The following is a 136,423-nucleotide window of genomic DNA, read 5'->3' on the forward strand; positions in this document are numbered from 1 at the left end:
CGTACAGTCAGGCAAGATACACAGACCATTAATGGGGCGGCTGTGACCTTCACTGTGTCTTCAGTGGCTAACCCTCGTAAGGCTTTCAGGATACGGAGCGCATTTACAGCCAGCAGCCTGGGTTTAGCAGAGCACACGCATCCCGTCAAGGTACTCCAGAAGAAGTACAAGCACCTTGCAGGCCTGCCACTACAGCACCTTCACAAAGTGAAACCAGTAGTTCTCATTGGTTCTGACTGCCCTCATCTCATCACACCCATAGAACCAGTCAGACTGGGTCCACCTGGTGGCCCTGCTGCTGTGAGAACACGCCTAGGATGGACACTACAGGGCCCAGCACAAGAGCTAACCAGCAGTCTTTCCCCACAGCAATGTCTTTTCACCAGCTTACAGCCCAGTAACGACCTTTATGCAAATGTGGAGAAACTGTGGAAAATGGACATTCTTCCATATCGAAATGAAAAGGTACTGACAAGGTCTAGACAAGACCAAGAGTCCATCCAACTTCTCCAGGACAAAACCGTGAGAGTGGATGTTAACAGAATCCAGCGCTATGCAACCCCTCTTCTACGTGCCAAAGGTATGCCATGTCTACATGCACCCAAAGAAGCTGTCCTGCCACAATTAAGGGGAATAGAGAATCGTCTGAACAAGAATCCCGAACAAGCAGCGGCCTACCAAGAGGAGATAGTCAGGTTACAGCAAGCTGGCTACATCACGAAACTCACTTCTAAGCAGGTGGACTGTTCCAAAGAGAGCTGGTACATTCCACATCATTTGGTGGAGCATAATGGGAAGAAAAGGGTTGTCTTCAACTGTTCGTTTGCTTACCAAGGCCACAACCTGAACGAGTACTTACTCCCTGGTCCACCACTCAGTCCTTCTCTTCTGTCAGTTCTTCTGCGATTCCGAGAACTTTCCATCGCCATTAGTAGTGACATTCGTGGGATGTTCCACCAGGTACGCCTTTTGCCGGAGGACAAACCACTACTGAGATTCATTTGGAGAAATCTTCAAAGAGACAAGGCACCAGACGTGTATGAATGGCAAGTACTTCCATTCGGAACAACGTGCAGTCCTTGCTGCGCAACATACGCGTTACAGAAGCACGTTCTGGATCACAGTGAGTCTGAAGACACACAGTTCTCAGTTGAGAAATCATTTTATGTTGACAACTGCCTTCAGAGCTTCACCTCAAGTGAAAGAGCGAAAGGATTTGTAGACAGACTCCGCAGCCTCTTAAGTTCCGGAGGCTTTGATCTGAGACAGTGGGCGAGCAATGATCCATCAGTCATCAGCCACCTGCCAGCTGATGCTGGATCTCAAAGTAGCATCCAGTGGCTCAGCGAAGGTCATCAAGATGCACAAGAGTCAACTCTTGGGTTACACTGGAATTGCTCATCAGACACTCTCTCCTATAAGCAGCGGCGGACAGACCACCCACTTCCAACTATGCGGAGCATATACCATATCCTCGCTAGACAGTATGACCCCATAGGTTATATTGTGCCATTCACAACACGGGCCAAGGTGATCGTACAGCAGTTATGGGACAAGAAAAGAGAGTGGGATGATCCCCGTCTGCCTGAGAACCTGTTGAATTTGTGGAAAGCATGGGAGAGTGAGCTGGATGGTTTACAGCACATTGTTTTGCCGAGGTCTTACTGCAGTAAAGAATCCACATTTTCTGCGACGCTTCAGAGCGAGCCTACGGTTCTGTGGCCTACTTACGAACTGAAAATCCTGAAGGTAGTGTGGAAGTTTCCTTTGTAACAGGTAGATCTCGGGTAGCACCGAAAAAGCAGCAAACCATTCCACGGCTGGAGTTATGTGCAGCACTCACAGGTGCACAACTCGCAAAAGTTCTGAAGACGGAGCTAACTTTGCCCATCCATAGTGTTTCTCTGTGGTCTGACTCCACAACTGTCCTTACCTGGCTGCTGTCACAATCATGTCGCTTTAAAGTTTTCGTAGGCACTAGAGTGGCAGAAATCCAAGAACTCACAGAGTCTGATAACTGGAGATACGTGCCATCAAAGGAGAACCCCGCAGATGACATCACAAAGGGAAAACTGCTCTGTGACATAGGCCAGGAAAGCAGATGGAATAAGGGGCCAAAATTCCTCAGACAGACAATTGACCATTGGCCAGAGATGCCACCACTTACAACCATTGATCAGGACAGTGAACTGAGAAAGCCGATTTTCATTGGTCTTTCAATCTCCACTCCACCTCCCCCCGATCCACAGAAATACCATACGCTTTCAGAGCTACTGAAGGCTTACATTCAGTATGACAACGGGGCGGCCACTGATATCTCAACAGCAGATGACCACAAAGAGGCAGAACTTGCAGTACTTCGTCAGATCCAAACTGACTCATTTCCAGATGAACTGTTTGTCCTAAGAGCAGGTAAATCCTTACCAAAAAATAGTCGTTTGCTGTGCTTAGCTCCCGAATTTGATGAGGACACCCAACTCATACGCGTTGGCGGTCGTCTCCGTCAAATCAGCCAGCTAGAGGAAGATACGATACATCCTATTGTCCTCGACTCCTCTCATCCGACTACCAAACTGATAATTAAGGACTATGATGATCGACTACATCACCCAGGACCAGATAGGGTGTTTGCTGAACTTCGGAGGAAATACTGGGTGATACGGGGACGGGCTGCAGTCAGAAACCACCAACGACAATGTGCAGAGTGTCAGAGATGGCGGGGACAACCACAGCCACCAAGAATGGCGGACCTCCCATCTGCCAGACTGAGGATCCATCAACCTGTCTTCTACTCAACAGGTGTGGATTGCTTTGGACCTTACACTATAAAGGTGGGACGCAGGAATGAAAAAAGATGGGGAATCATCTTCAAATGCATGACTTCTCGTGCAGTCCACATTGACATACTCACCAGTATCGACACAGATTCCTTCTTAATGGCTTTACGACGATTCATCTCCAGGCGTGGTAAACCCTTTGAGCTTCTGTCAGACCAAGGCACCAACTTTAAAGGAGGAGAAAGGGAACTGAAAGAGTCATTCATCGCCCTTCATCCTGAGCTTCAAGCCCAACTCGCCAGCCAACAAATAAGATTCATGTTTAATCCACCCAGTTCACCCCATTTCGGTGGATGTTGGGAGAGAGAAATCCGTTCTTTAAAGGCTGCACTTCACGTCACCATTGGCAGCCAGACAGTTACAGAAGAAGTGCTGAGAACTGTCTTCATAGAAATAGAAGGAATTCTCAACTCCAAACCCATTGGCTACACCTCTTCGGACATCGCGGATCCAGATCCAGTAACTCCTAACATCTTGTTGATGGGGCGGCGAGATGCCTCATTACCGCAAGTGGTATACCAAGACTCTGAACTCCTGAGCCGAAAGAGATGGAGACATAGCCAGCTCTTGGCTGACCACTTTTGGAAGCACTTTATTCGGCACTACCTACCCAACCTCCAGATCAGACAGAAATGGAAGACCGAAGAAGCTGACCTGCAGGTCGGGGACACAGTCATGATCGTGGACCAACAACTGCCCGCGCTCTTTGGCCTGTTGGTAGAATTGTTCAGGTTTTTCCTGGGTTGGACAAGAGAGTCAGATCTGCGGAAATACAAGTTAACCCTCTGGGGTCTGAGCTGTTTTCTGGGCCCTGGAGGTGTTCTGACATGCTCTGACATTTGTGCTTATTTCTGTTACTTGTGACATTTTCATGGCTAAAGTCTAATTACACTGTATTCAGCACAAACTCTGCTACAATAATATATCAACAGCATGTGTGTAAAAGTTTGTAGTTTTGAGATAATGACATTTATGCGTGGTTTGTGAAAATACAAAAAAAAATTCTCACTGAAATAAGGTCATGAAACCCATACTTATTATTTCTTCACAAGACTTTTGAAAATTGTATGACGTAGCCTAGAATATTTGCTCTAAAACTATGTGAAAATCACCCTGACTGCTCATTCAGAGAAGACAATATATTGATTTAAAATTTTTACGACGTGTTTTGTGTGAAAAAGCAATATGCGAAGGGGCGGATCATCTCATTATTATGTAAGGCTTTTTACACCTGAGAAAGACAAAGACACACCCTAATGGCCCTATTAGGAGCTTATCAGGGCCCATCATTCTGACCAACCTTGCACAAAGAATGAGGAGATTAAAAAAAGAATGGCTTTTAAAATTGTTTGGATTTATTTACAACATAATCCAAAGATACACAACAAAAAAAAAAACCCTTATTGATAACAATGATCCAAAGAAAGAGACCTTTGTGCCATTCCTAAAAACATTGTACATACCTTTCATTTCCAAGGTGTTTGATTTTCACTTTACCATGTTCATGTACAGAGACATGTACTGTGAATGTTGAAGTCAGCAGGAGTGGCATCTGAGCCCTGAAAAAAAAAAAAAAAAAAAAAGTGAACATACTGATATCAAGAGAAAGGCCTGCACGATTTTGGGAATACATTTGATATTTTTCTGGTTAAAATTGCTTTTTAAAATTCACAGAATACACACACACACTCACACAAATGTTTCCAACAATATATTATCTAATGAACACAGGTTTGTTGTGCCTTGTAGGTATAGGCTATGCGCAGTGCTGCATAAAATAATAACAATATAGCAGCCTATATACATTTTCAAAAAGATTTCAGTAACAACTAAGCTAGAGAAAAATATATTGATTATCATGTTACTTCAAATGTTTCCATTCGTTATGATGATATGAAATGAGATAATAGTAAAACATGAAGCCGTTTGGAGCGTTTTGCTTTTCCAAAATATGATGCATTCAAACGCGATCGCGTTTAAAAATATGATACATTCAAACGCGATCGCGCTCAAATATAATTATGGTTAGGCCTACTACGTTTGAGCAGATATCCACAAACACAGTAACAGTAAACACGGGTCTAAATATTATAATATTCACCATATATCTAGTAACAGTTCAACTGCAATGTGAAATTTATGCAACAATAACAAACTAATATGTAAGAATTTCTTACCTTATCTTTCTTGTCTTGAAATCGCATTCTTCTTCTGGGGTAAAGCCAATGTAAACTCACGTCTTTCAAACTCGACGAAAAGCAGAGACTGATGAAGTGTTTTGTTTTTGAGGTAACGAGCGCGTTCGCGCTCCATGTGGAGATTTGCATGTGAATATCTTTTGCGCGAGTAGGCGTGGCCAAATTAAAAATAATTAGGAAGCGTTTGAGAAGCTGGACATCTTGTTGGTTTTATACAAATTACTTAAACAGAAAATATTTGTTTTCAGTTTGAATCCGATCATTTAAAAGTACACACTTAAATGTTTATAAAGGTATATGGCTCATAAATGTGTGACAAGTATTCGCTGAGTTTTGTTTCAGTTTATAGACGTGCTCAAGAAAAAAAACTTAACCGCGACGGAGAGGCAGAACGCACACCCTGTTTATTTTCTTTATGTTTCAAAAGCACAATGTTTTGATTTGATTGTAAGTGGACACATACAAAAGTAGAAATATCACAGATTCTTTTTTTATATTTATTTTTTCTGTATGACCATAAATGACGGAGTAATTTAAGTTTAAAGTGCTACAATGTAAAAAAAGTCCAGCAAAACGCGGGGGCGCGTTTGCCGACCTCAGAGGGTTTTTTAACGGCAAAACCTACACCCGACCTGTAGCCAAGATTATTTGTCTGCCCTCTCTTCCCGACTAGCTTTAAATTTAATGTAGCAAAGACACTTAAAGTCGGCAAATTCACACTGTGAATTTGGGGGCGGCTGTAGAAAGTGTTCCCCTTTGACACATGGACTCTCCCAGTCACCCCTGTCATTCAGTGAAAAATGGACTATTCCAAACTTTCCACCAAGTTCGCGAAGTGACGGAGAAAAAAGTTAACGGATGATAACGGGAAAAGGAGATCGGCTGAATATTGTATATAGTTTGTAGAGTGGAATATAGTGTATTAGCCCAAATCGGAGAAGTTTTATAGATTGTGCGTGTGCGTGCATCACACTTCTGATGTTGGCAATGGCAATGTCCAGGTTAGATGCACGAAAATCACATGACACCCTGTAGACCGGGCTCCCTCCAAGAAGTGAATAAGTTTTGAACCCAGGAGAAGAAGTGGCGCTGCTCCTCTTAAAAACGGCATTTAGGACAGAACCACACATCTATGCACCTTTAATAAAACAACGATTTGGAATATAACCTGAGTGAGACATTGTTCTGACCGGACAACCTGTAGCCTTCAGCCAAACCTGAACTAGCAATTAGAGTGAATACTCACAAGATTTTTCAAGTAAGATGAAAATATTTATCTTGAACTGTCATGGAAACTAGCATGTATAGGCTAAACCTTAATCAAACAATTAAATAATCAATTAAAAAAGAATTTATACTTGTATGATACGCGTGATTTTTCGCCAAAATAGTTCTGCAAACTCCGCCCCATAGGTGATTCAAAGGATTTCATTACTGGTGTCAATCACATTGCCAATTGCCCACACAACACTACAACAAATACGAACCCCTAAAACCTACCATCACCCTCACCTTGACCTTTTTGCGAAACAAATTAATAAAAAAATCACACGTCCAGTACGTATTGGATTTAATCCAGTACGTCATCACAATACAGGAAGCAGCGAGGACATCTTGGTCTTTCTGGAACGAGCGATACAAACAGTGAAAAATATGGAAGCTTGTTTCTTCCACTAAATAAAAAAGTTGCAATTTTATTTGTTTAATCTGTGGTGGAAACAAGCTTCCATAGAAAAGTCTAATGCAGCTGAACTATACTAAACGCTCTTGCTATCCTGTCTAACACACAGTCTATATATAACTGAAACTCCAAGTCTAATAAAATGTTCATGACTTGCAAGCTGGGAATGCGGTGTTGTCCTGGTCAGAATTGACTTCTGTACAGTGCCGCATTTCTTTGCTCTATGGGTGCAAATTGCATTAAAGTCATTGCAGAGGGATGTTGACTATAATAATTGCCTTCACTGTGGGAATGTTGGTTGTGCTCATACCTAACAGTTAGCTCTGAGCCCCCCTCTGCTACTGTGAATCCAGACACCTCCAGCCTGCATTGCAAGGAGATATTGTAGCCTACAAACAAGTCAGTGACATTCAATGTCAGGAGAGCTGCTGGAATGTGTCTTACTGAGAGCGTGAGGAGAAATCCTCTCTGTTAGCTAATGCTACATGCACATGTGTGACACATCTTCCTATTAAATGCTGATCCATCCTCCCCTATGAAAAAAACACAAGCTGAAATAAGATTTTCACATTCCTCAGAGAGATCTGTATTCCTCTCCCATTTTTCATACGGCATTCTTTGATTCACTAACATGAGATGAACATGTACAGGTAAAAATATAAAACAATTTCAGCTCAAATCAGTATTATTATGGTATTATTAGGAGTATCAATCTTGTTTTCCTGTAAAAGTATTTTTGCAGAAAGAATTATTGTTTTTTTTACAGGAAAGAGTTAAGGTTTCTTCCACTGGCAAAATGTTGCTGCTGTTTTATTAATAACATAACCTCACAAAATGTTGCCTATTGAAAACGTTTTTCTCCTCAAGTAGTCCACTAGTTTAAAGGAAATTATAATATTTTTAGTAGAGAGAAAAAAGAAGAAAATGATAATGAAAATTATTTTGTGACATAGTTTAGAAAGTTAAAGGCACACTATGTAATTTTGGCCCTCTAGTGGATAAAAAACAAAACTGCTTCATTTTGCAGAAGAACATTGTTTTGGTTGTGCTTCGGCTCTGCGTGACTGTGCGGATGAATATGGTTATACTGCTTATAAAACATTCACTACTAGGCTTAAGAGGTTTAACCAGTTTAGATGGCAAGGATCTCAAGATGACTAGCTGAAGATGTTGGTGTAGCTATTCCCATTTCCACGTCGCTTTTACAACAATTCAAATCCCTAATTTCTCGCCATTTCCAAAAAGCCAAGCCAATGTTGATTCTCGTTTTATTACGAGCTCTGTTGGATTTTCTTTCCGCCAGCAGACTCTCCTCTGTTCGGCTTCTTTTTTTTAACAAGTGATTCCCTGGAGGTTTGATATTTAGCGTGCTCCATGTCAACCTTTCTCACTCATTGTGACAACTAACCTATCCCAGTCCCACACCATCAAAGTACCTAAAGCAACTTCTCTCAAATTACGGATATGACGATGATGTATAACTTCCTGTGAAACCGTCTCGACCGGTCTAACATATAAACATTTATAGGCTCACCATAGTGAATCAGGGTAAGACAAAAACACGTTTTGGAAGGATGGATGGATGATGTATTGACTCATTTAAATTTTGTTAAACAAAAAAAAAATTACATAGTGTACATTTAAATATGATATTGATATACAGACTCAAGAGATGGATGTGAAGTTAACAGGCGTTTGACAACACAGAGTGGGAACAGAATGCAGGTAATTGAGATGAACAATGATAATTTGGAGAGCGGTGTGCAGGCGATGAGTGGAATGGTTCTTCTTACAGGTATGAAGACTGATAGTGAGACGGATGACAGGAACAAGGAACACTGAAGACACAGAGGAGAGATTGGAGATGGAGAACTGGAGACGAGATGCTGGACAAGACGCTAGAGTGGAGACTGGTCGTTGAAGAATTCGGGAGATTTAAGGTTTGCGATAACAAGGTAAGTTGTAGTCCTCTTCATGTGAACAAGACCGGACAGTGAACAGTGGTGAGGAGTGTGTCTTTATAGTGGTAGTGATGATGGTAATGATGAGGTGCAGGTGTGTGTGATTAGAATTCAGGTGAGGGAGTGCGCTGTGATTGGCTGGTGTGAGAGCCTGGCTGATCTGTAACAGATATAAACAACCATCTGATTTTCCAGCATCTGCCATAACTTTAACAACACAGTCTGCGATTTAAAAATGACAAACGGCAGAATTCTTAGAGTCTAGAAAACCTCATAATCAACCATTAAATATAACATCGCACAGAGGCAAATTATATGCAGGATATATGGACGTTCCTGTCTCTGCAACACAGTCCAAGGATCTGTGCTTTTGACAGCACCTTGAGAGATAGGAGAGCGAAGCAGTGGACAAATCGGACTTAATTTGACTGCATGAGTCAGCAGCTCATTTAGAAGAGCCCTCAAGCAAAAAAAAAAAAAAACGACCAAGATTCTGTTGTGACTTTGTCAGAGGAGACCTGTGTCATGAAAACCAGGAAGTGAGCAGTTCTGAGCGGTATCGCTCATTCATACCAGTCCATCTGTGCATATAACCACAAAACCTACAAGGCCAGAAACATTAGTCCAAGACCTTGCCTCACCAGATCTGTAACATGCTTACCGTTGCGGCAAAATGCGATTCAAGGTTAAAGAGACAAGGTTTATCAAAAAAAAAACAAGCAAGAGAACCAAACGCAATTCTATCCAGTGTCTCCTCTCAAAGAATAAGGACGCTACAATCATTAATTGAGATGCAGGGGCTGAGAGAAATAATGAAGCCTGGAGCCAAAGTCAGGATCATTTCTATCTGGTGATTAAAAGATTCACTAATAAAAGCCACGGGTGAGGATTATCAGAGAGAAAGACTATCACCCACCACTCTTTACAAATCCTTAACATGACCCGCAACAATTTAGACTCATTTGGGCTTTTACTAAGTGCCATTGCAAATAGCAAAATAATGATTCTGATGCCCAAAATTGATAATACCAGTGTAAAAGTGCACTACATAGGTCATTCATTAAAGACCACATTATATTGTTTGATGAATGGGTGGGTGTTTTGCAGTTGCATTCCAAATATGTTCAAATATTTAGAAATGTGCAGACAAAAACACTTATGGAGTGAGTTGCATTGGAGATGCTAATCACTTCACAATTCGCCATTTGCATGATTTGGAGTGATTAGAGCGCAATTGACTGGAATTATGGTGGACAAATGTGATATAAATGCTAATGGGAGCCATTAACACCCAGTACTAAGCAGATTGTTACAAGAAATTGGTCCTCAGGCATTTAGTACACAAGTCAATGACTGTGAGGGCCACCCAGATTTGCATGTTAACCCTATAAAGCCTACACAAATTTCTCTAAATTATTAACATGGTCAAAGCTTTGCTGAAAAAACTGTTATACACAATCTACTACATGCCTTCTCCCGTCTGATTGATCGTTCATACTTTTTTAGTAAGTAAAAGACCTCTTAGTATAATTCCCAATATAGTAAATGCAAAAATAACTTTTACATTGTTAGTCATATTTCTTAAACTTACTTGGACTGAAGCAACTTTAATTGATTGTCCATGGATCATTTATTCGTATGTTAAAATGTGAGTATCAAATATGATACATCATGCTCGTCATCATTCCATTGAATTGCATTATGTTTTTCCCCCACAATAAAAATTACAGAGCTTTGATAATAAAGCTAAGCATTTAAATTTCATCTTAATAAGATATAATACTGGGAGATAGAGTGACAACTGATATTTATAAGCATTTTATGTAAGGATGCTATACAGTACTGTTATAAAGATCTCATTGATTTACATTACAAAGCTATCGAATTTCATCTTACTTTTGGCCATTTATAAATATCAGAATGATTATTATTTTATGTCAGGCTTCACCAGGTTAAAAACCTATACAGTAACTGACCTTTGAACTTGTAACCAACTGCCAAAACAGAATGGGAATTGGATTAGTAGATCTATGATAGCTCATGAAAAGGTCTGATTTGAAAGCCTTCAAAGGATATTACAAAATTAGCTCCTCAGCTGTCTTCTTGAAAAGCCTGACTAGAAGGATCTTGACAGGCAGATTCATTCAGAGTGTTTGGACAACGTTTCCATTGGTGTTCCAGTGGAGGTTATTTTGAGGGGCTCGTGTTGTCAGCTGTTGTCTTGAGTCCTGGCCGACCCTTCTCACGTCTCTCTGTCACTCTCCTAAAACTGTGGACTGGCTGGTTCATTGTCCTCCTTTTCTATTCGAACCTGAACAGACACGTGTAGGGTAAGTCTTGAGCTTCACTATTTTATTTAATGTTGAGCTGAATGTCACAAGCGTGTTTTTGAGAAACATCTGAATTAGTTTTTACTTGACTCTACATTTTGTTTCAGTCCTTATAGTGTGGTTCCGTTATTGGGATTTTTGTAAGGACAATATGAAGACAAAGTCTCCAATGCAATAATTCTGTCATTTTCAATTTAACGTATGAGCAAAGTAATCATGTCTTTTGCATTTCCCAAAGTTAAACTAAACTGTGTGTTTCACTCTTAGCCTCTTGTTTTAAAGGTATACTGATGTTTAGAATAGTCATTGTTTTTTCCACTTTGCGTAAAACTGCCATCATTGACATCAGAAGGTACGTGGCAAGAATAAGAAATAGCTTGTCCATATTTAGAGGGTCCAAAAATAGCTTGTGGCTTCACAACAGGTGCCGTGTTGCTGAATGAGGAGGGGTGATGGGATAGGAGGAGGAGTGGATACATGCACATGGGGTGGAAAGAGGGCTATAATTTTAACCTGATAAGCAACAGAGCTTCGACATAAACAACCTCTGGAATCTCAGAGTTCATTCCACATGAAGTCAGCCGTGTTGAGCTGAAGGGCTTCAGGTCTGGCGCTATCTGTGACACATCAGATTTAGAGGCTCAGTGATACTCTGCCACTGTGGTTTGTGCTATTTTCTCTGCGCCCCCTCCCATAGCCTTGTGTGTCACATGCGCCTCATTGCTTCTCTTCAGATGTCCACTGGGCATGGAGGCAACTTACAGATCAGATGTGACTCTTTTTAGTGTTGCTTGCTAAAACTATCACTGACTATAGATCACAGACTATAGATATTAAGAGAAAGACTTTTTAAAATATCCAATGATGATAATAAAATCTCTCTCTATATATGAAGAGTTCAGATGCAAAAGCCTCTAAGTGCCATCTGAAATTTTCTTCTAGAATGATCATTTTTATCAAGCTCGTATATTTAAGTTCAGCAATTTCACCTAAATGGCAATGAAAATTACCTATCAATTGTAATTTAAGTGAAATTACTGAACTTACATATATGAGCTTGATAAAAATTATCATTCTAGAAGAAAATTTCAGATGGCACTTAGAGGCTTTTGCATCTGAACTCTTCATACACTTACATGTTGGCTTTAATTAATTTTTTTATGTCAACAGGTTCCACATAACTGGGTTACGTTAAACTAACATTTGTTCATGTAACTTCAACAACATGGAATTAAGTCATTTTAAGCAACCCAAAATAAGTAGTCTCAAAGAGAATTTTTAGGGAGGCTTCCTGACACGATTCAGGTGCTTCAGGTGTATCCATTAATATTTCATTTATTTTTGTGACATATAATTAAATTGATAGATTACAGCTAGCTATTTGTTAGCAGTAGCACATATTATCATCTTAAATGCTAAGATTTACATGCTCTTTCAACCAAAGCAGTTGTAAGTAACATAATCAGTCCACAGCCAAACAAAATGCTCCACTCTTCTCCACAATGGTAACACACAGTAATTTAAATGGTTCTAATAATTCCAATGTAATTGACCATTAAACACAATTACACACTATCAAGTCTTCCCCTTTTCTCATTTTCTCAAAAAAAACATAAAATAACACTTAATTTTAGCATTTATTCTCTCTTAATTCAACCATTTGCAAAGCATGCTGGGAACTAATAAGCACCGTCCAGTTTAAGTTAATGCAACTCAAATCATTCATGTAATCCAACACAAACGGATTAAGTAAACTTAAATTTTATATATATTTAAGCAGATTGAACACAATCAAATTAAGTTAGGGCAAAATGGCAGTTGGCGTTGCACTATACTGCCACCCTCTGGATGTAAGAATTTTTTACTTAACATAAATGGTTTGTGTTTAGACAACGCGTTAGGATTTTGTAGGGTTAAGTTGAGACATAATTACGTGGACCTTAATAGAAAAAAACATTTAAAGTCAACAAACACAATTATTATAAGTAAACTGCATATAAATATATTATGTCAAGTGCACAACCTTCCTTGTTCATTTTTTTGAGTGTACACACACACACAACCATTCAAAACTTTTGGGTCAGTCTTTTATTCAGCAAGGATGCATCAAATTGATCAATAGTGACATTAAAGACATTTATAATCCTAAAAAAGGGATCAGTTTACACAAAAATATTAAGCAGCGCGACTGTTTTCAACATTGATGATAATAATAAATATTTCTTGAGCACAAAATCAGCATATTATGATTTTAAAAGGTCATGTTACACTTAAGACTGGAGTAATGGCTGCTGAAAATTCAGCTTTGACGTTATAGGAATAAATTACATTTGTTACATATATTAAAAAAGAAAACAGATATTTTAAATGGTAATAATATGGTAATAGCAATATTACTGTTTTAATTGTAGATTGATCAAATAAATGCAGCCTTGGTGAGCATAAGAGAGACTCTTACCAAGGTGTACTATGTAACGATACTGTTGTATGGTGATGTTTTATATTTATATATTAATCTACATGCAGAATTCACATTTCTTACAAACAACCTCATGCATTTCAAACACAAATTCCTTCTATTAATGCAAACGTACCACAGACTGGCCAAAAGCCATCCGTCTTCAGTTAAGTGGCTGGTGATTTCAGGGAGTCATATCAAACCTCTCTACAAGAAATGCATAATCACTTCTCATTAATTTCAACATTCTCGTTTCAGCATCAAGCCAAGAGTGTAATCAAGGAATTGGCTGTTCTACCTCTGCTAATCAATCTGCTTTCTTATGAAGCACTTTTATGATATATTTAACTTGATTTTTGCAGAAGATGATGGAGGGCAGTGACCAAACCCCCGAGAGCGCCAATGAACAAGTCAATGGCAACGAGGAGCAGCCAGAGGACCCCATGGAGGACTTCGGGAGGCAGCTAGAGGATATAATCAACACGTATGGAGCAGCATCCAGTCTGATGCAGGAGCAGATCTCCATCCTGGAGTCTGACGAGAAGAAGGCTGATGAAGAAGCAGAGCCCAAAGAAGCTGCTGAGAAGGAGCAGAAAGCTGATAAGAAACTCCTCAAGGGCCTGGGTGAGGAATCTGCACTTCTCCTCTGTTAGTTTGACAAACATCTTGAGATTAAACAGACAAACTAAAAGACCAAACCTCTCAAAGAGAATTCACATTTGGTCAGCATAAAATAAAAATGTCTATAGAAAAATGTCTAATAACAAATTAGGTAAACTTTACACTACCGTTCAAAAGTTTGCGGTCAGTTAGGTTTTGAAATGTTTTTGAAAGAAGAGTCTCTTATCCTCATCAAGGCTGCATTTATTTGATCATAAATACAGTTAAAACTAGCCTGGGTTTTCCCATGCTGCCTTGCGCGCAGCGCAATTTTATTCACGCTGCTAGGCAGCCTGGATTCCATGGACCAGATTTTCGCCTCAGCGAGGGGACCAATCACAGAACGGGGAGGGAGCAGCAAGACGATGACGCCGTCTATGCGACACACCGTTTGTTTATATCTATGGATCCAACATGGCAGCAGACGCGAAGTTACCTTTCGATGCAGCCTTAGATAGTGTTCTAAGTAGTTTAGTCGCTGAACGCCATCGTGTACACATAAATCTCTGACCCATCGTCTTCTTCCTCGTCGAATATCTGTCGCTCTACATACGTCATCTGGTATAATTGAAACCACTGGCTATGAGCTACGTATAGGCGCATTTGATAGACATTCGTAGCGCCCAATAAACGGCTCTGGGCATTCGTAAACCACGCCTCAAATACGAGAAAATGAACATGTAGTTCCCAGACCACGTCTCAATGAGACGAGGTCTGACGTTAGCCAGGCTAAGTTAAAACAGTAAAATTATGAAATATTTTTACATTCATTTTACGATCATTTTGTAATGATCCTTCAGAAATCATTCTAATGCTGATTTGGTGCTCAAGAAACACTCCTTACTATAATTATCAATGTTAAAAACAGTTGTTCTGTTTAAAATTTAAAAGGTAGAATTGAAGATACAATTTCTTCAGGATTCTTTGATGAATAAAGAAAAAGCACAACATTTATTTGACATAGAAATAACGTCTTTACTGTCAATTTTGATCAGTTTAATGCATCCTTGCTAAATTAAAGTAAATTCATTTCTTAAAAAAAAAAAAATCGTACTGACTCCAAACATTTGAACTGTATGAACGAGTGACACTGATGGCATCCATTTTGTATAATGACCCACATAGCAGAGATTTCAGTTAGAATACTGATTACTGTTTTATGTTTGAAAAATAACATCGTATGCAGCACCTCTCAATCACACAGATGGAGCCATAAACAGTGATTGGGTTTTTCAGCAGGATGGTTGAGTGCTATGAGTGCAGTAATCAACTGTTTGGAAAATTTCCATTCTCAAGAAAAGGGTCCTCACATCAATACTAAAGAACACTTGCCAAAATGCCACACTTTCTGCCACACTCTTGGGCTTAAAGGAAAAGTTTACACAAGAACGTCATTTCTGTCATCATTTATTCATTCTCATGTTGTTCCAACCTGTGTGACTTTCCTCTGTGGAACACAAAAAGAGAAAATCTGAATAAAGTACAGTATTGTACTGGTCACTCATTTCAATTCAATTACAATGAACAGGTGCATTAGCTTTCAAGATTAAAAAAAGAACACAAAAGTACCAGGAAATGTATCATAACTTATCATAAAGTGGTCCTTATGACCCATGCTCTATTTCAAGTTTTCTGAAGTCATAATTCATAGTTTGGTGTGAGAATATTCAAAGATAAATTGAGCTGGTAGCCATTGCAACTGAATCATTCAGTGAGTCAGTCAGTGTACTGAACTTGAGAACTGGACCAGCCTGATTTATGAATAAATCATTCAGACTGGTTTTGTGAACTGGATCAACAATTCATTCAATGATCAGTGAATTAAATTTGTTACTTGTTAATGTTAGCAAACAGGGAATGTTCTCAGAACTTTGTTTGAAAGTTATGAACATACGTTCTTCTGATAATGTTAATAGAATGCTCATTCAAAGTTGTCTTGTTCTCAAAACGTTATTTATCCATGGAACATTTTTTCCCGAAACGGTGTGGATGCTCGTTTAATGTTTTTTTTTTTTTTAAATGTTACTACTTGTTTCAGAATGTTCAGAGAACATTCACATTTAACATTCCCAAAATATTTGCAAAATTATCAAATTGAATGTTCCCTTAATTTTCGCATAAACCAATTATTATTATTTTTTTTTTACATTTAATAAACCAGACGTTTTGACCGTTCAGAGAATGTTATTAAATGTTCTTAGAACATATTTTTGTTAGCTATAGGTTAACAGTGCTTTAATGACGTTTTTTTGTCATTTGGAAGCTTTCTATAGAAAAAAAGACAATCATAAAGGTTTGGAACAGCATGAGAAAGAACAAATAATGACAGATTTCATTTTTGACTAAACTATCCCTTTAAGGCTGAGTACTCTATCTCCAGAGCCTTGTTTGCTTTTCTCAACCATTTTATTGTATAGTAAAAATGATCACGCTGTGATTTCACCAATTCTGCCATTGATTTATTTTGAAGCTTGCGTGCAGAACTCGTTGGCTTCTGCTCATCTTTCCATTCTCTGATCTGAACATAAAACGCTTGTCTCGTAGGTAAAGAGGCTGCATCGTTATTGCAAAGTCTGAACAAGCTCGGCTCACCAGAAGAGAAAGTGGAGATGGTGTTGAGGAAATACACTGAGCTGGTGAGTATCCAGACCTGAGAGAGAGCGGAGCTCTCTGAACAGTTTTCACCACCGGCAACAACAATGCATAGAGGACAGTTAAGAGGAAACAAACAGAACACAAACCGGATTGACACAGAGAGAAAATAAAAGAACTCCTGGTGTGATGTTAAGAGTGGTTTTACTGATACTGCGATGACCTAAATATACGGCGCCCCGGGCTGAATAAGCGAGTCTGAACACAAGGCCATAAGCCACACAAGAAAGCCACAACACTCTCTTCAATTTCAGAACACAGAGATAACGGCAGGGACACATAAAGCTGAAAGTATGACAGAAGACTACGAGCAATTCTCTGTTTATGTGGGAAAACTGAAAAGTCTGTATCCTGTCATTCCAAAATCCTCTTGAGGACATCCGAAAAAACCAAACAGACGTTATTTAAAGCAGCTTTAGACCAGCCAGAGGTGTTAATGCGGTGCATAAGATGATGTATGGATCACACCTGTGTGTGTTTTGTGCATGTTGGGCAGGTGGAGGAACACAGGACTGAGAAGAAACAGCTGGAGCAGCTTCAGCAGAAACAGGGTCTTCTGGTCAAGCACAGAGATCAGCTTCAGTTCGAGCACAGTCGTGCCATCCTGGCCCGCAGCAAGCTGGAGATGCTCTGCAGGGAGCTTCAGAGACATAACAGGACACTGAAGGTGAGAACACTCTCTACTGACAGCTCTCGACAAGAAATCAAGTTGTGATAGAAAGTTAGGCTACGTTATTGCATTTAGATGAAAAGAAACAAACTATATATGATATATATATATAAGAAACGTACATTATTTCTTTTAGAAAAAATAAACATGCATATTTCCATAATCCATTTAAAAGTTTCAGGGTCAATACAGTTTTTTTTTTTTTACTAGTTTTAAAGCAAGGATGCATTCAATTGATCAAAAGTAACGTAAAGACATTTATAATCTTACAAAAGATTTCTAAAATGTATACAAAAATGTATCACTGTTTTCATTAAATATTAAGCAGCACAACTCTTTTCAACATTGATAGTAATAAGAAATGTTTCTTGAGTACCAAATCAGAATGAATAAAGACAATGGCTTCTGAAAATTCAGCTTTGCCATCACATGAATAAAGTACATTTAAAAAAATATTAAAATAGAAAACAGTTATTGTAATAATATTTCACAATATAACGTATTTTACTGTTTTTTTTTTTTTTTTTTTTTTTTTTTAAGCAGCCTTGGTGAGCATAAGGGACGTCTTTCATAAACATTAAATTATTTGGAAAATGGTTCCTTGATGTTTTATTGAATAGTTGACCACAAAAGCTCACTGTTGAATTTTTCCAACAAAAATATTATCTCTTCATTCAATTGTCTCATATTTGTGTTCGATTATGGGTGGGGTGGGGGGTATGTTTCCATTTTTCCATCCCTAAACTAAAAAATATATAATTACAAGTCAAATACTTACTTGAACATGATATAAGATGAGATATGAGACAAGAACCATTCACTTAGAAAAGAAAAGCCGTCTGACTGATATAAAGCGTTTTGTTTTTATGTGCATTCAGGGGTGTTTTCATCTGAATTAGATAGCACCGCAGAAATAGACCTTATAGCACCTTCTTGTTTGCCATGTTGGAGATTGTTGAGCTTGACTTGTTGTCCTGTTATCTTGTTACTCAGTGTTTTGATTGCTGAGATTGAGTCGACTCAACTTCCTTCTGAGGAAACGGTCTTTGAGCCCAGTGGGACGTTACTGCTGTGTCTCTGTGTCTCTGCCTCGATCAGACACTGACTTCTCAGACTCAAAGCGCTGCTGACAGGTCACTATGACAAGAGGGATAGTGTTACCGAGCTTCAATGGCATTTGCCCTTCTTTTATAAATCAAAAGTCAAAGAGAATGTGTCACTGGCTCAAATCACTGCAGAGGCCATGGCCTCCTGTTCTACCGTTCTGTTGGTGCTAGAGACTATACATCCCAAGACAAAACATGCAGAGTTATTTTTGGGTGAAATCTGTTGTATTCGGAATAAAAGATTTAATGCAGTTAAATCCTTAAAATGATTTTCCATATTTATTTAAATTAGAGCTTTTATTAAAAAAATAAAAATAATAATATGCACTTGTGAGATGAAGACTCCAGTAATATTAGTAGGCAAATAAAAGCTGTTTTATTTTACATTTGAGATCACATTTTGATATCAAATGATTAGCTCGGGAATCGGACTTGGTCCGCTTGGTATGCTTTTGATTCACTAAAATGAACCATCTCATAACAGTTGTTAACAAGGGTATCAGACTTTACTGGTCATGTTGTATTTTTTGATTCACTAAAAATAACTTGTTCAAAAAAATTATTAGCTCGGGAATTGGACTTCAATGGTAGCACTGCTTTTGACTCACTAAAAAGAACTGAGCCAGAAAAGTCTTTGAACTGTATCGCTTGCGCTTTATGTGTCTGGGGTCAAAAGAAACAGCTTTGACCAAGTGTTAAAGGGGTCATAATGCCATTTTTGTACAAGCTAATATGATTCTTTAGGGTCTAAATTAAAAGTTTGTAATATACTTTAATTAAAAATTCTCATTAGTATTGTAAGAAAACACAAATTTTACCTGGTCAAAAACAGCTCTGTTTTCAGCGCATGTGTCTTTAAATGATAATGAGCTTTGCTCACCCCGCCCCTCTGTTCTGTGCGTACACCGTTTGTAATAATAACACAATAACCATAACGCGTTGTTCATTATAAACGTGGGATTATGAATTATATTGAGAATGTCGTACATAGAATACGCCGTAATGTACCCTGAGTGTAAACAGCCGCATTCATCGTGAAGCGTGCAGCAAGCGATTTGCAAAGATTAATATAAATATTCATATAAAGGTTAATAAAACGTTACACTCACTTCAGTTCTTCTGGAGGTGCAGCAGGAACACGAATAGTTGGTACCGATCCTTTTTTCAGGAGCAGCTTCTTAGCAAAACCAGCTTTATACTGACCCTCGTTTATAAAGCAATCTGGTGAGAAATGATTTGCGCAAACATGAAAGCATTGACGTTGATCGTGGGGAATATTCCCTTCGAAAACAAAACTCAGCCACTGCGTCTTCAGCGGTTCGGATTTAGGAACATCAAAATGACTGCTGTGTTCCTTATTACACCCAAGAACAGAACACCACAATCGCTTAAACGCCATTCTGCTCCAGCGTATCAACAATGACCGCGCGGACTATGATGACAGCTCGCTCACGAGCGAGGGCGGGTCTGTGTTGAAACGCTGTCATTCACATGAGAATCACACTTCACTGGTCGCCGAATACAGGGATCACTTTCAAAATAATTTGCTTGTTTTTTCTGCATGTAGTAATCTGAGGGTACGTTTACATGACAACGATGTGCTAAAAACAGAAAAGTTCTTCCTTTTCGTTTTTAGTGTACAGACGACAATGTTGTCAAAAATATCCCCATTCACACGGATCAGAAAGAACGGTTAAAAATGCTGTATTATACATGCCAGGCCAGTAGTTGGTGGTGTCACTTTGTAAAGAAAAACCTATAGACTGAACACGTAATGCATGACGTCACCGTTTTCACAAATGCGCGTTTTTGTAGTCTAGCGGTATCGTTTTCAAAAACGCCTTCAGGATTATTAGAAACTTCCAGGAAGGTGCGTTGGAGCTGGTTGGACAGTGGCCCTCCAGGAGCTGAGTTTGAGTCCGTTGTAAACGGTTCATAATATAAAGAGCTGCAACCTAATTTGAGAAGGCCTCTCTCAGCTGAGCTTCCATATTTGTTATTTTACAAAAACTATTCAGCACGTGAAATGCTCCCAGTTGTCGGCTGTAGTGGTCCACTCATGCCTTTTTACTCACAATTATGTTGCCTTCCAAGAGACAATTTCAACCTCCGTTCGGTGAATGTTTACGTAACATGAAAGATGTTACGAATCTTGTGAAAAGCACCTGGAGCAATTTTCTCTGCAGTTCAGCAACTGATTTCAGTCTATTTGTACTATTCAATGAACAGGTGCTGGTGGAAGTTGAAAGAAAAGGGAGCGGTTTCCGTCCCATCATTCATACAGACAACTTTTTTTCTGTTTTGGCAATCGCAACTTTTTAATCATACAGTTCTGCCTTTTTTTTCTCACAATTATGAGATTATATCTCACAAATCGGACTTTTTTTCTCACAATTGTGAGATTACGATACGCAATTGTAAGTTACAAACTCATAACTGCGTGGACATCTTAGACCTTAGTCAGAGTAGCATATTGAACTTAAACGTACAGTATGGAATTTTTCGCCGCTAGGGGTCGCTAACCTCTTTACAATAACAAAGGCGTAGTTTGATGACGCAACATTTGCTAAGAATTACGGATCTTGTCGTCAACGTCAAGCCGACCGAACTAATAATGTTTATGGATGACTGAATACATCGATGTTTTTATCATGACTGTGATATGAAGCAGTTCGGGATTGCTAAGAGACAGCTATCAGCTCCACACGCGACGCGAGTCCCGCGGATATAAAAGGAATATGGACATTTCATTCTACCGAACTACACGCAAGTGCAGAATTACAACTCACAGGTCAGTTTATTAGACAAATTAAACTTGTGAGGTAACGCAGCGCTGTTTCACTTGGTCTAACATTACACTATAACACTAAACTGCATTTGAATGTGTTGAAATGTATGTGTTAGTTTGTCTGTATGAGACTAGCAGTGAGCTAGATCAACATTAGAATAACATACAGATCATATTCTAACATTTTATCATTGTTGAACTATATAACATTGATTAGTTTTATGTAAATGTGCTCACCTGTTTAATAAAGTACATGTAGGAGCGGTCGCAGTCTCGGACGTGGAGCTCTCGTTTATATCTCGAAAACACCGCGCTGATATTGATTCTCGTTTTAGTTCTCCTTTTTTATCCAAAGTCTGCTTGCCATGGTCCATAATGTTTGAACGAAACAACAACAGCGTGCAGATAGACATTGCGAACTACACAGTTGTCCACGTCTGTCGCCTTGGTTACTACCAAAGGGCTCTGGTTCATAGCTCTGGTTGCTATGGCAGTACGAGCGGAAACCAGGGACAACGCGGATATGACGCCATTGACGGCGACAAAACGGAAATAAAGAAACGGGACGTGTCTTGGAATTAAATTACAAATTTCTCCTGGTTTGAAAGTTGTTGGAAACAGTCGGGATAATGTAAGTACACAACTAAAAAAAATATATAACATAGATATAGTGATTTTTGCTATTTTTAAAAGCAAAAAAGTTACATATTGTGCCTTTAACTTTAATATTAATTTTAAGTACATTTCTGAGAAGTACATAAAAAGTAGACTGAAATGATACTTTATTATTTTTAGTTGAAAAGAAGTATACTAATAGCACACTTGAATAAACTTCTTTTTTGTACGAGTTTTTATCTCACAATTAAAAAATGTCAGAATTGCAAGATATAACGCGCAATTTTTTCTCTCGCAATTGAGAGTTTATGTCTCTCAATTCTGACTTGTTTCCTCAATTCTGAGTTTATATCACAAATCAGAATTCATACAAATTTGCACTTTTAATTGCAGAATTATTTTTATGTTTTTTGTTTTTTTTGTACTCCATGGCAGAAACCAGCTTCCATAGTCACGTGACTCAGAGAGGAGCTTTCTAATCATGTTTTTATTTTTATTTTTATTTATTTTTGTCCTCCTCTAGGCATTGAAGATATTAAACTCTTGTACTAATATGAACTCTGCATGTCTTTGGAAGTTGATGCTATCCCTCTCTAGAGGCTGGCTTTGACCTTGTTCCCTCCCCAATCAATTTTATTCAAACATTATAGAAGCCATTAGTGAGCAGGTCAGAAAAGAACATCTAAGCCCTGTGTGTAGGTGCGACTCTCGGCTATGATGACAGTAAATTACATTTAATCTGGGGTCATTTCCCTTGTGCTCACGATTCACCTCCCTAATGAGCTTGCGTATTGGTAGAACAGCTTCACCTTTCCCAGATGGGAGCTTGAGACTCATGCCATGTGTAAACACAGGCAAGCAAACAGCTTCAGCCCTTGAGAGGAACGCTGCATGCTTGGATTCCTTACGATTAGCTGAGTCAGGAAGCCGGCGTCTCTGAAACAGGAGCTCATGTTTACAGAGCGCACACATGGGATGGCAGACGTCCAATCCGAGATACTAAAAAAAGATGATGTTGTTTATCTCGTTCCGCAAATCTAGATTTTTAGAGCATGATATGACATTAACACCATTTGATTATTAATATGCTCGTAAGCTAGTCTTCACGCTCAGCCCTTGTAAGGCCCTTTTGTTGGCGCTGTGGAGTAACGGTTAGTGCACCTGCTTTGGACAGGTTCAAGTCCAGCCTATAACATGTCCATTCCCTCTATCACTTCAATTTCCTGTCATTCTCCACTATATCAAATAATGTGGTGAAAGCCACTTCCAAAAGGTTGTTCCTTAATCACATATAACAAAAAAATAATACATTTAAATCACAGATTTTTTTTATATGAAGGTCACATGGCAACTGCCTTACATTTTTTTAACAATGCTTACTTGTTAGCTTGTTCTCAAATGTCTTTTATATATATTTTATTGCTTTATTGTTAAAACAATCCCAGACAAAGATTTTTAATCTATGCTAATATGAAAATATAAAATTCCATGATGGAAATATTAGAACATTATAATTATGTTTTTCAATTACTGAAATAAACATAGACCACTAGGCATATATCAATAATTTTGACAATCAATCAATCAATCAATCAATCAATCAATCAATCAATAAATCAATAATAAAAATGTAAATTTATTTAAAAAAAACTTTAACATATGTCCATTATAGTGTAATTTCCATAACAACCAATAATTTAGTCTCTTATAAAGTTGTATTAAAAAATGTGTCTACATGTTTAGTGTTATTTTAGTATTACTAAAAACCTCGTTATTTTATACACTATTATGTTTTTATTCATATTTTAATTAGCTTTTATTTTTCTATTTACAGTTTTCATTTTCATTTTAGTCATGTCATTTGTGTTCGTTTTTTAATTAGTTCCATTTAGCTTTAATGAAATATTATTTCAGTAATTACAGTACTTCAACTTTAACTTTATTTCAGTTCATTTTTCAGTTAATGACAACACTGTAAGGGAAGAACATATGCACATTTATGAGGGAAGAAAACAAACAAAAAACAAAAAATGTCAAGTTAAATATTGCTCTTTTTGTCATTTCTAATCATAATTTCAAATAATACAAAATTTGACTTAATTGTATGTATTGAAGCTACATAAAATGCCAACTATGAAATAAGCCTGAATAGGAGTCAAGCATTTTATTCCACAAATGTTTATAATGTCATTTCCACCACAGAATGCTATCAAAGACAATACATAATTTGCCCATCTCACACTAGATCTATTGCTTTCATATCTTAAGGCTACATGTTTCCCACACGTTTCCTTCTCTCTTTCTCCCTGCAGGAGGAGAGTCTGCAAAGGATGCGGGAGGATGAAATGAAGCGGAAGGAGATCAGCACTCATTTCCAGAGCACGCTGGTGGACATTCAGTCTCAGATCGAGCAGCACAGTAACCGCAACAACAAGCTGTGCCAAGAGAACAGCGAGCTGGCCAGCAAACTCAAGACCATCATAGAGCAGTATGAGCGGCGAGAGGAGGTATCCACACGCATTATATTAAACACACAAGACTATACAAATCTGGACACATCAAATCCAGTCTGGAAATCCATTAAATCCACAGCAGGTCCACCTTTCATCAGTGTTTCTGCTGCATAACAGAAGCTCCTGCCACACATCATTGTGCCGTTCACACAGGCAGAGCGAATACTGTAACCTGTTAATATGGGCCCATAAATAAATATGTGCTTGTGGTGTGAAGCAGACCGAAAACCTGTGTAGCCAGTGTATACAGTGAAAGCCAGCAAAATGAATAGACACCCCAATATCTAACACATCTGTCAAAGCGATTCAGCCACAAATCCATTTAAAGCTGCACCCCCAAGGTATGGCCGAGATTAGATTTTGGTACAAGTATGTGTGCACCATAAGTGATTGTAATACATTTGAAAATGCATCTGATTGGATTTTGTTCTGGTCTACCCGAAAAATTTACCAAACTTAGCCACTACACTACTGGTTAAAAGTGCGGAATAATTCATATTTTGCAGTCATGAGAAGTCTCTTATGCTCACCAAGGCTGATTTATTTGATCAAAAATACAGTAAAAAAAACAGTAATATTGTGAAATATTATTACAATTTCAAATAACTGTTTTCTATTTTAATATATTTAAAAAAAAATACAAATCATTCCTGTGATGGATTATTCCAAAGCTGAATTTTCAGCATCATTACTCCAGTTTTCAGTGTCACATGATCCTTCAAAAATAATTTTGATTTGTTGCTGAATTAACATAAATTATTATTGTTGCTCAATTATTAATAATGGTGAACCATGGATATTTTGATTAATAAAGTTCAGCATTTATTTGAAATATAGAAATCTTTTGTAACATTAATATCTTTGCTGTCAATGATCAATTTAATGCATCCTTGCTGATTAAAAGTTTTAAATTATTGTCCTTTTTTTAAAGAATCTTATTCCACAGTTTTCATAAAAAATATGAAGCAGCACAACTGTTTTCAACATTGATAATAATGAGAAATGTTTCTTGAGCACCAAATCAGCATATTAGAATGATTTCTGAAGGATCATGTGACACTGAAGACTGAACTAATGACTTCTGAAAATTCAGCTTTACAGGAATAAATTACATTTTACAATATTTAACAATTTTACTGGATTTTTGATCAAATAAATGTATTCTTAGTAAGCATAAGAAACTTCTATTAATTTTTTATTTTATTTTTTTTAATCATAATTATTCTGAACTTTTGATGGGTAGTGTTTGCACATGGACATTTTTTACAGTCTCTATATGCATAAAAAAGGGATGCGCCATTTAGAGTTTGAAACTGTAATTTCACAACATGAGCCAGAGAAAACTACACCCTCACACTTTCTAAACCTGCTATATGCACAGCAGATACTTGATTTTTTTGACTATGACTTAGTGATTCACGCCTGGTGTGACAGTGAATATTGCACCTTGTAGAACACTCTTGTATTCTGTATCTAATCACATGAGGATCGGCCTGTGGAATGACAAGCCTGATGTGAGGGGAAGTTAAGATCAATCTGTCATACTGATGGGTACCACAGAGACTGCTCACACGCAGCTGTGTGTTGGGCTAAATCAGACCCCGTCTGTCTGGCAAGAATTTAAATGACTCAAGATCAAATTGTGCTGTGTGTCTCTACTGCCCTCTGCTGGCTGAAGTAGAGACATGAATCAAACTCAGTGTGATTTACACAAGAAAAGAACATGGAACAACATCCACCAATTGCCACCCTCTGATTTTATCTGTAAAAGAATGATTGACAACGAAAGCTGTTCCAAGAACAACAAAGGATGTTGATCCTGGAAAATGTTCTGGTTGTGAGGTGTATCACTATGATAGAGACAAAAAAATGTCATTGTTAAAATGTTGTAGGCAGTGTTGACTGAGGCAGATTTATTTCTAAGAAGAACTGTCTACCGACCAAAGCTGGAAAAACAAACACATGACGATACAATTCCATAGATGCCCTGTTCTCAATTCCAGATAATATCTATTTAAAAGGTTCCACATGCATGTGGTTTTATACAAAAAGATGTTAAAATGAGTCACCCATCTTTCTTTTGAAAATAGTTGTTAGTTTTAGAATTCAAAAAAATATAAAATTGTAAGAAACAGAGGGGTAAAGCATATCTGATATGTTTCCTTTAAGTCTAAATAAATACTCTTCCTTGTGTATTTTATGCAGACTTTAGAGAAGATCTTCAAACACAGAGATCTACAGCAGAAAGTGTCTGATGCCAAGCTGGAAGAAGCCAACATACTACTCAGACAAGCTGAAGAGAAGCACAAGAGAGAGAAGGAATATGTAAGACACACAGACACAGATCTCCTGCTCTGGCTCGTTAGATTTGCCTCGAGTAAAATGAAGAGCAGACAGATTCATTTGCATGTGCTTACAATGAATTCCTTTACAAGCAGGGTCTAAAATTAACAATCATCAAGTGCCAAATGCAAGTATAGGGTAATTTTATAAGGAACTGCATAACATATTAAGTCAATCAATACGTCTGACCTTTGCTGATAACTGACATGATGATTGTGTTATTCAAATTGAGCTGTCAGCTAAATAAAAAAATATTTTAAATTCATTATTGTGTTAGATGAGAAAAGCATTAAATAGACATTACAAAAAGCTTTAGAATTATTTATTTTTTTGATTCAACATAATTTATTATACATAAACCTTTAAGGCCACAATGTGGCCATGACATTTTGTTTTTCAGAAGCTGCATCTGAAGTGGCATTTACATATAGTCACACAGATGTTTAATGAAGCTCAGAGGTGGTGTGAATATGAATGAAAGATTAAATGATACTCTGAATATGAAACTAAAACCACCAGGTGGCGGCAAGTCACTGTCTTAATGAGTGAGTCATTCAGTCATTCATTCAACTGATTCATTCAAACGAATCAGTGACCGTCGTTATGAATGGGTTACTGAATCATTGGCTCACTCGATTCATTAAAAGCCGCGGATTGATTCGGTAATGAAACACTGCTGTGTGTTGCTCGGAGATGCACAACAGTTCTGCTGTGGCTTTGTTTTTGGAACTATTTTCATTGGCGAAATTGAGCAAAAACAGACGATGTTGACAATATTGTGTCTACATTTTCTCAAGTGTGTCAATAAGTTCATTTTGGATCCTAACTGTTCAATGTTTTAATGAAACTGGAAAGTGCCACATGTTAACATCTCACCATTTATGTTGTTAGTTGCTTAGAGATGCAATTGAAAAAACAAAGAAATGCTACACAATGACGGAGCAGGAGTTACAGATGAAGAAACAGGTAATGGCGAGTTCTTGGTCTCACCTGTTTGTGTGTGTCTTGTGTTTAACCAGTTACTCACTCAGGCTGCAGAGTGGAAACTACAGACTAAAGAGCTGAAAGAGCAGCACACAATCATGCAGGCTCAGGTGAATATCTACCGCTGTGGCATTACCCACAATCCCGCTCTCTCTCTTCTCTAGCTGTGGCGTCTCTCTCGTTGAGCTGTGTGACAAACCACAAACAAATTTATATTTAAAAGGCCATTTACAGTGCTCATGCATATCCATTAGGTACAAACGCATTAAATGTACTTCAGTTGAATACATTTCAGTTGAGATGGATAGATAAATTACAGAAAAAAGCTTAAAATAAACTTTTAAGTGCTTAAAGAAAAAATGTACCCAAAAATTAAAATTTGGATTCATCATTTACTCACTCTCATGTCGTTCCAAACAGATATGAATTCCTTTCTTCGGTGGAAATTAAAAAGATACATTTTGAAGAATATATTGATCGCTTTTTTTAATGCAATGATAATGAATAAGGAATGAGGTTGTCTACAGCTACAAAAGTATAATAAAATACTTTTTTTATAATTTTTGTGTTCGAACAGAAAAATCTTGCAGATACTGATACATTTACATAATACATTATGTCAGTAAATTATTATAGTTCACAAGTGCCTAAACACTAAATTAGACCTGGATTAATTGATTCACCACTGCTGTTGTTAATGATAAGTACATGTAAGTAATGCTTTACACATTAAACACAGTGCTCACTTATTAAAGCGCATTAGAGTGCATATGAAGCACACACTGCGAAACCCGATAAGTTCGGAATACTCAAAACATTCATGGAAACCGATTACTTCAAAACATTTAAGTAAACTAGGTTAGTAGAACTTTACCATTTTATTTTGTACTACACAAACATGTTAATTATAATTTAATTGAAATATTGAATAAACTATATTCAGTTTGTTTACATTAATATCATATTTAACTAGTAAGCAGCAGCACACTTGCATGTGCTAATGTACATACTTGCATGTACATAGTTCATCAACATGCAGTGTATTTATAGCCTTGAAGTTTTGCAGCCCATCTTTGACCTCAACGCAGGCTCTACTCTTCACCACAATGGTAACCCTACAAACCTTCAACATAACGGAAAACCCTGCAACATAACTGAACATTAAACACTAACACCTCTCTCCCTATATTAATATTGTGCAAAACCCCCCAAAAAACCCACTTTATTTCAACATTTATTCTCCTTAAACAGTCTGATGCAAAGCATGCAGAGGAACTAGAAATATGCTGCAACTCAGCTTAATACAATCAGATTTTGAGTTCATGTAACTTTTTTTCTATTAAGTGGAATACATTTTCAGTAATATTTGAGTGAAATGAACTCATTTCATTTAATTCATTTAAACTGTTCGGTTTACAGTGCAGTTGCAACATCAGTGATTAATTACGATTATTATCTTTACATTAGACCTGAATGAATGAATGAATGAATGAATGAATGAATGAATGAATGAATGAATGAAAGAATGAATGAATAAATGATTGAATGAATGAATTTTACAAAGCAAAGAACAAATTTGGAACTCATTTGGAATGTTGGATTCTAGACCTGTGAAAAACTTGACATCTTTTTCCAGTGTGTAAATAATAAGATCAATATATAATAATTGAATGATAATGAAGGCCAAGCTGATGCAGTATAAATGTTAACATTCTTGATCATGCATTCAGAAGGAGGCTAAGTCTAATTCTTTTTTTTTACAGATTGTGTTGTACTCGCAGAAGTTTGATGAGTTCCAGAGCACATTAGCAAAAAGCAATGATATATACGCCACTTTCAAACAGGAGATGGATAAGGTTTGTTGTGTTGCACATATTTACCGTCTGAAGCCGACAATTAATAGGAAAACAATGCAATAAACGACATCTTAGTTTTAATTGGCCATTTTTCTTCCAGTACAAATATTTAATAATACTTGAGAATATTACTTGAGAAGCAACACTGCATAAGATATTAAGACTTTTTTCCACAGAATTATTTTTTTTTGTCTGAGTGTATTTTGTCTCCTTGTACTGTCAGTTTTCCCCCGCATGTTTATACTTAAAACAACTGAACAAATCTGCCAGTGCAGTAAGACAAAATACACTCACATTAAAAATACATTGTCTGAAAACAGTCTTAATATCTTATAGTGTTGTGTCTAGCTCATGTATCTTGGTTCAGGGATTTTTAGATATTTCAACAGGGAAAATTAGACAAAAATGCTTGTTAGGAATAGGATTTCTAACTCTTACAAAAACCTGATCACATTTCCATTTTAATAGATGACAAAGAAGATGAAGAAGCTGGAAAAGGAGTCAAGCACATGGAAGACCCGGTTTGAAAGCTGCAATAAAGCTCTAGTTGAAATGATTGACGAGGTAACTCACACACACACATGACATGACCTGTCAGTATTTGAGCATTAGCTTTGCACTTACTAACTGATGAACTCAACTCCAACAGAGATCAGAAAAGGCCAAGGAGTTTGAGCTCTTCACTTTAAAAATCGACCGTCTGGAAACTCTGTGCAGAGTGCTGCAGGATGAAAGAAAAGGTTTGTACAACAAGATTAAAGAAATACGGCATTCAGAAAAGGAGACCTTAGCACCTGCGGTGGACATACCCCAACTAGATGATCTTCCAGAGCTCGATCAAATCCCTATCCCGGCTCTCAACCCCGTGTTCACCGCAGAGATGGAGAGGCTGCGAGTGGAACAGGCCCGCCTGCAGGATTTTGCAGCCTCCTTGATAAGTCCCATAACAGATGATGCTGGAGAATCGGATAGTGAGCAAGAGGAGACAGCTCAAGAGGAGACAGCGCAAGAGGAGACAGCACAAGAGGAGACAGCACAAGAGGAAAAAGCACAAGAGAAGACAGCACAAGAGGAAAAAGCACAAGAGAAGACAGCACAAGAGGAGACAGCACAAGAGGAAAAAGCACAAGAGGAGACAGCACAAGAGGAAAAAGCACAAGAGAAGACAGCACAAGAGGAAAAAGCACAAGAGAAGACAGCACAAGAGGAGACAGCACAAGAGGAAAAAGCACAAGAGGAGACAGCACAAGAGAATCCAGTGATCACTGAGACTCCCCAACTTGAGTCCATTGAACCAACGGAAAAACAGGAATCAACACAAGAGGAACCCTCTACTGCAGAAGAAAACAAACCCGAGATTGTTACTGTAAACGAAGAGAAGCCATTAGAACCAACAAATCCTGAACCAGCCAACCCTGAGACGGAATCCAATCTTCCTGAAGAGCCTCTACAACCAGAGATCACAGAAAAACAGACAGAAAAACAAGAGTCTGCCAAAGAGGAACCAAGCCAGGAAAAGGTGACAAAAGCAGAAGAGACAGTCGAAGAGGAATCCACTCAGCCAAAGCCTGTCATGAAAGAAGAGGATAAAGATGAAGCTGTTAAACCTGAGCTACCTGAACCAGAACCGCCCAAACAAGAGCCCCTCAAAGAGGAGCACGGTCAGAAAGCCGCAGCTGCATCTGAGGAAGCCAAAGCACCGCCGACCAAACCTAAGACCCCAAAATCCCAAGAGGCCAAAGCGAAGGCCAGCAAAGCCCAGCCTAAAAAACAAGGTTCTGCTAAGAAGAAAGGTCCTGCTAAGGGGCCGAATAAAAGCTAAGCCGAAATGCTTATGCTTTTTATAATTTCTAGATCAGTTTGTTTGACAAGTGTTTTGCCGTTAACGAGTTACAAGTTATACAGAAGATGACAGACACGTTCCTTTAAGAAAGTTTTATTCAAGGATGAATTCCTAGCTTAATGAATGTAATATGGACTTTTTTCAACTTGTAATACTTTCTTAAGTACCCTCAAATAAACGTCTACTGTTCCTAATCCTCTTTCACAAAGACTTTGGTTATATGACTAAATTATGTTTACTTGTTTTCCAGTAAAATCCTTGAAACATTTTACATTTTAAATTTCAGAACTTGTGTAGTTAGACATACAAGTTAATAAAATGCAAAGCATTGTGTGAAAAAAGGCACATTTTCTGGAGAAAATGGTTGCCATGGCGTTGCTAGGTCGTTGCTAAGATGACCTGAGTGGCTTTTAGAACATTACTATGCTGTTTCTAGGTGGTTACTAGGAATTGCTGGATGGATGCTATTCTGGGTCGTTGCTAACTGGCATAAGTCATTACCGGTATAGTCTCATCCCATGGAGACATTCCTTTAACGCAAGAGAAGACAGTTAGGCAGTATTCAAACAATAAATACCGTTTTGGCGCTCTTTAATGTGACGTGACAGATGGCTAGCTGTTGCCCCCTCATGTGAACGGATCATCGCTACCTCTTCACTATTACTTACAGCGTGAAATAAACATGAATTAACATCAGAAGAAGATACAGTACAACTTAATGAAATGAATCATATCTCATGTAATCGCTAAATCTGTGTTTCAACCGCGGAAAGCTGTCAATAAAACAGCTTGAATGTCACATTTACCTCAGAAAAGGCATTCAGGACCATAGCTCGATATAGTCCATGAGCCAGGGCCCCAAATTTGGTCCATCGGTATCATCTGGGGGGACAAAGTCTCATAGTGATTTTTGGCAAGGTATACACCCCTAGTACTAGAAAAATCACGATAGCAGTGCAGGGATGGTAGCGAAATCACTTTTTTCAGCTCATGAAGTTACTAACCCCCTAAGATAAATTCCGTTTTTGAAATCTGGTCTATATCTGGTTTAGGCTCATGCTAGGGATATTGTCAATATTCTATAATATGGTGCTTGGTATCGTTGGAAAGGGGACCTTTTAGGCTTTCATTTAAGCCCAGTACTGAATCTGTCTGACAAACACAGAGGTCACATGACTTCTTTAAACCAGAAATAACACACATTTTTTTTCCTAAACTGTATGCTTTCTTTTATCCCTGTGGCATGAAAGAACACCACGGACACAAAACTCAACAACTTCAATACTCAAGGCACTCTGATGAAAATGTATAATATACCCATACTATTTATTTGTGAGAGCCAGCACAAGTCTTCAAAATAGAATAGAGCCAATAGAATGGACAAATAGAATACCCTATTAGTCCAGGGCCAAATGGCCTATTTATTCATGTACAGTTGTAATAAAAAGTAATTGTTTCAATAGTGTTGTCAACATAACACTTGTAAGTGGTTTAACAAAATGTTTCTATCATGTATTTTGATATTCACCCACTTTCAGTTAGAATGTCAGAAAGTAGCTCATGCACAGAATGTTGATGGATTTTGACAGTTTGACAAGGTTTTGTCAGTTTTGTGAAAAGATTGTTGGTTCAGTTGACTGGTTATAACAACACTACCAACTATGCCATCTTCAATCAACTTCCATTGAGTTCCAGGGGTATTAAATGCAAGTACAAAAGCCCACACTTTTCTCTTTATTAAAGTTATAAATTATAACGTTATTATAATAATACAAAAAATATTAAGTTAAATATTAATATATAAATAGTAAATTAGTATATTAATAGTAAATACTAAATATTAGTTAACTTAACCTTATATTATAGTAATGTACCAACTAACTCCCTGTATAGTTGAGCATTAGTTGGGAGATTTTCTTTTCTTGGTACTGTAGGCTATCCAAATTAATCGGTAACGCGATTCGGTTGAATCGGAAATGAATCGTGAAATGTGTGTCAATATCCAGCCCTAGCAATAACAATAATAAAGAACCTTAAATTATATTCTGGAAAATCTTTTAGAGAAAAGAGTTAGATTCATGATGAATAGCCTAATGTTAACTACTGTCCACATTTAACTCTTATTGCACACCATGATTTTTTAACCAAGCAGCAGCAGTTTCCATGGCAACAGCCATAAAAAGGCAAGCAGCTTTCATGCTTAACGTTACACTGTTCAGAATGATTCTGTGTCTATACCTGTAAGTAGATGTATTGACCTGCATTTATTTATATAAATGCTGTCGCATCATTTTCCGTTCTGGGTTACACATCCTGTACCTCACAGACCTTGTACACATACTAAAGTAGTAGAGCAAATTTGACTAGATACCCATATCGTTTATATGGTTCTACAGCTTCCCTCTAAGTGCACAAAGAAGCCACCTTTGTCCTAAATAAATGCACAAACAGACACAAACACATATCTTCTGTTGGAAAAAAATAGATTTTGTACAAAAAAGAAGATTCAGAGTAAGTCAGAGAATATTACACCTGCAGGCAATCCCAGCTTCTAACAGAATGTGAATGAATCAGAAGTCATGGTCATGAGTGGGAATGAGGAAGCCAGAGGGTCTGTACTTAACTTGACCTTTAGCCTGAAGCATAAAATATAGATGCATTAAAAAAAAAATACACACATTAAAAAATGGTGTTCACTAGGCTTTGTGTAGACAAAAGTGTAAACTTCAGATTGTCTGATCTTAAATTACATTGTCTTTGAAAACACTGCTATAGGGTTAGTTAGGGTTACCTTTTAAAGATGTACAGCCTACTGTCCTAAAGACAGTTAATACGCAACACAAAAATAACCTTTTAATTGCTTTTCACACTACATTTTCTTGAATCTGAGGGGATGTTTACACGACACTGTTTTCAACTAAAAACGGAAAAGCGTTTTGGCAGTTAATTTACACGACAATGGCATTTTGGCGGCCTGAAAACGCAAACTTTTGAAATCGGGTTACAAAATGCATGTTTTTGTCTCCATGTAAACAACAAAAACTCAAATTTGTGAAAATGATGACATCATGCGCATGCATATTACATGTTCAGTCTATAGACTTATGTAGCCCCGCCCCTTTTCAGCGCTGCATTCATAGAGAGCCTAAGTCCCTCCCCTCCGCTTCCGGCTCATGGGACCTTATTTCGGAAAGAAATATGTGTGGTAGACAATGGCGAGAGACAACTTATCTTTTTATTCCGTCTGAACTGTGCCCTGAATTACACATATGATGTTTGTCAATTTAAAAGATAATTATGAAAGTCAAGAAAGTCGCAGAAGAGTAACATTTAGTTTTATGTGAAAATCGCTCAATGAACTACATCTCTCGTCTCGCACTATGTACGTCACCAACATGCTCGTATGTGTGCAGTCTGGTACAAAACACTCAGGCATGACGGCGTAACGTTACGATTATAACGTAAGAATATAGAAAAAATGACAGACGTTAGCTTCATTAATTGAGAGAAAAGGTATGACGTCACATGTGCGCCTTTTGGGTTTGTAGTCTTTGTAATTACGTATTTTCACAGTCTTTTACCTCAACAGTTTTACATAAAACTGCGACTTTCTTGACTTTAAAATGTATCTTTTAAATTGACAATCATCATATGTGTAATTCAGGGCACAATTCAAACGAGATCAAAATATTTGTTGTCGCTCGCCATTGACTACCATACAATATTTTTCTGAAATAAGGTCCCATGGTGCTCCACTGGAAGGGGAGGGACTTAGGCTCTCTATTGTGTTCCGGTTTGTATTTCCACAGCATGAAGGTAAGATTTTACGGATTTATGAATGAACCGTTCGTTTTAAAATCTTCCATACATACTGACATTTGTTATGACACAGTCATTTGTTATGACTGTGCTTGTTTCTCTGGCGCATAAGGTCTATAGGCATGTAATGTTTCTTTAAAAAATGACATCGCCACCTACTGGCCTGGCATGCATAATACAGCGTTTTTAGTTGTTTTCGTGGATCCTTGAGAATGTTCCTTGTTGGATCATGTTGACAACGCTGCGAAAAAAGAAAAAGAAAACACGTTCCCATTTTTAGTACACATTGTCGTGTAAGCATAACTTGAGCACAGCTGAGTTGAGTTCACAAGGCAAATGATAGTCTAAAAATACTTTTTATTTTTGGCATCTGTATGGTAGTATAATCCTCATGATATTATCTCTAGGAGGCTTTAAAATGTAAATGTTTTGCAGAAATATGGCCAACAACCAGATCCAATGGTATGGTAAACATTAACTGATAATTATAGACGCTTGCTGGATGCTTTATCATTATACAATAACAAACATGCCTTAGTTCCTGTTTCCACAAGAGTTATCTTAAAAAAAAAATTTTTTTTAGTACATTTTAATTTTTAATCTAAAAAATGATTTATATATTTCTCTCACTCAATAAATGGCTTTGTTTTCCAAGATTCACAAACCAATGGTTGTTCACATAAGAACACCTCTTGATTACTTTATCAAAGAAGCTGCTTCATCTGCAATAATGATGTTCATTGAGCATTGCTATTTGATATGGAAAACAGGAATTACGTATACAGGCTCTGGGCGGAATGAGATTGAGATAAAAAAAAAAACACTAAAAAACAACTGACCAAGCCTTGGAATAATTAATAATTACTGTGAAAAAGGAAGGACCCTTTTATGTATTTTATTGTTTTCTTGGTTTTTGTACAAAAGAGCAAATTTGGCATACAGAGATACATTCACTTGTCACAGTATTGTTGTTGCTTTGTTTTTTTAAATGCAAGCTCAAACATTTCAAGGATGGCGTTAGAATATACGCAAAAGCACACCCCCTTTCTCTTAATAAAAGACGTGCTCTCCGACGTAACGGTGTATGCTTCGATTCATTCTATTTTGTTCCTAAAGAGAACTAAGCTCACACAAAGTGTCGACAAGAGCCCAAAATAAGTAATTCTATGAATAGAAAAAACAGGGAAAAAATACTAGCATGCAAATGCAACTTTTGTCAATAAGCTTCAAGAACTTTGAACGAAGAGAATGGCTTTACAAAGTGATAGTCCAGATTGCCACAGTGAGGACACTGCTGTACATTGCTGTACTCTGAGAAATACTGCATGCCCACACGTACATCTATGACCGGTTTCCCGCAATGCTTGCAGTTGAGCCGTGCCTAGGCAGACAAAGAGGAGTGACATTTTAGTAATATAGCAATATGTAATACTAAATGATACGTTATATTGTTTCTGAGCATGAACAGATTCATTACCTGGCAGCATGGCGATGCCGCCAGTATGTCGTATGTGTACATTGTGCCCAGCTGGTGCCAGCTTCCATCCCACCTAGACTTGCACTTTATACACACGATTTTGTGTACTCCTTCCAGGCAGTCCACACAGATGGCATAAAGGTGCATCAGCCTCCCTTTAGAACATAAACAGAAAACCCTTTTAAACTGCAATTAGCCTCTAATTAATGAAAATATATTCTAATAGGGATTTAATGATATGCCATGATCAAAGCATTATTTTCTGTCACAGCTGCTTTGCTTCTTTAGAAAAAAGGGTTCATTTTATTCCCAATCAATTTGGTACTTTGCCTCAAAATCCTTGCTTTAGTCTTCAGCAGCAGTCATATTTCATTCTCAAATGCTATACTTGAAATGTTTTTGCTATGGTAAAATCATTATCATGTAGAGTTTGTCAACGGACTCAGCTCAACGGCATTTAATAAAAATGGTGAAGCTGGAAATGGAAAGGTTTTTGCTGTTCTTGCTATTTTATCAGAAATGAATGGTGTGCCTGCTATGAAATTCTTTCTAGCCAGGGCAAAAAAAACAGACTCAACAAAAAGAATGCGAAACCATGTGGATAAGACTCTTATGGCCCTCTTTTATAAATCTTACATTGAGTCTGTAATCTGTATTAATATTTTCTACAATATCAAGGCTAAAAATGCTCTGTCCAGAATAGTGAAGGTAAGTAGCAACATTTTAGACGTTGAGCAAAGTAGCCTTACCGACCTGTACAATAGACAGGTGGTACGGAAAGCCAAATCTATTTAATCAATTAGAGCCCATGCCCTTTACTCTGAGTTTGAGACCCTACCCTCCGGCTCGCGGTTTCCATTTCCTTTAGTTAAGAGCAATAGATATACATACTCATTTATTCCCACAGCCATTTCTCTACTAAATTTAGGCAATGGAGGTGGTGAGTAGGATCAGCAGGTTATTCACGGTCAGTGTATTGTTTTTACATTACATGTTTTTTAATGGTTGTCTGTCCGTATACCTTGCCGTAAAACGAATTGCCCCCTGGGGGACATAAATAAAAAAACAATTGACCAATACCAAAAACAAGGCAATTTCTGACATTTTTATTTTATTTACCATAAATACATCAATACTACAAATTTGTCCGGTAATTATTTTCACGTTATGGCTGATAATAAATAAATAATATTAAAATTCTATACTTTTTTTTTACTTTAAGTTAAAAATAAAGCATTAGATTTGCTAGAGATTACATTTAGCAGTTTTACTGAATTATTTGTGTTTTTTAAGATTAACTTTGGGTATTAGATGATGGCAAAGGTAATCTAAATGTAAAAATAGGAGAAATTAAATATTAACTATTAAATATCCAATATCTGCCAATACTGATTTTTATTTATTTATTTTATCAAATATCATCCAGTAACTGATATGATACTCATATCATGCATCCCTAAATTATATTTTTTACTTAACTCTTAACACATATATAACACATATATATACACATACACACAAATATATAGCAAATATATATTAACGTTTCATCAAAGTAAAACAATCTCATTATGAAATAAATGTTTTTCTCCAAAACACATTATATATACTGATTTATAATATTTTAATTATAAATATTAAATGTCATAAATTTTATAAAGCATTGATGATATTGAAGTGACTGCACAACAAAGTTTGGAGACACTGAACATATGAAGAGAAACTTGTTTAATGAACATTTTATTGAATGTAAACAGAATTACAGTTAAAATGAATTCTGTAAATCTTTGTAATTTATGAAAGAATTCATTTAGATTTCAACAGATATTCTTTGCTGTGCGAGCTGAGACGTTTATGGGACGCTAATGAAGAATAACTTTCCCACCCTAATATTTTCAAGAGAAAACCCTTTCGAGTGTGAATAGTGGATTCGCTCACCTTGTAAGTGGCAAGGTACATCATACTCAATCTCATCATGGCGTGAAGGGCTCAGGAACAGCGTTCCATCCACTAAAGGGAACTGCTCGAAGATGGGCAGGGTGTGATGGCAAAGGGCACAGTTCACCACATTGCGGTGACTCGCACTGAGCGCAGAGAGGATGAACTTCCTGAGATCCTCTCCCTGCCCGGCTTGGGCATCGTCCTCCATTCGCACGTGATATGTGTTGAGCTTGTGGCGGGGAATGTGTGTGAGCAGCTCTGAAAGATCCAGCCTCCTCAGGAACTGCACAGGGTTGTCTCCGGGAGAAAGTCGAGGGAGGCACATGTTGGCGGCTCCCTGCTCAAGGTGAGCCCCACGTGCCACCAGACCTCCGGACAGCAAATGCCTCCTGTGGCCTTCTGTGTGAACCGCATTCTTTAGAAACTCGCCCAGGTGCCTTGAGCTGCGCGGGCCACCGAGGGACGGGGGGAGAAATGAGGCGAAGCCCGACGGAGGGGACTGAGCGGGGGATTCGCATGGGGAGCGGAGCCCATGGGAAACCCCGCCGATGGCATTGGGAGGACCGGCGTGACATCTCTCCTGAGAGTTCTGCCAATCTACCGATTGTCTGCGAGACAGTTCCTGACAGGAGCCACGGTGAGCTAGCTTATGGCTTGCAGATGATTTCCCTTTCTTGGGCTCATCGGCAACTTCCGGCCCAACTCCGCCGCAAGCGCCACCTACGGAGGCACCACAGCTGGGCTTCCCGCTCCCTTTCTCTGGCATCTTTTTCTTGCGCTCGTCATGCATGCGTTTCACCTGGTACCAGTCAGTGTCTTTTTTCAGGTGTCCCTGGCCACAGCGACAGGAGCAGAAGCGGAAGGCTAGATCGTAGCCCTTTTTGGTCCACATGTTCTGTCGGCACTGCTTCTCGTTCCAGCTGCGGGCCCGGCCGATGCAGTTGAACTGCACCAGGATGCTGCTCTCCCACTCATAGAAGCACTGCAGGTGCATCCAGTTGCCGTAGGGGCAGAGTTCACTGTTGCACACCACACGCTGGTAGTCGTCCTTCTCAAGGTCAACGGGACGGCCCAGACTGCACACTAATGGGGTGGCACATGTGGCCTCTGCCAAAAACAATGAAGATTATATTAACTCAGCCTTAATGCAATGGAATAGCTCACATAAAAATGACACTTCTTTCATCATTTATTCACTCTCATGTGGTTCCAAACCTGTATGACTTTCTTTCTTCAGTGGAACGGAAAAGGAGATGTCAGAATTATGTGCTTTCATTGTAGGTGAAGAAAGGATGCAATGAAAGTAAATGGTGACAGAGCCTAACATATTTTTTTGTGCCCCAGGAAAGTCATATGAGCTTGTAACAACATGAGGGTGAGGAAATGATGCCAGAATTTACATTTCTGGTTGAACTGTTGCTTTAAGGGAAAATATCTGTAATGCAGTTTACAATGGCTTATAAATACATTAAATAAATATGTACATCTATTTATAGATAGTGTGATTCAAGCTGCTTTATTGGCAGAATGTTCAATGTCAGTGCATTCAATACATCATTTCAATTCATAATAACTCTGTGGGTGCAAATCCCACTCAGAAAGAAAAAAACATTACACAACACTCCTGTGAATGAAGTTGAAGTGTGTATGTGTGTCCCATGAGAGACAGAGAAAGACAATTATACAACACAGAGTTCCAGTCTTCACATTTGATTGGACAGTGGCGTTCCATGAGTGCTGTTTTTCGGTTTGAATCACTCCACTTCGAAGCGTTCACTACCTTTCAAACCAGACTAGTAAAGCATAAAGTGAAAGAACTGTAAAAGTTCTATAGCAAAGTTCTATAAATCCGGCTGCAGCAAAGAGCATGTTGGTGTTTTCTCTAGCTCAAGAGTGGGTTTTTCTCACTAATGTTAAAATTCTTGCTATGTTAAACTTAAAATTAAAACACAGAGTGGATCCGGGTGATTAAAGAACGTTCTGCTCCTCTCATAAAAGTAGTTCCAATACAGATTTCAGTTTATGCATTGCTTAATGACACACAAGTTTTTTTTTAACGATTTTTGTTTGTGGTGAAGACATTAACAAACTAATTGAACAATAATAATAATAATAATAATAAACACAATATCATGCTGTAGTACTACTAAATATGAAAAGAGCTATGATTACCTGCGCCCTGACATTCCATTGTTCATAGCTGTCACTCAAAAGATATAACACCACTTCCATTTCCTCAGGAGCCATAGCCATTCAATGCATTATTAAACACTCTACCTGCTCATCATTACGGTGAAGATATGACATGCCATTACACAACACACACACACACACACACACACACACACACAGCATTTTATCTCCAAATCACACGCAACTCTATGCCAAGTGTATTCACCCTTGAGCAAGGCCTACACAACCACCTTACAGTGCAGGACGATGAGTGGGAGTTGTAATCATTCTGATGGCGATGACACACACACACACACAAAACAAGTTGCTACAAGTGAGAGAACGTTAGAAGGAAGGTAAGGCGCGCGCACTTTCAGGGAAACGTACCGTCATATAGAACATTCACTGAAGTGACGTTCTTACCGCTTATGCTGTCGCTCGGCGGACCCGCTGTCGCTCCAGTCAGCACCGAGGCAGTTCCTCCTGTAACCGCAGACGCACAGGCTCCATTTTCTTGCTCGTCCCCGCTACTATTCGTGCGTTTATTTCTCTTCCCCTTGTTGCTTTTTTGGTTGGGCATAATGGAGCGCTCAGTATGAATGCAGCCTGTCAGCGACCGCCATCGAGCATTTCTGCGGATATCATGTCGAGGGTGCTTGACGAATCCACTGCGAATCTTAATGCACGGTAGATGCAGATGTTACAGTTCGATTATCATCCTCCAGATTTCTGCAGGCAGTCTTGACAGCAGAGGTACACCATGAAGAAGGCGTGTCCCTCTCTTGTTTTGATTCCTGCTCTGAAGAGAGAATGTTCCTCTGGCCCCGCCTCCATCTCTGATCCAGACCCAGTGCTCAGTTATTAATAGCGCAGACTGAAGGGAGTCCCGAGCAAATAATCGACACACTGCTAAAATGATTTGAAAACCGAAAGTGATGAACGTGCTATTTGAGCAGTTATCTTAATTTTGCTGAATATGGTTAATTTTTTAAAAACAAGGTTCTAGTTAGAACCTAGCATGTTTTTTTACAGCTAGACGCCATTAGAAAAGTTCTACAAAGAACCTTTGACTTTGAATTCAAAATCAGGTTCTCTAAAAGTCCAGTGGTTCATTTATTTCAAAGGTAAAAACAACATAGGCTTTTAATTGCACCATTCAGGTCTATAATCCAGTATTGGTCATGAATTTGAAAGATAAAGTGTTTTAAATCCAGTTCATTTATTTATATGACAGAGTATTGCAATTTTCAATAAACTGTCTCCAGCCATTCTGAAAGCAGATGAAACATCACAAGACAGAAATCAAAGACAGCAACATAGAAATCCACATACTACAAATTGGAAATTTCAAGTCAGATTAAAATGTTGAGGTATGGATGCAGTAGATTCATACATTTATCTATAAAAAAAGACAATGAAAAACTTTTTTCAAGCTTATTCATGCTATATAGAACATACTTTTTAAAACTTTTGCAAAGTAACTAATTATTCAAAATGAGTGCCTATGTGATTTCAGACACACCCTCTAGTTTCTATTCCTGAGCGTGAAATGGCACAATCTGCACCATTAGGAGTCCTAGGTAACATTTGTACAGACATAGGACAAGAATAGCACAAGAACAATATGGGGATGTTTGTTTTCACAAGAGCTTTATAAAATATCACCCTGGAACAGTTCAGATGATTTGTCAAATTTGGTTCATTTCATTCCAGAAAATCATATAGCAGATAAATGTTACTTACTAATCATATTTATCAGCCTTTGACATGTTTTGGCACATATAACTTGAATGACTACGCATGAAATTAATAAAAATCAAACTCATGATTACTGTTGAAAGAGCAAGTATGCAGTTGTTATACACTCCTAAAAATAAAGGCCCTTTATTGGCATTGATGGCTCCATGAAGAACCTTTAACATCCATGAACTTTCCATTCCACAAAAGGTTCAAATGTTTGTCACACTAAGAAAAGAAAATGGTTCTTTTTAAGTAGTTTACTAAGGTTCTTTGGGGAATCAAAAATAGTTCTTCTATAGCGTCGCTGCAAAAAAAAAAACACTTTATTTGTAAGAGTGTAGGCAGAATTGAATGAAATGAATTCATTCAAAGTCCCAGAAACATAGTAACATGATCATGCACACTACTATAACTGTTATGATATATTTTAATGATATGGCTGTTTGAACAGGGAAAATTGCTACTTTTCAAAACAAACGTGTGTGCAAATCACTCCCCTGAGAGAAAAAAAAAATTGCTGTATAAAAATATTCCAATGAAGTATACAAAAATGTTACATTCAAGTATATTTCCATATCAAAATGTAGCAATGACATGTCAAAAACATTTGTACTTTTTCACTCAGGTTTAGAAAAGACTGTCAAACTCAGTCCTGCAGTAATATGACATCAACGTTGTCGTGAACTCCTTGCAGTAGCAGCTCCCCTTCAAAAGTGATGATCTTCTTTCGCTTGGCCGCTTTCAGCGTTCCGACCAGAGCTTCAAAGAGGTTGGCGCACTGGTCATCATTAAACAAGACTCCAAATTTGACACTGATCTTTCCATCTGCGTCTGTGAGACGAGTAAAGAGTGGTCAGGGTTCGCTCTAAATCATTCATTAAAAACGCTGAAAGTCTCACACATTAACATTTATTACTTGTTAAAGCACTGAGACAATACAGAATCAGCGTTCGCAAATCTCAAGACGAGGAATCATCAGCCTGGTTTGAGTAGGAAAGCCAAATACCACAGACACCTGCATTTGTATGCTGACTAACAGAAACTAAACTCATCACAGAACAAAGAATTTCTGATCATACAAGGACTTGACATTTCAGAATGAGCAGTACAGCTCCTATTTCAATGTTTTAGTTTAAGCATTATATTTAGGCCACCAAACCAATATGCAAATTTGTGACATTGATCACCTAAACACTTTTGTAGTCGGTCAGATGTTCTTCCATTAAAGCGCAAGATGCACTTAGGATCATGTTCTAATCATGCTGCCGACATTAATGCAAAAAGGAGACACCAAATACTAAGACATTTTAAAATGAATGTACATTTTCGATTCAACATTTTAAATTGTTAAAGGGATAGATCACCCAAAAATGAAAATAGTGTCATCATTTACTCACCATCATGTTGTTCCAAACCTGTATGAATTTCTTTCTTGTGTTTAATAGAAGAAAGAAACTATTACAGGTTTGGAACAACTTGAGAGTGAGCAAATGATGACAGATAATTTGATCATTTGTAATGGGAAAAAAGGCAAACAGATGCATTTTCACTAACAATTTTAGACTTTATCCCAAACAATTGTGTTGATCTAAAATAGTACAGGACTTACTTTTACTGCCCAGTCGACGAATCTCTTCAATGAGCAGCGTAACTTCATGTTCCACATTCATTTTTGCCACTGAAATTATACATGCATGTTAATAGTGTAAAGGCCTTCCTTTTTTTTCCACTCAATCTATATACTGTATTACTCACAAATTAAGTAATTAAGATATAGGCATACTGATATTCCTGTTATCTATCTTAGAGTCTGGAATAATACATAATAGTTCATTTAATTGCGTCCTGACAATTAACAACAAACATGCTGAATAAACTGATTTAGACATGCACGTTCTATTCACTATTTATTTAGCGCCCTCTCTGGACGAGATGAGAATTGCAACGCCGCACCCTACCGGCTTATTGCAGATGCTGAATAGAATTACTTATCTTAAATTTTGATTAAGGAAATAATACGTGTGGCCTGCATGATTAATACCATAGCGTGGCTTAGACATAATGAAACATAATTAATAAACGCCTGGACGGCTTTCATAGCTGAGCACGAGGATTCTCATTTGATCAAGCAATGCGGAAGTGCGAATCTTAACACGGAAAGTGAGAGAAATGTGTGAAAAATTGTATTGAAGCATTTTGTGAATCACACATGATTTGAATCTAATCATCACGCAGATTTAATTTCCTGAAATACACATAAATAAACAAAAAAACACTTTGGATGCGTAAAAGGCACTCACACCGCATTAAAGAGGTGTATATAGATTCCATAACTCCACTGGGAAACCGTGTATTCGTTTAAATAATTAATTTAAATCATAAAACATTTCAAAGTAGTTATATGTTCGACCTACTTACCTCTGTGGTGTTTTTGCTCCACCGCTCTGCAGACTATAGGCTGATTGAAACGAGAAAGCGCAACCATAGATGGCTTTGTGTGTGACGTCACATTAAACTGCCCCCTTTAGATTAACCTAGTTAGTAAGTGATTTGTTAACCTACAATGAATTGTTTGATACATTTGGAATGGCAGTAACCATAATACTATGCCGCTTGGATGCCATACCTTTAACAAGCATTTAAGCAAACATTTTTAAGAGTTTCTGGACGTAAGGATTTTGACGCGTATATATAGGCTATGTTTATGTAAAACATGTTGATTAAACTGCTGCTGTAATTGGCATCTGTAATTTTAATAATCTAAGTCTTTGTTCCATAGCTTGTTTTGACAATTGATATGCAATACAAACAATTTGCAACTAGATAAAAATACAAGAACTCGCTTATTTATTTTAATATAATTGACATTTACAGGAACATATTCGATAAAATGTGTCCATCCATAAATGTTTGAACTTCGTATGAAATTTAATTTAAAAGACAGCAGATGGCAGTAAAAAACAATTTATTGTTGATCATACTGCTATTACAGTGATGATTGGTTTGCTTAATAAATTATTTTTGTGTATTCGACAATTCGACTTTAATATAATATTAAAATATATAAAAAGATGATTAGATAGATAGATAGATGATAGATAGATAGATAGATGTTTTCTTTAATAGTATTTAAATATTGATATTCATGCCGCAGAAAAGCGCATGCGTACGAATATCACGGCCGGTCTTACGCAAGGAGCTTTTCTTACGTATGTTTATCGACGCCCCTTTGATTTGGGAAATGTGGTTTTAGGTGCATGACGCTTCTTTTGTAGTTTAGAACGTATTACGTAAGAGGGTCGTCAACTACACCGACCAACCGGCTTGGGTAAAAAACGCCTTCGCCTCATATTAAAGGTCGTAGTCCTGTCTTTAACAATGCAAACATTTAAAGAGCATACACTCCAGGCTCGTGGTTCTTTTGGGGAAAATAATGTAGAGTTACTTTTATAATTTATTCATTTCTTCTTTTTTTTTTTTTTTTTGTGGGAATCAGAGGACACCTGCAATGCCTGTACAAGAAAATTCGCGGTGGCCCCGAGTATCAAAGTTCACTCTGTCAGCATGTGCAGCAACTGTTGCAGAACTAGGTAGATACACATCCTTTCTAGATTTCTACATTTTAAAATATATTTTTATATATATTTAATAATATCTAGGCTACCTAATGTATTCACCTCTCTGAGTGATTTTTATACCATTTTTATTTTAGTCACATTCCCTCTGGACCTTACTAAAACCAGACTTCAGATACAGGGTGAAGGTGGTTCCCGACAGCATGGTGGAAGTGTACAGCCTCCAAAATACAGGGGCATGCTGAGCACAGCTATGGGTATAGTGCGAGAAGAGGGGGCCTTGAAATTGTGGCGAGGGGTCACACCAGCCATCTACAGACATATAGGTAAAATCTTAAAGTCGGCATGAAACAGAAGTTGTGATAGTCTTCTCTTCTCTATTGTGACATATCTGAGTGAAACAACTTCTCAAACAAGAAATATGTAGGACAGGATTTGATTTTGCCCATCGGGAATGGACTGGATCGTTGTGGTTTGCTATTGCTGTGATGTCATGTGAGTGACAGGTTGTCCCGCCAGTAAACACATCATCTGAGAAGAGATGAGATGTCCCTGCAAGAGGGAGGGAAAGTTATTTTGATTAAACATTATGAGGGCACATGAATTAAAGGAATAGATCACTTCAAAATGAAAATTGTTTTCAGACCTGTATGAATTTCCTTTCTTCTGCTGAACACAAAAGAAGATATTTGAAGAATGTTGGTAATCAAACAGTTGATGAACCCCATTGACTTCCATTGTATTTTTTTTCCTACTATGGAAGTCAATGGGGTTCATCAACTGTCTTGTTACTGACATTCTTCAAAATATCTTCTTTTGTGTTCAGCAGGAGAAAGGAAATTCATACAGGTTTTAAAAAACTTGAGGGTGAGTAAATGATGACAGAATTTTCATTTTGAAGGGATCTATACCTTTTTTTAAACTTTTTTATTGATGTACAAGGATAAATCAAATATAAATAATAAATACTGCAATATTCCATAACAGTAAGAATTATCACAGCCTACTTTATAAATTTTATGCATGCACAGAATGAAATTCTAATGAACTTGATTTAATGTCCAACTGTATTTGAATCAACTTCTGAACTTTGAAATTCTTCATCCTTTTAGTGTATTCAGGCGGCAGGATGCTGGCCTATGAACAGCTCCGGGAATCTGTCTTGGGAAGATCTGAAGATGGCATTTTTCCAGTTTGGTGAGGGAAACATCTGTGAAATTTGAAACAGGACAGTGATTAAAGTCTAAATAGACGGGATCAGCATGTGTCCTGTGATGTCCATAGGAAAGCAGTGATCGGCAGTATGATTTCAGGTGCTTTGGGCCAGTTCATCGCTAGTCCAACAGATCTAGTGAAAGTTCAAATGCAAATGGAGGGCAGGCGCCGACTTGAAGGGAAACCACCAAGGTGAGGCACAGCCATAATTCTTGTTAAAGGGATAGTTCCCCTAAAAATGAAACTTCTGTCATTTTCTCACCCTCAAGTTGTTCTAAACAATCATTTGACTTCCATAGTGTTTTTTTCCACTATGGAATTCAGCGGAACCCATCAACTGTTTGGTTACCCATATTCTTCTTTTGCGTTCAGCACAGGACAGCAATTCATACAGGTTTGGAACAATTTAAGGGTGTGTAAATGATGACAGAATTTTCAATCTTTCAATAACCTTTAAAGCAGAGGTCTTCAACCCTGCTCCTGGAGGCCCACTGCCCTGCAAAGTTTATATTCAACCTGCTTCAGCTTGTGATTTTCAAGCAACCCTGAAAACCTTGAATAGCTGGTTGAGCCTGGTTCAGATGTTTGATTAGGGTTGGAGCGAAACTCTACAGGACGGTGGGCCTCCAGGAGCAGGGTTAAAGACCTATGCTTTAAAGGGTTAGTTCACCCCAAAAATGAAAATTCTGTCATTAATTACTTACGGCCCTCACGTCGTTTCAAACCCGTAAGACTTTCGTTCATCTTTGGAACACAAATAAAGATCTTTTTGATGAAATCTGAGAGCTTTCTGATCCCTTCGGGGAGCATAAAGAGATCGTAAAACTAATCCATATGAATTGAGCGGTTTAGTCCAAATTTTCTGAAGAGACTTGATCGCTTTATATGAAGAATAAAGCTTCATTTGTGTTCCAAAGATGAACTGAAATCGTACGGGTTCGGAACGACATGAGGGTGAGTAATTAATTACAGAATTTTCATTTTTAGGTGAAATATCCCTTACACAAAAGGGTCTTTAGATTATTAAAATGTTCTTCTTCACACTAAGGCATTGCTGTGAAAACATCCTTTTGGAACCTTTATTTTTATGAGTGTACTCATTCTAAATGTATGTTGTTGTTTTTTAAACTGACAGAGTACATGGGGTTTACCATGCTTTCACAAAGATCATAGCAGAGGGAGGAATCAGAGGCCTTTGGGCAGGATGGGTTCCCAACGTTCAGAGAGCCGCCCTAGTCAACTTAGGAGGTACAGTAGTCAAAGACCTCTAGAAATCTGTTGACAGCTACATTTTTGTAATACGTCACATATTTTTCATTTTGTTTCACGTTTAGATCTCATGACATATGATACAGTGAAGCATTTTCTACTGAGAAACACCTCCATGCCGGATAACAGCATTTGTCATGGATTGGCAAGGTGAAATTCTGTTATTCTACTAATGTTAACACATAATAACGTCTTGACTCATGTTCAACATTTTTATAGCATATGCTCAGGATTGGTTGCAGCTATTATGGGAACACCAGCTGATGTTGTGAAAACTAGAGTAATGAACCAGCCACGGGATTCAAACGGAAGGTTAGTTTTGTATATTAATCAAAGCTGATTAGTAGTAGAACATTAGCTTTGTTATAACAACATATTTTTATCATTCTGTTTGCAGGGGTCTTCTCTACAAGTCTTCTACTGACTGTCTTGTTCAGTCGGTGAGAAGAGAAGGATTTTTTTCCCTCTATAAAGGATTTCTACCAACTTGGTTTAGAATGGTACTATGATTTCAAATATGTTCGTTTAAAGATTTATTCTTTTTTTGTTGCTTTTTTAACTCTGTTTTTGTTCCCAGGCTCCATGGTCTTTGACTTTCTGGCTTACATTTGAGCAAATGAGACGAGCAATGGGAATCAGCTCGTTTTAATGATTTTAAGAAGTGGGCCGAGAGTATTTTTTTTTACTTTGTCCCTTTAAAGTTTCTGAGCTGAAAGTTCCAGTTCAGTTGTATTGAGTTACACACTGCAGGACACAAATATGAGGAAGACTCCGCAAAGTTGTTTTGATCACTGTATGTTTAGGAGAAAATAATATGACATGGCAATCATTCAAGTCTGTTTATAAAAATGTGAAATTGGCACAGAAAGTTGTACATTTTTTCTTCTTTTGTAATCCACATTGCTAGAGAGCTGTTTGTTAATTGTTGTCAGTTTATTACCTCTCATAATCGTGCAGAAAAAGGTCAATTTAAACCAGCCTAAATGGATTTGCTTGTTTAAACTAGTCTCCCAGTCTAGCCAGGTTGGTTATTTTAGGATCATTGAGATTATTATAGTTATATTATAATAACCCTCACCAAACTACTATTATAGTTTTTATTAAGTGCAATTAGGTGAAATAAAATATTTTATTTCAGTTAACGTCTATTTAGGATTATTATAGAGTATTATACCAACAAGAAATTGATTTTTGAAAACGACACATAGAGAAATGTTTTTCTTCTACCAAAAGGTTTTCAATTCATTATCAAATTTTATTACATGTACCACGCATATTTCAGAAATCCTAAAAAAAATACCAACCTAAAAGTAAAAACATCTTTATTATTGTCACCACGAAATGCCTCTTTTTTTTTTTTCTGAATGTGATATTTCCTGTTCAATTTTGGGGGCATAAATAAATGCATTTGCTTGTAAACTGAAGGATGTAGTTTACTTTGAATGACATTTTGATTAAAAACCATATTTAATTGCAACCCTACATGGTCTCTGTCTGAAAGGAGTCATTTAAAAACTCAAGCACAGTACAAGCATGATAAACTAGCATAGAATCTTGCTGTACATAAAGCAAGATTGCTTTTATATTGTTTCTATGTTAAATAAGTGATTTAATTATGGTTGAAATAATATTGATTTTATGACCATACTGATTGATTTTTCATCGTTGAAATAACATTATTTCAGGGTGCAAACCTGATGAAAAATCAATGTTAAATTTCAACATTGATTCAATGATCTATTGTTTAATGCATTAACACTGATTCAATGTAGATTCAATGTTGGTCTGCTATCTGGGAAGTGATCAAGAACATTCCAATGTACAAATGAGCTTTCTTTTGATTCATTTTCTTTCCTTCCTTGTATCCTTCCCTTACATCCTAAGATGGTGGAGTTAGGAAGCGAGGAAAAGAAGCAAGGATGCACAAAAAGAAAATGCATTTTAATATTAAATTAATGCTCAGGGTTCTCAAACAACCAGTAGAGGGCATCCAGTCCATAACTTTACCGGTAAGGAAATAAACCCGGAACGTAAACAAGAACCCGCTGACTGTGTCATTTCCGGTCTGGCAATTTTCACATTCAATAAAATGGCAACGCCGAGCGGTGGCACGTCCAAGCGTTTAGTCCAGTATGTCATCGTCCGCTCCGACCTGATACACGCTTTATCATGGCCTTTAGGAGCGGTTATAACTCAAGCCTGTCACGCGGCCACTGCAGCCATTCATTTACACTACAGTGACCCTGATACACAGGAATATTTGGCAGAACTGGACAGCATGCACAAAGTGGTACTGCAGGTTAGTACTGCAATTACATCACATGCACCATGTGTTTCTGACCCTTTAGAAGCAATATAGTAGGCTAGTAGTGTTTCATTTCTAATTATTGTTAAGAAATTCATTTGAAGCCATTAACAGATTCACTACTTGAGGTTATATATACATACATTTAAGTACTTTTTTTGTTTTAAACCAAGACAATAGCCTATTCTTTTCCCCCCACAGGCACCAGATGAGGCTTCTCTCTCCACTCTTTCCAGTACTCTAAGTGAAAAGGACATAGCACATAAACTATGGATGGAGCAGCCAGAGAATATCCCCACATGCTTGGCTTTGAAGCCCTACCCTAAGGAGACTGTGCAGCCCTTTCTAAAAAAGTTCAAGCTTTTCAAATGAATTCTGCATGTATTGTACTCAAACACTGGCCAGAATGGCATGTGGCATTAAGAATGAACTCGTTTGAACACAGTCTTACCATCACATTTTTGACTTTCATCCACATTTTGCCTCCTGTTACATCTGTATAGCAAAATGCTACTTAGTTATGGAATTGTACCAGTATGGCGATTGAAATATATTGAAAAACAATGTATTTATTCAACACATTGGGTAATAAATTGAATTTATTATGGAATCTGCAATGATCCTAAGCATTTTTAAAACATAGGCCCCTACAGTAGCCCTACTGATGATTAACTGGAAGAGTTTTTGAATTTAACAAACGAATCGTTAAAATTAAGACATAATAATGTATACGTGCTCAGTAATTCTGGACTGGTTTGTTAAGGTCCATATTATGCAGACATCCCGCCTCTCCCGGAAGGTCCGGGAGTTGCTAATTGATAGCAGCTCCCTAGACGCCTGCAAATTATATATACACTCGGAAATCCAAGAGAGAAAGAAGGCCCATTTTATAGGGTATTAAAGTAATATCTATCTTGATGCTGCTTCCCTAAATCAAGTTTTTGCAGGATGGGATGTCTGCATACAGTGAGGAAAATAAGTATTTGAACACCCTGCTATTTTGCAAGTTCTCCCACTTAGAAATCATGGAGGGGTCTGAAATTGTCATCGTAGGTGCATGTCCACTGTGACAGACATAATCTAAAAAAAAAAAAAAATCCAGAAATCACAATGTATGATTTTTTAACTATTTATTTGTATGATACAGCTGCAAATAAGTATTTGAACACCTGAGAAAATCAATGTTAATATTTGGTACAGTAGCCTTTGTTTGCAATTACAGAGGTCAAACGTTTCCTGTAGTTTTTCACCAGGTTTGCACACACTGCAGGAGGGATTTTGGCCCACTCCACCACACAGATCTTCTCTAGATCAGTCAGGTTTCTGGGCTGTCGCTGAGAAACACAGAGTTTGAGCTCCCTCCAAAGATTCTCTATTGGGTTTAGGTCTGGAGACTGGCTAGGCCACGCCAGAACCTTGATATGCTTCTTACAGAGCCACTCCTTGGTTATCCTGGCTGTGTGCTTCGGGCCATTGTCATGTTGGAAGACCCAGCCTCGACCCATCTTCAATGCTCTAACTGAGGGAAGGAGGTTGTTCCCCAAAATCTCGCAATACATGGCCCCGGTCATCCTCTCCTTAATACAGTGCAGTCGCCCTGTCCCATGTGCAGAAAAACACCCCCAAAGGATGATGCTACCACCCCCATGCTTCACAGTAGGGATGGTGATCTTGGGATGGTACTCATCATTCTTCTTCCTCCAAACACGTTTAGTGGAATTATGACCAAAAAGTTCTATTTTGGTCTCATCTTACCAACAGTAACCTTGGAAACGGTGGTCCCAGCTCTTTTCAGGTCATTGACCAGCTCCTCCCGTGTAGTTCTGGGCTGATTTCTCACCTTTCTTAGGATCATTGAGACCCCACGAGGTGAGATCTTGCATGGAGCCCCAGTCCGAGGGAGATTGACAGTCATGTTTAGCTTCTTCCATTTTCTAATAATTGCTCCAACAGTGGACCTTTTTTCACCAAGCTGCTTGGCAATTTCCCTGTAGCCCTTTCCAGCCTTGTGGAGGTGTACAATTTTGTCTCTTGTGTCTTTGGACAGCTCTTTGGTCTTGGCCATGTTAGTAGTTGGATTCTTACTGATTGTATGGGGTGGACAGGTGTCTTTATGCAGCTAACGACCTCAAACAGGTGCATCTAATTTAGGATAATAAATGGAGTGGAGGTGGACATTTTAAAGGCAGACTAACAGGTCTTTGAGGGTCAGAATTCTAGCTGATAGACAGGTGTTCAAATACTTATTTGCAGCTGTATCATACAAATAAATAGTTAAAAAATCATATATTGTGATTTCTGGATTTTTTTTATATAGATTATGTCGTCTCTCACAGTGGACATGCACCTACGATGACAATTTCAGACCCCTCCATGATTTCCAAGTGGGAGAACTTGCAAAATAGCCGGGTGTTCAAATACTTATTTTCCTCACTGTATGTTCAGTGTGGGCGTATAGCACGATTCATTCTAGAGGAAACGACTCTTATGAGCAGGTGTTCTTTGTAGGGAATCAAAACTGACCTTGTTCACATGGCAATGCAGAGTTAAAAATACAGTATGTTTTTTTGCATTGCATTTCCAAATATTTCTAACTCAAATGCAAAATAATCATTAATGGAACTGATTTTAAACACTTTAAATTTCTTACAACTCACATCCCTAGATATAAAGATGGCACTGGCAGTCCTTTTTTTTACATGGTGCTTTATTGCAATGTGTTGCATTCTCACATTCATGGATGTTATAGAGATTTGTTAGTCAAAGCATAATTTCCTTCAAGGTATGTATCTTCACCTTGGAAAAGCAACAAAGGGGCCATATGCACGAGGTGTGAGTGAACGTTTCTTGTTTTGTTTGTCTGAGTGTATGCGTGTGTGTGTGTGTGTGTGTGTGTGTAAACTTCAAATCTCAGTTTGAGCAGCCACATAATTCCATGAAATGGACAAGAAAAATAAGACTGATTCAGTAGATGCGAAACACAGTTTTGCAGCCTGCAGGATTGACCCAGCATGTGACTGATTGTCTACAACGTCCTAAGAAAGGTAGGATTCTCCAGATAAACCTGGATATAGAGAAAAAAACAACAAAAAAAACATGACAAAACATGCAGAAGTCTCCCAGATACATCTTCATTCATAATGTCCCACACACAGCTGCAATGATACCTCTTAAGAAAAAAAAAAAAAAAAAGTTCACAAGTATTATACAAAACTGGACAAAATGAGTAAAATGTATATATCTATATATATTTGTTTATTTATATTAATTTTACAGGTGAAAAGTGGAACCTTGCCTCGAAAGAACAAGCGCCGTTTCAGTGGAGCTACAAGCACGACTTCCCTTCACCAATACAACTAATGTCTGTATATTAATAAGGCAGCACTTACAATGTGAAAAATCTCAGGTAAACAGTAGCTACTGTAGATGATACCATGTAGAGATGACATCTGAATGACGAGGAGAGTGTGTGGTGGTCGATACGTAGGATTCGCAACTATGATATGAGGAAATGCAGATTGTACGAGTTTGCATAAATGGTTCTTAGCACTTGGCACTGAGCGTGCGGGGCCTGAAACGACACTACGGTACAGACCGCGATGAACAGAAAGCAGAGTAAGATGAGGAATGTCTTCAAAAGATAAAGCCAGGAGGTCTAAAAGGACGGGGCAAAGGGGAGGTGGTGCACCTGAAGAAGATAGGCATAGTTAGATCTATGGTTCTGCAGCAGAAAGAACACCCATGTAGCAAAGGCTCCGCTACCCTGCTCTTTTAACAGATCCAATGATGAGGGCCTGACAAGCCAAGTTCTTCCTGAAGAACCTGAGATGCGCTTTGATTTTCCGTGGAAAGCGAAATGGCGTTTCACTTTGCGAAAAATACATTCAGGGGATATTCGTTCTTTTTTCGCCAACATATATTCGGATTTTGACATGGCCTCTTTCCTTGTAGTTCATGTAAAGTGCAAAACTAGATTGTATTCCTTGCAAGTTCCTGGTACATTTAGGTTTTTAGTAAAAAATTCATGTAAAATACAGCAAAAGTCTTACAAAGGTCAGTATAAGAAAATCCTCATAAACAAGAAACGTCCATCAAACGGTGAGGAGCAGTCCTCTATGCTGAAAATATGTACAAGAGGCACCTCAAATTTGGTATAAAGAATCCAGCTAAATAAAGTCAAATATCTAAGTAGAGTTGCATCAGTATGGTTTTATCTCGTTTTTAGCCCGAGTAGCTCGAAACCACTTGTTTCGAACTACAAATGATGTATATCCTTGAGTTCAAAAACAAAATAGAGGAAAAACAGGAGATAATTGTTAGCATGCATCGCTAGAATACTGCAGTCGAAGCAATAATCCATTCTGAGTAGTGTCAGTTTTAAAACAAAAGCCAAATGCTTCTCATTTAACCTCTAAACGTGCATAGCTAGCGGTTAGAAATCTGTCTTCCTGAAAACGGTGACTAAAGTTCCTCCCGAAGAGGCATTTTGCATGTTTGGTAGATCTGTAGCAACGGGGGAATGTCTGAAGATAATTCACTACTGAACATCTTCGAAAATAATCAAACCAGCTAGGGGGTCTAAACAATAAATTAAAAGTGTGGAACAAAATGGTAGTGTTATAAACATGACAGGATACGGGACACCTATTCAGGAAAAACTCAGTGCTACATTTGTCCAATTGCATGAACCTTGCATATGATATGAATCTTTTAGTATCTTGAAGCTTTGGTCATTATTCCGTTCTTGTCTTAAGAGCAATTACACATGGCTAAACTACATCAGGCAGTTAACGAAACCCCACTACAATAACCCGGTTAATGTTCTCAAACCAAGGTTCCACTTTTTCAGAGCTGTTTAAACTTTGACAACAGAGAAATTAAATAATATGGCCTTTTTTTTTTTTTAATTAACCCGTACAAAAGCCAGTCCATGCTGCTTCTCCCTCAGCAAAGTCACATTCAGCAGTCGCTAAACCATTCTCACATATAGAGCAATCTCAACACCCACAGGAAAAGTTGCAGGTATTAAAAAAAAAAAAAAAAAGAAGAAAGAAAAGAAAAAAAAAATCAGGACATTTGTCTGTTTTTCCATATTAAACACCAGATATACAGTATTAATCACACATACACGCTTTCAGACAGCCATACACATCTAAAAAAAAAATAATAAAAAAAACCAAAAAAAAAAAAAATGGAAGCAAGTAGTTATTACCACAAACTCGGAGCATTACATCTTGTTGATTCTGAACAGATACATATTCACATTTATCTGTTATATACACAATACTTTGATAATCCAGGTTCTGAATAGTTCTATTGTACCTTGGTGTTGTGTACTGACTGTGAGAGCCGTTATAAACGAGAAAACGAAACAATAAAAACATTATTAATAGGCGCTGTTTGCTAGTTTGGTATATTTGGCATAAACACAGTAATGATGACAGGTAGGGTTCATTAAATGAATCTTATCCACTGCATAAAAACCATTTTATCTATACAGGAATGCCTGTTCCCCAAAGAGGAGGGCAGAAATTAATCATTACGAAGTTTGTGTTTTTTCGGCGAGCCAAAAACGGGAAAAAACACAGACCGACTTTTGTGTTATGTGTTTGTCAATTCATCTTGCTTTTTGAAATGTCTATGTACATTTATATATAGCAAAAAGTGGCTCGATCTCAACAGCACATACTGCCGTCTGAATATCGTAGACGAATGAGGATCAATTTGACGAATTTGTACATTTTTTTTCCTCTAAGGACAATCTAAGCTGGTGTAGCATTGGAGCCATTCTTTGTATACAGAGCACACGCACAAAGACACGGCACTTAAACTCCACGGAGTGAGTCACGAACAAAAGAACACTGTTAAAGGAGAACGAAATTATGTGAGGAGGGGAGAAGGTTGCGCATGCAACACGATTTCGAGTTGTGCTCCGATTGTGTTGCACGATTTTGTGAAATACTCCGTGCTCACACAGAGACATCAATTTCGACCACAGCAAGTCTTTACGTGGGCATGACAATTTGATACCTTCGAAGAATTACGTTTTCGATTTTCTGTCACGTCATTTCGAATGTTTAGGTTGGAATCAGATTTAAATGATTCTTAAGAGGGGGTGACTAGTAGGTAAATGAATAAAGGATAATGCTGATGAACAGTGTCTGACTGGGCAACAGTAGTCTCATGAGCAGTCAAAGAGCTGGAGAACGCAGCTGACGGTGCGAACGTTGCGCGAGACAACACCTCGCTCCTCCCGTGGTTTTCAAGAGCATCTTTGAAACACTCAACTGTATAATGAAAATCAATGTACAATCTACATTTTCGCACCTGTGTGCAATGCAGCAGAGGGTTTGTAACATTTACCGGGGTGTTCGATAACCAATATCGATCGTAAAAACCGAGTCTCTCTCACTTGATATGTGAGAGCCATGAGACCCTACTGGATGATTACTTTTTAAAATAACAAAAAGTGACATTACAGATTTAACCATTAAAAAAAGAACTGGTGTTATGTTGATGCGTTCTAAACAAGAGTTGCTTGAAATTTGATGATGTTTCGTTTTATAGGAAATTACAAAGTGTGAGCTTTGTGCCAGCACAACACATCGCTGCAAACAACACTGATAGGCTGAGTTGACCCTATGTGGGTCGTATTCACAGCTGCTGGGGGGGGGAAATGTGTAGGACGTTGTTAAAAAAAACAAACTGTCTGTTGTTTCAGAACAGTGTTGCCAGGAAAGCCTGCGGCAGGACGCATACGCGCTACACAGCAGTCTCCCATCCTGGCGATGCTTGTTCTGAAAACGACAACAGACAAAAACAAACAATACAACAGAAAAAACAACAACAAACAGAACAGACTAACAAATAAAAAGAGGCGGGAAGTTCCTCCCATCATCAGGCACTGCTGAGGAGAGCCTATCAGTCACAGATCCAGCTGAAACTGAGCAATATACCATGAACATAGCAACACCATGGCAAAAGCCTGCCCCAGTTTCCAATCCGAGCTCAGCTGCTGCGCCGCTCTCCGAGAAGCACTGCAACGTTGGCCTGACTGACAGGACGTGTAGCCGGCAGAAGCAGCAGGTCCTTTTTACAGACTTGGCAAATTCTGGAACGTGATCTTTTCTCCTTTTCGGAAACAGGCGTTTAAAAAGGTGACCAGGAATGAGCACTTTGTCGAACGGCTATGAAACCTCACAAGCCTGGGCCCAGACACCGACCCTGCAGATATACTGTATCGAAACCAAAGGTGAAGAATAAAAATCTCTACATGTGGAGACAGTCCTCTGGCAGATGGTAAATGGGCGGCTCACTCGGTCAGGAGCTGCTGGAGGAGACTCTTCTGCTGAGACTGGACTGTGGGGGTCCCGCTCGGGCCCTTCTGGGTCCCGATGGGCCCCGACTGGTTAAGGTAGGAGTCACTGCCAACCAGGTTTACCGTGCACTGGACATCAGCGAACACCTGAACCTGCTGTACCTGAGAAATAGGAAAGAGAAGATTTTTTTTAAAGAAAGAAAGGTAACACTTTATTTTACAGTGTCCTTGTTACACGTTACATGTAGTTCTGTCATGACAACTCTCAGAGAGATTGGCATGGTAATGGTAATGGATATGGAAATGTTAATGTATGTGGTCTTGGCGGAATAGATCTGCTACGCTGCTGCAGAGCAAGAACCAAGACTTGCTACTGCCAATAAATTCACAGACACTGCAGTGAGCATGTAAGACATGCTGCTGCATATGTAACATACATGAAATAACCCCCGTAGCAGATCTATACAGGTGGAGCTGGGGAAGGTGGAGGGTTCCTGAAGGGCGCTGCACTGCTAACAGCAGAACTAGCAGTATTTGTTTGAATGTTGAGCTGCAGCTCACTGGCCACTGATGCAACACCAAACAATCAGCTGCGCTATGGAGCGACACGATCGCTCCCAAATGAGTTAAGGACCTTGCAGCCTGCGCCATCTAGAGTTTCGTGCCAGAACTAGGTAATAATTACAACAACTATAAATTATGCATCATTTCATGCAACTAACCCTAAACCAACTCCTATTCGTAACCCTAACCCTATAGTAACAAGGCTCGAAATTGCGACCATTTTGGTCGCATATGCTCCTGAAATTTAATCTGTGCGACCTAAAAATATATTTGGGAGCATTTGTGCGAGTGCAAATAATGGTTGTGGTGCGACCTGTTTTCATTTCTCTAAAAAAACGTTTGCAAATTACTTCACAGTGTGTACCTTATGTGCGCTGATACGCGATGGCCGGACCGTCATTCTATCCAACGTTATATAACCAATCCCGGGGTTTTTCCTGCATTGATTTTTTTTGGCGGCCGCCAAAGCCTTTGATCGGTGCGTGAGTGACTGCTGCGCTTGACGAGAGAAAGCCCCGGCCGCGCGCGCGCACTCTCACGTCTTCAAACAACACGAGCGCTGTCTTGCTCTCTCTCCCTCGCGCATATTAATCAAAATCATTTGACACGATAGAAAAAGGGCGGAAGACCGAAGTTTCACGTGGAGCATTCGGAGATTTTTTTTTTCTCCTAAATTACCGTGGAGTGTGAATTGTGCTAAAAAATAAACTACCGGGATAATCACACAACGCTTGCCGTATGCTACACATCCACTAATGACACTCCGATTCGCGAACTAATGACTCATTTGAACCGATTCACTTTAATGAACAACTGATCTGTCCAACACACTCACGAGACGTCTGAATCGGTGTATAACAAATCGGTACCACTTTACAATAATGTTCCACTTATTAAATTCTAGTTAACACAGTTGTACTATTAAAAAAACCATACATTATTGAATTTATTTTTATTTTTTATTTTTTTACATAGTTAATGCACTGTGAAGTAACATTAATGAACAATGAACAGCTGTATTTTTATTAACTAAGATTAACAAAGATTAATACAGCATATTAATAGCAATAGAGTGCCAAGTGCCAAGCAAAAAATGCAGGGACAGGTGTGTGGCAAACAAATCAGGTTCAATTATTAAGGCTTTTAATCGGCAGGATACGTCAAATATAACCATACTGTCTATGAATATAACACCGCATACACCATCGCCAAAGAAGAGCTTGCCTTCACTAAATTTATGTCAAATGACAAATCATGTGCCAATATCATCGGGGTGAGATGATATGGAGCCAGAAGACCAAATTTTGAATCTTGGCCACAGGATGAAATAAAATTTGTTAATATATAATTTGTAGTTGTGGTGCTCCTTAATGTTTGGTGGGTGCTCCTAAATTTTTGCTGGTGCTCCTAACTTTTTGAAGTTGGGAGCACCAGTGCTACCAAGTAAAAAAGTTAATTTCGAGCCCTGAGTAAGTACATGTAGTTAATTATTATTAATCAGTACTATAATTACACTGTAACACGGACAACTTAAAATAAAGTGTAACCAGAAGAAAACATTACTTTTACTTTTAAACATTACTTTTAAGGATGCAGTAAATTGGTCAAAAGTGGCAGTAAAAACATTTATAATATTACCAGAGATTTCTATTTCATATTAATGCTGTTTTTTATTCATCAAAGAATCTACACAAAAATGAAGCATCACAGCAGTTTCCAACATCTATAATAAAAACAATAATAAAAAATGTAACTCAAGCATCAAATCAGTGTATGAGAATGATTTCTGAAGGATCATGTGACACTGAAGACTAACTGCCAATTTCTAATTTTCCTTTAGTTTAAATTGAAACACTAAAATAACTAAACCTAAATAAACTAAAATTATAAAGACATAAAAAAAACTAATAAAACTGACAGAAACACACAACAAAGTTACTACAACTTACAAATGTAAAATGAAAATAAAGTATATTAACAAAAACTATAACAGTTTATCAATGATACTAAAATAACTGTTTCTGTGAAATTACAATGAATGGGCACTAAAGCTTACAAGCTTCGAGAAGAACAAAATGGTATGTTTCTTTACAAATTCTTTGTAAATTTTGTAAAAAAGAAAATTGCTCCACAGAAGAAAATGAAGTAAATGAAGACTGTTTTTTTCATTTTTTTTAAACAATCCCTTTAAGTCATCTCAATAAATTATATAGAGACCATCTTACCTGATCGTTACACATTGCAGTAACATTGCCACGGTTATTGTTGCCCATGCCGACAGATGGTCCAATAGGAGGTAGAGTGCTCACCGCTCCTGACCCTCCAGCCATTGACACGGTGATGCTCATGTTGTTATAAACGCCTTGCTGCCCAAAGTTCTGAGAGACAGGCTGACCTGCCTGGTTATACATACTGACACATAACAAAATGAAATGGTTTAAAATTAATATGAAGACACGTAAACACAATGAAAGAAAAACTAAAATCGCATATAATTTTTGTGACCTTTTTGGTGATCAATATCAAACAGCATACCTGTTGTTTCCCATGGCCCCTTGCTGCCAGTTCTTTATGTCAGGTGACTGATAACCAGGTGGAGGCTGCGCTTGCTGGAGCAGAGGACTCTGGGAGGTGGAGTTCTGAGGTGAAAGCAAGGGGCTGGTTGGACTCAGCTCAGGAGCAAAGGATGGATCTGCTTGCTGGATCATGCCTGTGAGAGACAAGTGGTACATTGGCTCTGCTAGACATGTGATAATCAGTGTTATTTTAGTATCATTGAGAGACTGTTAAAGGTTTTATTGATATTTTGAATTTTTTTATTGTTATTTTAATTAAAGTTTTAGTATTTTTTCCCAATTTTTATGAATTGTCTATATGGTTTTTATTTCAGTTTTAGTTATTTTAGTAAGTAAACAATGCAAAAAAAGGAGAAATGCTGAAATAAAATGTGTACTTTTTAAATATAATTTTATTTCAGTTAACGTTTATTTTATTTGAAGTATCGGAAATGTTCTTTTATGGTTTTAGCTTTAGTTAACTATAATAACCCTTCTGATGATAAATTAGTAGCTTACAAATGAGACATACCAGGCCCCCCAAATTGCTGGAAAAGCCCCTGCTGAACAGGAGTGTTCACAGGCCCCCCAAATTGCCCTTGAATGCCTCCCATAATTCCTTGGTTTCCCATACCCCCCCTGGTAGGCAGCTTGGGGTCCAGAGGTCCTCCCATGGGGTTAAAATGGCTCGGGGAGGTAGGGGTGTTCCCAGGCACGGCATTGTAGCCAGGAGGAAAGCCAAACTGCTGCTGTTGTGGTGGCTGTTGCTGCTGGGGACCCTTAGGAACTCGCTGAGCCCCCAGAGGCCCTGTGTTCATCCCCTGCCTCATCAGCAGGACCTTCTGCTGCAGAAGCTGCCGCTGGCGGTGCTGGAAACTGTAAAGCTCCCGTTGCCGCTGCGCCATCATCTGAGCATTGAGCGGAGGCTGTATGAGAGAGAGAGATTCAGATTCAGTCATAGACATATACAGAAAAAATAACAATTGTAAAAGGGAAAAAGTGAAAAAAATACACAAAAGCATTGATTTGACTATGAAAACTAAATGTTTCATCTGTCAAATGTAATGAATTTTTTTTATATATAAGTATATAAAACAATAAATACTAGCAATGACTGTCTTAAACAGAATAATAATTACTATTAATAATAATAAATAATATTTAATTATTAATATTATGTGTTAATAATGAATAACAGTATAGTTCATAATAACAAAATAAGAACTAAACAATACTATATATATATACACACATACACACACACACATACATATAGACATTTATTAAATATTCTGTATATTTATAATAAAATTTCTATTATGCATGTATAATTCAGCTTTTTAAATAAATAAATAAATAAATAAATAAAGGTAGTGATTGCATCGTCATGACATTTAAAAAAAATGTGTGAGCTTCTGAACAAATGATCAAACCAAACCAAACCAAACCAAACCAAATTTTGACCAAGATTCAGATCTGGTCTTACAATCATAATCAAATCAAACTTGTCAGAGCAAATGTTTACATTCCTATAAATGGCATACATAATTTGTCTCGGTGCATGCGACACTAACCTGAGAGGGCATCTGAGGCTGCTGCATGCCCTGACGCATCCCCATGGCAACATGCCCCCCCTGTGGGAACTGGCCCATGGCCGCAAGCCTGTTCTGGAGCTGATGGGAGAGAGGAGATAGATCACCACTAAACAAGAGCAACTAATCATGTTCGCTCAGCAGCTGCACTCGACAAAAGAATAGGTTAGTTCCACAGCATGTTATTTAAAAGGGCGAAATCAAAAGCATTCACTGGATTTGTTACACAGTGCAACAAAATCCAAGAGGAGGATTTAGACATTGTGTGTTCACATTTATTATTGCACAATGAAGTGAAAGCTGGAGATCTACCTGCTGAGGGCTTTGCAAACGTTGCTGAAGCTGGAGTCTCAGCTGGTTGGGAGGTAGTCGCAGCTGGTTGGGCACACCAGGAGCTCGGTTCATGCTAGGCCGCACCGTAATGCTTACGTTGCCTGGAAACGCCATCCGCGGGGCCCCGAAACTCATGCCCTGTGCTGTGCCCATCTCAGCAGGGAACTGTGAGGGTGAGGTTGGGAACTGAGAGGGGTAGCTGGGCAGCTTGGGGTCCATGGGTACAGGTGTTGGGGGCTGAGATTGAGGAAAGGTCTGGGTGACGGGTTCCAGGCCTCCACTCTGTAGGCAAGGCGGTAAACCAGTCAACCTTAGACACGTTGTTCTTGTTATGGTAAAAGGTATGAGAAGATTTTTTTTTCTTATAATACTAACTTGAACAATCTTGTCGATGCCCAGAGCACGGTCCAGCTCGGCGAGCTCGCTCTCGTCAGTCCGGCTCAAGAAAATGACCAGCTGCTCCAGCAGGGCCTTCTCATCGTTGCGGCCCTCAGGAGTGGTGGGCGGACACAGCATCTCATCCAGTGGACACGGAACGCACTGCCTGCGTAGTGCAGAGAACAAACAAGATGGTCTACGATTCTGATCAAGAGTGGAAGGAAAGCAGCTGACACTTCTATGTCATCTTTGCAGGGTTAACTGATCTGGCAGGTAAACAGAATTTGGGTGAAAGTGCACATTTTCTTCCCTGTGACTAAAGGACTAGAGTATTATAGTAGTAATTGAAACTAAATATAAATATTTCTATTGATTCTTAAGTTTTTAAAAAAGCAACTATTACACATTGACATTAATCAGAGATAATTTACTAGAATGTTCTTAACACAAATGTGCCAATTCACCTTATTCACTGCTTATTTGATCAAAATGCTAAAAATTAAGTTCATATCACTCAACCCCTAGATAAATTTAGGCTTTTATTCACATATAAACATCAACTCACAAATTAATTGTGGTAAACAATGAGGTTCATTCTCGTGTTACGCAGCATGTTTGAGCTTCAGCAAGTTTGGCTGAGCTTCTGTTTATTTTCGCTGATCAATGTTTATATGTGAAATTCAATCTGTTTATCATATATAACGATCAAGTCTCTTCAGAAAATTTGGACTAAACCGCTCTATTCATATGGATTAGTTTTACGATCTCTTTATGAACTTTTTGTCCAAGTGTCAGCTGCGTAGCTGTCAACAGAAGGACAGAAATATCTCAGATTTCATCAAAAAGATCTTAATTTGTGTTCCGAAGATGAACAAAAGCCTTACGTGTTTGGAACGGGTGAGTAATTAATTAGGGTTGGGTGGTATTACGGTAATATCGGATACCGCGGGATCTTAAAATAGCACCGGTATCAGTTTCAATACCGTCATTACCGGCACTTATATAGCCTATAATATATATAATTTATTTATTGCCTAAAAAATGCTTATGTGTGGTTGCAGTTTGGCAATATTTCTGGTTCCAACCGAATGAGAAGGGAGAGGCGGTAAATACAAGAGATGTAAACACCTCTAACCTAATGTTGCATCTCCGAAACAACCGCCCACTCACTGCTGGCAGGATGCATTTTGTTCTCGAGTTCATTAAATAAGCGCATTAAGTTTCGTATTTGTTAAAATATTATAATGTTATTTTTTCCATCTTTGTTGATTATGAAAAGTGAACAGCACAAATAAGATGGGATGCATCGGGAGTCAGACGATTTGACCACTTCAATAAATTTCATTTTGTAAAAGGCCTCTTTAAAACGAATTTCGTTTTGTATATATTGTTTCTTAATTTTAATACATTTTTCATCAACCAGTTGCCTGGATAATCATGACATGATGGGCATGCCGCAGTCACTTGCATTGAAATCTCATAAATTAACCGAAACTCAGTGTAGGCTATGCCTCACAGACATGACAAATATATATAAATAAAGCTTGAAATTTATTTAAACGAAACAATTAAAAACGAAAGAAATAGGCTACTCACTGATTAGGCTAAGTAATCCATGATGTGCTTTTCTCTCTAGGCGCGTTCATACGGAGATGCGATCATCAATTTCATTAAACGAAACCATTCAAAACGAAAATAAATAGACTAGCCTACTAATCCATGATGTGCATTTCTCTCTATAGCGTTCACTACAGAGATGGCGATCGTCAATTTCTTTAAACGAAACAATTCAAAACGAAAAGAAAAAGGCCACTCTCTGATTGTGTAATGATGTGCATTTCTCTCTATATGCTCGTTCACTACAGAGATGGCGATCGTCAACTTCCATCTTTGCAGAAAAGTTTTATTAATAAAAATCAATGGACACGCGTCACCGGATTACAAAGGCACTTCTTGCTTTTTGCACGCACACAGATATTATGTTGAATAATGGTGGGCTCGGGCTCATAATAACAGTTAATGCCGTCGGCCAGACTCAGACACAACAACGTGCATGGGTTGGGCTTGATTTAAAAATTTTGCCCGATCTGGCATTCAGTTTCTGAACGGTGTAGGCACAAGCCAACAGTTTGGTGACGCCATCTGAGCCCATTATGTCATAATTTTTAATTAGTCACGGTAATACCGTATACCCCGGTAAAATAGGGAGGAGGTTTGACGGTATCAAAATTCGAATACCGCCCAAGCCTATAATTAATGACAGAATAATTTTTATTTTAAGGTGAACTAACCCTTTAAATTATTACAATTAAAATGGCAACTGAAAATATAAAAATAAAAGCTAATTTGCCTTATTTTACATAGAAATGTTATATTAGTTAGCAGCACCAATGAAAAAAAAGCTACTGTATACACATGTGATTAAATACAACAGTATATGCTTATGTCAACACTAAGTTTCAACTCATTCTTACTCAGATAAATGTTAAAATTAGAAAATATTTATTTTCAATATTTTACACAAGAATGCACATTATTTATTTTATTTTTTATAATATACTATATCAATTATCTTTTTTTTCCAGTCCTGTAGCCTGATTATTATCAATAATCATTGTACCTCACACACTGAAGAAGGCCTGAGAGCCGAAACATTTGTATTTTTCTTCCATGTGTAAAAAATAAAATAACTAAATTTGTGAAATTTGAATTCAATAATCACATCCATAAACACTCACTCTTGAGGAGAGGACAGAGGGGCCTGTGTCTGGCTGTCCAAGCTGCTATCGAAGGTCATTGGTTCAACCAGGGTCAAGGGTTGGAACTGCTGAGAATCAGGAAGCTCCAGCTTGGCCAGACCTAAAAAAAAAAAAAAAAAAAAAAAAAAATATGATAACATTTTGTTAAAAGCCTTATTTCTTCCCATGGCCTGCTATTCAAATTCTTTCTATTTTAAAAGTTTATGTTTTGGTGCATTAAATTTTGTACCTGTGGTGGTGTTGAAAGAGTTGAGGCTGGTTGGACTGGCAAAGGGGCTGCTGCTCTCCTTTGAGGGCTGGAAAGGGTCTGTCTGCCCAAGATCCTGGACCTGACCCTGGTTTGGTGTAGAGGGGTCACAGAACTCAAAAGAGGACTGATTCGAGAGGTTTGATCCATCAGGGAATGCTACAGAGAGAAGTGGAGGAGGAAAAAAGCAGTTATTAAGGACTTAGGATAAATGAATTACTCCGGTGGGACGGGCCTCACCTTGGCTTGATGTTCCTAGTGACTCTCTCTTCACATTCACCCCGATGGAAAGGTTGTCGTCACTGGGCTGGACGAGCACTGGCTCCTCTATAGATTTACCTCCCACAGAGCTTCTCAGAGTGGGCAAGAGCTGGTTCAAAGTGTCCAGATCGGTACTGGGAAACTGCTACTCATGTAAACACACACAGCGGTGGAGTGGAAATGAGTGCAAAGGTCATCGACATCAAAAGGCACACCAGATCACAAGAAAGATAAAGTCCAAACGTGACCGTCTCAAAACAACACACGGGTTTGACAGTTTAAGAACACAGTAACTGAGGGAACCCAGCAAGAATAAGGCTTACAAAATGTATTACTAATATATTCAGTAGGACACTGAAGGGGAGTTCATGGTGACAGGTTTGAAGCTGCAAATTATTTTCATAAGAAACAGCCGTTTTCCTGTACCAGGGATGATGGGATAAGGGCACATCCAGCAACAAGACAAAGTTGCGAAGAGTTTAACTTTGTGCAAATGAGAAGACAACATGATTCTTTTGTCAAAAACTAACACAAAAAAAATTAATTCATTAAATATTCCTGGAATAATTCCATCATGACATTTTCATTTATTTTAGTCAATTTTACTCTGGCTAAAATGGAATCTTATTTGAGCTGATGAAAATATTCTGACTTTTTGGTGACATGAATGTGCAAAATTAAACCAAATATTCAAACATTTCAAATATTTAAACATTGTCAACAACATTCAACAAAAACATGTGAAATCTGACCTTGTTGTGAAGCTCTGAGCCTCTGAAATAATTATGAGTACACATTAATTGTAATCAAATTATTTAAGCTTTCTTCAATATTTTTTAATTAAAATGTTTTATGTATTGTGATGATGTGCATTTTTCACGAAACAAAAAAATTAATTTGGCAAAATAAATTTCTATCAGCCAAACATCCCATTTGTGATCAGTAATTTAAAAGCTATGCGCAGGAGTAAACGTACAACTACTTAAAAGTTTGCAGTCAAATAGATTTCAAACAGAAATAATTTATTATTACTTTTAAGTAGCAAGGCCCCATTAAATTGATCAAAAGTGACAGTAAATATATTTATAATGTTACTAAAGTAAAAAAATGCTGTTCTTTTAAACTTTGTTCATCAAAGAATTTTTATTTATTATTTTTTTTTTTTCACAGGGTTTTCAAGATTAATAATAAGAAGAAATATTATTTAAGCACCAAATCAGCATATTATATTGATTTCTGAAGGATCATGTGACACTAAAAACTGGAATAAAGTTATTTTCAAGTGTAATATTATTTCACAAACAAAATAAAAAATCTTACCGACCCAAAACCTTTAAACGATACTGCAAACCTAACTTTAGTTGTGAAGTTTACCAATAATGTTAAGGCTTTAGTCTTTGTGGCATAGTAACATGAAGATGTACTTAGATATTCTTTCGTTAAGTACAAATATGGAATAAATCAGGGAGTAAATACCGGACTGGGCTTGTCACTGGATTGAGGTGAGCAAGCGATTGCAGACACGTTGGTGGCTGCAGCAGCGGCACAGGGTACATTCTCTCTGCTCCCTTTCTTCTCTGCCTTCACCTTGACCGTCTGGAGGCTGAGAGCGGCCGGAGGAGGCAAGTCCTCCAGGTCCTTTTCATCCGTATCCAGCAGGAAACGTAGCAGCTGGTGGTCCTGGGGCTCCTTCCCGAGCCCCCGTGCTACCAAGGCCGCATTGGGACTGGTTGGAGGCTCCTTCTTAATGTCAAGCTCCTTGCCTGCGTCTGCAGGGCTGTTGTCTTGGAGCAGGCCGTGCAGAATCTTATGGCGCTCGGTCAGGCTGCGGTGAGAGCCCGGGCATTGGGACACGGGTGAGGGACGGGGTTGAGAGTCGTGTTCGGAGGCACCCGCATCGGGGTTGCCGTCCAAGAGCTGGTTGAGTTTCGGGTTGCCTACCGTCTTCGGCTCATCGGTGGATGCTTCCGGCGGTTTGGCCGGTGGCTGACGTGCCGGGGAGCTGCTGGGGGTTGGAGTCTGTCTGGGAGGCAGGGGAGAGGGGAGAGAGAAACCGACACCATCGCCGCTAGATTGCTGCCTGGTCAGTCCGCCAGCGGGTGAGTGAATGCCGGGCGTCGAGGGGGAAAAAGGATGGCCGGGCACACGAGGGCTGCTGGCCAGGCCCGGGCTGCCCCGTGGAGGTCGGGGCGACATGAATGAGGTAGAGGTGGATGTGAGCGGGCTGCCTAGTGGAGAGGGGCTGCTGACCTGCTGGGAGGGCCCAACACGGCTGGGCGTCAGGTAGCCTGGTGGAGTGGGTGTGGGGGGTCCAGGAGTGGCACAAGTGCCGTTGCTGTTGTTGAGATGGAGGCTGAGGTCACTGGAGGGCTGCAGGGCAGGTGAACGGGAGGGCGGGGCAGCAGGAGATGGAAGGCTGGGGGTAGTGTTTTCCTGAGAGCTAGCAGTGTTGTGTTCCCTAAAACACACATTCAAATAAAAAAAATATGTGAGATCCAATAGTCGTTGTGTGTTGTATTTATATGAATTAAAGGGACATTCTCTGTGTTGGTTACCGTGAGAGCATACCTGTCTATAGTGTGAATGCCCATGATGAAGGGCTGTACATCTGGGTTTTGGGGGCAGCAGAATTTGCAGCGCGTCTGCGCACTGAGGGACGTCCCGTCACTGAGTGTGAAATGGTAGAGAGGACTGATGGCCGTGCCGTGGGACATCACTGTCAACACACACAGATTAAATCCGTCACAGTTTCTACAAAATTATTAACATTTTTAAATTTTTTGTTATTGTAAATTGGTAATATTCCACTATATTAGACTATACTACTGATCACTGATTATTTTGATCAAATAAATGCAGCCCTGATGAGGATAAGAGACTTTCACAAACATAAAAAAAATACACACCAAACTTATGAATAATTATGTATACCCTATATTCATACATCTTTTTTTCTTTTTATAAACTTCTTTTTGCACTTTGATTGGAGGAAAGCATTAGGCATGAATCAAAATAACACGTTTCAATAAAAATATTGAATTTTCAATAAAATAAAGAAAATAAAACAGTTTTTTCTGGCAAATAAAAACTAGCTACTCAATTAAATGAAGAAATAATCCACAGATTGATCAATTATCAAAATAATTGTTAGTAGCAGCCATACTGGGCAGATAAGAACAGTATGAAAAGCAAAGAAAGTCTTGTAAAGAAAGACAAGGTCCAATCATCGCTGCTTTTAAATGTCAAGTACTACTCAAAATGGCTAGAACGGAGGTGAACGTGCTCACCCTCATGAAGCAGCTTCTTGGCATGGGAGGGCTCGTTGCCCTGAGGCTGGAAGAAAGCATAGATGCACTTCCTGACCAGATCCTCCCAACCTGGTCGGCCTGTGGCCCTCAGAGCACTCGTCTCAATAGAGATGATTTTCCCTGCATGCACACACACAGAGAGTGAAAGATCATTAGATTTTGTCAACAGGACTAGAAGTTCAAGAGGAAGCTTTTCGCATTGCAGTTTTAACAACAAACAGTTTTGCGCTTCCTTGTGCAAGAATAGAAAAAGCACATATTTTCAGTTTCAGTCTGCATGTTTGTTATTCTTCTCCAGCATGTTTCTTTTTCTTCTCCTGCACTAAACTAAGCAAGACTTTTGAGGAACAAAGCCACATCTGTATTTACACAGGAATGACAATCACAGGAAACAATGCACGAGCTCAATGTAACTGTCACAATTTTTTGTCACCATGTTTGAAAAAAACTAAATAAATAAATAGAGCGTATTAAAATGGAAGGTGACGTCTGGAGATGCGTTTTAAAGGGGTCTTATGGTGCTTTTTAATGTTTTCCTTTTCCTGTAGTGTGTAATGTATCTGTGCATGTATACGATCTGATCCATTTATTCTATCTAACAGAGGATAGAATAAACCAGACCTGCCTAAAACGCCTCGATTGAAGTCAAGATATTACATCAGCTGGCCAATCAGAGCACTGTGAGCTTTACGGAAGGAGGACCTTTTTAGAAATTAGCATGTTTCAGACAGACAGGGGATAGAGGAGCTACAACAATGTACAGTATGTGAAAAATTTGCTTTTTGAACATTAAAGGATGTTTTATGAATCCCAAAAATCAAAATAATGAACCTTTAAAATAGCATCATATGACCCCTTTAAAAGTGTTTTTAATCAAAATCATTATTTCAAAAAGATAAAAAAAACTAAAAAACTGACTGTGTCGAAATTGCCCCCTGTACCCTCATTCACTATTCCCTAATTTCCTCCACTAATATAGTCCACTTGAAGGAGTGAATGAAAAGGAGTGAATTCAGACACTAATTGTGCCTGAAGGGCAGTGACTTTTGCATATAGTTTGTGCTTGCCGTTTAATAAACATTTGAAAGTTTTGAAACACAGCTCCAGTTGTAATAAAAAGATTTATATTGAGCTCTGTAATGGAAACAAGCATGTCTAAACCTTAATTAAACAATTTAATAGGCCTAATCAATTAAAAAGGAATTTATACCTGTATGATATTACGCTGTAGCCACATGGGACCAGCGGTTTGGAAAATGGATTGATGGATGATTGAGTTGCGGGCGCCATCTTCCGGTGAGACGGTGTCACGGTGCATTATGGGTATTCTCTAGCCGTTGAGCATACAGCGGTTATATACTCATTATTGCGGTGCATTGTGGGATTGAATGAGTGCACTGGATGGTATTGGACACCACTACAAACAGCTGTCCCTTAAAATATCGCCCTATTTAAGGGTATAAGGGCGATTTCATACACAGCCAGTGAGACATACAGCAAAAGCATGAGCTGGCCAAAAGAGTCTATCTAATATGTTTGCATACAAAAACAATTAGGATTTTGTCCTTCTGTGTGAATATGTGTGTCCATATTTGTTATCAGAAACCTTACTAGCATCTCTCACTAACTACAGTATTTATTTTTATTCATTAATTTTATTTCAACTATTTTTTCAACTACTGTTTTCTGCTTTGCAATAGTTGTTTTATTTTTGATTTGCTAAAATTTGTAAATCAACAGTTTAGTCTTTGGTTTAGCTTATGACAATATTTTATGTAAAGTCTAGTACGTGTTTGTGTGTGTGTGTGTGTGTGTGTGTGTATAATGAAACACTACCTGTAGGGTCCTGCTTTGTGATGAAGGACTCCGTACTGACAGGGATCTGAGGTGGACGGGGCATTCGACATGCTATACATATCAAACAGCTCTGCAGGTCTGTGGACAACAGAGACATCATGGTCTGAACAAAGTGACCTCCCTCAGCTATATGCAACACATTTTTAAACACATATGTACATAACATAATGGAATAAACATGACTGAATTAGAAAAATGCTAAATAGAAGCATTTTTATTAGTGCACCCCATAATAAAAAAATAAAAACACTGATTTCAGATTTGAACACTGGCACGTCAATGACAGCTTCATCAGACTCCCTGCACTAAGCTAAATATTTATATGGGTATGACTTTATGAGTGTGTGTGTGGTCTCACCCTCGCCCTCCTCCTGCACCGCTCTGGGCTGAGAGACCGTGAAGCACTGCATGAGCTCATACTGTTGTCGGGCCTCCTGGTTCTCTGTGTCCACCTCATCTGGAGGCCTTTTCAGCAACCTGCAGTTAAACGTGTGGCAGTTCCTCCGGCCTTGCTCTTGAGGCCATGGCACACCGTTTACTGAAAACACACACACAGATGTGCAGGGTAAGTGAAGTGCGAGATAAAGACCACCAGTGGAGTGTAACGGAGTGCTGAAGTGAACGAGGTTGACCTCAAACGTTTGTGATAGTATTTACCGTGAATGATTAACACAGAGCTCTAACTGCCTTTTGTTTTTTCCCCACAAACTGTTTTATTTTATTTTTTTCAACAACCGGCAAAAAACAGCTTGTACATACAGTTAAATCCAAATGTGCCCCCAACATCTTCCATATCCAAAAGTTAGTAACTGCCAGCCAGCATGGATAGGTTCTTGGGACTCCAGAAACACCAGCGGCTTCAAATACCTGTATGTGACAGAGTTCTTCTGTGCCTAAATCACTCACAAATCTTTTGATAGTTCAATCTCTATTCAGTTTTCGCAAAATATTAGTTGTTTTAATGTCTTTTACGAGACATTTGCACCATTTCACGTGTTTCATCTTCAGAAAGATCTTTCTTCATCCCCGTATTGTGTGAGAAATGTGACTTGCTTAATAATGCCGAACAACCTCTTTAAGCAGGTTTTCCATTAACCCAAAAAGACCTGGCAAACTATTTAACAAACCTGTCTGAGATTGATACCAGTTACCTAAAAAATATATGAGAAATAAAACAAACAAACTCTTTCTTTGAAAAACTAAAATCTCAATCTTTATTTACTGAAATCCTACTTTTATTTTTGTATACATCATAATCATAGCCTCAGGCAAATGGTCCTGTGCATGTTCAAGAGAGTCTGGAGCTCAAGCTTTGTCGCATGATAACGTTTGGGCAGTAGCAAAATCAGCCATAGTAAGCTTCTTTTTACACCTATGCGAAGAACAAAAAAGAACTTTGCCGTGAGTATACTGGGGCCTTTATCTATCATTCTGCTCTTACTGTTTCCGTCCTCACCGAGAGACTCACCAAGGCTTTTGGGTAGCAGGTTGCGCACAAACTCGTTGTGATCTCCCACATGAAGGATGCTATAGACGCTGGAGGTCATCAGCTCTTCCTGACTATAACCCAGATAACTGGTGACATTTTCAGACACAAACACAATGCGTCCCTCGCGGTTCGCAACGAAAAAGAAGCCATCCAGGGCCTGGTGGAGCGGGCAGAGAATAGAGATAGAGGACACAAATAAGATGTATGTTGCACTAAAGTGCCATATTCCCAACCATAGGAAATGGGCCAGGCTTATATGACAACAAATACAGGTCTACAGCAATACTCAAGACATCAGTCTTTTCTACAGATAAACAGTCGGAAAAGTTCAACATACCTCCAAAAGGAGTGGCCCAAGGGCTTCCTTCTCCACCATGCCCTGACTGCTGGACGATATGTCACTCTTTTGCACCTCATCATCTGGAGACATCAGAGCTGCTTTCTCTGTGGGCACACAAAGAAATTTCAAATCCCTGGTAAGTGATACCAAAATTTAAGAGCATGAATATACATTACCATTCATAAGTTGCAGTAAAGACATTTATAATTTTACAAAAAAAAAAAAAAGGCACAATTGTTGAATCCTAAAAATAATATGCATCACAGTTTCCACAAAAATATTAAGCAGCACAACTGTTTTCAACACTGATAGTAAAAATGTTTCTTGAGCACTAAATCAGCATATTAGAATGATTTCTGAATGATCATGTGACACTGACTGCTGAAATCTTCGCTTTGACGTCACATGAATAAATGAAATAAAAATGAGTTCAAATAGAAGTTATTTTAAATGTGTAAAAAATAATTCACAAAAAAAGATTTCTTTAATCAAATAAATGCAGCATTATAATAAAAAAAAAAAATTATAAAAAAAAAATAATCTCACCGACCCTAAACTTTTGAATGGTAGTTTGGATTTATATGCACTTTCTGTTGGTACAGTGAAATACACATTCACACAGTTTTGTGGCCTCGAATTTTGGTTCCTGGTGTAAGGCCAGCAGGTTTTAGTTTGCGGTGTACATAATCAATCCACACCCTCCAAACAAATCTTACGCATCCCTATCTGTCAGCTTTTTTTTGTGTTAGCTTTTATTCACACACAAAGAAACGTGCATCATTTCACTATTGTCCTCCTTCCTCTCCTGGACTGGGTGGATGAAAGCCACGCAGCGGAAGCTTCTCTTAGACTAATGCGAGCAAAGTGATACTTTTGGAGGGGAGCCAGCAGCAGTAAGTGCAGAGAGCACTCTTGAGAAACGCTTGAGACCAAAGAGTCACAATTCGGTCACTCCCATCCCAGTTAGACTCAAAGAGCTGATAGAAAGTGTCAATAATTATTCTACTGCCAAACTACTTAACCTTCTTTCTCCTCTCGAGATCAAAGCGTCTGAAGGACCGTTTGAGAAATCGACTCGGTCCAGCAGCTGGAGAGAAGAGAGGACGAGACTGTTTGTTTTGGGCTGCATTCTAAGTGAAGATTTCTTGAAGGAAAGGCTAAATTTAGATCAGAGCTTGAGCGCCGTATTTACACACATAATAGCAATGTAGCTCTCGCCGAGGAACTTCTGCAGAGCGCTCAACTCAGCGACGACATCAATCTGGTTTGTTTCGATCTGAACTCTGCAACGCAAGAGTTTAAAATTAAGTCAGTATGGTGGAAGAGGAACAGGCGTTTTTGGTTGTTAGACAAAAGTTTGGCCAATACATTGCGACTGAGAAGTGATGTACTGTAATCTGGTGACTGTCGACATGGTGTGAATTGGCCTTAAAATTAAAGATACTCAAATCTTTCGGGTCTTTAAGAAGAGGTATGCAACTGATTTTCTAAGCAATCAGACTTCTCATATGGTGGACAGTAAAACACAACTGAAAAAAATCCTACAGTTACATTAGTAAAATTTCAGTGAAATGATGCCACAAAAAAGGTCATTTGTTGATTGCCAATAGTTTAGAGATGAACGAAGCAAAGCACACATTGAAGTCTCTTCGAACCAAGCAGTTTCCTGTTGGTTTAAATGGCAAATCCTGTCACAAAATTGGCACGGATTCCTATTGAAACTACTCTGTCTGTGAAAATACGGAGAACGGCAGTAAATGTGATCGCACATTTACATTGAGGGACAGATCCGAGCCATATCTAAAAACCTGAAGACGACAGAAACTTAAGAGTAGTGCTCTTTTGGCCTGGATCAATGAGCGACCACCTAGAACACCCTAGCAGGCACATGCCACATAGCAACATGCTAAAAAAACACTGAAAACACCTTAGCAACTACATATCAATAATCGATAACCACCTACAACACCTTAAGATCATGACACCACTTATAATCTAGTCGAGTATCACAATTCTTTCTCAAACGTTTCTGGATCAATTACAGCAAAACATTTTTTAGAGTTGAGATGCATTTAACAGCCAAGCACAAAAAAGGCTTAAGTTTTATTTTGCACCATCTTACAACCAATCAAGGTTCTGCATCATGAAATATATTTAAATGGAGTTAATGTAATTAAACAAAAATCACAATTGTGAAGGATCGAGAATCATTCTAGAATCGGATCGTGACTTCCTGAATTGACACAGATAAGTTGTGTAAAGATTCTCCTCCTTCTAAATACATCCTGTCACTTTAAATAATAATGGGAAAGTGAACAAATTTCATCATGCACAGTCCTTAAAATGAGCTGAATAATACTTCAAGTAATTTCACCCAGGCATTCAACTAAACAGAGAGCAAACAAAGCTAATGGCTGCTGGTTTTCATGACCTTTGCCATGTGAATTGTGCTCTGACTTAATTTCTCAGGTTTCAAATTGAATCGGATTTTGATTTTTTTTTTTTTAGTGCATTTGTTGAGGGGCTGGAATGTTAATGAAGTGCGCTGTGCTGTATGAGAGCATGGCTGAAATGTGAAAAATGTCTTTGATGTACCCTTCATCCAACTAAAAGTGACATTTGATCCTAGTGTCCTCATTCATATCATCTGGAAAACACTTCAATAGTGTGGAAACTTTTTCATACCCACACACAGACAGGATCGATCTGAAGTAGTCTAAAAACATTTGAAGTCGCAAATATTTCCATGACAGATCTGAAGAATTTACTGATGCAGTTCTGAATTTAAGCTGAATGCGTAGATCCTTGATGATCAGAATAAAAGGTGGGTGGTTGATTAAAATCTTGGTACGAGTATTTTTATGTCATGGTGACAGACTAAATCATGATATACTTATTTTTTGGCTGGAAAATCAATGGAAAAATGGCCTCCAATACACACCCTGCTGCAGCTTTCGTCATCCCTTCCACTTAAAGTTTAGGTAAAGTAGTCCAGTCACAAAAATATATTTACCACGGTATAAACAGACACACTTCTACCATTGCGAGGTATCGTATGTCATAACTTCCAGCCCTAAAAGTGTACCAAGAGACCTTCAGGTGACATTCCAGGTAAACATGTTTTTAAAGGTTGATGATTGAACCCATCTGAAAGGTTAAGCTTAAGAGGTGAAAGTGTGTTCTTGTCTGACAACATTAACAACACCCTAAGCCAGGGATAGGAGGGGCGGCAAGTTCCTGTTTCTCTTTCTCGCAGGAAGAGAGGGGAAGCTGAGGTCTACGAGAGGCCCTCTCTTGCACAAGGTCATGGGACAGGGCAGCATCGCCATTGGCTGTTCTCTTGCACGCCCCTGCGGCCCCCCCTCTCCCTCAGGCTGAGAGCTCTGAATGAAAACATAGAGGGCCAGCACTCTGGGTGACAAACTGTAGAACTAAAACAAGCTCATGAGTGAGCTGACCCTATTGAAGGATGACAAGAACAAAAAACCTAGGTTGTTAAAGTGAACCTCATCAGCTTTTAAATCATATTTTATGCTAAAGCCCAAGTAGCGGTTCAAAGAGCAAATAATACTGAATACCAGATGTTACGGCTATGCATTATATAGAATATTCTCCAAATAAATCATTTTGTGGGTGATATAAAATTAACCAATATCATGAATATTGAAATAAGGGACACATTTAAGGGTAAGGCAGGTCATTTTTGGAGAGGCTAGCAATGGCAAGCTAGCTTTGAAAGCATAAGATCCCCTCCCTTCAGAGCGTCTCCAAATCCACACTTCCTCCAAAACACATGAAGGCTTACAGAAAGGAGAAAACGAAAGCGTCACGAGAGATGGCGTTAAACTACCTCATGTCTCAAAGCACACAACATTACAATAATAATAAACAAACAATTTAAAGAGCACTGACCTGTATCACCTGACTGCTGCAGATAATTCCGCCGTTGATAGTGTTACTCGAATGCATAAATTCGAGTAACGAGCCGCTCTGAGTATAACGTCACGTGTTTCCATGTCTTACAAATCATGGTAGTTATGGCATGAACAAGGGCATTGTTTTGGTTCAGGAGGAACAGTAAAAGGTGGCTGCTGTTTCGGTTGCGGTGCTCGGTAACAGGTCTGTTTAACTGTGCAGTGCATAGCATGTGCAGTGCATAGCATATGCTGGCATAGCGTATAGCATAGCGCTGATGACATGTGATGACTTTCAACTGCCTTAACCCTTAACAAAAAATATTTCTGGAACAAATCACCTACCCTGCCTTTAAGAGTCTTTGACAACAGGTTTACAAATGCTTCTCTTTAATAAATCTACCTGAAATACATGAAACATGGCATGCTGTAATCATCTGTGCACATCATCTGAGCACAAAACTGTTCGAAATTATGCTAATGTGAAAAAGTGCCGTATTACCCCACCATTACCAAAGGTGGTCACACATCTTTCTTCATTTATCGTCATAGAAACTGATTACACTTCTTGCTTAAAGGGATACTCCACTTTTTTTTGGAAATAGGCTCATTTTACAACTCCCCCAGAGTTAAACAGTTGAGTTTTACCGTTTTCGAATCCATTCAGCCGATCTCCGGGTCTGGCAGTACCACTTTTAGCATAGCTTAGCATAGATCATTGAATCGGACAATTCAGGCGCTGCATCATATCATTACGCCTGCTGCACTCATGGTACGGCAGCAAAGTTTATTGATTTCTTGATCGGCTGAATGGATTCGAAAACTGTAAAACTCAACTGTTTAACTCTGGGGGAGTTGTAAAATGAGCCTATTTCCAAAAAAAGTGGAGTATCCCTTTGAGCAAAACATCTTCCTAAGCTCACCTATGCAACACAATTTAACCCATTTCCCACTGCTTCAAATGATAATAATAATAATGCATTTCCTCCTACAGTGCATATGCGCCAGATATAGCAGAGCGGTTCCAGCAACTATCTGTCAAGTGCCATTTTAAAGGATTATGGTGTATACATTATAGTCCTGCAAAGAAACCAGAGACAGCTTAAAATGTTTGTGCTAGCCAGTGCCTTCCCACCTAATATGCAGACCCCACAACCTTCTGACATTGATTAATTTTTAGATCTTCGGATAAACATCCTCTCGTGACCTCTTTGCATAAATGATATTCACTATTCCAGGGGCTCCTTATTTTACCATGCCAACAAAACCCTTTTTTAAGGCCTGCAAATCATGAGATGACATGTTTACCGCTGTCGAAATGAAGAATGACTGGGTGCATGTTCTGAATTACTTAGTGTGAGATAACGGGGTGATTTGGAGCTAGCTGACATGCTTTGTTCCATTTCAATTTACTTTAAAGTTTTCAAGGTGCCTCTCATTGGGAAATAACAACAATGACAACAACAACAATCCAAATAATTTCTTGAAGCAAAATATTGGCAAGTTTCATGTACTGGCTAAGACAATCAAATTAATACTATATTGCTTTAAGGTCAACCATAAATAATCTCCAAACAAATAATACGATCAATGATAAGGAAATGAGCATGGGTCACAAGGACTTTACTCAACTTAAGGTCTCATCAATAGTTCTTAGAAAATATTTAACCATTGAGAGGACTTGTCATTAAACAAAACAGACTCTTTCTCTGAGAACTAAGCCAGTTGTGGTAAATTAGTCTGAAACTTGTGTCTATTGATAGGCAGACCAACTAGTCCACCAACTAGACCAACTAGCTTTGAAAATCAAGACAATGATTTATTTATTTTTTACAGTTTATTATAATTTATTAATAAGAAACTAATTGAAACATAACATGAGTGATGCAATACAAATAACACATATTACAGTAACTAAATATGTGCTGAAATACACTGTCAATCTTTCATTTAGTCCTATATGACTGCATGCTTTGTGGCATTGATAAATACATATTTCCAGAAAGAATTATTTACATACCAAGTGGACTAATCTTAAGCAACCAGTCTTAAAAAGCTAAAATACATCACTGCAGATCTGACTTTAAACATAACACAGACATCTAGCTTTGACAAGCCCTAACATCCCCTAATGATTGGTCAACACTAGACTGGGCAAAAATCCCAAATGTCTGGCTTATAGGAAGAGTTAAGCCAAAATTTCTTATCATTTATTCACCCTTGTAATTACAAACATGTTATTTCCTTTATTCTGTGAATCTTCTATGATTGCTACAAAATTGCCCATGCAAGTTCCTTTGACGATGATAATGATTTTATTTACACTTAATATTCAACAATATCATTGATCTGACTACACTAACATTATTTGATGAGAACTGAATGGAGCTGGACAATGACATGTTTTCTGAAGAGCTGCTTTATAGCCGAATTGAACTCATTTAATAATTGATGATCTTTACAATGGTATTGAATCAGCACTGAAATGACTTCAGTTGAACAATGGCACTATTTTTTAAATCTGCTTTACAGCAATGTTTCATTTTATTGAATCATTATTTTGCCGTTTAACCCTGTAATGCTGCATTGAAACGATCTGTATTGTATAAAGTGCTATAAAAATATGCTGATTTGGTGCTCAAGTAACATTTCTTATTATCAACGTGAAAACAGTTGTGCTGTTTAATATTTTAATTGTGGAAACTGAGAAATTTTGGGGATTTTTTGAGAAATAGAAAGCTCAAAAGAACAGCATTTTGTAACATTATAAATGTTTTACTGTACTTTCAATCAATTTGATGCATCTTTGCATAATAAAAGCCATAATTTCTTAATAAACAAAAACAAACAAACAAAAACATTACTGACCTCAAACTTTTGAACAGTATACAGGAAATCAACATCCCAGCAGAACTTCACAAATTTAATTTACCACTGAGTGTGTCTTGGACATAATATGTGTTCTCTTCATTTTATGGCTTTGTCTGAGAGCTCTGACCAGTTACTGATTAAAACAAACCAAAAAGGCAAGCAAATAATCACATCCTCTGGGCCCCCCAAAAATATCTCACCACTATGATTTACAGCCAGTCCACAACCAGATAAAAACCTTGTGTTTCACATTTCAGTTTATTTCCCCCATTAGTCTTTAAGATGACTGAAGGAACAAGTTCTAATCAGATTAGGTATGTCAACAAACCAAACATCTATTGGGTTTTTCCTGGGTCAACAATGGTCTTCGGTGATGGCGGACGAACACATTCATCCACATAGTAAAATGGACCCAACACATGTGAACTGTGATCCCAGTACAGACAATAAATAAATATATTTCTTGGTGCGTACCTTAGTGCTCAATTCCGATTTATTGCTCAGAGCCGATTTTTTTGTACATCTGACCGGCATCGGATTTAGTTCCACATATGAAAGTGGCCCAAATCGGAATTGAAAAGATCAGATTTCATGTGGTTTTTGCTTGTTCATATTGTTATGAGAAAAACAGATCTGAGTCACATGTGAGCAAAAAAAATAAATTTGGCCCACATTTCCCCTGCAATCTGAGCATAGCCTTATTGACATTGTGTTTATCCTTTGTTGCGCAGACAGCAACAGTGTCGTCCCCAGATCCGGCCCACTTCTGGTACGTGTGGATTCCACGTGTACCAAATGTGGGCCGGATCTGGGTCGACACTATGTTGCTGTCAAGGTGGTTATAATGAAAGGATTTGCGAGCGTGCAGAACTCGCACTGAACAAAAACTCTGCAGATTCTGACTAAATACATCTGATTGACCATTGTGTCCCTGCTCGCAACAGATATGTCTGTGACTGGCTACAAAGCTCAACGCTGAAGGCGAGTGTTTTAAAGCAGACGGCTATCAGCGGGTACCAGTACTGCAGAACGGCACATGAAATGTTCAAATAAATCTTTGGCGGGACAAAGATTCATTTTGGCGGCAGCCAAAATATTTTGAACGCAGGAAAAAACCTGACGAAAATTGTTGCAGTCAACTGTACTATCAAATCGTCTCCAGTGTCAATTTCCTGTCTGTACTGTGAAGTGAATGGAAAAACTTGTACGCAGCCCACACACAGCCCCAAAGGAAAAGCACGGACACTGGCTACTCACCCTGCTCGCGGCGTTTGATCTGCTGGATCTGGTCCACGGTGCTCTTTAAGATGTGGCATTTGTCCGGCTTCACGTTCAAGCTGGCAATATCGCTCATGTTGGCCGATAATAACTCAGCCAGTTCGTCAATGTAGCGGCATTCCAGCTCCCGCCGTCGCTTCTCCACACTACCATATGTGCACACAAACATGAACAAAAAAAGAGAATTGTACATTTTTTAGCACTCACTTGAAAGATTAAAGTCTAAAGCACTGTACCTTACAATGTAAACGAAAACAATAAAATATTAAATGTAAATAACATATTATCTATTACAAAATACAGTAGTAAGTTTGGGGTCAGTAGGATTTTAAATCTATACAGTAAATAAACTATTTTAGACTGGTTCGGGTCGTACCACTGTGGAGTAGCCCAGTACCTACATGACTCGTCATAGGCATAAACAAAGAGAAGTAGCTCCGGCTACAGAATGTTCTTCCTCAAGACGCATGCAGTTCTGTTTATTAACCACTACAGCGCCAAAAGTTACGGACTGCAGCTTTAAAGAGTCTAACAATCAGCTATCCCTTCCTTTGCTGGCACATGAACAACCAACAGCACTTAAAGGGGGAAAAATAAACAAAAGAAAAAGCCAATCTGCTGCTGGTCTATGTTATGATGTTTTTAAGACAAAGCCTTGAAGTGGTAAAGTTTGGCACAGAGACTAAGTGGGCATTCTGCAAGGACTTGGGGACTGAATAATTCATGATGCTCAGAGAACACTATGATCACAAACAGCCCTGAACCCTGTCTTTAGCGGTCTCAGCGTTCTGCCACCTGATAGAAGCAGAGGATTCTGCAGTTAAAAGGAAGAATGCTGGGCGAGAGGAGACTATAGGTGCACTCAAGGACAAACTGTGGGTGGCCTGGAACCAGAGCGAGGCTAAAACACACACTTTTACACAGACGTATCATTGTAGAGCTAATAAGGGTTGGGGTGTATACAGTCCTTGCACTAGAAGGCATTCCTCAAAGGCTTATGCTGCACATGGGTTATCAAGCTGAGAAACGGAAAGAGAGAGAGGCTGAATAGGACAGAGAGACAGATGGTCAGGGGGCTATGGTGAAGTAACGTTAGATATCAATGGAATGCAAAGGCTTCAGATCTGAGCCTATTTATCATCCAGTCAAAAACAAGAGTCCTATAATTGCATGCACTGTTTTAAAAGCAACTGAAATTAATTTCACAAAAATTCACGGATTCTAAAGATGCAGAATTAGAGAGTTTCAGTGGGCACTGTTCATTCTTCAACAATCCCTGCTAAACTGGCTAACGCATACAGAGTGTAGGACAGCACAACTGTTTTCAACATTGATGATAATAAGAAATGTTTCTTGAGCACCAAATTAGCATATTAGAAGGATTTCTGTAGAATCATGTAGAAGTAATGGCTGCTGAAAATTCACCAACACAAGAATAAAACACATTTTAAAATAAATTAAAGCAGTTGCTTTAAATTGTAAAACCATTTCACGATATTAGTTTTTACTGTATTTTTGATTAAATAAATGCAGCCTTGGCAAGCATACAAGACTTTTTTTTCAAATACATTTAAACTTTTGAGCAGTAGTGTATATGTACATTTTAAAGGTGATCTAAGTAACTTTTTTACCTTAACTGAACAGCTTCAGAGTCATTGGAATGGTTATATTACTTATTTCGGGTTGAATGGTGGTCGTTTCGCACCCCCCTGGTGCCCGTAAGCGGAAAATCCGCACTTGCAACTTTGAGCCGGCGGGACGCCGGCCGCCGCGTCAGGAAGTCTCGCGTGATATCAGGTCTCGCAATGTAAACAATTGCTTTACGGCCAAAAGAAATCTGCTAAAATGCTGTCATTATTGCGCTCCCTCACGCTGTTCGAACCCGAATGAAGAAGACCTTTTAAAGAATGTCCCATCTGCTTTGATGTCGTTGATCTACTAGCCTCTGGTGTTTTTACGAGTTTTTACAACAGTGTTGTCAAATATCTATTCCGAAGCTGTGGGGGGAGCTCTAGAGAGAAACCTGCGAGCAAAAAGCGAGAATACAGCGAAGAAATCCCGAAACTACTGAGCCCTGCTTTAAATACATAAAGACCCGATATGCTTTAAGCAGATTCAAAGAACGGACTTGGGTGACATTTTGGGAAACGAAGTTTATTTTGTGTTCGTTTCAGGAGTTCGAAACAGCTCACCTAAGTGAACTTTCCAAAAAAGCTCGCTCTGGCTGATAAACACCTTCGAACTACCATTGGTCCGTGGAGATTACATAATAGATGGGTGTGCTCTGAGGCTCTGCCTTTTTGAGAGGAAAGCGCAGCACACATTTACATATTCATTTAAACGCTGCTCTTAGCAGTGTAGGCGTCATCGGCATATTCCCTAACAGTATACCGCTGCTCGCGCATTTCAAACAAAGCGAAGAACGAAAAAGACGTGACTATATCGGGGTCTTAACTCTGAATAATAACATCAAAATAACATATAGTAACAAGCATTTATTTTTATTTTTTTTATTATATATTTATATAATTCTAGAGATGCACCGATTGCAATTGCGATTTTTTTTGTAAGTGCAACCTGCCGATACCGATTTTTGCTAATTCCGATTTTCTTTCAAAGAACTATAGATATGAAAATAAACAAGGCTTTAAGTTTTTCAGGTGGATATACAGTATATTCAGGTATGAAATACCGCAGAAATTTAAGTAATCAAATGTAAAATAACACTGGATAGGCTTCATTGTAAAAAAAATTAATACAGATTAATGCTTACAATTAGTTACAAAAGTTATTCGGTCAAGAGCAGAGAGTGATGTTCTTTGTCTTTTGTTTTTTGATTAACATGACAGACAACAGCAGGAATATTAGAATGCTGTCACTTTAAGAGTTTATGCATGGATTCAATATACTGTTACACAACTTTCGTTATCTTCCTCAAATAATTAGGTTTCAAAACTGACTTTATTTAACTGAATACTCGCTAAGACGGGTATTTCGACATCATTTTGTGTGTATTTGACCGCAGTAAGCCACTCAATTTGGCTCAGTCTAGGCCAGGGGAATAAATAATTAAGAATAAACAAACAAACATACATCTGCCTGGTTCATAACAAATCAAAATAACATGGATCATCTACTTAGTAGAAATTAGGAATTAATGAATGCTCATTTCAATACACAAATCTTAAAGGGACTAACAATCAGCTCTCCCTTGCTCCAGCATGACCAATGGCTGGCGTATGTATGCAAGGATGGAGGAAAGTGCTTATCTGTTTGAGGTTGTGCTGCTTCTGAGTGAACGTACGTACGAATGACTTGCAAGTGTGAGCGCATGATACCATGTGTGTGTGGGAGAAGACAGCAAAGAAAGTAGGTCAGCGGCTTGTCAAGGTAGTGCGCAGGCGCGCTGCATACACAGGTCAGGGCGCTGTGTGGGGTTGCTGTAGAAACAGGCAGTTACATCAGCCCCACCAAGGCCCTATGGAAGAGTATCACTCAGCCAGAAAGACCTGTTCTCCTCCAACCAACCCTGACAACAAGGATACCTTCAACAACAACAACAAAACAAAAAAAAACGCGCTGGCCAGCTATTTTACACCTAAAAACAACCCACTGTTGGACCTATCATGCATTGCTCATGACAGAGCTGTTGTGTTTACAGGGACTGGGGTTTGAATCCAGTCATGGGCTATGTCCTGATCACATTCCCCATCGCACTGACCTTTATAACATCGGTAAAATGGGGGGGGGGGGGGGGGAAGAAAAAAAAGTATAAATAAATAAATAAAATAAAAACCATAAATACGATACTTCTAAATACCATACTACGAAATGTCTAATATTAAAAATATTTAAAAAATGTTTAATGATATACAAATATTTATTCATTTATTTAATATATATACACTGTATATTTGACTAATTAAATGAATGAATAAATATTTTTTATATCAAACGTATTTATGGTTTTTGGATTTTGTAAACAAACAAAGAAAACTAAAAAGAACATACAAATAAATAAATAAATAAATACTTTTTTCTTTTTTTTTTACACTTTAAACAAACACAATTGTTAAAATAGATCCTTTTCTCCTATTCAACATTTGCTGCACTTCCTCTGACACACCTTGACGCCATTGTGAGCAGCCTGCATGTATAGCATTGTATTACATGAATAACATAATTGCTAAGAACTTATAAAATACTCACTAGTAATGTGAACTGAAAGAAAGACTAAAATATGATCTCATACTTCACCTGGGACCAGAGGTATCACATGGAGAGCCCTTCCTCTTCCGTGACTCTGGGGTGTTGGGGTCAAGGGCATTTTCTCCTGCAGCACTCATTTTGAGCATTTGCACACCTGCAAAACAGGGTAGTCACAGGTCAGCCCACAGTCAAGCTTGAAGGAACCATTCTACTAACTAAACACAAAGCAGGACAATAAAGTTAAGTCATCCAATGGAGTAAACAACAGAAAAAGTTGGTAATGGTAGTTTTGATTGTTGAGTTCACCTGATTTGATAATATCATCTAGAACTACAAAATAATAGTGGCAAAAGGATGCCAGGCACCACTTCAGGCCAACAGGTTCAGGAAAACCAGCAAAAATACAAGTCTGACCAGTTCTGAACTAGGTCCCTTTTTACTGTAAACGCCATGATAGGCAACATATCTCAACCGGATTGAGCGTGACAGTCAGATGACTCCATATCAGGCACAGTCTGAAGTGACAGCTCATTCCTGCAAGCAGTACACATAATCAATGGCTCCTTGCAGGGGAATCGTAAATCTGCTGTGAAAGGGCTTGCTAACTGAAAGCCTTGTTTGATCTGTGGCGCTGTCCACCCAGCACTACGATCTAACTCTTGCTGTTAGAAGGAACCGCTGAAAATCCCATTTGTGAGGATACTGCGTGCATATAACCATTATTATGTGACACTGGGAAGAATCCACAGCCAAAGATGGCCATTCTGCCAATGAAGACCCTTTCAATTGGGTTTGGGGGTTTTCTCCCATCATCTCATGGACGTTTTCTGCTGTTACATTTCTACTTTAACTTCTGTACTACTCTGGTTACTCTACTGTTCGGTATAGTGGTAGAGACCACTCGAGTTAGAGACTCGGACTCGAGTCGCATTTTAATAGACTTCAGACTTGACTCGGATTCGACCTGAAATGACTTCAGACTTGACTCGGACACGACCAAAGGACTCGTGAATATTTAAAAAACCTTACCTAATCCTTAACTACTGATATAATAAAAAAAGAATTTGTGTTTTATTTGAACAGTTTTATAATATCTGCGTCACATATATTTCCCTACGTGTAGCAGTAGTTCGGACCCTTATCATAGAAATTTATTAAGTATGTCCGTATATTGCGCGTAAACTCCGAAATGTCATAATGAAAGTCCCATGAAAACCGTGCCGTATGTTCTTTCATTTGGGTTTATTAACATGTCAAATCGACTAGATGCAAGGAATGTGCGAAAATAATTAAAGACACCAGAATGACAACATCAAATTTTATGAGGTTTTTTTGCATCTACAAAAGGATAGTCACATTTTTATACTGTGGTGTATGTATCTGCATGGCTCCTTTGGATTGCAAACCTGTTAAAACATTAACAAATAAAATCTAGTCTTTAAAGGTCCTATGACATGCTGCTTTTTGGATGCTTTTATATAGGCCTTAGTGGTCCCCTAATACTGTATCTGAAGTCTCTTTCCCGAAATTCAGCCTTGGTGCAGAATTACAGCCACTACGAGCCAGTCCCACACTGAGCTTTCCTTAGGACGTGCCATTTCTGTGTCTGTAACTATAAATGCTAATGAGGAGGAGAGAGGCGGGGCAAGGTGGCAAATCACGGACGTATCGCCTGCGATAATTAATGCGATATGGCTCAGCTTGTCAGTGAACAACGAGATTTTCAACAAGAGATTTCAACAAGAGATTTTCTCTGCGTAGTAAATGCCGCTCCATCTGAAAGCAGGTGATGGCGATTTACTACTAATCAAGGAACCGGCTTTACTGACGAGATGCGCATAACAATGTCATGCGATATATCGCCCAGCCCTAATAGAAAAGCATTCAATTATAATGAAAATCAAGCTTTCTGAAGACAATAGCCCCTTTTACGCATACAGTGTTTACTGGTAAATAACAGGATAAAAATACAAATAAATCAGCTGGCAATTTTTTTGGTATAAGTAGTAACATTATCAGTAAATTACCATTACAATGCTATGTGTGAACAACGCACAAGATTACTATACTGGGGATACTATACTGTCAAAAAGTACCGGCCTTCGGATGAGACATTCAACTCGAGGTCCTGACCCTCTGCGGTGATAAAATATCCCAGGATGTCCTTCGAAAAAGAGTAGGGGTGTAACACTAGCATCCTGGCCAAATTTGCCCATTGGCCACTGTCCATTATCATGGCCTCCTAATCATCCCCATATTTAATGTTTATACTGCTTAGCTTCATCACTCTGTCTCCTCTCCACCAATAAGATGGTGTGTGGTGGGAGTTCTGGAGCACTACGGCTGCCCTGGATGCTGCATATTGGTGGTGGTTGAGGAGATTCCACACTTCCATATGTAAAGCGCTTTGAGTACAGAGAAAAGCACTATATAAATGCAACAAATTATTATTATTATTAATTACAAAGCTCTGTCAGATCAATCTGTCAGCTCTGTAGCTTTTATTTGTTTGTCTATGTAAACACGTGCTAGATGGACGTCTGACCGTTGACCCGCATCTCATGCTCACCTTCTTTTCCATTTATCAGCGCTGCAGCTCTTTACTAGTAACTATTATGCGCCTTGTGTTTTAAAGATCAAAAACACATTTAGTGTGATTATCCCCTTAAAAAGATGCTCCCCTGAAGATGCTTGCTTCCTCCAGCTGCTGCGCTGAATGCTACTAGATGGAACTCCTTGTTCAAGGCAGTGGAAAGACTGCTGTCAATGTGTTTTCCAACCCTTTCTTAGGCACTAACTGTATTCCCAACTTATCATTGGTCAATTTTAGTTAATTACTCATCCAGCAATTTTTTGTTGAGTAAGATGAATATTTCTATAGTTTTATAAAACAGTGTTGTTGTTTTACAGGTTTAATCCAGATGAGCTTGCATTCCTCACAGAGTATGCTGCTGCCATGAGCCCAGTCACCTAGGCAACCAACATCTTGAGAGCAGAAGCAAATGCCCAGATGGGGTAGCTACTTCCAACAATTAACCTGCTGACCGTCAAACGTGACCAGGTCAAGTTGCCATTGAAGTACTGCAAGCCTCTGGTGGATGCTTTACAGGTGGGAATAAAGAATCTTCCGATCTTAAGTTAATCGTAGCCGCGATTCTTCCAAAAAACTTGGACAAAGGATGATGCCACAATCTGAATGGGTATGAGACAACATGAGCAGGGATGCGCATGCTTGGTAAAAATAAATGATGCACAGCCGAAAACATGGAGGGAAGTGCTATTGAGTACCAATATTTTTGGGGACAGGGACATGTTTACTTACTGGAGTAGGATTTTTGTCCATCTCTGGTAAGATAGCAATCATGATAAGTGTGTTCATTAATTATTAGTTGTTAATAGGGGTGCAACGGATCACAGTTGATCCGTGATCCACACGGACCAGGCCCCACGGTTCTGTACGCATGCGATTCGTGGATTAACTGCTAAGTTTAGCCATCATAGAGTGAAAGTTTATCATTTGGATGTGTTTTGTCTTGCCAATTTACACATTCAAATGATTTCAAACGCGAAAGAAGAGGCGAAAATATGGTTTTGCGCGCTGTTATCTGTGAACCTATATTTAATTTCTACAGTAAACAAACATTGTTATAGTGAGGAGAGCAATCAGGAGGAAAGTGATGATGTTGTATTAATCTTATTTGGGAAGGATCACATGGACTCCTTTACCTGCCTCAGCGGCCTGTGAAAGGCTATTCAGCATCGCAGCCCAAGAAGTGCTAGACTGCATTATGCAGAGATGCAAGATATTTTGGAAGACAAAGAACCGTTTCCAAATCATTTGTGTGTTGTTTACCACACAGAATTTAGCAGAATTGTAATTTTGACTAAATCTTTGAATGAATAATCATGGAGTCTTCCAAAAATTCACATTAAACAGTATGAAACAATTTGAAACTTGATTATTATGAGTTTACTTAAAGACATTAGAAAAAACATTAACATTTTGCCATTTTTTCAGCTAAAACTGAACACAAACTTGATGCTGTTTTTTTTTTATTGTTGCTCAAACTGTATATTGTAGACAGTAAAGTATGCCACATAAGACACCTGCACAAAACAAAAACAGCAGACGTCTGAATGAAGAATCACTCTCTACAGTAGGTGGCGCTTATGGAACAGCTTAAAAAAATCCTTCATACGGAGATAAAAGAAAATGCCATCAGAACTTTTCTGAAGACAGTCAGTTTCCCTTCAGATATACATTCGTATAACCCCCACCCCCAATTCAATATTTACATTTTTCCACCTATATTTCAAACATCTTGAACAGTGAGCTCGCTGTGCTTGGTACAGTATTTTCTCTGCTGCCTCTCCTCTTTGCATCCGTCTTCAGCGTGTCCCGTTTCTGGCCTGCATGTGTTAACATCCTGTTTACAGACTTCATAATATTTCCACACAAACGACAATTTGGGAAATGATTGCAATGCAGTTTGTGTGCAAGTCCGGTATAAAGATAGTCCAAAATAAAACGAAAAAATGGTTGCTGATTGTGTGTTTGGAGTAAAAACCGTCCGGTTCCGATTTAGGCCAGTCGACCAGTGCATCTCTACCTATTAGTAACAGCAACATTGTTTTTTTTTGTGTGTTTTTTTTTACCAAAGTCGTTTTCTGTTAAGGTATCTGTACTTTTACTCAAGTTTGGCTTTTAAGTACTTCATCCACCACAGGCAAATGCACAATGTTCCCTAAAAGAATCAGGTGTCCTCAGTTGCAGAATGTAACCATAGAAACAGGACACATTCAAGCTTCACATTTAAAGGAATACCAAAGCATATGCAGCATTTTGTGACAGTGATGCATAGAAGCATACATACCATTGCACAACATACCGCTAAGGGTATTCAGAACCAACATAGCCGTTTACTTGTCTACAAACAAAACTTAAATCACAAAAGACTACAGTTCCCGTTGATACTAATATTGGGTATACAAATATATTGGGTATTAAGTATATTGGGTAAGGATAAAAAGCATGTTATTCCAGCTAATAAGACTTCAATGATGATGAGAAGCAAGATCACAACTGCAATACAGAGAATGAAAATGCCTGGCTGAGACTGATCTGAGCCCAGGTTAACAGCAATTAAATGGCAAGACCACACTTAAGACAGCACACCAGATGTTAACTCGTGATGTTCAAATAAATGACCCACATTAAAAGAAATGCAAGCTAAAGAAGCTGATGGATAGATTTTAATTTTCACATGATGGCACCAGATTTTCCCTGGAGCATCTTGAGCTTTAAGGCTTAGCTCAAGTATCTCAACAGCTGAACGAACCTATAACCCTTTTGGTTATAAGTTCAGATGTTTACCCACTAGGTAACACCACCCAATAATTTGGTGCCTCAACAGCATGATTTAATGCTAACCTCGGACAGCAAACTAAGACTGAACTCCAAAGTAATTCCTGCTCTATCAGTAATATGGAACTTTGTCAATCCCTTCAGTTTGAAGAGGATCATTCGCCATATCTTTGTGTTCTGTTTCTCCACTCGGGGAGGCCGCCACCCAGACCAGCGCTGGCTCCTCAGGCATAGTGCGCTTTGATCTGCAAGGCCTGAACAGGCTGCTATTGTGGGTCTGTTGAAAACCTCCAGCGGCCCCTAATCCCTGGCAGCTCCATTTCCAGCAAATTTGCCTTAAACAGGCCCATTTAAATTGAAAAAAATAAATAAATAAAATAAAAATCCCAGACATTTAAACACTTGAACCTGAAAATTGCCTTTATAGTAGAAAGAGACAGCAATTTTCTTGCATCACAACAACAAGCTTTAGCAAATTTCTCATTTCAAAATGTTAATCACTGCTGAAGGATCTTCTGAAAATAATAAAACAACCTATACCATTATAAATCCCTAATTCACACATTTGAGAATTCTTTAAGAAGGTTTGGAGGAAGTAAAGGCACCTTTGAGTTTACTACCCCATCTTTTGAGGCACTCAAGCTTTCACTTCATTGCTCTGGAGAATGTGAAACATGATCATGCATGTGAATGAGCAAAATTGTTCAGAAATTAGGCTAGATCCTTAAGAAAATCCACCAGGATATAATGACTCCCGTGCATGTGCGGCCCTTACTGTTATTATCAACAGCTTGCCCCAATGTGCTCAGTGTTCAGCCCTGCTGAAGTGCCGAGTAAAACCAACCCACACTGGTAATGAAGATCCCTGTGCTTAGACTTGAGAATAACCAGTCACACTGCTCATGTTGCACGAGTTAACCACATCAGCTGAAGCTAACGTCAAAAGAAATAGACGCGTGACCCCGTAGTCATAGCCCTTAAACATGGGACACAAATATTTACCTTGAATTACCTGAAACATGTTTTGGATGGTTTACAGCTCATTTTTCAAAATTTCCAGTTCGTTAAGATAATGGAAAGTCGAATCATCTTTAACAGCACACCGTTTGTGTGCCCTAAACTTCCAGAGGATTGATATTCCTATTTAATCAATGCATGTATGTTCACATTGACATAATTCTTACACCTCTGCACTGTTCTTTAAGAAGAAAAATATTTTGAGAAGTTAGTCTTTCTCTTACCGTCTGCTGTTTGCTAAAGCTCATATTTCTTGCTAGATAAGAAATATTTGGCAAAGTCCAATCAAGATTTCAAATTCCCTCACCAAATGCATTGGATAAAATGCTTTAACTGCAAAGCTGTATTATAGAACTTGACGGAACAGTTATAAATCTTGTCTATAGGTCAGCTTGATCCTGTTTATAAACTCTGAGTCATCAGTCTTTGGTTGAGAAAGTTTGCATGTAAGCTGATGCTTCCATCTTATATCTGCTAATAAGTTGTGGGGCTATTTAACGGAGCTATAATTAAATATCAGTGAAAGTAGTGGATAAAAGCACACTGTAGCCTATCTTTTTTTTTTGCCAAGGGGCACTGCCATCATGTGACTGTGTCTAAATAAACTTTCTTTTCATACACATCTAACATCTTTGCATTTCCTGTCAGTAGAATATCATGAGTATAATGAGACTTCATCTTAAGTATGAAGAGACCCATTATCACAAGGGTTTACCCAGATACCTTGATAAACTTGATTTATCAATAGAAGCATATACATACAAAAGTCAAAAACACACACAAAACAGGTAACACTGTGATACCAGAAATAACCAAAACATGTGTTCGTCCGCCACCACTACTGAAGACCATTGTTGACCCAGGAAAAACCCAGAAAAGCTAACTATTTAACCCTAATTTGACATAAATCTTATCCTATTCAACACTGAAATATCCTAAAGATCACAATGTGAAGAACACTTCAAAGTAAAGAGACCTAACTGTAGGATCTCACCCTTTCTACAAGTACAAAAACAAAAATCCTCATAATCATCCTCACGACATCCACAATAACATTTTAATCTGTGCTCACTTTGGTCACTTACTCTCCATGTTAATGTGTACATTCTCCTCACACTTCCTTGAGCACACAAACAAACTATGAAACTCTGGGAGGCCTGCAGTCCCCTCACATGCTCGGCACACACACTCTCCCACGCATATGTGCACGCACGCACGCACACACACACAGTATGCCTAAAGGTAAACAACCTGCTTATGGAAGAAGAAAAAAAACAGTGGGAAGGATTTTCCTTTTTGCTCTCTCTTTTTCTCGCTCACTCACGCACCTGAGGCAGGGCTCAGCTGTCACCTATGAAGCTGGCCAACACAGCCTGTCCGGTCAGAGAACAGTCCACGACACTTGCGCTAACCCCTCTGTCAGCACGAACTATGGCCGCGTGTCTCGCCATTTCCCAGGATACAGGGCTCCTTCTCGTCGAGAGCTACACTAATCACTTCACTTCGCGCGCGGACAGAACAGCAACGTATGTCACTGAGGGAGAGGGACAGACCACCATGCACCGAAAGAGAGGGGATGATAAGCATTGTTTACACACTCTTATCAGCACTCACGCCAGGCGAAAAGAGAAAAGGTTTCTCATAAAAGTGAGCTAATGAGGCACAGTTCAACAGTAGAGGGGAGAGGCCCTCGTAGAGGAGACCGACGGCGGAGCGAGGAAGTTTCAAAACGGACAAATCCCACGCCTGACTGCACACAGCCGTCCCCCTCGATCTGTCAATGGTTTGCTCCATGAGAAGCCGTGGAGTCACTGTTGCTGTCTACCTCCCCATAGCAATACAGAGGAGAGAGAAAATGTATACGGCTCTGCCTGAAAATCTGAACACAGTGTGAGGCTGAAGCAACAGTCGTGACTCATTCTTTGAAGATGTGCCAATTAAACAGAAATATAACCAAAGTTATTTGTAAAAATCTGACATGATTCAAGGCACACTCAAAATGTGCAAAACTACATTTTTAAAATCTATTATTCAGGAGGTTGGTGAATATGTAAGACCTATGGGGTGGGAGCATATTGTTTGACACATTCATTGTTTATGCCTTGATTCAGGATGTTTACTTTAACCCCATAAAGCCTACTCTATCATATTTGATACATACATTTCTAAGGCATGTACAATTATCAACGTTTCCCAAATGTTGCTGAGAGAAACTCTTGTACACAATCTACTACATGCATTATTTCATCTCATTGATAGTTTACACTTTTTTAGCAAGTAAAAAGACCTTTTCGAATTATTCTAAAAACATCCACCTTAGGTCAATGGGACATGTCTTTTCGCTGTAAAATCTTTACTGCAGTATCAATATGCACTAAGTCTAAGTGACAACTACAAATAAAGAGAGAGAATCTGAACAGCTCTAAATTACAGTAGCTATGTTTCCATCCAAAGTAATGAATGTATCTTATGCGCAAAATTGGAATATAGCATAAAACCTTTACGAATAAAGCACCGTTTCCATTCAGTAAGCCGAAGAGAGCAAAAATCATCCTTCCTGATAAACTGGCACTAAATATCACTAAGAAAAATGGAAGTTTCTGCAGTAGGAGAAGCCACTGTATATAATGATTTAGTATAGCCTATAATAAATGACCTGTGCCTCAGAGCGCACAGACGAAATGCAATAAAGTTATCTTTCTTTCGGAGGTGGATGCCTGCTTTTTGGGAATGCAGTCGTGCAAGACAGTTCTGGGAGATAATTATAATCAACCACTTAGACAACAGTCTTTCCTTTGGCATTTCAGAACAACCAAAAGAGCAATTTAGATGCTGTGCAACGAGATCGGTCCGCTGGTTAGTCCAGCTATGCTGTCCCATTCCAAAGTCACATGACTTTTTTTTTTTTTATGCGCAGAGTAATTTATGGTAATTGTGTTTCCATCGTAGTTTATGCGCATGTTTTCTTATCTGATAAAAAGTTGATCCGACTCAATTTATGTGCACTTTGCCGTTTCCATCCAGTGTTTTTTATGCAATATCCCAAAAGGCGCATAAAAATAAGTGGATGGAAAACATAGCTAGTGTTAGCTTTGGTAGCATGCAAACAAGTCTAGCTTCAACTAAGATCAGTGCATTCTTTTGCAGTTTGGGAAATAAAGAATCAGTGTTTGTTATTTTATAACTGCATTTACTTTGATAGTGATAATAAAAAAAAAACATTGATATGGAAATCTACCTCTGTTTGGTTGCTTTCATTCATTCATTGACATATTCTGTCATGCACACAAATAAATAACCCTTATTCATAATACAAACCAGGCCATCCCTAAAAATATTCTTCAGGGTATCTGCACAATTTCTAAAGTCAAATTTAAGGCTTTTTAAGACCTTTTTAAGACCTGAAGAAATCAAAATTAATACCATACATTAGGGGTGCGCAATATTGACAAAAATATGTCTAGATATTTTCAAAGTTTTGTTGATAATAATTAGATGATATTTTACTGATTGTGTTTTTGTACTGGTATCCTGGCTGGTTTAGGCCTGTTGTTGACAGCAGACCCACGAAGATTTTATATTCTATGCAGTGGTCAGTTCACAGTAGTGACAGAAATTAAAAATTTTATTAAGGGGCAATATTTGCCACCTTAAATTGATTTCCAGGGGCATTTTCACCTATATATGGACATTGTTTCTAAACGTATTTAGAGGTATGCATCACCTTTTATGTCAAATTCTAACATTCAAATGAAATTATATTAGAATAACACAGTACCAATGTCAAAATAAATCATTAAATTAAAATCCATCCTTGCAGTGCAGAAGTGACACAGAAGCGGCATCAAAACTGGCATTAGCCTACTATATTTACACTTAATTTACAATTGCATAAATAAAGCTATTCAATATTTAAATATGAAATGATTTATAATTTTAACGTTTTAAAGGGATACTCCACTTTTTTCGGAAATATGCTCATTTTACATCTCCCCCAGAGTTAAACAGTTGAGTTTTACCGTTTTCGAATCCATTCAGCCGAACTCCGGGTCTGACGGTACCACTTTTAGCATAGCTTAGCACAGATCATTGATTCTGATGAGTCCAGTAGCATTTCTTTCAAAATGACCAAAGAGTTTCAATATTTTTCCTATTTAAAACTTGACTCTTCTGTAGTTAAACCGTGTACTAAGATCGACGGAAAATGAAAAGTTGCGATTTTCTAAGCCTATATGTCTAGGAACTACTCTCATTCCGGCGTAATAATCAAGGAACTGTGCGGCTGTACCATGAGTGCAGCAGGCGTAATGATATGACGCAGCGCCTGAAAATAGGTCTAATAGGTTAGACAAACTTAGTCCCGGTCACGTTGGAAGAAGTTACCGAGCTGGGGACTATTTTCAGGCGCTGCGTCATATCATTACGCCTGCTGCACCCATGGTACAGCCGCACAGTTCCTTGATTATTACGCTGGAATGAGAGTAGTTCCTAGCCATATAGGCTTAGAAAATCGCAACTTTTCATTTTCCGTCGATCTTAGTACACGGTTTAACTACAGAAGAGTCAAGTTTTAAATAGGAAAAATATTGAAACTCTTTGGTCATTTTGAAAGAAATGCTACTGGACTCATCAGAATCAATGATCTGTGCTAAGCTATGCTAAAAGTGGTACCGTCAGACCCGGAGTTCGGCTGAATGGATTCTAAAACGGTAAAACTCAACTGTTTAACTCTGGGGGAGATGTAAAATGAGCTTATTTCCGAAAAAAGTGGAGTATCCCTTTAAAGGTGCAATGTGTGATATTTCTGAGGATCTATTGACAGAAATGCAATATAAGATCCATAACTATGTTTTCAGTGGTGTATAAAGACCTTACTTAATGAACCGTTATGTTTTTATTACCTTAGAATGAGTCATTTATATGTACATAACCGCGGCCACCCCCCTTCTATGAAGGTCGCCATATCGTGACGTCATGTTTCTACCGTAGCCGACAGCGAACAGACAGCGCTACAGAGCGCGTTTCATCACTAACTTGAATGAGAAGCAGCAGAAAAAGACGCGGCTTCCTACGTCGGCCACCGTAGCCTCTCATTCGAGTTTGAAATTTCAAGGAAAGGCCGCGAATTATTGACCGGTTGCAATTCGCAATTCTCACCACTAGATGCCGCTAAAAATCACACACTGCACCTTTAATTAAAGTCCCTGTAAAGGCAATTCTACAAAAAAATTCTAAACACATTATAAGTGCTAGAAATGTATTGCTAAAACATGTTACATAGACTGAGAACTGTGAAGTACTGAATTGTGGAGTTAGACCGTTTATCAGTTTTTCACCCTTGCTGTGAGCCGGATTTTTTGGGCGGGGCTAAAACGGGGGCTCGATGACGCACTGCGTCCCCCTGAGCTTGATTGGGCCCCTACTTGATGACGCACGGAGTCACTAAGCCTATCGCTCAATCGCGAGTTACTATCAGACAGCCTACAGTTTGATAGCTACTATGCCCACGGCTCTGGCTATGCCTTCGTCATGTAAATGCGTATTCCCTGGATGCAATCACTTAGAAAACAGATCGGTGTCCTTATTTAAATTTCCGAAAAATGATCATATCAAGAAGAGGTGGATTTATCTTGTGAAGAGCTAACGTTACCTTGATGGAGAGCTGATGATCACCACCACACCCGCCTCTGTAGAGATCTGGATAGTTTACTTTCGTTGGAGACAACTGGAATTCACTGATAATCCGCTGTTACAGGTGAATGGGGCCAAACCGACTATCTCCCGCTGTCCGCTTCGGCCTTCATCCTCCCGTCGCGCCGACATGCACGAGCTGTGCGCGAGTCATATTTCCCGCGAGTGGGCGTGGTTTCAGCGCAGCCAGCGGACACGCCCCCAGCGTTTGAGAGCTGAGACTACTGCTCATTTTTTCGAGATTTTGATAGCTTATTTTATTTACTTGGCGGCTTTTTTAATCATTGAAATTGGGCTGGGTGGCTAATAACACATTTTTCGGTGGTATGACAAACTCAGAACACATACTTAATTTTGACTTTACAGGGACTTTAAGGATACTTTAAATATGAAACTAAAACCACCAGTAGGTGGCAGCAAGTCACTGTCTTAATAAGCGAGTTGTTGGAGTCATTTATTCAACCGATTTGTTCAAAAGGCTGATTCATTCAGAAAAACAAGTGATTGTTCATTGAATCGTTAAAATGATTCGTTCAAAACGCGGATTTCAGTAAAAAAAATAAAATAAAAAAATAATAATAATCATCGCTGTCTGTTGGACATAACTTCATTATGAAATTCTCGTCTGCGATATAAAGTGAAAATTTACAATATTGTGTCCAAAAAGTAACTCACAATGTTAACTTTATTGTTAATTTAACTGTTGTATAAAATAAATAGCACATTTGCAATTGTGCAAAGGAAAACGGCACTCTTGCTCATGTGATATTCTAATATAACAAGTAACAACATAATATGATATAAATATAAGACAAAAACTAATTCGGGGACATCTATAACTGCACTGACACATCACGCAGTGAAAGCAAGCATGAGAGACAAACCAGCTCGCACTCGCAGTGCCTCATCATTACAATAACATCATAGTTCATAGACAATATCGCACACTCCTAAGCACATAAAGAATGAAATTACAATTTAACTGACATTTACTCGTTTTCTTCTCTCCTCTCGCGTGCAGGAGACAGACGTAGGCTAATATACTGCCGTAAGTGACGCAAATTGTCAAGTGAACAAGCAAATCCACCAAGATAGAATTAAAAAAATAATACGTAGGCCTACGCTAATAAGATAAGTCTAAGTCAAAATGTCATCTAAAATTTAAGACCTTTCATAAGTAAAAATAAGACATTTTTTAAAAAATATATATATTTTTAAGACTTTTTATGGCCTTAAATTTAAAAAAATCTAATTTAAGATCTTTTATGGCTTTTTAAGGATCCACGGGGGACCCTGATTCTTGTTTGCCGTAACCTGACGACCCTGTCAATTTAGGACCGACTCAATTAATTTGCGTTACCTTGCGTTATGACCGATCGATTATTTTTTTTTACTCTTCAAACTAATACAAAAGCAATAAAATAATATTCATTATATTTTAGTAAGTATTGTGAATATAAATTGCCCATAGGCCACATACAAACGTAGGCTACACTCTCTTTTAAATAAAAACCCGTGGCGTCATCTATGATTATAAGGGCTGTAGGCTATATGCAAAATGAAACCGAAATCGTGACACTCACGGTACTGATCCACTTGTCCGACACGACTGTCGCGTGGTGTCGCGAACCTGTGTCACGGTGTGAGGAGGCAGAATCGCGACACACCCCTTCCAACTCCCAGAGTTATCCTTCCCATCCAGATCCAATGCTACCACATCTTTACATTAGCCTACTATTGGGCAATTCCAGCGGTGCGTTTAATACTATATCTTACTAATACTATACTAATACTATACTATTCTAATACTATAACGTCTATTTATACATCCATACTCCCTTAGTAAAGGAGTCCAGACGTTAGAAAAATATCAGTACACATGCGTTTTATATTTAATATGAGGGAAATACACTTGCATACGTGACACAAAAAATCTTTAACTTTTAGGTGGTAAAATATGTTAGTAATTCAATGAATTACACTGCGCAAACCAAAAGTAATATACCCACCGGATGAAGAAGGGTTGGCTCTCCACAGAACATAATATATTCATTTTATTTTATTTTTCTTGTTCGCATTTATGAGGAAGAAACAATGTTACGGACGTGAGCGCTCTGAAAGCGGCACTAAAAGACTGCTTTAAAACTTTCACAGAGATCTCAAACAGGCATTTAAAACACCAAATATTAAGGATTGGAATATCAAGCAAAATAATATTCGATGATTGATCGAAAATCGTATCTCTCCCCCCACCTGCTCACCGGCAAGACGCTCCGACATTAAATTTCTCTGTAGCCTGTAGGCCTATGTGTTGTAGCCCAGTCATTAAAAAACGATTTAGTTTCATATTCATGCTTAAATAAAATAATATCTTTTTTTAAATTTTATGTTGATTATATGAAAAGTGAAAAGCATGAATAAGATAAGATGATCCCGAAAATATCGGGAGACAAATGGAGTGGCCAGACATGATTTTGACCACTTCATTAAGTTTGTTTTTGTAGAAAGCCTTTCTTTAAAGTGAATTTCGTTTTGTATTAATTGTATCTTAATTTTAATCAATGTTTCATCAACCAATTGCCTGGATTTAATAAATAAGATTATTATAAATATAGCAGGCAATATAATCAGGACATGGAGGCGCCGGCGAGATCGTCTCTTAAATGAACCGAAACTCAGCGTATAAGCTACTTGCCTCACAGATCTGAGAAATATATATATAGAAAGCATGAAATGTGTACTTTTAAACAAAACAATTCAAAACGAAAGAAAACAGACTGTTCTCTGCTTCTGTAATCCGTATGAAATGTGCATTTCTCTCTGGCGCGTTCACTACTGCGAAGATCGCATCGTCAACTTCATCTTTGACACAGAAAACACTTGATTATTAATAAACAATTGAAATGTCTCCTTGATATATTTGACATATTAATAATCATTACTTTTCCCAGGTCTTTGTGACAGCTATAAATGTATTTATTTATTTTAATTTTTTTTATCAAAATCTCTCTTTTTTTTCTCTCGACACCTCTTTAACTTGGCACGAAGTTCTGGAAAACTGTCAGTGAAGTCCCGATATGCAAATTTGTTTAAATTCATACCTAGGTAAATCACCATGACCAAAATTGTACTTTTTTTTTTTTTTTTTTTACATTGAATCTTGAAAAAATATATATAGTCCGACCTACCGACCTTTTTTTTTTTTTTTTTTTGGCTGTTACGGCAAACCAAAATATTTTTAAGGATGGCCCCACTGTGCTACAAATTCCACAGTTCTCATTTCTATTCAGTGTAATTGCACCCTTGAGCATGCAGTGCACTTGATTCCCCAATAGCCCCCATATTACTTTTTTCACCTCCTATGACCCCAGACTGCAGTCTAGCAAAGGAACAACCATTAAATTGAATACAAATTAAATGAATATTAATCATGAAAAGAGAGCATAATGTTTTTTTGTTGTTGACGTTGTTTTTTTGTTAATGAGCTTAACCAGCATTAAATTACACAAAACTTACTGCATAACACTGTACTGTTGACATCAGAAAAAAGATCACAGTTTCCATAACACGAAACACATGTCAAACAAAATCCGATAATTATGGGGAAAATTGCTGGGAGAGTACAGCTTAAGTATGCGGAAGCAGTAAAGAAAAGTCTGATGGCTACAGCTAAGAAAGCAGGTGTCAGAGCCCCGTACAATCAGCACAAACCCTTTGAAAGAAAACACAGCCGTGCTCATGCAATCATCATATAAGCTAAACGAACCGCCTTTTTTCCAAACTGAATTGAGAAGCCATTAGGGTCTTCGCCTAATTCATGCAAGTCAGTGATTAACCTCATATTAAGAGGTCGGTCTGTCAATTCAGCTGGTTTCCAAGCAACTTAGTGATTAGCATGAGCATTCGTCCATACATTAGGAAAGGGAGCAAATTATATTTTAGTCGTGGGTTTTTGCATTTGATTACAGCTTGTGTAATATTGATGACTAGTGCGCATTGATGACTAGTGTGTATACCATCTGATGGCTTTTACCTACATCTGTGTGTATATATTGTAAGCTCTGCATCTTAAAATGCGCACAGAGACGCAGTTAAATACTGCTGCAATTTTGTGCTTTACTAATTTATTGCATTTTTAGTTCCTTTAATTCAATGTAATTCAAGTGAAAGTGTGGAAGAATAAAAAAAAAAGCACCCATTTCTTTCTCACTCCTCTAATCTGTGGCATGGTAAATCTTTTGTTTAATGTAGCTGGTTGGATTTACTTGAAATAATCTTATTAACCGGGACTACTACATACTGAGAATATAAGCCTGTTTGTGAAAACAGAATGAATTAAATTTTTTCATAATTAATAAATAAAAAATTAAAGCAATCACAATGCTCTCCCAGCTGACGTAGACCAAAAAATACATTCCAAAAAAATGATGATCTGCACTCATAATTAATACATTAAATGTGTGAGGTGAGGTCCAGGAGTTTTTAGGAAAGTTCAAACACAGTTATGCAAGACAGGTGGCTAATTTCCTCCAGTAATCTCTCTTCTATAAAATAGTAAATGTTTCCTAACTTTCTTAAATCGCCCTCTATTTTATTTGATGATTAATATGCATGAGGATCGGTACTTTATAGCCCAATTAGATTTCAGTGTGGGTGGAACTAAAACAAAAAACCAAGCAAGCCAAGAAGAGGGAAAGTCGTACTAAAGACAACAATACAGAAAACAGCAAAAGCAGGTTATTTAACCCTTGAGTATCCTTATGGATATTTTTGTCTTTTTCAGTTTTGTTTTGTTTTGCCTGTGTTATTGCCAACTGCATACATTTTGGCACAAGTGCATACATTTTTATTGGAATTTTACTACTTCACCTCCATAAATCTATTTAGTAGTAAGAAAAAAAGTTACACTCAGGACCTCAAGGACAAAAATGTCCCCATTGAAATTGGGGTCAAATGCAATTTTTAATCCTAGGGACATTTACTATAAAATTATGCAGTCTTTGTTAATAGGCTTTCATTCTGTTGGCAAGGCTTCAAAATAATTGTTTTTACTATTTTTTACCAGATGGAGCCATTTTCTCAGGTTTATTGCAGCCAATACTCGCTTTATTGCTGTTTTCTGATTCTGCATATTTTAGAGCCAAATGGATAAATTATGCAGCTATAATTGTGTGGGTGTGTTGGTAATATGGATGTCAGAGTGTGGTTTGTATGTGTGTAATAAAAATAAATTGTGTGTGTGCGTGTAATATTTGAGAGAGAAAATTCGACTGTACTGCAAATCACAAATCCAACCACTGTGTGCACTAGTGGAGCTTTGCTGGCATCGAATGGGGAAAATTTGATACTGTGCCCAAACAAAGTCTTGCTAAAAGCTAATTTTTTGAGATATCAACCTCAAATTTGGAACACAACTTTATTTAGATTTAAGGCTTTCATTTTCTAGCAGTTTAAGAGTTCAACATGTTTCATAATATATATAAAATATTGTTCAAATAATTTACATACATTTAAACATCTATACAAAAAAACTGTTTCACTCTTTAAAGGTTGTATCAGCGATTTCAGGCCCAAACATAAATGATCACATTCATCTAATCGGATCGTTAGGAAAGATTAGATGAATGTGATCATTTATGTTTGGGCCTGAAATCGCTGATACAACCTTTACATTTATTTTACTTCAACAATAATCTGCCATGGGTCTTCTTTAAAATGAGACCAAATTTGACAGGTTTGGACATGGACATTTTTGTCCTCTATGGACCTATGTGTAACTTTTTTAACTAACAAGGGTCAAGAAACATACATTAAATCTATGCTGTTAATTAAATCCCCTAAGTTTGAGTGCGGAAATTAAACTGTAATTTAAAACAGCAACAGATTAAGTGGAGGCACAATCAGGTTACATTACCATGACAACTGTAAAGTCTGTTGATCAACCACAACACATCTAGTATTAGCAGATGCAAAAAAAAAAAAGGACAGTGGGGCCTGACATTTTTTTATACCTGCACCAACTGTCCCTCATTCATGTTTGAAACGCCTCAAAGCAGTTGTGCCGTGCTGAATACCTTAACTTGTTTGAACAGAAACAACTGTCTTATGGACTTCATTGATTACCTTTGCAGACATGACATTAGTTGACAGTTGTGACTTCAACTATTGACTATTTTAACTACTGTTTTAGAAGCTGCTTCTACCTTTAAATGTGTTTATTTAATAGAAGCCATGATCCAAATGAGAATAAAACAAATGGCAGTGAAACTATTGTGTGCCCCGACCGATACAAGTTACTAGGCACACAACAGCTTGAAAACAATCAAACAAACAAATGATTTCACTACAAAACAATGCATGAACAAATGGTCTGAATCACTAAAATCAATACCCAATATTATGTTACAAGTATTTGATTTTTGCCTTGGTACACATGAGGCTGCATGTGATATAATGTGACATAAACAACGGTGATGTAACTTTTAGTCATGCCACCACTAGTTGGAGAAAATAGCTTGTTACTGGAAGAAGTGCTAGACTATTTTGAAAACAGCTGAGCTACTGTCACGCTACTAAGAACGCAGTCCAGTACCATCACAACTTCTAGTGAGTTGCTCCACAACACCTGATGAAACATAAAAAGGCTGGACCCACAGTCTCAGCTGTTGCCAGTTCAGGTTATTTCAATACAGCTTTGCGTGACCTGCTGACTTACTTGATCTAAGGCTCCAGAGTGATGCTCATTGAGGGGAACACTATGGCTGTGGTCCACTGGGTTTATGAGGTGGGAGAGATCTCAAAGAGAGGGGGCTATGGCGCCACACCCTCTCTGTCATGCAGAACCATCCCACCGGGGGGAGGCAGCAGAGAAAGGACACCCAATGTAACCTGTGGTAGAAGCAAAGTATTGTGTTAGATAATACGTGGGGTCACTGTCTGAGAGTCTGTGTCTGTAAAGCCCAATGTGGATGACTTAGCCTACCTGATCTAGGGCTCCAGTGGGATGTTCATTGAGGGGAACACTATGGCTGTGGTCCACTGGGTTTATGGGATGGGGACTGGAGGACAGAGAGGGGGGTTACAGAACCATACCCTCCCTGTCATGCAGAACCATCCCACTAAGGGAGGCAGGAGGAAATTGGTGCTCAATGCAACCTGTGGATGAATCACAGAGAGAAAATTAACTGTGGTTGAGGGAGCAAAATCCATAAAAAAAATAACACGTTTTGCAAATCTCCGTCACTGCGAACGCCTCTTAAGGCACACATTATCTAAAAGTGATGAAGTCTAACACCGTCTCAAGCTTTGCCATGAAGTTTCACAAAAGAGGTTACAAAATGATCTTATCTATTTTCATACCAGCTTCGGGCAAGCAGCTGATCGGTGCTGAGCTGTAATCAAATCTAATGATTTGTATACAGCGAGAAGATGAAAGAGAACATTTCCTGCTGCATTAATTAACAAACCTTTTACTTCACCTCAACTGATGTGTGACCTAGGGCAGAGATCGCAGATGGTTTGACGAGTGCGTGTACACGTTCTAGATTATAGCAACTAGGACACCATTAAGCTTTTGACTTCAGATGGGCCTTTGTTCTTGTTCCAGACCAGTATTCTCTACCAACGATATTGATTCTCATGGGGCCCTTAAGGTATTTGAAGTGCAGTAGGCTATCAATTTAAGCACCAGTCGGATCATATAGTTTCATATTTGAAAGAACAAGGCTTCCAACAGATTTAAAACAAATATGTAAGGCTACATTTATTAATACTGAATGCTTTGTTCATTACTTTGAAACACAACCTAGATATGTACTACAAAACTGTCATATTAAGCTACACAAGCCAAAAATAAGATTAAAATGCATTCGGTATTTAATACACACACAAAAAAAAAACTGCCTGGAGTTAAATCTGCTTATATAGACAAGTTTTCCGCAACGTAATGGTACAGTAAATGAGAAAACTGAAACAAGGCAGCACAAGACAACCTCAAAACTTTCTATTACCTGATATGGTCTTCTTGCCCCAGAACTACAAGCCTAAATCTATGGGCTGCATTTAGCTATTATAGTGAAGCTAAGCACGATTTCCAATAGAGTACCTCCAAAATGAAGGTCTTGAAAGTCAATGCTGAGAGTTATAACTTGAAAACTATCAATTACGCATTTATTCCATGGCTACATACAAAATTACCAAGATGGGCGCAGATTTCTGTACTATGTGAGACTGCAGAGTGATATTAGAGTTTTGTAACTAGCACAGCTATACAGGAAATTGTTTGTCTGGGATAATAATAGTCAGTTATAAAATTTAGGAGTCATTAGACCTCAGAATGCCATTATCAATCAATTTAAAGTATTTCAGAAAGCCATGTGATAAGTGATCAGGCAGGAAAAGAAGATTCAAGTAAATCTCAGCTTTAAAATGTCAGCGTGATTAAAGAATACAAAATGCAACTGTATGTGGCTGTTGTCTCTTCTCTTAACGTTTCTCTTATGAAAATATCAAGACAGAACCAGTGACGTCAGCATTGTCTTGTTTATTTTCAAAACACCAAAATCTTACGCTATCCTATAGAACAGAATCATGAGAAACTCAAGACAATCAAAACAAGTCATCAGTGCACTGCCAGCGCATGCAAGTGTACATTTTGATTTGGAAATGATATTAAACCACATTGGTTATAACACATGCAAGTAGCTATGATAATGAGCTATGATAATGAGTGAAATGCATCAATTTTGCAAATGCAGACTACCACCACAAGCAGTTTGGTTCCCAAACAAATTTGGTCTTCTTTTGCTAATGACAGAATAATTTTTTTTTTTACATTAATATTTTATTTAAGCAAGGATTCATAAATGTATCAAAAGTGGCAGTAAAGACTACATTGTTCAAATAATCCGTGTTCTTTTCACAAAACATATTAAGCAGCACAACCGTTTTCAACATTGATCAATTTTAAGAAATGTGTCAGCATCAAAGCAGCATGTTATGCCTGCTCCAGACTGTGCGATTTCAGCAATCCTAAGATCACTACAAATCATACTGCATGACATGGATCTAATAAACTTGGGTATGACATGTATGTAGACCGTCCGATGATAATACCCATTGAATCATAGGCTATGCGACAAGTTAGTATAGAAGAACAAAACGTCATCAGCATGCGCTAGTGGTAAACAAATAGAGCAAGATGAATCACACTTTGGCAATTGTGGTTTTTATTTGTGCTGAAAAGAAAAAAAAAGGAGTGAACGAAAGAGGAGAATATGGCTAGGGAAAATAGGCCAACTTGGCATGCCAATTTTGCAAATGGACCTTGAAGAAAGTAGTTTTAAGTTGAAGCACCATGTCGCATCGATCAATACGCCATTTCATGCTGCATTTTTATTGGCTAGTCAGTAGACGTAGGTCGTAGCAGCAAACACACTGTGAGATGATCATGCTACATTTATGACACTGTCAGAAAATTATCGCAGGCTGTCTTTGAGCCTCTCTCGCTGTACGACGTAGGACCACCGTTTAGGAGCCATGACCACAGAAATCACCACGATTGCTAATCTTTCGGCAAAATCGTACAATGTGTACCAGGCATAAGAATGATGACACAGAAGACTGAATTCAGCCATCACAAGAATAAGTTACATTTTAAAATATATAAAAATAGGCAACAGTTATTTTAAATTGTAGTAATATTTCATAATATAGCGTTTTTTCCTGTAAATCAATTAAATAAATACAGATAGTGAGCGTAAAAGATTTATTTTATTCTTCTTTTATGAAGAAATTGTCAAATAAATCTTACAGACCCTAAACTTTTGAACGTGTATGCTTATATTTGAGCATTTCAAGTGACATGAGGGCAAAATAATAACACATAAATAGTCTGAGAACTTTATGTTGACAAATGCTGCTACTCATAAAGCATTTCAAAGACACATGAGTGATGAAGAAATGAAAAAGTAAAGATAAGAGCATTAAGAGGGAAAAGATGGCTAAATAGCAGCAAATGCTAAAGTTGGAAAGATCCTAAAAATCTGGTAGAGAAGGGTTTACTATAGCCTAAATGCCTATGTTAAGAATGAAGGAGTGATACAGAACAAGTAGCCTATGTAAATACAGTGTGTAAATGAGGACACACAAATTCCAACAAAGCTTTCATTACTTTGTATAATATTATACCATAGTTTCTTGACACAGCAGAAGAAAGATGAGGTTTTTAAATATTCCAGTAGAGCACCCAAAAACTCCAATGTGATATATAGGGACTTTTGTGGAGCTAATTTTCAAATGATCAACTATTTAATAGTTCATAAAAGGTTAAATGTAATGAATTTAACATAACTAAATTTGACTGGAACACAAGAGACATAAGAGACATAAGAGAAGGAAAATTTCAGGCCTAAACTACATCTCTGGAAAAGCAGGACGCTGCACACCTTGTTTAGAGCATCTAAGAAATACATTGTGCTGCACATGAATGAGGATGATTTGAAAAGAAATAAAAAAATAAAAAAGGATAAAGGGAAAGGGTGTGTGTTGTCCTTCTCAAAAGCAAGGCATTAAAGCTTTGTTTGAAAAAAAAAAAAAAAGTCAGATGTTCGCTGACTACTAATGCGTCTACAGTTTGTCTAGTAATTACTAACATCTCCAAACAATGATAGATCTACCTAACATCTGTAGATGAGAACTCTGAACACCATTTCCATTCACTTAACATCTGTGTATAGACTGAAACCACTTTCAGGAAACATTCAAATTCAAAACACTTCAAGAAGCATAATGACAATAACCTCCGGAGAAACAATGAATTAGGGCATAGAAGCAGATTTCTCTAAATGTTTCCATGTGTAAACTCTGTTGATAGAGGAAAAGAGACATTGATCTGGACTACGTGCAAAACAAAATCATTCCCTAACTGATTAGTAGTTATAAGAATCTGAAAATAGTCTACTTCCTCATTTCTCATTGCTATAAGAACAAGAACCTGTGAATTTACAAACTGAGAAAATAAACTTAGTGATAAAATCTTTTCATTTGCTTAATACGGTCACAAACTGTGAATACCGGTGAAGTGTGACATTCATAAAAAAGACCATTGCCTGTTGGAGACAATGCTATTCTCTATACACAAGTTGACCACAACAAATGTAAGTTCTTTCTGACTGTAAGTTTGATATATTTTCTAGACAAATGTACATCTATAATGCAGGAATTGTTACAAGGAAACAAGTTACTGTTGGAAATTTAGTGAAAAAAGTTGGCCTATTTATGCTTATGCTTCACAGGTAGCTAAGTATTTTGCAAATAAAATGATGGAAAGGGTAAAATGATAAATATTTAGAAGAAGGTCTTGACTTTCAACCACTTTCCAGAGTCCTAAAACAGCTGCTCAATGTTGACAAGTTCCCACAGCAGTCAGTCCACCTAGATTTTGCAATCTCAATACATTTTCAATCAATCTCTGCATTATTTGCAAAGGCTTGCAACTTTTGTCTTATACTACCGTCACATGGCTTCCAGACAATTATCTTTTAGACATTCAACCCTAAAGAAACAAGCTTTCCTGTAGCTCAAACAGTAGAGCAATGGCGCTTGTAACGCTGTGGTCATTGGTTCGATTCCCAGGAAAAGCAAGAACTGATAAGAATGTAAATGTGTACCTTGAAATGGAAAAGCCAAATGCATAAGTGTAAACTAGCATAACCTGACTACATTAATAATCATGTAGCACTACTGCATCCATATGATTAGGAGTGTTGAAGAGTGTGACAATAAAAACCCTATCAGAATTGTTGAGTAACAGTGCAAAAAAATATATATTTCCTTAGTGTTTTGTCTTTTTTTCCCCCAGTACAAATATCTAATTTTTTTCAAATAATAATTTTTAATCAAGATATATTTACTTGAGAAAAAAAAAGACTTGTATTAAATTCTTGTTTTCAGAAAATTACCAAAATTAATTGTGTTTATGCTTAAAAGAAGTTACCAAGATTAGTTTTCTTATTTCTTGTTTTAAGCAAGACCTTGCATAGTTTTGATACATTTTAAGATTTAATATCATTATTTTGTTTTTTAGGTAAATATATCTGGATTGAAATAAGAAATACCATTAGCAAAATCTTCATTCTATATGGGAGATCAAGTCTTAAATGTGGCGAATAAAGTGAAATACTTGGGTCATATTATTAGGAGTGATTTAAATGATAATGATGATTGATGATGATGATGATGATGATGAGCAGCATCAGTGTATGCACAAGCAAATATGCCGGCTCGCAGATTTCATATCATGTGCACAGATGAAGATAAAATGTTAGAGAATATACTGTCTGTAATATACAGTGCATTTGTAGTGCAAGTACAGTAAAGCTAAAATGAAAAGGCTTCAGGGGGCATTTAATGATGCACTAATAATTCTGCTAAAACTCCCACAGTGAATAAGTGCCAGCCAAATCTATCAAATAATGTCCACACCTTACATGCTATGTATAATTTGATGTCGTTTACAAAAAAATGTTCTTAAACTATCCTATATTTGTGACAAGTGACACAGGGTATTCTTTTTATTTCTGGAAACATTGGAACAAAAGGTTGTACGTTTTTAAAAAAAAATGTCTAATGTTTTTATGTGATTGTATGTTTTTTGATATGGACCTTTGAGTCTGAAATAAAGTGAAAGTATATCTTGATTTAAGAATGTTTAGCTATTTATACTGGAAAACAATTTCTGAGTAAAAATGTTTTGTTTTTGTCTGCAATATGCATTAGTGAAATTTATCTTTATATTTATATAGAGTAATTGGACTAGTTGAGCAAAAAGTTGTTTCATTATGAATCACAACAACCCTATGACAGATAAAACATCCTTGATTCTAAAGTAATAAGATGAAAGTTATCATTTAAGAGAAAACCAGAAGGTTTGCTCACAGTTAATAATATCAAGGGGAATTGCCGTAGAATTCTTTTATTACAAAGGACATTATAATGCAATGATTTTTATGGTATAAATACTGCATGTCAAACTTTTTGAGATTAAGTTAAGTTGGAGAAAATATGTGCATAAATGTTTTATTTGAAAAAGTGACAGCTGAGAAATTTCAAAGTGAGAGAGTGAAAAAGGGGTGTCAAAATTCGCAAGGTTAATAACAGCAGAGAGTGTGGCACATGTTCTCCGTGGAGAAACTGATGTTTCACTCACACTGAGCTTGTTACAACATCCTGTACTTCTGAACTTTAGGGGCGAGACTGTCCCTCCCACCTCTGCTATCTGTAAATACAACTCCTGAGGCAAGGGAAGAAGTTAGCAGATGCTGCACTTGCGCAAACTGTTGCCCCTCGACCAAACTTCCATGCAAAGGGGAAGCGGAGTCTGCCCGTCTCGTGCGATTACGGTCCGGCATAACAAGCGCTGGGTCTCCGTCTCCATCTCCTCTCGCCGTTCACGTTTCACAGTGTGGGCGTCTGATAGCTGGCCTGAGCAGGCTTGCTTTCCTGTCCCTCACTCGTTCATTTGCTAGTTCACTCTGGCGAGCTCTCCCTACCCCCACACATTCTCACAGGCTGCTGCACAAGCTTTTTTTTTTTTTCGAGAGAGATGTAGGTCAGCTCTCTGACATCTGGGGAGGCACAGCTGAGCGCCCCTCTCCACGCTGCGGCAGAGAGACGCTCGCACCAACACCCAGGGAAGGAAATGACGCACGATATTGTCGTCTTTTGGTCACGCTGTAATCTGGATGTGACTACTGATTATTTACTCACTGAGTTGAGAAAATGAAAACAAAAACATTAGGGAGCTTTGTAAGACAATAAAGCAACTTATCATCAACAGTTGCATTGTATTAGTTACATCAATTACCTGCATTGAGATTTAGATAAAACATTTATTTTATTTGGGATTTTTCACACTAGGCATGTTTGGTTCGATTTAAAAAAAAAAACGACCTCCGGTGAAATTGCACCGTTTGTGTGGTTCATTTGAATAAGTGTGAACACTTTCCACCCGAACCCTGGTGCGCACCAAACAAGCTGAAAAGATGGGTCTCATCCGAGCGCATTTATCCCAGCACACAGCATTGTTTTGGATGTTCGGTAAGTTCCGTCGTTAAGTACACATAATAAAAGCCGACCAATCAGGTTGTGAACATATACCTGTACCTTTAGGTTCGGCGTGAACGCTAAGCGGACCAGGAATACTTGTTGTTGTTGTTTTTTTTGGTCCGGTCCAAACAAACCAAGCAAACACAACTACAAGTTTAAACACACCCGAAGTGAAAAACACAAAGAAAAACTGAAAGCCAGGGCAATGCATTCAACTCCTTATAAATATTTACATGGCTACCAAACTATTTGCATGGCTCCTTAAAATCAAAGACCATTCATATGCACTGTAGAATGTGAGTCGACTGCACTGAAATAAAGTTATAAGGCAAACTAAAGCAAATTTGAAAACAAGTTCACATCTTATATCCCTCCCCTGGCAGGTTCATGTAAAGGACATGCTTAAATGAATATGTGCTGGAATGTAGAGGGGTGACAGTGAGCTGTGAATTCTGACCATGTACACGCTTTACATATTTTTAGGCCTTCAAAAAGTATTAAAGTATTTTCCAGTGGCAAAAAAAAAAAAAAAAAGAAGCACCAGAGCAAGGAAAATAATTTATGGCAGAATAAAAGCATATTTGATGCACTTGATCAATCAAGGATGGTAAAATAATGACAACCAATTATTACTATTAATTTATTTTCAGTAAAAATAATAATAATATTAAACTTCATAACTATATTACTATTTTTGTTACTATTATTATTAATATTAATATTGTTATAAACTCTTATTACTTTCATTAAACTCAAATATTTGAAAGATCTATAGTTAGTACTAAAGTCCCTTTATTGCATCTAAATCAATGCACTTAAAAAAAGCACTAGAGCAAGCAGAATAATATATGGCAGGATAAAAGCAGATTGTACGCACCTGATTAAACAATAATAACATCAATAATTTGTAGGTAAAATAATTGCAACAATTATTATTATTATTTTACTGTCAATAATAACAATTGTCACTGTTATCATAATTATTGACAAAAACAACTATTAATAACAGTAATAATAATAACAAAAGCTGAATGTTGTCAAGAAAATCTTATATTACTCACAAATTATTGAAACACCTAACTGCAGTATCTCCATTCACCACACAAAAAACAATGCACTTAAAAAAGCCCTGAAGCACGTAGAATGAAATGTGACCAGATAAAAAAATATTCTATGCACCTGATCAGAAAAGAACAACATCAATAATTAGTATAATTGTTATAAAAATAATAAAAATTGTATAAATAATAAAAACAATAATTATATAATTATTTTATTGACAAAAATAAAAACAACACTTATATATATAATTATTATTATTAATAATTATTATTATATATAACAATATATAATTGTTATTATTAAAAACAAAAAAAATATTCGTATATTATTATAGAAATAAATAATAGAAGCTGAATATTATCAGAAAATACTATTCCTCTTATTAAACATCAAATTATTGAAAGATCTGCAGTCTCAACTAGGCTAAATCAAAGCACTTCAGTTTCAAACGCTGTCAAACCTGAGGTGTCAGAATCCCTTGACATGACATTAGCTTGCTCTTCAAGCACTGAGAAAAATGAGAAACGCATCTAATTCAAAGCCTTAGATCGCGGATCTATATTTCAATGCATGAAAGGTAGAAATGATCATTTGCATTTCCGACCACTCAAAGCTGTCCGTGTAAACGCCACATCTTTCCCACCTGTCTGGTCAACTAGACCATATCTCTGTGCACTTTGTTTATTATGGCTGTTCAGAGCAAGTAACCTCTAGCTGGTTCAGTCCTGCCACATGATCTCTTTGCTCAACATCAACAAAAACACAACATGAATGCATTCCAGTTTACCTCTTCAGTCCGTTCTCTTACAGATGCTCGTTGAACTTTGAGAAGGCTGGAGGATGATGTTTTCTGGCAAATACTGCCAGATGGAGCGATTAGTTATGCATTCAGTCAAATGCAAATATTTCTACAAGCCCAGCTCCTACAACCGAGGTTGCATTTGAGAGGAAAGTCGAGAAAAGCGGAGCTCATCTTACTCTGACAGAATAATTCCGTTAATGTGGTGCTGTGGTGTCCGTTAAACCTTCCAGTTGAAGGCTAGCTAAGCTAACGAGGTTAGCGGGCTAATTTCAGGAGCTATTTTAAATCCAGGACGCAGTTTTTTCCTCGTTGAATTCTGGATGTTTGTTGTTGCAAATGCACTTGGTTGACGATAAGCTACTTCTTTATTCCGTCGCGAAGCTGCAGTGCTGCTGTCATCCAAGTCAAGTGGTCATTTGTATGTTTAATTCTCGCGTTCATCTCTCCCCACCGCCATTTTCATCCTCGAGCTACACAAACAAACAGGAGGATCGCTCACGTCACGCAGAAGGTACGCGACTGCGCTGATCTCTATGGCATAGTTGGAGGCGGTTGCATAACGACGCATGCCTTGGAGATCTGATTGGCTAGGCAGGTTTGTGTGTGATTGAGGAATCACTGGGTTGCGTAACTTGCGTACGTAGTGCATGAACGTACAATGACGGGAGGCCCATCATGCTCCAAGTTTTCGTTGAATTTACCGTGAACTTCACGTGACTGTTGTGTTTTTCCTCATGTTTCCTTTTCCGATGCATACAAATATATATCTGAAACTATTATGATTATGTTTGATAACGCTGGGTTTATAGGGTGGCAGGTAGTGTTTTTATTTTGTCTTCCCACGTGGAAAATTTGAGTGGCACAGGGGGAAAAGGGATTTTTCAAAATTGACACTTATTTTTATTTTTTTATGAAATACTGCAGTATTTATTAAGATTTATCCTTGCACATTTTTTTTTATTCATGTAGCTACCCTTGCAGTCTTTATTCAAAATAACTTTCCCTCCCACTTAAAGGGATAGCTTACCCAAAAATGAAAGTGTTGTCATCATTCACTCACTCTCATGTTGTTCCAAACCTGTATGAGTTTCTTTCTTCTGTTAAACACAAACAAAGATATTTTTAAAAATGTCAGTAACCAAACAGTTGATGGCACCCATTGACTTCCATAGGATTTTTTCCCTACTATGGAAGTCAATTGCTACCATCAACTGTTTGATTATCAACATTCTTTAAAATATCTTCTTTTGTGTTCAATAGAAGAAAGAAACTCATACAGGAAATTTGGTGTACGCACTTTTGATAAATAAGGGCCAATGGCACTGAAAAACTTGACATAACAAAAACTTAACATAACGTAATTTTTTCTGGCCGTCATATCTAAATATGAAAACAATTTAAAATACATTAATGAGGATGACCGACGTTAAATGACGTTAAATGACAGAAAATATTCGTCTATGTGTTGGTTATGCATGGCCTATTTACCCTTAGGAAAATAGTATTTTGGGACAAAATATTACTATAGAAGTACTATAAGACTACTATAGAAATACTATAGCGGCTCTAGGATATTATAGAGGTATTACAGAACATAACATACTTCTGTGATGTTCTGTAATAGGCTACCTCTATAATATTTTAAAGCTGCTATAGTATTTATATAGTAGTCTTATCGTACTTCTGTAGTATGTCCCAAATTACTATAGTATTCCTATAAGATTACTATAATAATTTGTCCCAAAATACTATAAGATTCCTATAGTACTTTTTAGTAAGGGTATGTCCCCCACTGAATCGGCTTCATTAGCCTATACGGTTTGCAAAGATACAATTATAAAATTACTGCAAAACTTGAATCTATCAATATTTATGTTCTATTATGCATTTTCCTTGTTATATGACTAACAGAAATTCATGAAATAATATAGGCTAGGGCTAGGCTATAGGCAGACACACAGTAATTAGATATAAGTAATAAGATATGTATTCAATGTTGATTTTGAAATTAGTGAACATCACCATATATATGATTTGAAAAAATTATAAATTATAAATGAACATTTCTAACAGTTAATATTTTACATAGAATATCACAAAAATATTAACAACTTGTTTTTTCAACATCTTCAGTGAAAGTGCACACAGTGAACGTTTCAATGGCAAGAAAAAAACAATCTATGAATGTCCTATTACAGGCGGAAAGGTACAAAAAAGATGTGCAATCTAGCAAGTGCACATATGAACTATAAACACATACTAAAATGGATTTTGCCATTGACTGGCGCTAACGATTTCAGCAGCTTTCAGTCCATAATGGCGGACGCGCCTCCGCAGCGCCATCTACAGACTGTTAACCATAACACAACAGAGTTTCGCCTCTTGGGCTTCTATACTCTTTGCTTGCATTGACGGTTTTTCAACTTTGAGGTCCAAGGGGATTAGCGGAAAAACGTCATCTGCGTGCGACGGATCACAGCAAACGCGATGGCAGAACCTGGGTGCGTATTTAATTTGACAGAATCATCTTAAACAATCTATAATGAATTTAAAAAATATCCTTTCATATTTTTACTTTTTAGTATCCATATAATGTCACTATTTTTGTGGTACAATTATTTGTTTCATATTTTGTCTCTTTCAGAACTGAGAGAGTAATCAAGCTTGTTCCTGAAAATCTACTCAAGAAACGGAAAAAGTACCAGGCTATCAAAGCCACCCAAGCTAAACTTGCGTTACAGCAGAAGAGAAAAGTGAGAATTCCTCCCTTGTAACCAGTTTTTATTTATAGTTCAATAATGGTTTCAGAATAAAACTGAAATTGTCAAATTTTCACAGGACAAAAAAGGAATTCCCTTGAAGTTTAAGCGCTTAGAAGAGTTTTTGATAAACAGCAAGAGGAAGCATCGAGATGACACGCGACTCGCCAGACTCCAGCAAAGACCTCCGCCGGCCATGCCGCCAGCGAAGAACGGTCTGGTGTTCGCTGCCCGCATCAGAGAGTAATTTCTACTTCTGCATCGTTCACATTGACATTAAAAGTATAGTTCACCCAAAAATAAAAATTGAAATCAGTGACTCATTCTCATGCCATTTCAAACCTGACAAAAAAACAAACAACAAAAAATCCTACAAGAAATATATTTTGTGTTCTACAGAAGATAGAAACACGTACAGGTTTGAAGCATCATGAGGGTGAGTAAATAATGACAGAATTTTAGTTTTGGGGTCAATTATGTACTGTTCTACATCTGCTTGGTGGTTTAATTTTCCCGTATGATTGCTTGTAGGATCAAAGGTGTGAGCCCCAAAGTGATGAAGGTCGTTCAGATGCTGAGGCTGAGAAAGATCTTCAGTGGCACCTTTGTGAAAGTCAACAAGACTTCCATAAAAATGCTTAAGACTGTGGAACCTTATGTTGCCTGGGGGTGAGTATTATAATGTTCCTTTTTTGCACATAACGACTAAAGGCTGGAAAGCACTACATGACTTAAAGTCGGCATGAAACAGAAGTTATGGCGGTGTTTTATGAGTAACATTAAACAGTCTGTGTAAATAAACATTTATGCTATTTCAGATGCAGCTTTTGTTCCACCTTTTCAATGTAAAGATGGCTTTTGTTAATGAGAAAATTTGATTGGTAACAGTCTAGTATTCTGATTGATTTAACAGGGTTTCTGCAGGTTTCAGTAAGTCAAATTTAAGACATTTTAAGACCATAAAGATTGAAATTTAAGACCTACACGACGCATTATCCAAGTTAGATAGATAGTTACCTCGGGATCATTAGAGTATCTATCTATCTATCTAGGATTATCTGATGTATGTGTGTGAGAGAGAGGGAGAGGTAGATATTTTTTTAATAGAAAATTGTACTTTTGCATATTATACTGTAAAAACACAATTATTGTTGATCATAGTTGATCATAACTAGAGAGGAAATGATGAGATGATTAAAGTGACCAAAATTATCACGGTTATCACAGAATCCTGTTCAAAAAGTACTAATACTACAGAATGAAGTCAATTCAACAAGTTTTATGTCAAAAAACAGCAAATAACAAATTGATTAGCATCAATATGCACTTTTTGTTTACGTAAACATTAAAATACCATTAAAAATGATGGCCAGATTTTAAGAGTGTCTTGCAACATATTATCTACTAACATGTACAAGTTCAAATAAAGTTTTGACAAAAAAGGTTTTATACAAAGATAAACCTCATTTCACCCTTTAAATAATTTTCAAAAAAGATAAATTACTGACATTTACACATTAGCTTATTTATTAGTAGTGTTTGGGTGCACCCCCATCCTTCATGTTGACTGAGCTTTCAATGTTGTTATGGAAAGGGGTGATTGGTTGGTTCCTGTCACATGACCTGCGGTGCGTTTACGGCATTCTGAAAAGTTGAGATTTTTTTCATCTCGTTGCGCCCGCTAAAAAAAATTAGCGCGTCGCTTCAATTATGAGCGTGCTCGCCGCGCGCCTACATTTGAACAAACTTGAGCGCGCAAAAGACGCGATATGTGAATGGCCTCTGGCGAGCTAGCTCATATCAAGACACAAGCTATTGGTAGCACGCGAGCGACGTGTTGGAGACCCCTGCTCTAGGGCTCCGCTTTGTAGGCTACAACTCTATACTTTTTTGCTACTTTGTAATAACTTTCTGCGGGCCAGCGTTTCTGGAAATGAACGAGGGTAAACACTTTTTTTAGACCTGACTAAATGAAATTTAAGACATAGGATGAAAATCTGGCCGTTTTTAAGGCCTTAAATTTAAAGTTCAGAATTGTAGACTTTTTAAGACCCCGCGGAAACCCTGTTTAATAAGTATTTGGTTAAATTTAAGTTACATTCCGCTGTTGCAAATCCGTTGACTTTATTTATTTACCAGGAAAGGAGTGGTTTTGATGCACAGTCACGGAGTTGTTGTTATCGTCTCTTATAACAGATTTTTATTTAAACTGATGAAAATGCAGATCCTGTGGTAAATAATAGTGAAAAATTACTTTTTATTACTGTTGTTCCATTATTACCCCTTAATACATTATTTAAACAGGTGTATTTCTTTAATTGATTTGTACTGGTTTGATTTATTGTTGTGATCTCTTTAACAGGTATCCCAACTTGAAATCAGTCCGTGAGCTCATATTAAAAAGAGGGCAGACAAAGATTGCTAAGAGAAAGATTCCTCTGACCGACAATTCACTTATAGAGAAGCATCTCGGTAAGTAATTGATGTGGTATATACATCTCATTCAGTGGGATGCTGAGCATTTTGGGCTGCATAACATAAAACTTTAAGGAGCAGCTTAAACAAGGAAAAGGAAATGTGTAATTACCATTTGCAAAGAATTTGTATTTACATTTTTTTTAAGATGGGGCAAACTATATTGGACTTGACTGCACAATCCCTTTTACTCGCTTGTAAATTTAGTCTCTACTTAAAGGTATAGTGGAGAATTTTCTTTTTCCGGGTGGATCATCAAGACTATTGGTCCTGCTAGTTGTCAATCATTCTGGTGATACGTAAGGCCGTCGTACGTGCTCACCCCTAGGTAGTTTTCGCTTTCTGCGCATGCGCACTTTCAGGTGTATATGTGTGGTGAGCCGTTTATACTGTCTATGGCTGCGTTCACACTGCAGGGCTTAATGCTCAATTCCGATTTTTTGAAAAAATTCGATTTTTTTGCAAGGCCGTTCACATTTCCAATTAAATGCGACCTTTTGTGATCTCCTGTGTGAACGTGAAATGACCCAGAAGTGACCCGCATGCGCAAAAGAGTACTCAACGGTCAACGACGTCACTTGTTGTTTGCGGAAGTAGCTAAACTTCAACTAACTGTGATTTACTCACACACACACACACACACAACACACGAGCGCGCGCAGCAACCGTTACACAAGAGCCAGACAGCAGCCGCTGACCTATCTAATATCAGCACAAATAAGTTAACATAACGTTAGTCTACTCTTATTCACATTGGATATATAATGATGGTGGCCGTGAGCTTTTATTTATTTAATTAATTAACGGGCTCGTCGAGGTCGACCCGTTCGGCAGATTTATCTCAGTTTTCAAACCGACGACTACTTCAACGCAGACTTATGACGTTTGTCGCGTATCAATGACGTGCGGGTCGGATACATGCGACCTGGCCGTTCAGACTGAAGTCGCATTTCAAAAGATCGGATATGTATCGGATTTGGACCACATACCCAAGTGGCCTGGGTCGCATTTGAAAAGATCGGATCTGTGTCGTTCAGACTGTCATGAAAAGATCAGATACAGGTCGCATAGGGGCAAAAAAATCGGAATTGTGTCGTTTCAGCCTGCAGTGTGAACGTAGCCTATGGTGATGAGCTACGGTTTCAGCCATTCATTGAAGCTCGCCGTTCTCACCGGGTTTGTTCAAAATGTCTGAGGGTCGCAAGAGAAAAAGTGTCTATGAATTGTATGACAAGAAGAGAAATGTTTCTACTCGACAGGTAAAGTTTGGCATGCCATTTGGAGAGATCCATTTAAAATCACTGCTAGTAAAAGTTAATGTAAGCTATGATTAGCGATGCTAGCCCTGGCACAAGTCACACACCGACAGCAACTTGTAAACAGAGCGTGCACGAGGAGAACTAGGCTCGTGCATGGTCTCTCGTGCACACGTTTAATAGGCGTTCCCTCTCGGGAGCAGGTAGAGTGTTGCGCATGTGCATTTTTTTCTAAAAGTGGAGAGGGCGGTTCTTTTCTAAAATTCGGGAAAATCCTCCACTATACCTTTAAGTTTGAAAGACACAGTGGCAAAAAAAGTTCTTAGATATTCTGTAATGGCATGATTGTCTAATAGTGTTCATTTTCTTAATATGAATTAAAAATGTAAATAAAATGAACAGTCTGAATGTTTCTTTTCTTTGTTTCTCAAGGACAATATGGGATCATCTGTTTGGAGGACCTTATACATGAGATCTATTCTGCTGGAAAGAACTTCAGGGTGGCAAACAACTTCCTGTTGCCCTTCCATTTGTCAGTTCCAAGACATGCTGCTAGAGACAAAGTTGGACTACTAAAAGATGTTGGAGACCCTGGACCCAGAGCTGAGGATATAAATAAAGTCATCAGGAAACTCAACTGAGCTAATGGAATCTCATGGACCGTTTTGTTGCCTTCCTCCAGATTACAGAACAGAGCCTGTTTTTTTTTATTAAACAATGCAAAGTTTCACCCTGTTACAATCTTTTCTTTTTTTTTTTCATAAGTTTTTCTGAGGATGTTACATTCAGAAGTGAGTCTACCTAGTATGCTGCATTCCATTTTTAGGCTTCAGACTCCACAGTGAAAGCTGATGAGGGTAAAAGGGTGAAGGGCTCAACAATAACTTTCAAACTACAGTAATTCACTCTTTTTAAACCTTTTTTGTTGTTGCACTTTTTGTTTGAAACGAAACTACAACATGGCTGTCATGATTGTTGTCCCCTAAATGTGTTGTTAACATCACATTAGTAACCACAATTAACAGAACATTTTATATAAATTGAAAAATTAAACAATTTTAATACATTTCTTTAAGACATTATTATTTATAAAAAGATAAGACTTTTTGTCACGTTTTTTTTTTTGTACACAAACACTTGCCAGTTTTTCAAAATCTTGCTTTTAACATATTTCCAAGACAACCACACAAATGTTGTGAAAAAAAGTGTATGTGTGTGTATATATCTTGCCTCGTATCAATGGTTCAGGCTGCTGCTGCTGGTGGTGTAATGGTGTGGGGAATCTTTTCTTGGCACAATTAGAACCAATTGATCATCGTTTAAATGCCACAGCCTTCTGTGTTGTTGTTAGTATTGTTGCCAGGGTTTGAAATGAACTTTTTCACCCACCAGCCAATTTGGCTACTAAATTAAGTTACCGCGGCCAACAAAAAAATAAGAAATTAACCAGATTTACTACATCACTCACAGCTATATATATAATTTGGATTTCATAGAATAATTTCTAATTCAAACAAAATCCTGTCATCCAGCAATCTCCTCCCTTACTCATCATTCTTTTCACCAAAAATGTGTATTAGGTGGACAGATCAATACAGTACAAAAAACAACAGGATGTTGGAAAATAATGTATTTTCTGATTCTGTTAACCAAATGCTTGATCGGCCGCTATTGCTTCAATGCAAATAAAATGAACAAGCGCGCCGTTGATTATTATTATTTGTTGAAATCATTTTTTAAGTGAGAACATTTTGGCTTGGACCATTTCAACTTCTCTAGTGTAAAAAATAAATAAAAATAAATCTCTATTTCAACTATTGTGATTCAGGCTTTCAAGCCTACTTCAACACCTCTGCAACTGACCCAGAATGCGGCAGTGAGTGCGGCCGTTTTTACATAATTTTGTGTGAATTCGTCCGTACAAGCGCAAGACGTGAAAGACAATTTAATTCAGTATTCGCGCGCTTAGGGTAAACTGCTATCAGCTCAGATGCTCCATGTGAAAACATGTTCTACTTAATCCTGTATTCTTCGGTTTATATCGTGTTACCCGAAAAAAAAAATTGTACCACAAAAATAGTGACATTATATGGATACTAAAAAGCAAAAATATGAAAGGATATTTTAGAAATTCATCACAGATTGTTTAAGATTTTTCTGTCAACGTGGTATACGAACCACGTTTATATACTGTCTATGTTCTGCTATCGCGTTTGCTGTCGCACACAGATGACGTTTTGATTTCGCCAGTATTCTGTGTAATACTGCCGCCTTTCCCTTTGGAGTGACTATTACACATTTCACTCACTAGGATCCGTTTCTCACACTCACGTTCACCACCATGTGATTACCGATATAAAATTAAAATTTGCACACATGCTGTGAATTTTGTCACACACACACACAAAAAAGAGGCTACCTATTTTTTTTTCTGCACTCTTTTAATTAAGTCACTTAAAAAGCTGTGAAAAATGTAAAAGGTACATCGTTTGAGAAAAAAAAAGCTATGAAATATTTGTATAATATTAATTATTATTATTTTTAATCTTTGCTTGGAGTGACTTGGTGCCTGTTTTATGTCACTTATTTAATAATAATAATATTGATATTCAGCAGCAATAATCTCTGTCCAAATGCTTCCACACACCTTCTGCAGTCTGTTAATCAAACATTTATTTAACTAAAATATTACATTCTTACCTTTCAGCATCTATTTGTGGCTATTTTTAATCTCCTCAGCGTCCTGTGGCCAAAATTAGCTAAGAAAATCTATTTATCTAATGATCTTTTTTAAGGCTTTTTTGTTCTCAGACAACTTAATTGAGAAGTATTTTTCAAGTTCTTTCACAAATATAAGAAAGAGAGGTTTAGCATTAAGGTATTTAGATTTATGAATATGGAATTTTGCTAGTAACAAGATCAGATTATAATCACATAAAAAATGACATTTTTTAGATTGGTCAAAATCAACAAAGCCTAGGACCACATTCTTCCAATATAACACACATTCATTATAGATTTCAGACCTAATAAATCCTAAAACATCTTGCCAAAACATTTTCGTAAATGGACAATACCAAAATGGCTGACCGTACTTTTTTTTTTTTTTTTACGAACTTTATTATGAACAATACACAGGGCAATAGGTACAGAGAACACTACAAATACTGTGCAACCTGCACAACAAAAAATGAAATGTACAGTATGTACAGACCAGAGGATAATAACATATTAATTAATATATAGAAGGGGAAAATTAAAAATTATGCAGTTCCTTCAAGAGATGAAATGTTCTTGTAGCCTTCATATTTTGCATGTTTTCTATTGTTTTGTAATATGATTTAAAGTCCAGATGAAATACATTAAAGCAAGGTTGTGAATTAGACCATTTACATTTGTGAATATGGTATTTTCCGAAGATAATAAACAGTTGAATAACAAAAATTACATTTTTGGACAAACCACATAAATCAAAGTATAACATGACATCATGACATTCTGATGTTTATATTCAATTTTGCGATTATATATTCTTGCAAATCAGACCAACTTCTTTTATTTTATTATTAATACAGTATTTATAAATAGTAGTATTTGCCTTTTCCCAATGTAAATCACCCATGGTTGAATACCAAAAAAACTTTGCAGCAGGTGGAACCGAGCACGAAATTTGATTTCTAATATATTTATTGGTGTATTCTTTCTTTGTAATGTCTGTATCTCCAATAACAATTCTATTAAATTCAGCACTAATATCTGTGAATGATATGCGTTTTAGAATTTGAAGTGAACCTGTAGGGATTGCATCAAATACAACTGCGTATTCTTTTGGTGTCACTGGGAAGTTAAAGTTCTGAAGAAATTCTGAATATGACATGAGCAAACCATTTGTTCAGTAACTGTCCTACCAACAGAATTCCTCTATCAAACCATGGCCGACAAAACAGAGACTTCTTTTTATAAAGGATTTCTTTGTTATTCCAAATAAAGTATCTATGTAGACTAAAGTTATGTTTATAGATCAATATCCAAGATAGAAGGGCTTGTTTGTGGAAGTCAGCTATATATATATATATATGCAGTTGAACAGGTGTACCTAATAAAGTGGCCAGTGAGTGTGTGTGTGTGTGTGTGTGTGTGTGTATATACACTCACCTAAAGGATTATTAGGAACACCTGTTCAATTTCTCATTAATGGAATTATCTAATCAACCAATCACATGGCAGTTGCTTCAATGCATTTAGGGGTGTGGTCCTGGTCAAGACAATCTCCTGAACTCCAAACTGAATGTCAGAATGGGAAAGAAAGGTGATTTAAGCAATTTTGAGCGTGGCATGGTTGTTGGTGCCAGACGGGCCGGTCTGAGTATTTCACAATCTGCTCAGTTACTGGGATTTTCACGCACAACCATTTCTAGGGTTTACAAAGAATGGTGTGAAAAGGGAAAAACATCCAGTATGCGGCAGTCCTGTGGGCGAAAATGCCTTGTTGATGCTAGAGGTCAGAGGAGAATGGGCCGATTGATTCAATCTGATAGAAGAGCAACTTTGACTGAAATAACCACTCGTTACAACCGAGGTATGCAGCAAAGCATTTGTGAAGACACAGCACGCACAACCTTGAGGCGGATGGGCTACAACAGCAGAAGACCCCACCGGGTACCACTCATCTCCACTACAAATAGGAAAAAGAGGCTACAATTTGCACGAGCTCACCAAAATTGGACAGTTGAAGACTGGAAAAATGTTGCCTGGTCTGATGAGTCTCGATTTCTGTTGAGACATTCAGATGGTAGAGTCAGAATTTGGCGTAAACAGAATGAGAACATGGATCCATCATGCCTTGTTACCACTGTGCAGGCTGGTGGTGGTGGTGTAATGGTGTGGGGGATGTTTTCTTGGCACACTTTAGGCCCCTTAGTGCCAATTGGGCATTGTTTAAATGCCACGGCCTACCTGAGCATTGTTTCTGACCATGTCCATCCCTTTATGACCACCATGTACCCATCCTCTGATGGCTACTTCCAGCAGGATAATGCACCATGTTACAAAGCTCGAATAATTTCAAATTGGTTTCTTGACAAAGTCTTTAACAAAAAGAATAAATTATTTTAATAGAGCAAGAGCAGACGTTTCAGCCATCCAGCTATTCTCAATGCTCATAATGAATCAACAACAGACATGCAGTCAATTAATACCCAATAGTTAATCAGGAAACAATTAACAGGTGCAGAGGGAGGGGCTTCAGCCCAGACCCAGAGAACAAATAGAAACACAATTCTTTTAATAGAAAAGTTAACAATAATTATCTCTAAAAAAGAATTAGAAGCATTTACAGAAAACATGAATAGTTTATCTCTTCATTCATCCCTTTCGGGAAAAGACTGTTAAGTTCATAAATCCAAAAAGATTCTCTCTGTAACAGTTTTAGATTGCATCGTATCTGCTCTGACAAAAATGATTTTGAGGTAAAAGCAAGACTTCTATATAGAGATTTCAACTCGAGGGGATATCCCAACAGTTGGCTTGATACAGCACTAAACAAAGTACGTGCCTTTGGTACACATTCGTCTAATTTGGTCTCCAAACAAAATGAGAATCGCTGCATTCTAAAACTGACCCATAGTCCTTTGAGCAGAGAAATTACAAACATTGTTAATTCTCATTGGCATATAATTAAAAGTGACTATCAACTGAATGAACTTTTTCAAAATTTGCCTCTCTGTGTCTTTTCTAGAAGCTCAAACCTTAGAGATAGGTTGGTCCATGCTGATATTGCCACGCCTCCTTCTGGTACTCTTTCTAATGCCCAGGGTAATTTTCCATGCAAAAGTTGCACTTCCTGTTCACATTACCTCAAACTCCAGTCTTTCACACATCCGCACACACGTAAGATATATAAAATCAAGCAATTGATTACATGTAAATCTACCCACGTGGTGTACATTTTGATTTGCCCTTGCCCATTGTTGTATGTAGGCAAAACTATCAGGGCTTTACGAACGAGAATTTTGGAACATTTGAGTGCAATCAGAAGATGTGATGCAACTTCGTCTGTTTCTCAACATTTTCAATTAGCTAAGCATGCAATTTCTGACCTGAAATTTCTGGGCATTGAAAGAGTTTTGCCTAAAAGGAGAGGTGGTGATGTAGATAAAAAACTGTTACAGAGAGAATCTTTTTGGATTTATGAACTTAACAGTCTTTTCCCGAAAGGGATGAATGAAGAGATAAACTATTCATGTTTTCTGTAAATGCTTCTAATTCTTTTTTAGAGATAATTATTGTTAACTTTTCTATTAAAAGAATTGTGTTTCTATTTGTTCTCTGGGTCTGGGCTGAAGCCCCTCCCTCTGCACCTGTTAATTGTTTCCTGATTAACTATTGGGTATTAATTGACTGCATGTCTGTTGTTGATTCATTATGAGCATTGAGAATAGCTGGATGGCTGAAACGTCTGCTCTTGCTCTATTAAAATAATTGATTCTTTTTGTTAAAGACTTTGTCTAGTTTTTTCAGAGTGCGAACCTTCTACAGTCTCTTTCACACTTTATTGGTTTTCACGCACCTGTACTTACAACTAGCCTTCATCTGAGCGCAACAATACTTCCTTGTCTTCAAATTGGTTTCTTGAACATGACAATGAGTTCACTGTACTAAAATGGCCCCCACAGTCACCAGATCTCAACCCAATAGAGCATCTTTGGGATGTGGTGGAACGGGAGCTTCGTGCCCTGGATGTGCATCCCACAAATCTCCATCAACTGCAAGATGCTATCCTATCAATATTAGGGTGGTCCTTATTTTTAAAGTCTCCAATTGTCATGCTCTTAACCCTTCAAATTGTTCCTTTACATGAGAACATACAGCATGCCAATTTTTATGCAACAATATTATTTTTGCTTACAGTAGTGGTGGTGCTAATCGCCTTTTACTTTTGCACTTGTGTAAAACATTACAATAAAGCTTGAAATAATTTTTTAAGTGAGAACATTTTGGCTTGGACCATTTCAACTTCTCTAGTGTAAAAAAAAAAAAATCTCTATTTCAACTATTGTGATTCAGGCTTTCCAGCATGTAGGCCTACTATAACACCTCTGCATCTGACCCAGAATGCGGCAGTGAGAGTGGTCCTTAACGGACAGAAGAGAGCACATATTCTCATATACACATAGGCTACTCTCGCTCTTCATCAGTTCCTGTAAAATTCAAGGCACTGATGTTTGCCTACAGAACTACCTAAACTCACTATACTTCAGACATAAGTGCCCTCCAGAAAGCTTGCGTTCTACAAGTGAAGTTTTTTTCATTATTCAGAAATGCACAGTTGGAAAGAAAATATATTTATAGGAACATTTCAGCAGGTTCAAGATCATTTTGGTTAATGCAGAGAACATGATTCAATATGTTTGAAATAATTGACAGGCATAAAACGTTGTAATAATCTGCGTTCTTCTCATGAGTAACTCAGCATGTAGAGGTGAGCTGAATTAACGCTGTTACCGGAAATTACAGTGTATTAATAAATAAGTAGAACGCGGAAGTAAGTTAGTTGTGCAAGTTTCTCGCTTTGGAAAAAAAAGCGTCCGCTAAATGATTCAATGTAAAAATAGAAATGTAATTTTATGGAAAAATAAGATTCCCATCAAAATTAATAATAATGATATATTCTGACAAGAAAAATACAAATAAAACCGAGATCCATAATATTTGAGGTTGTATTGCATTGAAGACTATTCATTTCTCCACAAACTGTAATATGGTTTAATTTTTATTATTATGAATATTGCAAGAGAAATTACAATATGAAAACAGTATCTTTTAGAGGATTTTGAACTTTCAAGCATACACATTCAAACATATTGCTGAATGTAACACCCCCATGTAGGTAAAACAAGTATTTACGGTACATGAAAGATCTCGTCATATCTCTTCAAAAAATAAGTAATTTTTTTATTATTAATTATGGGTTTAATGTTTTGGTCGTGAGTGAGGTGGTGACATGACGTTACAGCGTGACGTCAGAAGCACATGTGCATCAATGGAGCAGCAACCTTTGCGTGATGTCAAGGAGAGTAGGGGTGGTCTGAACCGAGTCTGGTTTAAACCTTTCTCCATTCATCACTCATTATTCATCGCATGAACTCTGACCAAGGTAAGATAATACATGATAGCTGAGCAGAATGAATTACAAGGTCGCTAAAAAACACTCTAAAAACTGCAAGCGTACATTGCGCGCTGCAGCGTAGGTAGCTTCGTTTATTACAATTGGAGATTTCTATTTATATACGTTGCAGTGTACACTTAGTATCACTGTATCTGTTTTACTTGGCTGCGCACATTGCGTTTTTTTCGTGACGAAATGGTGTCACCCTTTTACATCAGCATGTCATTTCCTTTAGACAGAGTGGTATTTTCCGATTGCATGTAAAGCACGTTGTGGCAACCAGCAACACCGCTTTTCGTAGCTTTACGCAACATCGGGTTAAACCTATAACTTATCTAACTATGAAATCAAATATCCCTAGCAGTTATTTCTTAACAGTAGCCCTGCACGCGCGCAATCTATTCCTTCTCGAGCTCGTGGCTCTGTTGCTCGCGTGAGTTGAGACCACGGTTGAGACATTTACCGACCGGTAACTGAACGATTTTCATTTTAAACGCCATTTTCTTTGATGATACGTTCATCAAATGTCGTTTTTGATTAGATTATAATAAAATAAAAAAAGTGTCGTATGCCGCCATTAAAACGCATATATGGAAAATGTCATGGTGTCACTGACTGAACACGCGCGCGACATGTCAGTGTCTGCAGAACTGTTTTTATGAAATATTTATAATGGGCTACTTTATCTGTAAGATGACTCATTTTAAATAACTTATCAAGAATCCAGTTGTTTTTTATTTTATTTTAATAAAACGAGAAAACAATTATATGCCTTTTAATATCATTTTAAAAAGTGACCAGGACATTATTTGTCATTATGAATCAATGTGCCAGTAAAGGCTGTCATAATGGCGAAGTGCTTGGATTTATCAGATGTCATTTGGACTGATCTTGAAATTTAAACAGATAACGTTTGTACAGCATGCAATCAAATCAGCCACATTGCTTTGGAACATCGGGTAGCTGTTGTAAAAAGATGTACAGTCCCAATAAATATTTTGTTGGCTGGAGAAGTTTAAAGGTATAGTTCACCCAAAAATGAAAATCCAGTCATTAGAGTTTCAGAGTAGCTATATTGTGATTTCAGCTCATTCAGAGCCTGTTCACAGCGAAACATAACAGTGTTTCTCCATTACCATGGTGCTACACGAGACAAACACAGAAATGCAGGACTACAAAAACTAAACTGTACATAGTTAAATTATATTAAATGGGCTACACATAGCAGTTAAATAAGAACTAAAAAGAGCTCAAATAAGAGTTGAGCATTATACGCAGACTACGCACGACTATAAAGTGCACATGTTCATACCTGAGCAAACTGCAATATTTACTCACCCTGGTGTTGTTCTAATGCCACGTGACCTTTCTTTTTCAGACCTTATAATGACAAAAAGTCCTGTTCATGTTTATCGATATAATGCAATGAATACACAAAAAGATGCAAAAGCATCACAGAATGATCCCATACGACTAGTGCTGTATTTTCCAAGTGTTCTGAGGGAATATGTTAGGATTTGGTGAAAAACAAACCAAAATCTAATTTATTATTGAGTGAAACAACTGTGATTAACTGTGTTTGTTACATTCTCTTCACTCATTATTTGTCTCTTCCTTGGTTTAGAAGTGATAGAACATGGAAAAAATGTTCCATGGCCTGGAAAAAATGTTTGCAATTTCTTTTAACCAGCTGGCCATTTTAGTTGACATAGTCAGTTCCCCTCAAGTTCACACAGCTGTCCAGAAAATGTAGTTCATTACATTAACTCTGGATATATTCCACTAATGTTTGGCGATCAGAAACCGATACTTTTTGTCTGAACACTGTCAAGACTTCAAAGAGATTTTGTTCTATCAATAAAAAAAAGAAAGAAGCATACATGCTCTACAGTTAATATAGGCACAGCATTAGGTTTCATGGTTAAAGTCTTATGGGTTTTGATCAACTCAAGGATTAGTAAATGATGACAGAATTTTTCCCTTTCATTGCTTTGGCAGTTTACATGCAGCCCGTTTCTCTCAAGTTGCTAATCCTGATGGTGGCGAAACAATGACTTTTCAGGCATTGTTAATCATGTTGGTTGGACCTCTAGCATGCTGTGAGCTTGGTATTTTAAGTAGCGTGACAGATTTTCACTTACTTCTTTTCACCAGTGCTATAATTCATGTCAGAACTTGTTCTATTAAAATCATTGTCCCGTTTTATTTCCTGTTTTCTGATTTGCTGATGAGTCTAACAGTGTCTTGAGTTTGATTTTTGATTTTTTATGTAGTTTTTCTTCATTGTAAAGCATTGTCTATCAGTGATACATCTGATTAGCTGATTATTATTAGTTGACCTTATTATTCGTTTTTCAATTTTAATTGGTTTAATTAGGTCCTTAGAGATGTCATTTTATGTACTTGAATGACACATACCTTTAGGTGGCAGTTTGAGAATTCATTTCTGAGATATGTAATATTAGAACATTAGAAATTAGAACATGTTATGAAAATCAAAATAAATATTAATACAATTATATTAAATATTTAAAAAAAATATATTTTGCTATTATAATAATAAAGGTTCCTGAATGACAGCCTCGCCACGTAACTAGAGCTACACATTGAAAGTTGTACTTCAAGCTAGATTTACTCTTTTGTTAATAGAAAGTGTTTTATTTTTAGAGTTAATCCCACTCAATAAAACTGATTTTTGCAAAAGTTAAGCCTAAATTTTACAGGAACCCATGCTGAACTAGCACAAATAATGGGACAGTTGGATTGTTAGTTGATTGGATGGTTAGAACAGCTGATGTTTACTATCTGATCATCTTAATCAGGGCATGCTGTGTTGTACAGTGAGTTCTGATGCTGTTCATGAGTCATAAACTGTGTTTAATAAGCAGGAGCAGAGCTTGATCATAGAGGCTAAAGAAAATCAGACAGACACTTTGCTGCGCATTTATCCCACTGTTTGATCATGAAAAGCCTTGTGACCATAGAAAGGATTCAGGCTTGTCTCTTTTTTGCCCTGGATACATATCCATAATAGATTTAGTTTTTTTTTTTTTTACAAAAAAAAAAACAATGGTTTTCCACCATGACAAGAAGGAAGGGTCGACAAATCTTGGCCTGTGTGTCCTTGCATTTTCTTCACTGTTCTGCAGATAAGAACAGGTTTGTCCTTTCTTTTCTTTCAAATAAGAAATTAGAAAGATTAAATTGGTGTGCAACCCTCCATCCCAGCCCAAACATCTCTTGTGTGGTGTTGTTGTCAGAGTTGCCACAGAGTCTTATCATGCCGTATGTGAGACTTATCTTTTAGCAAACTAGCCAACGCAACAGCTTTGATCACACAAAATTAATCTTTAATTGAGCTTTTGCTTGAGTTTTATGCTTGATATACTGTAAACGACCGACAATCAAATCCAATAAAATAATGCTGTTATCTTTTTTTATTATTATTATTTGCTCAGATTCCAGAGAACTGGTTGTACAATGTACTCACTGGCTGCTGTCAGAGTACCAATTCATTTACTTTGTGTGTGTGTGTGTGTGTGTGAGATTCATTCAAAAATGCTGATTCATCCAGCAATGAAACAAGTTAAGTATTAATGAGTGAGTTTTTTTGTATTCAAACCTAAATAAATTAAACATTTTTAAATAGACTGCAGCAATTATTAATATTTTGTCAGAACCCTGAAGTCTGTTCAGAATCATCATCTCTATTTGAAACAAGAAATCGTGATTCTCAATTTATCCAGAATCGTGCAGCTCTACCTAAAAATGAAAAATGCCATATTTGCTGTGTTTCCCTGCCTGCAGCTTACTAGAATCACATGGTTTCTCATTGTAGGACATATTGTTCAACTGGACATGACAGGATTGTAGCTCTGTTGTATGCAACTAATTTACAGATTTTTGCACTTGTAATCAGTAAGTGAGTTAACAAACTTACACAGTTGCAAGAAAGTTTAGTATCATGTTTGACCTTTAACCATTTTACGGGATCTTATGTAACTTGCCTGCTACTAAATGTGTGCAGATGAATTTAAACAGTGGAAACGTTCAATTAAATGAAATAGTTCTCCCTTCTGATCAGTGTACTCTACTGTGGGTTGATAAGATTGTTTTATGTTTTTGAAAGAAGTCTCTTAATCTCATATGTCATCATCCTCTCAGCATCACCTATTACAATTTTATTTATTTTTTTCATTCATTTCTGACTTCTCTGGGCTGAATACACTAAACCACAGTGCTTTTTGCATTGAGCACAAGTTTGTGTGAATAAGCTTGAACCTTACAGAATGTCAGAATTTGTTAGACTAGTTGTTGTAAGCTGGTTTGAATAGAGGCACGAGAGCCTATTCAATTAAAAAGAAAAAAAATCTCTGAGTCACATGATAACTCATAATGTGCCTCACAAGACCAGTAGGTTGTGTGACTGATAAACTGGTGTTTTTTTTTTGTTTTGTTTTTTCATTTTATTTAAAAAAGAAAATTAATACTTTATACTTTTCATAATGTTCAACTTCATAGAATAGTGATAATGAGATTGCATAGCTTTTAAATGATTTTATGCACTTGCATAAGTTTTGAGTGGATCAGATTAAATCAGAATCAGATTAATCTTTAGCATAGATGAGTTTTTTTATTTTTTATTGAACCTTTGATGTCAAATACTAAAGGACTGCTAAAACCATGCTGCGTCCTAAGGTCACCTACCAGCAGCTCAGAAAACATAATGTAGAGCTTTTATCAAATGGAGGCAAGCCAACGGTGCTTCAGCTTTAACTCTAGTGATATTTCTGTCTTTGCAGCAGCAGTTCTATTAAAGGAGAACTCCGGTCAATTTTAACATTGAGCCCTTTTTTTTGTACATTTGGAGTGCTGTCAGTACAGAGAATAACGACAAAAATCGGTGTTGCCTACACCGTGTTATCCTCGTTTTAAAATTTGCACCCTGTTGACTTCAATGGGGCAAGTTTTAAACCTGCTTTTAGGCTCTTAACATCCTTGATGTGTCATTACAAGTGCACAGGTCATGTGAGTGATTCCTTCGGGGTGAACGCGGGTGAATCTGACTGCAGTAGATGTGAAAGAAATATATAAAAAATGATGTTTATTCAGCCAGCGCACATACCTGTATTTACATCCTGTTTTCGGTCGAAGTCCTATCATAGGTTTAGTACCTATGATCACGCGCGTGAACTCGACAATCCATTACTGTGGACTTCGACCGAAAACAGGATGTAAATACAGGTATGTGCGCTGGCTGAATAAACATCATTTTTATTCATATCTTTCACATCTACTGCAGTCAGATTCACCCGCGTTCACTCCGAAGGAATCACTCACATGACCTGTGCACTTGTAATGACACATCAAGGATGTTAAGAGGCTAAAAGCAGGTTTAAAACTTGCCCCATTGAATTCAACAGGGTGCAAATTTTAAAAAGAGGATAACACGGTGTAGGAAACACCGATTTTTGTCGTTGTTCTCTGTACTGACAGCACTCCAAATGTACAAAAAAATTTGCTCAATGTTAAAATTGACCGGAGTTCTCCTTTAATTCTACTGATACTATAAAATAAATTGGCAGCTGTAGCAACAGTGTATTTCACATACTTCTCCAATCATTTAGCAAGCTTGCATTGATTTTTGAGAGCAACAAACTAGTGATTTAAAATATATCGTGTGTGTTTTGAGCCATTTTGCGCTTGTTCTGTAATGCATTAGTGTAAATGTTTCTTTTTGCCTGCAAAGTATAACTTTGATATTCTGTTTGTATTTTGGCCTGAACAGTCTTTTAATTTTTTACAGCACGTCACCTGCAATCCTTCACGATGACCCAATGTGTAACTATCCACTGACCCTTCACTGATCATCCAGGGGCCACATCGTTCACGGCATCATGGGGGACGTAGTTCAAATGCACTTCAGCACGGTGGATTACGTGATTTTCGTCTTGCTGCTAGTGGCCTCCGCTGGAATCGGCCTTTACTACGCCTTCTCAGGGGGTCGCCAGAGGACCACGCAGGAGTTCCTGCTGGCCGACCGCAGCATGCGCTGCCTTCCGGTGTCTCTTTCGCTGCTGGCCACTTTTCAATCAGCGGTGGCCATCCTGGGCGCCCCATCGGAGATTTACACACATGGCACGCAGTACTGGTTCCTGGGCTGCTCCTACTTCCTGGGCCTGCTCATCCCTGCACACGTTTTCATTCCGGTTTTCTATCGGCTCCGCCTCAGCAGCGCCTATGAGGTAGCACTATAGAAATTCACTTTATTAGTTTGTTTAAAAGAGACTGGAGTCAGTCACAATTTGGGAATCGAAGTTGGTTCTTCTTTTAAGGAATCAATCAAACCGGTTCAGTCAATGAATGATTCATTAGTGATGTAGTCTTTTTAAAAATCATTATCCAGTAATCATCAAACAACTGGAAAGTTCTTGGAAAAGCTATTGATATTTATTAAAAAGGGTGAGATCCCTATAAACTGTCTTGCAGCATTTCGTGAAAGAGTGCAAAATGGAAGCATTATCTCACTAGTGGTCTCAGACTGTTTTAAAACAAATAATTGCCATCAAGTCATCATAGCAAAATAAACCCCAACATTATAAAAAATATATTTGACAGCATGATTCTGACCAATCAAAATCAAGCATTCCAGAGATCAAATATACTGTTTTACTACCTTTCCAAAGTTAGGCAAGGGCAAGATTTTGTAATGTTCCTAAAATACAGTAAAAACAGCAATATTGTGAAATATAATTGCAATTTAATAATATTTTATATTTTATTATATTGTACAATGTAATTTAATGACAAAGCTGAATTTCCAGCAGACATTACTCCAGTCTTCAGTGTCACATGATCCTTCAGAAATCATTCTAATATGCTGATTTAGTGCTAAAGAAACATTTCTTATTATTATCATTGTTGATTGAACATAATTTTGTCATTTTTGTAAATTGCATTCTTTTTCCTCTTCGTAGTATCTGGAGCTTCGTTTTTGTAAAAGTGTTCGGATTTGTGGCACTGTGACCTTCATCTTTCAGATGGTGAGTTATGAGTAGAACCTGGGTGTTTGCAACAAGTTATTTAAACCTGAAGGAGTAATAATCTAATAATCTAAAGTAATATTGTCTTTTAGTCCAGTTTTGCTAGGCACAAAGACGCCCTGTTGTCAATATAAAAACTTGAACTTACACCTACAACAATATTCTGACACCCCCCATTGATATGGACAATATTTTACTCAGCGTTATGGATCTAAAGTGTAATGATTCTCAAAACTATCAGTTACTAGATGGGGAAATTCAGAGAAAAAGGTTATTATGTGCCTGCAGAAAAGCATCCGTTACATCTGTCTATTTATGTATTTTTCCGCAGGTTATCTATATGGGAGTCGTTCTGTATGCTCCCGCACTTGCACTAAATGCAGGTAAATGAGACTATTT

At 37.8% G+C, this 136,423-nt stretch overlaps 7 protein-coding genes across 12 annotated transcripts in view; 4 read left to right on the plus strand and 3 right to left on the minus strand.

The window, feature by feature from the left end:
* Nucleotides 1–10,673: 10,673 nt before the first annotated feature.
* txlnba (taxilin beta a) lies at nucleotides 10,674–31,830 on the plus strand. 2 transcript variants are annotated; one of them, XM_084431570.1, is made up of 10 exons: nucleotides 10,674–11,007; nucleotides 13,828–14,089; nucleotides 16,670–16,761; nucleotides 17,274–17,444; nucleotides 24,269–24,463; nucleotides 26,675–26,794; nucleotides 27,704–27,778; nucleotides 29,560–29,652; nucleotides 30,121–30,216; nucleotides 30,302–31,830. In XM_084431570.1, exons 2-10 carry the CDS (start codon nucleotides 13,831–13,833, stop codon nucleotides 31,472–31,474), a joined length of 2,274 nt encoding a protein of 757 aa, XP_084287696.1. In that variant the 5' UTR covers nucleotides 10,674–11,007; nucleotides 13,828–13,830; the 3' UTR covers nucleotides 31,475–31,830. The 2 variants fall into 2 exon arrangements, with proteins under 2 accessions (XP_084287696.1, XP_084287697.1); XM_084431571.1 differs by lacking the exon at nucleotides 27,704–27,778 and adding an exon at nucleotides 27,832–27,906 and having other exon boundaries at nucleotides 10,682–11,007; nucleotides 30,302–31,824.
* Nucleotides 31,831–36,177: 4,347 nt separating this feature from the next.
* Nucleotides 36,178–41,739, minus strand: heca (hdc homolog, cell cycle regulator). Of its 2 annotated transcripts, none has more exons than XM_084432227.1 (4): nucleotides 41,328–41,739; nucleotides 38,730–39,839; nucleotides 36,792–36,946; nucleotides 36,178–36,695 (listed from the first exon to the last, which is right to left on the minus strand). In XM_084432227.1, the coding sequence occupies exons 1-4, from the start codon at nucleotides 41,482–41,484 to the stop codon at nucleotides 36,531–36,533; spliced, it is 1,587 nt and encodes a 528-aa protein (XP_084288353.1). In that variant the 5' UTR covers nucleotides 41,485–41,739; the 3' UTR covers nucleotides 36,178–36,530. The 2 variants fall into 2 exon arrangements, with proteins under 2 accessions (XP_084288353.1, XP_084288352.1); XM_084432226.1 differs by having other exon boundaries at nucleotides 36,179–36,695; nucleotides 41,292–41,739.
* Nucleotides 41,740–42,533: 794 nt separating this feature from the next.
* abracl (ABRA C-terminal like) lies at nucleotides 42,534–45,305 on the minus strand. Its single transcript, XM_084432228.1, has 3 exons — nucleotides 45,063–45,305; nucleotides 44,254–44,322; nucleotides 42,534–43,475 (listed from the first exon to the last, which is right to left on the minus strand). Exons 1-3 carry the CDS (start codon nucleotides 45,127–45,129, stop codon nucleotides 43,291–43,293), a joined length of 321 nt encoding a protein of 106 aa, XP_084288354.1. The 5' UTR covers nucleotides 45,130–45,305; the 3' UTR covers nucleotides 42,534–43,290.
* A 570-nt stretch (nucleotides 45,306–45,875) lies between these two features.
* slc25a27 (solute carrier family 25 member 27) lies at nucleotides 45,876–50,184 on the plus strand. Of its 2 annotated transcripts, none has more exons than XM_084432229.1 (10): nucleotides 45,876–46,001; nucleotides 46,141–46,234; nucleotides 46,357–46,545; nucleotides 47,332–47,416; nucleotides 47,504–47,626; nucleotides 48,570–48,682; nucleotides 48,769–48,853; nucleotides 48,923–49,015; nucleotides 49,101–49,203; nucleotides 49,281–50,184. In XM_084432229.1, exons 2-10 carry the CDS (start codon nucleotides 46,153–46,155, stop codon nucleotides 49,350–49,352), a joined length of 945 nt encoding a protein of 314 aa, XP_084288355.1. In that variant the 5' UTR covers nucleotides 45,876–46,001; nucleotides 46,141–46,152; the 3' UTR covers nucleotides 49,353–50,184. The 2 variants fall into 2 exon arrangements, with proteins under 2 accessions (XP_084288355.1, XP_084288356.1); XM_084432230.1 differs by having other exon boundaries at nucleotides 45,928–45,972.
* A 5,729-nt stretch (nucleotides 50,185–55,913) lies between these two features.
* On the minus strand, nucleotides 55,914–114,817 carry ncoa1 (nuclear receptor coactivator 1). 3 transcript variants are annotated; one of them, XM_084433035.1, is made up of 22 exons: nucleotides 114,310–114,817; nucleotides 105,337–105,509; nucleotides 105,070–105,242; nucleotides 86,330–86,435; nucleotides 82,052–82,218; nucleotides 74,007–74,113; nucleotides 73,649–73,826; nucleotides 72,539–72,718; nucleotides 72,160–72,258; nucleotides 70,303–70,443; nucleotides 69,584–69,731; nucleotides 68,492–69,473; nucleotides 66,995–67,160; nucleotides 66,737–66,913; nucleotides 66,487–66,607; nucleotides 63,746–63,914; nucleotides 63,350–63,652; nucleotides 63,020–63,118; nucleotides 61,978–62,371; nucleotides 61,426–61,600; nucleotides 61,116–61,302; nucleotides 55,914–58,488 (listed from the first exon to the last, which is right to left on the minus strand). In XM_084433035.1, exons 4-22 carry the CDS (start codon nucleotides 86,425–86,427, stop codon nucleotides 58,321–58,323), a joined length of 4,059 nt encoding a protein of 1,352 aa, XP_084289161.1. In that variant the 5' UTR covers nucleotides 86,428–86,435; nucleotides 105,070–105,242; nucleotides 105,337–105,509; nucleotides 114,310–114,817; the 3' UTR covers nucleotides 55,914–58,320. The 3 variants fall into 3 exon arrangements, with proteins under 3 accessions (XP_084289161.1, XP_084289163.1, XP_084289162.1); XM_084433037.1 differs by lacking the exons at nucleotides 105,070–105,242; nucleotides 105,337–105,509 and having other exon boundaries at nucleotides 114,310–114,791; XM_084433036.1 differs by lacking the exons at nucleotides 105,070–105,242; nucleotides 105,337–105,509; nucleotides 114,310–114,817 and adding an exon at nucleotides 93,992–94,129.
* Nucleotides 114,818–116,708: 1,891 nt separating this feature from the next.
* On the plus strand, nucleotides 116,709–121,549 carry rpl7l1 (ribosomal protein L7-like 1). Its single transcript, XM_084433040.1, has 6 exons — nucleotides 116,709–116,825; nucleotides 116,969–117,077; nucleotides 117,163–117,326; nucleotides 117,615–117,752; nucleotides 119,446–119,555; nucleotides 121,247–121,549. Exons 1-6 carry the CDS (start codon nucleotides 116,812–116,814, stop codon nucleotides 121,453–121,455), a joined length of 744 nt encoding a protein of 247 aa, XP_084289166.1. The 5' UTR covers nucleotides 116,709–116,811; the 3' UTR covers nucleotides 121,456–121,549.
* A 7,287-nt stretch (nucleotides 121,550–128,836) lies between these two features.
* The window catches only part of slc5a6a (solute carrier family 5 member 6a), a 13,375-nt gene continuing 5,788 nt past the window's right edge, over nucleotides 128,837–136,423 (plus strand). Inside the window, exons 1-4 of the mRNA XM_084433038.1 lie at nucleotides 128,837–128,969; nucleotides 134,788–135,226; nucleotides 135,959–136,024; nucleotides 136,356–136,407. Coding sequence (XP_084289164.1) covers nucleotides 134,879–135,226; nucleotides 135,959–136,024; nucleotides 136,356–136,407 — 466 coding nt within the window. The 5' untranslated portion in view covers nucleotides 128,837–128,969; nucleotides 134,788–134,878. The remainder of the gene's footprint in view (nucleotides 128,970–134,787; nucleotides 135,227–135,958; nucleotides 136,025–136,355; nucleotides 136,408–136,423) is intronic.

The sequence above is a fragment of the Rutilus rutilus genome, assembly GCF_951802725.1.
Source record: "Rutilus rutilus genome assembly, chromosome: 15".
Lineage (NCBI taxonomy): Eukaryota > Metazoa > Chordata > Actinopteri > Cypriniformes > Leuciscidae > Rutilus > Rutilus rutilus.

Coding starts and splice junctions, on each gene's coding strand:
- heca (XM_084432226.1), bottom strand. CDS start 41,484: ATGCCCAACCAAAAAAGCAACAAGGGGAAGAGAAATAAACGCACGAAT. Junction 36,947..38,729: donor TGTACCTTGCCACTTACAAG/GTGAGCGAATCC, acceptor TATGTTCTAAAG/GGAGGCTGATGCACCTTTAT. Junction 36,696..36,791: donor CGGCATCGCCATGCTGCCAG/GTAATGAATCTG, acceptor TTGTCTGCCTAG/GCACGGCTCAACTGCAAGCA.
- txlnba (XM_084431570.1), top strand. CDS start 13,831: ATGATGGAGGGCAGTGACCAAACCCCCGAGAGCGCCAATGAACAAGTC. Junction 14,090..16,669: donor GAAACTCCTCAAGGGCCTGG/GTGAGGAATCTG, acceptor CTTGTCTCGTAG/GTAAAGAGGCTGCATCGTTA. Junction 29,653..30,120: donor TCAAACAGGAGATGGATAAG/GTTTGTTGTGTT, acceptor CCATTTTAATAG/ATGACAAAGAAGATGAAGAA.
- slc25a27 (XM_084432229.1), top strand. CDS start 46,153: ATGCCTGTACAAGAAAATTCGCGGTGGCCCCGAGTATCAAAGTTCACT. Junction 48,683..48,768: donor CGCCCTAGTCAACTTAGGAG/GTACAGTAGTCA, acceptor TTTCACGTTTAG/ATCTCATGACATATGATACA. Junction 49,016..49,100: donor CCACGGGATTCAAACGGAAG/GTTAGTTTTGTA, acceptor TTCTGTTTGCAG/GGGTCTTCTCTACAAGTCTT.
- ncoa1 (XM_084433035.1), bottom strand. CDS start 86,427: ATGCTCAAAATGAGTGCTGCAGGAGAAAATGCCCTTGACCCCAACACC. Junction 72,719..73,648: donor CCTGCTACCCAAAAGCCTTG/GTGAGTCTCTCG, acceptor GTGTGTTTTCAG/TAAACGGTGTGCCATGGCCT. Junction 61,303..61,425: donor GGGGCCATGGGAAACAACAG/GTATGCTGTTTG, acceptor GTTATGTGTCAG/TATGTATAACCAGGCAGGTC.
- rpl7l1 (XM_084433040.1), top strand. Junction 117,327..117,614: donor TTCGCTGCCCGCATCAGAGA/GTAATTTCTACT, acceptor GATTGCTTGTAG/GATCAAAGGTGTGAGCCCCA. Junction 119,556..121,246: donor ACTTATAGAGAAGCATCTCG/GTAAGTAATTGA, acceptor TTGTTTCTCAAG/GACAATATGGGATCATCTGT.
- abracl (XM_084432228.1), bottom strand. CDS start 45,129: ATGGTTGCGCTTTCTCGTTTCAATCAGCCTATAGTCTGCAGAGCGGTG. Junction 44,323..45,062: donor GGAGCAAAAACACCACAGAG/GTAAGTAGGTCG, acceptor GTATAATTTCAG/TGGCAAAAATGAATGTGGAA. Junction 43,476..44,253: donor TCGTCGACTGGGCAGTAAAA/GTAAGTCCTGTA, acceptor CTCGTCTCACAG/ACGCAGATGGAAAGATCAGT.